The 137,483-nt window shown below is 40.8% G+C and overlaps 15 protein-coding genes, 1 non-coding gene and 1 pseudogene across 29 annotated transcripts in view; 11 read left to right on the top strand and 6 right to left on the bottom strand.

The window, feature by feature from the left end:
• The window catches only part of LOC115688857 (long chain acyl-CoA synthetase 8), a 7,306-nt gene extending 3,574 nt beyond the window's left edge, over positions 1-3,732 (top strand). For 2 of the 4 annotated variants that reach the window (XM_056315155.1, XM_030614796.2), the window contains exons 7-12: positions 1-21; positions 787-904; positions 1,133-1,264; positions 1,351-1,485; positions 1,587-1,793; positions 1,936-2,339. The exon at positions 1-21 is cut by the window's left edge and continues 209 nt beyond it. In XM_056315155.1, the coding sequence (XP_056171130.1) occupies positions 1-21; positions 787-904; positions 1,133-1,264; positions 1,351-1,485; positions 1,587-1,793; positions 1,936-2,100 (778 nt within the window). In that variant the 3' untranslated portion in view covers positions 2,101-2,339. Of the gene's footprint in view, positions 22-786; positions 905-1,132; positions 1,265-1,350; positions 1,486-1,586; positions 1,794-1,935; positions 2,340-3,322 lie in introns of those variants that run through there. The other 2 variants (XR_008817296.1, XR_008817295.1) reach the window with 2 other exon arrangements.
• Positions 3,579-19,714, bottom strand: LOC115688833 (uncharacterized). Of its 3 annotated transcripts, none has more exons than XM_056315156.1 (6): positions 19,299-19,714; positions 5,716-5,861; positions 5,179-5,347; positions 4,730-4,828; positions 4,164-4,246; positions 3,579-4,059 (listed from the first exon to the last, which is right to left on the bottom strand). In XM_056315156.1, the coding sequence occupies exons 1-6, from the start codon at positions 19,680-19,682 to the stop codon at positions 3,933-3,935; spliced, it is 1,008 nt and encodes a 335-aa protein (XP_056171131.1). In that variant the 5' UTR covers positions 19,683-19,714; the 3' UTR covers positions 3,579-3,932. The 3 variants fall into 3 exon arrangements, with proteins under 3 accessions (XP_056171131.1, XP_030470612.1, XP_056171132.1); XM_030614752.2 differs by lacking the exon at positions 19,299-19,714 and adding an exon at positions 6,316-6,765; XM_056315157.1 differs by lacking the exons at positions 4,730-4,828; positions 19,299-19,714 and adding an exon at positions 6,316-6,771.
• Positions 11,709-14,997, top strand: LOC115688865 (uncharacterized). Its single transcript, XM_056315158.1, has 2 exons — positions 11,709-12,502; positions 14,679-14,997. The coding sequence occupies exons 1-2, from the start codon at positions 12,190-12,192 to the stop codon at positions 14,780-14,782; spliced, it is 417 nt and encodes a 138-aa protein (XP_056171133.1). The 5' UTR covers positions 11,709-12,189; the 3' UTR covers positions 14,783-14,997.
• A 3,031-nt stretch (positions 19,715-22,745) lies between the features above and the next one.
• On the top strand, positions 22,746-25,107 carry LOC115688864 (GDSL esterase/lipase At1g23500-like). The gene is made up of 5 exons (XM_030614803.2): positions 22,746-23,565; positions 23,720-23,850; positions 23,940-24,167; positions 24,293-24,542; positions 24,687-25,107. Exons 1-5 carry the CDS (start codon positions 23,304-23,306, stop codon positions 24,860-24,862), a joined length of 1,047 nt encoding a protein of 348 aa, XP_030470663.2. The 5' UTR covers positions 22,746-23,303; the 3' UTR covers positions 24,863-25,107.
• Positions 25,108-28,191: 3,084 nt separating this feature from the next.
• On the top strand, positions 28,192-30,982 carry LOC115688863 (uncharacterized). Its single transcript, XM_056315587.1, has 3 exons — positions 28,192-28,297; positions 28,407-28,841; positions 30,292-30,982. The coding sequence occupies exons 1-3, from the start codon at positions 28,192-28,194 to the stop codon at positions 30,303-30,305; spliced, it is 555 nt and encodes a 184-aa protein (XP_056171562.1). The 3' UTR covers positions 30,306-30,982.
• Positions 30,983-37,032: 6,050 nt separating this feature from the next.
• LOC130139160 (GDSL esterase/lipase At1g23500-like) lies at positions 37,033-38,918 on the top strand. Its single transcript, XM_056315586.1, has 5 exons — positions 37,033-37,410; positions 37,565-37,695; positions 37,792-38,019; positions 38,156-38,405; positions 38,550-38,918. The coding sequence occupies exons 1-5, from the start codon at positions 37,149-37,151 to the stop codon at positions 38,723-38,725; spliced, it is 1,047 nt and encodes a 348-aa protein (XP_056171561.1). The 5' UTR covers positions 37,033-37,148; the 3' UTR covers positions 38,726-38,918.
• A 2,985-nt stretch (positions 38,919-41,903) lies between these two features.
• LOC115688881 (F-box protein At3g07870-like) lies at positions 41,904-45,336 on the top strand. Its single transcript, XM_056315497.1, has 2 exons — positions 41,904-42,703; positions 44,538-45,336. The coding sequence occupies exons 1-2, from the start codon at positions 42,010-42,012 to the stop codon at positions 45,053-45,055; spliced, it is 1,212 nt and encodes a 403-aa protein (XP_056171472.1). The 5' UTR covers positions 41,904-42,009; the 3' UTR covers positions 45,056-45,336.
• Positions 45,337-49,169: 3,833 nt separating this feature from the next.
• LOC115688876 (alcohol dehydrogenase class-3) lies at positions 49,170-56,266 on the top strand. 3 transcript variants are annotated; one of them, XR_008817323.1, is made up of 11 exons: positions 49,244-49,295; positions 49,379-49,515; positions 50,175-50,221; positions 50,312-50,637; positions 51,665-51,747; positions 51,846-51,921; positions 52,742-52,899; positions 52,975-53,136; positions 53,217-53,388; positions 55,966-55,998; positions 56,099-56,266. XR_008817323.1 is itself a non-coding variant. In XM_030614814.2 (9 exons), the coding sequence occupies exons 1-9, from the start codon at positions 49,259-49,261 to the stop codon at positions 53,328-53,330; spliced, it is 1,140 nt and encodes a 379-aa protein (XP_030470674.1). In that variant the 5' UTR covers positions 49,170-49,258; the 3' UTR covers positions 53,331-53,494. The 3 variants fall into 3 exon arrangements, 1 of the variants encoding a protein (XP_030470674.1); XR_008817322.1 differs by lacking the exon at positions 55,966-55,998; XM_030614814.2 differs by lacking the exons at positions 55,966-55,998; positions 56,099-56,266 and having other exon boundaries at positions 49,170-49,295; positions 53,217-53,494.
• On the bottom strand, positions 55,791-57,308 carry LOC115688885 (uncharacterized; annotated as a pseudogene).
• Positions 57,309-60,351: 3,043 nt separating this feature from the next.
• Positions 60,352-61,610, bottom strand: LOC115688884 (umecyanin-like). The gene is made up of 2 exons (XM_030614829.2): positions 61,196-61,610; positions 60,352-60,751 (listed from the first exon to the last, which is right to left on the bottom strand). Exons 1-2 carry the CDS (start codon positions 61,368-61,370, stop codon positions 60,474-60,476), a joined length of 453 nt encoding a protein of 150 aa, XP_030470689.1. The 5' UTR covers positions 61,371-61,610; the 3' UTR covers positions 60,352-60,473.
• A 3,369-nt stretch (positions 61,611-64,979) lies between these two features.
• On the top strand, positions 64,980-66,850 carry LOC115688891 (ammonium transporter 1 member 4-like). Its single transcript, XM_030614836.2, has one exon. It carries the CDS (start codon positions 65,171-65,173, stop codon positions 66,620-66,622), a length of 1,452 nt encoding a protein of 483 aa, XP_030470696.1. The 5' UTR covers positions 64,980-65,170; the 3' UTR covers positions 66,623-66,850.
• A 434-nt stretch (positions 66,851-67,284) lies between these two features.
• Positions 67,285-70,407, bottom strand: LOC115688905 (transcription initiation factor TFIID subunit 11). 2 transcript variants are annotated; one of them, XM_030614859.2, is made up of 4 exons: positions 69,966-70,407; positions 68,500-68,587; positions 67,963-68,062; positions 67,285-67,855 (listed from the first exon to the last, which is right to left on the bottom strand). In XM_030614859.2, the coding sequence occupies exons 1-4, from the start codon at positions 70,313-70,315 to the stop codon at positions 67,725-67,727; spliced, it is 669 nt and encodes a 222-aa protein (XP_030470719.2). In that variant the 5' UTR covers positions 70,316-70,407; the 3' UTR covers positions 67,285-67,724. The 2 variants fall into 2 exon arrangements, with proteins under 2 accessions (XP_030470719.2, XP_030470720.2); XM_030614860.2 differs by having other exon boundaries at positions 67,285-67,852.
• Positions 70,408-71,536: 1,129 nt separating this feature from the next.
• On the bottom strand, positions 71,537-76,502 carry LOC115688875 (RPM1 interacting protein 13). Of its 2 annotated transcripts, XR_008817317.1 has the most exons (4): positions 75,678-76,502; positions 73,754-73,840; positions 71,916-73,659; positions 71,537-71,850 (listed from the first exon to the last, which is right to left on the bottom strand). XR_008817317.1 is itself a non-coding variant. In XM_030614813.2 (3 exons), the coding sequence occupies exons 1-3, from the start codon at positions 76,008-76,010 to the stop codon at positions 72,541-72,543; spliced, it is 1,539 nt and encodes a 512-aa protein (XP_030470673.2). In that variant the 5' UTR covers positions 76,011-76,502; the 3' UTR covers positions 71,537-72,540. The 2 variants fall into 2 exon arrangements, 1 of the variants encoding a protein (XP_030470673.2); XM_030614813.2 differs by having other exon boundaries at positions 71,537-73,659.
• Positions 76,503-83,337: 6,835 nt separating this feature from the next.
• On the top strand, positions 83,338-97,494 carry LOC115688845 (uncharacterized). 5 transcript variants are annotated; one of them, XM_056315460.1, is made up of 19 exons: positions 83,338-83,382; positions 83,749-84,390; positions 85,675-85,875; positions 86,226-86,309; positions 87,425-87,484; positions 88,931-88,975; positions 90,388-90,584; positions 90,684-91,187; positions 91,329-91,449; positions 91,546-91,725; positions 91,830-91,919; positions 92,685-92,747; positions 92,850-92,924; positions 94,619-94,669; positions 94,767-94,844; positions 95,714-95,848; positions 95,989-96,096; positions 96,208-96,273; positions 97,219-97,494. In XM_056315460.1, the coding sequence occupies exons 2-19, from the start codon at positions 84,055-84,057 to the stop codon at positions 97,291-97,293; spliced, it is 2,469 nt and encodes an 822-aa protein (XP_056171435.1). In that variant the 5' UTR covers positions 83,338-83,382; positions 83,749-84,054; the 3' UTR covers positions 97,294-97,494. The 5 variants fall into 5 exon arrangements, 4 of the variants coding, with proteins under 4 accessions (XP_056171435.1, XP_056171437.1, XP_030470633.2 ...); XM_030614773.2 differs by lacking the exon at positions 83,338-83,382 and having other exon boundaries at positions 83,430-84,390; positions 91,353-91,449; XM_056315461.1 differs by lacking the exons at positions 83,338-83,382; positions 83,749-84,390 and adding an exon at positions 84,468-84,605.
• Positions 97,495-99,855: 2,361 nt separating this feature from the next.
• LOC115688846 (uncharacterized) lies at positions 99,856-104,317 on the bottom strand. Its single transcript, XM_030614774.2, has 9 exons — positions 103,628-104,317; positions 103,086-103,298; positions 102,802-103,002; positions 101,902-102,009; positions 101,624-101,761; positions 101,271-101,522; positions 100,792-101,112; positions 100,462-100,696; positions 99,856-100,339 (listed from the first exon to the last, which is right to left on the bottom strand). Exons 1-8 carry the CDS (start codon positions 104,237-104,239, stop codon positions 100,529-100,531), a joined length of 2,013 nt encoding a protein of 670 aa, XP_030470634.2. The 5' UTR covers positions 104,240-104,317; the 3' UTR covers positions 99,856-100,339; positions 100,462-100,528.
• Positions 104,318-105,251: 934 nt separating this feature from the next.
• LOC115688847 (uncharacterized) lies at positions 105,252-108,194 on the top strand. The gene is made up of 3 exons (XR_008817272.1): positions 105,252-105,455; positions 107,944-108,048; positions 108,135-108,194. It is a non-coding gene; the product is annotated as an uncharacterized LOC115688847 (transcript).
• Positions 108,195-110,120: 1,926 nt separating this feature from the next.
• Positions 110,121-119,213, top strand: LOC115688880 (tyrosine decarboxylase 2). The gene is made up of 13 exons (XM_030614825.2): positions 110,121-110,240; positions 110,411-110,531; positions 110,971-111,043; positions 111,336-111,566; positions 112,525-112,688; positions 113,583-113,723; positions 114,443-114,502; positions 115,305-115,469; positions 116,865-116,921; positions 118,123-118,187; positions 118,333-118,456; positions 118,667-118,804; positions 118,910-119,213. Coding segments are annotated over exons 1-13 (1,473 nt in total). The 5' UTR covers positions 110,121-110,238; the 3' UTR covers positions 119,042-119,213.
• Positions 119,214-137,483: the final 18,270 nt, after the last annotated feature.

Here is a 137,483-nt window from a genome sequence, read left to right as displayed (position 1 = left end):
GTTTATCAACATCTGCATGGGGTATGGTTCTCTCGTTTTGAGACATGTTTATATTCATTTTTCATGCAGTTGCCGTTAATCTTGCTAGAAATTTGGATATATGGAGATGGGGGGAGGGGCACGTATCTCATAAATGCTAATTTTTAAGCACAATATAGATGCTAATTGCTTTGCTGTATGTATTTGTTGGTCCTACCATGTTGTAAGGTCTCTATTCTTATGTTACTTTGCTCAGGTTAAGCGGTTACATGACGATTTATCTGTAATCTATTGTTTTGTTGCATGCCATTCTTCTCATGCATGTCTTCATCCAATTATTACATTGCAATATCAAGATTTCTCTTCATTTCAATCATAAATTTGTTGGGAGAAGCGAAATACATGATAAAATAGGTGGAAGAATTCCTGCCCCCAAGTCAATGTAACATGAAAATCTTTCTCAGGATGTATTGGCAGATCATTACAGTACTTACATTCGGTAATGTCACTGCATGAATGTTCAATGATCGTTTTTTCCTAAACTATAGCATAATGAATATTCGGGAATCATTATTATCCAGCAGACAAGAAAAGGACGCTACCTTTTTCCTTCCAACTCCGACGAGTTCAATCCTAGAGAAATTTAACTCACTCATGTGCCATAGCAAGTTTATGGCGCTACATCTTGAGGTCATCTTAGATTATTTTGTTTTGTTTCAACTTTGTCGGATAGTTGGATGATCTTATGCTTTTCATTACTTATTTTGGTATTTATTATAAATCCTTAAGGTTTTCTCTTGATGTCAGGGCTCCTATTGGTCAAGGTTATGGCTTGACAGAAACCTGTGCTGGGGCTGCATTTACTGAGTTTGATGACGACAGTGTGGGCCGTGTTGGCCCACCGCTGCCGTGTGGCTATATCAAGGTACTCATTAATGAACTCCCGTTTTAGGAGCATGGTAGTCTTTGGCAAAAGTCGAAAAGGCTAAAATAACGTTGTTTGCAATTAGAGAAGCTCCAACTGGTGACCCCGTTTTTTGGCCTACTACCCTCCGTGATTTGTGACCATTAAGTTCATGTACTCTATAGTTACTTGGTACCCACATGTGCTTTCTCATTTCATTGGGATCTTACACTTTGATCTGCATCGCAGCTTGTTTCTTGGGAAGAAGGTGCGTATAGAATATCAGACAAACCAATGCCTCGAGGAGAAGTTGTAGTTGGTGGGACCAGCATCACTGCCGGTTACTTTAACAATGAGGAAAAAACTAAGGAGGTGTATCGGGTACTTATTCATCACCGGCATTCTGAACCTACGGTGAGATCTGATAAGGTCAACTGTGGTCTCATATGGCCCATCACATGTTTCAGGTTGACGAGACGGGCATGCGTTGGTTCTATACCGGCGATATCGGACAGTTTCATCCTGATGGCTGCCTTGAAATTATTGACCGGAAGAAAGATATTGTTAAACTTCAGCATGGGGAGTATATATCTCTTGGAAAGGTGTGGAGCATGATTAGTTTTTTCTTGTATAGCATAGCTTTTTTCAGGCTTGACCATGATTTTCTCTGTTGGCATTAAGGTTGTCGATTTACTTGGTGCAGGTCGAAGCTGCATTGATCTCAAGCAAGTATGTAGATAACATCATGGTATATGCAGATCCATTCCACAACTATTGTGTAGCTTTAGTTGTTCCTGCACGGCAGGTGCTGGAGAAATGGGCCAATGAAGCTGGTGTTAATTACAGTGATTATGTCGAGCTGTGCGACAAAACTGAGGCAGTGGCCGAGATTAAGAGATCATTTTCTGAGGTTAGTTTTTTGGCATTTTCTCCTGATGCATTATCACCTTTTAACCCAAAAGCGGTAATAATTATTTTTATTTTTTACTTAATGTTTGAGAGAGAATTTCCTCGTTTTCATGGGGGCTGAACAATCGATTTCACACTTGCAGGTAGCCAAGGCAGCAAAACTGGACAAGTTTGAAAATCCGGCAAAAATCAAATTGCTGCCAGAACCATGGACACCAGAATCGGGATTAGTCACTGCTGCGCTCAAAATAAAGAGAGAACAGCTAAAGGCCAGGTTCAAAGACGAGCTCCAAAAGCTGCACGAGTGAAATGTGCGTAGGCTTTGATGCTTACTTGCTTGCCATATCGTTCCAGCCATAGAGGTCTGTATAATTTAGCTCCTAATTCCATGAAATGCTATTTTCCTGAGCAACGGTTTCTCTACTATCAGGTGCTAGCTAGTAGGGTCACATGTATTAACTGATGTTAGACGGAACATTTCATGCGGCATCTCATGGTAAAAAGATAAGGAACTTCATATGGTTACTCGGTGATCAAATTTCGGTTACTTGGTCAGTAAAGCAAAATAAATGGACGTTCTTTTTCCTTCCCCCCCTTTTTTTTCAAGTCCAAGTTCCGAACTTTGATCCCTTTCTTTTCGAAGAAGGGAGATGCGACGCGATCGACGATCGTGTTGAACTTGCAATGAAGTAGAGATGTCTAATATCTTTCGGCAACTCCAGTTCTTTCATACAATCTACCTTGATAGGTCTACTAGCTTAATGATACCTGGAAGTCTAGGCCATTGTGAAATCTAAAGAGATAGTCAATTGACTCGGATTGACAGAGCTACCATATAAATTTAGACATAATTTGATCTTGAATGAACCCTCTTTTGATGCCTCTCCATGGACTCATTCTTTATCTTTCCTGTTTCATGATCATGCGTATGTTAACACGCAATGAACGATTCGCATGCAAGCAAGCAGTGATAATCACTCGAATCGTGATGATGAAATGTAACAAACTTCGGCTAATCTCGTTTGTCTTTTTTATCTTCGGTTGATAAATAAAGTGCCTGAATCGAAGTTTTCCATAATGATTGGAGGCGTCGATGTATTTTTGTTAAACAAAAAGTAAATAATAATGTAATAAAATTTCAGAGTTCGTAATCAGTTGATTCGGCTAATAATGGCTTATTATCTGGGTACTGGATGTCGGGCGAGTCGCTTGTTTGTCTAGATCTTTTGTTCGAAAGAGGTAATGAAACTGTGCTCGGCCCAACTTGCCACCTCCATGTTAAAAAATGAAAGAGGATCAATTTTGTGGTTCTGAGGATCCAGCCCGAGTTCCTTGAGCGAATTCAGCACTTCTCAGGTTCTTGAACATGACTAAGCAATTTTGTTTCGTCATCGCGGTAGCTCGAGCAAATTCCATTCACGATCTCACGGGTAATGAACAAGTGATTCTTTATAACCATCTAACCAAAGTTGTTCTTTTTTGATAACCTAGGGACAAGTTGTTCTTTTTTTTTTTTTTTTGATAATCTAGGGACATGGGCTTGAAGATCCAACCATGTGGAGAACCACCGAACATCATGCAAGTCCCCCCATAAACCAATTAAGTCCAAACCATTTACTTATATCAGTTTGCTCGCAGATAGTGACATTTGATCGGAAGACCTCCGATTCTTAAAATGGAAATCCCCCGACGTCGCCAGCCATCTGCGCCGATCCTAGATTGTCGAAAGCTGGTTTACTAAGTATCAGAGATGTCTTTTACAACTGCTTTTCTAGAGCCATCTCGGTTTGCATCAAACGTTGCAATGATTATGGATCATGTATCTCATCAATCAGCACCTTATAATGGAAACAAATCCAAAAAGAATAAAAGACCACAGGGAGAGAGACCTGAATTTTTCCACCTTTGGACCTTTGCATTACACAAGCTATTGCTTTCCTGATATCCTTATCTTTTAAGACTCGTCTATTCTCCCATCATCTCTCTATGGAATAATCTGAGCATCCAAATCCACCCTTATCTCCAGATATCTCAAAAGCTTCATTTCGTCGATGAATTTTTCCTCCCAAATCGAAGACAGTTGGCTCCATACACGTCTTTCTCAGGGAAAATACTGCATGATGATGAGGCAGTCGAAAAACTATTTTTGCTCGGATGTACTTGAAAGAAGCGCAACAGTTTTCACTGCAGGCCGTAGTATGAGATACAAAGCAGGGCCAAGAAAAGGCACCGCGGAAAGAGGGAGAAGCCAGGAACCTTTCTCATACCTGCAATCCAACAACTCTCTAATCATTTGAAACCCCCAGCATCAAACTCCCAGAATCTATTTAATACTGAACTACAGCCACGGGTCGTACTTGAAATGCCTTACCATTTCCGAGAGATCATGTCATTGTAAACCCAGAAAGGAGCAAATGCAGACAGTAGAGTGAAATCAAGGGATGTGACATGGATCTGCAAACAAGATTCCATTACCTAATCAGCTTTCCACCATTACTCCAAGCAGAGCAAACCTGAGAGTTTCCTAGAATGCTTTGAACTTAAGCATCTAGTCAGAATAAACAGAATGAAGGACCAAGTATTTTTTGCTGATAATCACATGCACATTAAGTTTAGCTTTCAGTTTAGGTTACTTGAAACGTCATAGTTGATAATGCAAATTTGATGGTGTTAAACTTTTTATGGAAGCATCAATGGCGTGAATTCAAGAAGAAAATAACAGTGTCATACTTAAGATGTGCCTCTAAACTCAGTTTTTCCTACTCATTGACCATCAAATAATATTTGTCTTGAGCATTAGATCACCTCGATATATGCATATAACAGAGAAGTGTGGATCAATTTCACATTCCTCAACCTCATAGGACAGAAGGCAACATTACATTTCTTTCGAGCAGTTAATGTTAATGCATGCTGGGGAGATGAGGATCGACTCACGAATTTGCTCTCTCTGAAGTACTGGAAGAACTCCCTCCAGTCATCTCCACCCGCAAAAGCCGCATAAGTGATCAATCCTAGTCCAGCAAGAAATACTATCTGACATGTATTTCAGTTAGTTGTCTTCTTATGCAAAATTAGATGATAATCAACTGGAAATAATGGCGTTCCCACTTAATAAAAGCTTCTACGCAAAACAGGGATACAAGGACATTCTACACGTCCAGAATCGCAATGACGTTCAAAGAAATGGTAGCAACTTTCTAGGGGACCGAACAATGGATTCACTTTTCTCTTTCACACTACTGAGAAAGCTGGCTCTTTGATTGCCTCATGTTAACCCTCAAACCATGTCCAGAATTTTCAAAGAATGTGATCAATATGGAAATTGCTTTATCGCGTTTTCTTATATGTGCTGATCTTTCAATGAGGGCTATGTCATTTCTTACCCCAGCAGTGAGCTTTGATTCTAGGAAATTCAGAGGCCATCTACTGAGCTCAGCTTCTTCAACGGGAGGTGGAGGTGGTTTCCAGAGTACAAAGTAAGGAATGAGAGCATAGATGCCGCCAAAGAAAGAAAGTACTGTGAAAGGCCAGACAGGGACACTGCCCTTTGAGCTGCGTGCATAATCAAGTTACGAGTCCATAAGCAATCAGATTCATAAAAACAAAAGTTTTGAACTTAGCTTTCTGTTTTTATAAAGCGGACACAAAATTGTACGCATGACATGCCGGTCAATATGGTTATTTGGCAAAGGAAGTAACAATTGTACGAAATGGGAAAACTCCCTTGTATCCCCAAAACCATAAAGGAATCCACCGAAAAAGGATCGGAACATGCTTTTCAAGAGATAAATGTTGAACAGGGTGATTTTCATAGGAAGCAAGATTATTGAATATCATTGCAAATATCTCAGGTACACAATAAAACGAAGAAATCTCAAGCAGGAAGTGTCGAAAATCAAGCTTAATGAATCAAAGGTTACCTTCGGCCTGTTGGAAGCAGCAGCATGCTATAAACCAAAGGCCACAGACCCATAATGTTCCACAAGGACACAAGCACTCCATTCATCCTGAAACCATCATCTCCTTTCAAATTCAACAGCTTTTGCAGAAAATACATGTCCCTCGACTGTAGATTTAGAAGCAAAAAGCATCACGAATCTATCAGAATATCAGGACTGATTACTTCAATGACTCGACAGAACCGATGTATCTATGCCAGACCAAAATCATTATCCATTTCATAAGCACATCTTTTGTGTAACCACACAACGTTCATCATCACCATTTGGGTCCACTAGAACTACTCATCTATTGAACAGCATAAAAAAAAATAAAAAAATACTCCACTCCTTATTTTTTTTCCAGAAAATTCAAACCTGTGGATTGATAATCTTCAAAGACTTGACAGAGCTGTGCCATAAGTATCTTAAATCATCATCCATATCAACAAGCACGTTTAATGTTCAAGCATGCGAGTTCTTGGTCATTCGGGTCCAATAGCATAACCAAAAGCCAAATTCTTGAACTCCATTTGTTGAGACATGAATATACAGAATCATCAGGCTATTACGTATAATTACCGGAGTCTGGTTCGGAGCTAGATTGAAGATGTAATACATAATCGCAACCCAGAGCAGAAGCAACAAGACCGATGTCGTCCAGTCCCTTCCACCCTCCCCATCACTCCGTAACGGGCTCTCCTCCTCCAGACCTGGGTCATCCGGCTTCTCGTTCTTGGTGAAGCTGCGACAAATTTGAAGGCCTCTGGGCTTACTGGGCAGAGAAATGGGGGGGCTACCATTGCAATGCCTGCGGATGACGCTACGAGCGAAAGGAGAGACCTTTGAGGGAAGCGAAGGGAATGGGATTCTGGGTTTTGGGATTTGAGCGCGGAGGAGCGAGTGCTCGAGAGGTGGGACGCGAGCGGAGTTGGTGGAGACGATGAGACTGGTACCGGCTAACATGTTTCAAGCAATGAAGCAGGAGGAGGAGGAGGAGGAGAGTGTTTTGTAGTCTGATGAGGCACCTGTGACTTTCCTTTTCTTTCAATTTTTTTTTCCTTCTTTTTAGTTTTTGTGAATACATTGTTTGTATCTTGATAATCAAATCTAAACGACCATTAGCATGTTTGTTTATGTTTTGGCAATAGAATAAAAGCAATATCTAACCAATGGAATCTCCCAAGTCTAGCAGGTGCTCTGCCTTTGACGTGGATTTCAATCAGTGCTCCCATCTTTTATATCGTGATGACGATGATTTACTTGTCTCGGACGGCAATAGCGACGATTTTTTCAATGTTAAGGAAGTTTACAAATTAATTTAACGGGACATCAATTGCCTACAAATAAACTTTAGAGTTTAGTGTGCAAATGAGATGGGTCGGAAAGGTTCAGAAGCTTCCTGTGATTAGTTTTTAATTAACGTCTATTCTCTAATTACGAATGATTTTTATGTAAAACAATAGGCAATAGCATATTCCTTTTATGCTTCTTGTCCTCAATCCTTCGAGACAATTTATACGTGCTTCGGGGTTGTAAGTATTCAAAAACTGTTGATGGCAAAACCCATGATATGCACAAGTGACTATTGGCAAACCTATCGGCTTCAACAACTATGGTAAATGAGACTGATTAGCCATTAGCTTTTGATGTGACTTTTGGGTATTCTTGGAATTTTAGGAACAAAATATTATTTCAGGTAGAAACTGATTAGCCACGTGCGCAACTTATTTTCTAGTTTTATCTTTTACTTATGATCTTTTTTACAAAATTGAAAGCTTTATAAAATCGTAAAATTAATATATGATTTTACCTATAAATATTTATGGACTTATTGAGTTTAAGAGATGTCAAATATTCATTGTGAAACTCAAAAAATTTGCAATAAAGAAAAAATTCGCAAACAAGTTGAAAATCTTATTTGAAACCTTATAAAATATCTATATATTTTAGTAATGCAGGTTGAGTTAGGTATGAGTCATCGAATTTATATTGCATATAAATAGGTCAAAACGGATTATATGGGTCATATCATTTTCGACTAGACTCAAACCTTTTCTAATCCATCCATTTGACGGCTTACCTTTAGGCCCTTAGATGTCATTTGTTCATGCCTTGGGCCTTTTATGCCTCACTCCTCATTAGAGGCGAGAAAATTGTCCAAAAGTTCTAAACCTACTGTACTTTTGCCAATTCAGTTTTAAACCTTTTAATTTTGCTAATTGAGTCCTAAACCTTTTCATCTTTTGCCAATTGAGTCAATGTGGCCAATTTTGACTAGAAATTGCTGACGTGGATGCCAGCTATGCCACGTAGGACGGTTGGCACTGATGTAGACAATTTTGTATAATATTTTAATATTTTTTGAATTTTTTATTTCTTTTCTTTTCTTTCTTTCCTTTTTTTTTTCCAAATCCTAGCCAGCGACCTTGCCAACCGTCCATCATTGGCCACAGGCGAGGGTGCCGAACCCTCGCCAAGATCCAATCAAGGGCGCGGGCCCTCGCCCAGATTTAGGCGAGGGTGTTGCAGCCCTTGCCCACACCAAGTGAGGGCCTTCGTGCCCTCGTCGGCCAATAGGTTGGGCCCTCGCCTATGGCCAACGAGGGCGCGGAGGCCCTTGCCTGTTGCCGGCGAGGGCTGCAATGCCCTCATCTAGCCTAGGCGAGGGTCGGCCGGCGACCTCGCCAGCCAGGATTTGGAAGAAAATAAAAGAAAATAAAAGAATAAAAAATATTAAAATTTGAAAAAATATTAAAATATTATTAAAAATTATCCACGTCACCGTCGCCCGTGCCGTGTGGACGATTGGTGTCCATATCAACGATTTTCGGCTAAAATCGGTCCTATGGACTCAATTGGTAAAATGTGAAAATGTTTAGAATTTAATTGGCAAAATTGAAAAGTTTAGAAATGAATTGGCATCCAACTCATCAAGATGTAGTATTCAAGTCAACAAACCAACGCTGCAAACTTGCACATATGAATATTTGATTGCCACCCCAATTTTTGTTAATTAATTTTGAGCTCTGTTAGTTAAAAAAAATTTCTGCATCTTTATAGCTTTGCTTCACTTCGAAGGAATCCAAACCCAAAGGTTTCCCTTTTATCCTCCTCCTTTTCTTTATCAGCCCCTGTTCTTTTTCTAAAAGCACAAGAGCGAACCTCCTTACCACTCCTGACCTCTTCATTTAGGCCCAAATTATACAGAAAGGCAAGGTTGCTGCTATTTCCAAAAACATTTTATAAGTTTAAGACGAAACTGGCCCTCCTAACTTCAAAGGTGCCATTGCAGCTTCAGATCACGTAAGTTCAAGGTAAACACAATTGCAAAAAAAAAAAAAAAACAGTACTCTGTAGAAATTTATATACAAATGTACGAAATTTGTATCAAGTTTTTCAACCAATTATTGTATAGCATCTCCAAATTTTATAAACTTTCTTGTTAAATTTATAGCATATCAAAATACAGTTATAGCACACAAGACACTTGTAACACAACCTCGGAAACGCCAAATCAACTTTATGTTCGGGAGAGCTGGGCAACAATTCACCAAGAACTTCACCTGTTCAGGATCAATTTCTTCCCCAAAACTAAACCAATTGAAATTCGACTTAACCCCAGCAACAACCAGCGGTATATTCCAACAATACAATCTCACAATACATAAGTATAATGCTGAAATATTAAAGATATAAGATAACAACGACACCAAGATTTTACGTAAAAAACCCAATATGGGAAAAATCACGGACCGCTCAGCAAACTTCCACTAATCACCAAGAATAACAGGATACACAAAATTTTCTTCTCTGGTCACACACGATAGACTCAACATCAATAATACAATAATATCTCGTCACCACGAAGGTGAATCAACATAAATGGAGCAAGAAGATCTAACCCGGTTGGAGAAAACAAGAGACAATATGGAGAAGGTTTTCAACGAACAGAACCGATCAACTCATAACCCTCGGTCTCACGAACTAGGAGTGAGCATGATTCCAAGGTAAAACCTGAAACCTGAGAACCCGATCGATAGGAACCTATAGGTTTTAGGTTTTAAGGTATGCAGGGTAGGTTTCAGGTTCCAAAAATTGGGAAACTTGTTTCTATGGATAGGTTCCAAGTTTTAGGTCGTGGAACCTGGAACCTGAAATCTAAACAAGTTTTTTTGCATTTTTTCTTAGTCTATGTCTTCGTGTGATCCTGTGGTGTTTCATGGCATTAGATAGGGATTGTATAATATGAAATCACTAGTCTAAGCTTTATTTTATGACTTGTTAATGTTTCATATTTTTCGTGTGTCTAAATATAAGTTATAATCAGTAGATTATAGTAGCAAGTGGTGGTCATTAAAGGTAATCATTCACTGCGATTGTTTAATTAATAATACAGGTGGAACCTTAGTAGACCCTAGACCCGACCCTGAAATCTATGATAGGGTAAGTTCCTGGTTCCAAAAAATAATGAACCTATTTTCATGAGTAGGTTCTAGGTGGTAGACATGGCCACGGTTCAGGAACTGTCGGTTCCGGTTCATGGTCATGTATGAACCGGAACCGGTTCTGGGCCGGTTCCGATTTCGAGCCGGTTCCGGTTCCGATTCCTGCCGGTTCCGGACCTGGAGTGTCCACTGCTCAAGAACCGATTGTACTGGTGCATCGAATCTGGCGGCGGGATGGCGCGTCGGATCTTCTTCTTCTTCTTCTTCTGCTGCTGCTCCTCCCTCGCGCGCTCTCTTTCCCGCTCGCCGGATCGTCACATCGCCGGTAGAGCTGCCGTGGATTCTCTGATGATGGCCCGATTTCGATTCTCTCGCGCTCGCGCGCTCCTGAGTTTCGATGCTTCGTTGTGGTTTGGAGAGAGAGAGAGGGGGAGGGAGGGAGGGACTTCCGGTTATCTTTTTATTTATTTATTTATTTTTATTTATTTTTATTTTTGCCCGTTTCCAAGGCTGCCTGCAAAGGCTGCCCTGGCAATGGGCCGCAGCAGGGCCTGCAGACGTGCAGGCCGTGCTGCAGTTTTTTTTTTTAATTTTTAATTTTTTTTTTGGAATTGGGCCCGGAACCGGTTCCAAAATTGCTGGAACCGGAACCGGCCCGTAGGCCACGGGCCGGTTCCGATTCCGAACCGCGGGCCCGGTCAACGAGCCGGGCCCGGGTTTGACCGGGCCGGTTCTGGGCCGAAACCGGCCCGTGGCCATGACTACCAGGTGGAACTTGGAACCTGTACGGAACATGAAATCGCTCACCCCTAGTATCGATTAACACAATAACTTCTCATTTTAATTATATTTATTTGAACAGTAATGCCAGGAAAACTAATCTTTTGTATTTTCTTTGGTGAATGACAAGCTTGTTTAGTATTGTTGCGTTCATTTTCGTTTTGTTTAATTAAAAATGAAATAAATAAAAAAATAAGCTGTTAGATTCTGGACCTATTAGGTTTCAGGTTCTAACGGAAAGGTTTCAGGTTCCAAAAAATGAAGAACTTGTATCCGAGGGTAGGTTCCAGATTCCAGATAAGAACCTGTAAGAAATTTGGAATCGCTCACCTCTATCACGAACAACATATTGAAATTTGAGTCAAATCCGACAATGTTTGGCCTCTAAAATTAAGCTGAGAAATCAGCTCTCTTCTCCCTCGCTCTGTGTTCTTCTCTGTAAGAACGCTCTCTGTCACTATTCACTCTCTGTTCTCTCACACTCGATTTCTTCTCTCTCTCTTAGCTAAATGCACTCTCTTTCTCTTCTTTCCACGGTCTGCCACTTCTTTTCTTCTTTGCTTTTGTGTCTATGACTCTCTCTCTCTCTTATTTGTTTATTGTGCCGGCCGGGCCTCGAGGCGGACCCAGCCAATACTTTTTTTTTTTTTTCTTCATGCTCTAACTCTCAACTTATTATTTTTATCTTGTCTCCTTACATAGCGTGAGAGTCGAAATTCACGTTTGAAACTAAACGTCTTTACTTTGCATACATACATATGAAGTGGTTATCTAACTTGGGCTCCATTTTTTTCAGGACAATCTACAAATCTATAAGATCTCGATCCATTTGCTTCTTATCATCGCACCACACTTAACATGGCTTCTTCTTCTTCTTCACTCGGCCGCCTCCCACAAGACATCATCACAAACATCCTCTTGAGACTCGCTGCTTGATCTCTGCTGTGTCTGTAAGTCGTGGAGCTCTCTCATCCTCGACTGGTCGTTCGCCACCAAGCACCTCTGTCTCCGCCTCCTCCGCTCCGAACCTCACCAGAACCTCCACCTCCTCCACTTGCCTAGCATCCTGCACGACTGGCCCCTTCACGCCCATGACGCCGACTTCTGCTCCGTCCTATGCTCCGACCCTCTCTCCGGCTCCTTCACCCTCCGTGCAAAGTTCACCATCCCCTTCGACCGGCACGCGTTCTCCTTCGAAATCGTTGTCTCGGTCGATGGGCTGGTCTGCATGTCGCAGCTCCACAAGAGGTCCGAGCTCCGGACCATCCAGAGCATGTATTTGTGGAACCCGGCCATGAGGAAGTTGAGGGACCTGGGGAACAGGGACGTGGTGGAGCGCATTGCCAGTATGAGCAGGTATCGGATTCACGGGTTCGGGCGCGATCGCGAGGGCGGCAATTATCGGGTTGTGAGGATCACTTACGGCCGCACGATAAAGGGGGAGAAGGGGAGTTCGAAGGAGGCCGTCCAAGTCGAGGTTTGCACAGTGGAGGGGGATTCGTGGAGAATGTTGGAACCGCACGGCGTGTCTTGCTTCGCAGGTAGCATATGAATTCGGTTTCTTTCGATTTTAGTTCGGTTCGAATTATTAGTTTTCTGTCGGAATAAGTAGAATTCCGTTGTTTCACGCTCAGAAATGCTTTTTTTTTTTCTGTATTAATATGTTTCGATAAGTGTTAATAAATGTCAAATAAATTGTTGATATATAAAAAATGGCCGGTGCTTCTTTCTAGGTAACTTGTTTATGAAACGACCGATATATTTTTTTTAATAATTTACAAATTAGTAATTTTTGTACTTACTCAGCGACTTTTATTTACATTACTTACCGACGCTTTGGATTTACTAAATCTTAAATGCAATTACCAATCTAAATTAGAGCGCCTTTCCAACTTTTCTCAAATTAAATGACCAACTAGTTATGTTTTACTAATTTTCATTTAACTTACTTACCAATCTTTATTTTTTTTTAATTTACCAACATTTTTTGTTGAGTTTCCAACATTTATTTGTCTTGATTAGTAACCCCTTACATTTGTTAACTTTTCTCAGAGAATACCAATCTAATTTAGCGTAACTAACCGACATTCTTCCAATTAAATTTTCACCTAGTATTGGGTTATCAACTTTTATTTAGTTACTCGCCGACAATTGCTTGTCCATTTTTTTTAAAAAATTGTCAATTTTCTTATTGTTTACAAAATTATATGTGCATATCTTAGCAACCCTTGAATTTAAAATTTTTTTTTTTGTTCTTAAAATTACCTAACTCTTAAATGAAATTGCTAATTTAAATTTAAGAAATTCATCAATTTTCTCTAATTATGTTATCAACTAGTTTTGAGTTACTGAGTTGGTTGCCAATGTCTATTTCATTTTTTTTAAATGTACTAATTTTTCCATAAAATTACTTAATTAGGAATAAAGTTGACGAGTCACCGAATAAAGGTCATTAATATCATATAAGAGTTGATAAATTTGAGGTATTAGTAAGAGAGAGAAATAAACATTGGTACGCAATAACGAGAGTTGATAAATTAAAAAAAACAAATTAACATTAATAATTAACTCAGATGAGAATTGGTAACCCAAAACTATTCGATAATCTAATTGGAAAAAAGTTGGTAACTTAATGGAAAATTTGGTAAATTAAGAAAAAACAAATAAACATGGGTATGCAACTAAAGTGAGATTTAGTAAACCAAAACTAGTTGGTAAAAAACTAGTAGATCACTCAAATAAAGGTTGGCCAATCTATATAAGAGTTTTATATATTTAAGGTGTTTGTAAGAAAGGCAAATTAATGTTGGTACGCGGTACTGAAAGCTGGTAAATTAAATAATAATAATAAAAATTGGTAAGTAACTAAATTGAGAATAGGTAACATTGTATTTGGTGGTCTTGAGCCTCTCACACCCCAAAAGCTAACTCAAAGGGTGAGACAGTTTTCCCTCACACTTATAAATCCCTTCCACAATCAATGTGGGACAACCTCAATAATCTCCCCTTCACACATCGGCAGTCTGGATCGGAGCCACAACAACCTGTAACTCACCCGTGTGACTATTGGATTCATACTTGTTGGTAAGTTGAGCTATGATAGCAGCATTGGGTGATCTTGGGTCTTTCTCACCCCAAAAGCTAACTCAAAGAATGAAGTTTTCCCTCACATTTATAAACTGATTATCAAACCATTCCACTACCGATGTGGGATAACCTCAACATGGTATTTAATCGGAAAAAGTTGATAAGCCACTTAAATAAAGATTGGTTTATTCTTACAGAAGTTGATGAATTTAAGGTGTCGGTAAGAAAGAAAAATAAAAATTAGTATAAGACAAGAAAAATTACTAATTTGTAAACTGTCAAAAGAAGTTAATGATTTCATAGAAGAATTGATAATTTATTAACAAGTTACTTGGAAGTTAGGTGATCAGTAACTTTTTCTATCAATATATTTTTTACCGTTACTAACTCTTCAGAAATTCGTCCAACTAGTAATGCTAGGGATGTCTTTTTCCAAGATTTGTAAACTAAATGATGTGCCATAAGACATGACAAGTTTTAATTAGTTACTTAAAGAGTGAGGCAATGTGAATGAATTTATTTCATTCACTATAAGTGGCTTGCCAAATTTACAAAGTTCAAAGGCTTATTTTAGTACATATCGTATATCTCCTTCAATTAATTAAGGTCTAACCTCCATAGGTTTTGTAGGCGATGACTCTCGAGCTTGCATCAACAGAGCTGTTCATTGGCCCGCATCAGTGACAAAAGACGCTCCATATAGTTCCATATTGTTGTTCGAAGTTGCCTCCTAGAAGTTTGACGAGCTCCTGATGCCGGAAAACTACCTTGACAAGTTCAAACTTCATGAAGAGACGCAGGTTTCCATTGCAGCTTTGAAAGAATCCCTCGCCACCTTGGCCTATTGCCCGGGAGCAGGAAATGTTGGGAGTGAAATACACATTTGAGTGATGAAATAGTACGGTGTCACAGATTCTTGGACAAAACATTACACAGTAGAGATGCAGCAATGGATAGACATGGCCACGGTTCGGAACTGGCCGGTTCCGGTTCGTGGCCATGCATGAAAAAAAGCAGCAGGTTTTGCACGTCTGTAGGCAGTAGGCCCAACTACAGTTTTTTTTTTTGGGTCTGCGTGCCCTGCTGCAGTTTTTTTTTTTTGGAACCGGGCTCGGAACCGGCAGTTCCGGGCCGGTTCCGATTCCGAACCACGGGCCCGGTCAACGGGCCAGTCCCGGGTTTGACCCGAGCCGGTTCCGGGCCGAAACCGGCCCGTGGTCATGTCTAGTAATGGATTGAAAGGCTTTTAGGATTAACCGAAAATGGAGAGATCTTCATTCACAGGAGTGACCATAAGGTGATGGGCTGTGATCTGGAGAATGATATGCGGTTCAAAGACGTTTGTGTGACTGGATTTCCTGACCTGTTTGATGTGGTTGATTATACAGAGAGCTTGGTTTGGCCTGACAAAGGAAATGCATATAGCTAACATGAAGATACTTATTCTCTAACTCATAGTCATACGTAAGAACTGGGCATTTTGGTTCTTGTGGGTCTCTTATGTAAGTACTAACATGGATTGTTTTGATCCCGGGGTTGGTTTTTAGCAATTGTCTATGTCAGGTGACAAGAGATATCATGCGTAAATTTCCGCTGAATTGAAGTAGAATCTGAATTGAATTGCCTTTGACAAGTTATTCTTAGCCGAGAAAAAGTGAGATATATGAAAAGTTGAAAGCAGAACCTAAATTGAAGCAGAAACAATGAGGATGATGAGTTATTCTTAGCCAACCAAGTCTCACTAAAGCGTGGGCAATTATAAAGGCTCCGCTTGTTTTGCTAAAGATGAATGATTTGGAAAATATTTTTCTAAAATTGATCACTTTTATCGCTTGAAATAACTAGTTAATAGAAAATATTTTAATTATCGATAACATTTCATGTCCAGACATTTTCGTAGACAATGAAAATATTATCCGTTCATCTAATTTTGTAAGTTAATACAAGTGATCAATTTTAGAAAAATATTTTTCAAATCATTCATTTTCTGCAAAATAAACAGAATCTAAGTATACACAAAAGTACGACAGAAGAGAACCTAACCTAGACGATTGGAAGTCAATAAAAGTCCATCACTTCAAAACATAGAAAGTTAACCGAGTGAATGCCAAAGCAAAAGCAGAGAGCAAAAGCAAAAGGAGGGAATGAAGAAATCTTGAACTCAAATGTCCAGTTACCAAAATCCTTACCAAGAAGTTGGCTTAATTACGAAGAAAGAAGAGTCAGAATATGGACGACAATCTATCTGTACTTCTAAAGGCGGGGGCAATGGCAGCTGCAAAAGTACATCATGAACGTGGGCAAGAAGCAGAGGCCCAGTTGAAGAAGGTAAGCCTTAGTCAAAAGTTGAGGTCAACTACCTTGTAAAAGAAGAAAAAGGGATTGATGTTGAGATGGCAGTAATGGCCTCCAGATCTGGTGGAATTGCTCTGTAAACAGAGCTTTAGAATCATTCGTGTAAGTTGTGAGGTTTAGACCTCCACCAAAGTGCGTGGGGAGCATTAAAATAAACTCCATATCCCTAAGCTCCTCCACCATTACTCCTCCAACTACATTTGCAATAGGGACAATGACACAAATAGTCTATGAACTTTGGCCCAGTGTACAATGTGGTCCATAAACTTTTAATCTATTCAATATAATCCTAAACTTTAGCCTATTGTTCAATTTGGTCCCTAAAATTTTAATTTGTTTAATGTCGTTCATGAACTTTTAATACATGTTCAATTTAATCATGAACTATATGAAAATGTTCAATGTAGTCTTCCGTTAACTCAAGTTCAGGGACTACATTGAATATTTTTATATAGTTCAAGAATTACATTGAACACGTACCAAAAGTCTAGGAACCATATTGAACATACTAAAGTTTAAGGATTGTATTAAACAATTTAAAAATTTAAAGACCACATTGCACATTGAGCCAAAATTTATGGACCGTTTGTGTCATTAGCCATTTGCAATACCATTTCCATAAATCAATTAAAATATCTTTCATTGCCTAGATCCCTTGAAGTTATCCTACCTTGTTCCCTTGTCCATCTTCTATAAATCATATCCTACAAATATACACTTGCGCATCACTAACAAAAAAAAAAAAACTGTAAGTGGTATCAAAGCCAAGCTTCCGCGCAATCAAATTTTCAATAGAAAACAAAAGGAAGAAAAGAAGAATGTGCTCCTGTGGGGCAAATCACCCGGTGTTCTCTCTGTTTTCTTCTTCTCCTCCTCCTCCCAAAAGAAAGAAGTCCATTGTTGCACACCGCATCAGTGTAGTAGAATACACAGATTCATCCAACTAAGGTTTGAAACTTAGGAGCAATCTCAATTATCAATGTCGATTTTTGTGGGGGCTCGATACTTTTTGTATGGAGATTCTTAGTTGTGAATTGCTTTTGAAGTACCAAAATATTATCTCCCTGTGAGGAATCCAATAATTACTCAAGAAGATAATCTTTTGGGTGATACATAAATGATTTGACATTTGATAAAAAAAATGATTTGACGACATCAGTTACCCATTTGTAGGATCTTTCCACACTTGGGATAGGTCTAGATTGACTTTTACTTTTTGCTTTTTTTTTTATTTAAATCTTGCGACTCGTGCATTTTAACGAAATACTTGACACTTTTTGTATACATAATTTTTGGAAATTTCAATATTTATTTTAAGTGTTTCAAATAACTTTCACTTTTATTTAAGCTAAAACAAACAAGCTTTTGATCAATGGGCGAGTGGTCCAACGGGCCAGATTTGGCTTGAAAGGCAAGACGGTTGGACCTAGGCAAGCGGTTTCCCTTTTAGGCCCGAACCTCTCGAAAACAATGGAATTTATGTAAAAATTTTAGAGAAAAAGTCACAAAAAACCCCAAATTATGCCCCTCATAACACATTTATCCTGAATTTTTTTTGTGATATCAAAAACCCCAAACTATACTCACTGTGACACATTTACTTTAAACTTTTTTTGTGATATAAAAAATCCAAACTTGTACCTATGTAATACATTTACCTTTCGTCAATGTTTCATTAAATAATTTTTCAGCCAAAATAAATTATTTTTATTTTACTTAAGTCACATGAGCGCCATGTTAGCAATGTTATTTCGATGAGTGCTATGTCATTCCTTACCCCAGCTGCGAGCTTTGATTCTAGGAAATTCAGAGGCCATCTACTGAGTTCGGCTTCTTCAACAGGAGGTGGAGGTGGTTTCCAGCGTGCAAAGTAAGGAATGAGAGCATAGACGCCGCCAAAGAAAGACAGTACTGTGAAAGGCCAGACAGGAACACTGCCCTTCGAGCTGCATGCATAATCATGTTACAAGTCCATAAGCAATCAGATAAGTTAAAACAACAGTAACGAAGTTAGCTTTCTGTACCGGACATAACATTGTACGAACGGCATGCAGGTAAATATGGTTATTTGGCGAAGGAAGGAACAATTGCACGAAATGGGAAAACTCCCTTGTATCCCCAAAACCACGAAGGAATCCACCGAAAAAGGATCGGAACATGCTTTGCAAGAGTTAAATGTTGAACAGGGTTATTTTCATAGGAAGTAGGATTATTGAATATCATTGCAAATATCTCAGTTATACATTAAAACGAACAAATCTTTAGCAGGAAGTGTCGAAAATCAAGCTAAATGAACGAAAGGTTAACTTCGGCCTGTTGGAAGCAGCAGCATGCTATAAACCAAAGGCTACAGACCCATAATGTTCCACAAGGACACAAGCACTCCATTCGTCCTGAAACCATCATCTCCTTTCAAATTCAACAGCTTTTGCAGAAAATACATGTCCCTCGACTGTAGATGTAGAAGCAAAAAGCATCACAAATCTATCAGAATATCAGGACTGACTACTTCAAAGACTTGACAGAACCGATGTAATCTATGCCAGAGCAAAATCATTATCCATTTCATAAGCATATCTTTTGTTTAACCACACAACATTCATCATCACCATTTGGGTCCACTAGAACTACTCTATTGAGCAGCACAACAAAAAAATCCTCCACTCATTTTTTTCTCCAGAAAATTCAGACCTGTGGATTAATAATCTTCAAAGACTTGACAGAGCTGTGCCACAAGTATCTAAAATCATCATTCATGTCAACAAGCACATCTAATGTCCAAGCATGTGAATTCTTGGTCATTTGGGTCCAACAGCGTAACCAAAAGCCAAATTCTTGAACTTCATTTGTCAAGGAATGAATATACAGAATCATCAGGCTGGTACGTGTAATTACTGGAGTCTGGTTGGAAGCTAGATTGAAGACATAATACATAATCCCTCCCCAGAGCAGAAACAGCAAGACCGACGTCGTCCAGTCCCTTCCTCCCTCCCCATCACTCCGCAACGGGCTCTCCTCCTTCAGAACTGCATCATCCGGCTTCTCGTTCTTGGTGAAGCTGCGACAAACTTGAAGGCTTCTGGGCTTACTGGACATCGAAATGGAGGTGTTGCCATCGTAATGCCTGCGGACGATGCCGCAAGCAAAAGGAGAGACCTTTGAGGGAAGCGAAGGGAACGGGATTCTGGGTTTTGGGATTTGAGCGCGGAGGAGCGAGTGCTCGAGAGGTGGGACGCGAGCGGAGTTGGTGCGGACGATGAGATTGGCACTGGGTAACATGTTTCAAGCGATGAAGAAGAAGAAGAAGGAGAGTGTTTCGTAGCCTGATGAGGCACCTCTGACTTTAATTCCTTTTCTTTCAATTTTTTGACTTTCCTTCTCTTTAGTTTGTATTTTAATAATCAAATCTAAACGATTATTAGCATGTTTGTTTATGTTTTAGCAGTAGAAATAAGCAATATTTAACCAATGGAATCTCACAAGTCTAGCATGTGTTCTGCCTCATTCGATTTTGATGCGGATTTTAGTCCATCCTCCCACTTTTCATGTTGTGTGGACGATGATTTGCTGGCAGCGATAGTGGTTTTCTCAATGGTAAAGAAGCTTACGAATGAATTTGACGGAAAATTAATTGCCTACCGATAAACTTTGGAGTTCAGTGTGCAAATGGGATCATAAGCTTCCAATGTCTAGTTTTTCATCAATGCCTCGAATGATTTTTTACGTAAAATTACAGCACATCCTTTTGTACTTCTTATCCATAATCCTCCAAGACAATTTCATATGTGCTTAGGGATTGTAAGTATGCGAAAAGCTTGTTTGGCAAAACCCATGACACGCACAAGTGGCTGTTGGTAAACCAATTGGCTTCAAAAAGTCCTGACTAGCCACAAGCTTTTGATGTGGCTTGTTGGCATATTTGGAATTGGAGGAACAAAATATTATTTCAAGTAGATTTTTTTTTCCTAGAAGCACTTGTGAGTCTGATTTTGGGAAATTCTTAGGGTATTCGTTTAGCTCGCACAATAGACGAAAAGAGATAAGTTTGTAGGTCATTTCGTCCCTCCTTTTAGTTGGATCAAGCTCAATTTCGATGGGGCCTTTAAAGACAACTCGGGTCCAATTTCAATAGGTGGGTTTCTTCATAATGAATCAGACAATTGGCTTGTTGGGTTTGCGTAAACCGTGGAAATATGCTCCTCGCTCAAAGTAGAATTTTATGTTTTTTTGGGTCTCAAAAATGGCCATCTCTTTGGGCATTTCCAAAATTATTGTGAAGGTGGACCTGCAAGCGACATTTCCCTTCTCAGAAATTAACTCATTCTCTCAATTTTGGCGATATTCTCATTTCTCATATTAGGAAATTGTTAGAGAATTTTCAACATGTCAAAACTGTGCATACTTCCAAGAATAATACTTATATGTAGATTGGTTAGCAAATTGAATTCTTGGGCTTTAGATAGGCCACCGAGAGGTTTACTTTCTTTATTGATAAGGGACGTGACTTGATCAGGTTTTGTTAGAAAAATAATCGTGTAACACTAGGCATTGCCCATTTTATGACCAGAAAAGCAATGTCTTATATTTCCATCAATAATAAAAATACTATTCAATTTTTTTTATGAAAAAGACTGTGTGTGAAAATTTGTATATTACGAAAATTTCATGCATCTCATTGTAAGAAAAAGTCAATGCATTCATCACAAGATTTGGCATTGATGAAAACAAAAAAAGTAAACCTACACAGGCTACCAGAATCACTCTCATTCTAAGCGCTAGTCACCCTTCCCGTCCTTTTTCACTTATTAAAAAAGAAGTCTAATCGAACTCTAATATCTTGATGTTATTATCATCGTAAAGTTGATGATCAGAGGTTGTGCTCCTTCCTGGATGGATCGAACACCGGTGCTATCTCCGGTGTGTGTGATGATCGGAGCATGTGCTCAATCGGTGAATGTCCGGCCAACGTTTCAGGCGGAAATCCTAGGAGTCCTCGAAGGCCTTCGTTTTGCTTCTTCACGTTATGAACTAAAAGTGGAGTCTTTGAGTCTGAGAATTTGTCCTTGGTTCAGACTCTACTTGCTGCAGATCAAACTGCATGGGATGAACCAGCTGCTTATCAAGGAATGCTTAAATTTGCTTATCAAAATGCTCGATCTTCAATTGGCCCCCATTGCTCTTTAGACCAAAATAGAGTAGCGGATTGGGTCGTCAAAGCCCACTTCCGCAAAACTCTCCCTCGAGCTGGGTTTCAACCGCCCCTCTACGTCTGTCTTACGGACTTATTACGTTCTGAAGCTCAAATGATGTTCTCATCTAGATTATCTCTTTGAAATGAGATGAGTTTAGCCAAACCAAAAAAAAAGAGGGTTAATACCACGAAAAACCCCAGACCGGTACACCTATGATAATTTTACGTCGAACTAATTTTTTGACTACAAAAAATCTCAAACTGATACACCTGTGATAAATTTACCCCGAACAAATTTTTTTACTACGAAAAATCCCAAACTGGTACACTGTGACAATTTTACCATGAACTAATTTTTTGATCACCAAAAACCCCAAACTTGTACATCTGTGATAAATTTTCCTCAAACTAATTTTTTGACAATAAAAAATCCCAAACTGGTACACTTGTGACAAATTTACCGTCTGTTAAATTGGATTAATATCATGAAAAACTACAAATTCGTAAACTTGTGACAAACAGAGGGGTAAAATCCCAACTGGTATACCCGTCAACTACCACGTGTCATCAAACTTAGCAATTTAACAGTAAAATTTAACAGAAACTAACATAGGGTAAATTTATCACATGTGTACCTGTTCAGAGATTTTGGTGGTCAAAAAATTTGTTCGGGGTAAAATTGTCACAGGTGTACCAGTTTATGGTTTTTCATGGTCAAAAAATTAGTTTTGGGTAAAATTGTCACAGGTGTACCAATTTAAGGTTTTTTGTGGTAAAAAAAATTAATTTAAGGTAAAACTTTCACAGATGTACCGGTTTGGGGTTTTTCATGATATTAACCCAAAAAAAGAAGAAGAAGTTCCAGTGGCATGACAGGCGTGCACATAAATTAGGATGAGGAAACATATGCAAATCATGTCGCACCATGTGTAGTGAGTTTAGCCATAGAGGATAGTGTCCTGATTTAACATAAACTCGAGAGATACGTAAATTAAGTAGAGAGATACATGAATCCAAGAGATACATGAACTGAAGAGACGTCTCGTTTTTGCTCATTCGTTGATCCATTAACCCGCCATAATTACAACGGAGGTGACATCTTCGAATCATGTCACCACATGTGTAGTGAGTTAGCCATAGAGGACATTGTCGTGGAAGACATGTACTAATTAATCTCTTGAATGATCTTAGCATAAATTAATTTGGCAAATCAATAGTGGTTTTTAATAATTCTTGCGAATTTGACAAGTTACTATTAGTTAATTAGTCCTTTAAGACATGGTAACGTTTTGACCGAAGCCTCAGCTTCCCGCTATATCAAAAAATGCTCATAAATGTTTCCATGTTAGTGTATAAACATTCCATATATGTCACCAGCCGTTTATTTTAAGAAAGAATCAAGGATCATAATCAACTACATCCCCGGCGGTAAATCAGATTGACTAGAAATTTGACTGTGATTAGCGATCAGTTAACTTTCGGTAGTGGAATCCTTAAATCAGCTGTCTTAATTTTTCATCACTCCCATGCATGCAAATTGCAATCTGTAAGGTAAGGAGGGATGGATTGCTATCATTGAGGGAGAGATCGCCCTTTATTCTCCAACTTATTACCAATTCAGAACGTCCCTCGTTTTGTATATAAATACATGCAAAATCCCTTCTCCATGTCATTACAATCCTCTCGGTTCATAGTCTTGTCAAACACCAATGTCTAGCAAGAACTTTTTGTCATGGCACTACCTGATCTCTCTGGTACTGCTGCTTTGGACCTCCGAGGTTGTTGCTATCGCTCCCGGCAACACGACGTATCCGGCGCTGTTCGCGTTCGGGGACTCAATCCTCGACACGGGCAATAATAATAACCTCAGGACGCTGAGCAAGTGCAATTACCCCCCTTACGGCAGGGATTTTCCCGGAGCGATACCCACTGGCCGATTCGGCGATGGGAAAGTCCTCTCGGACGTGATAAGTAAAGTTCCTTTTTTCTTTTTCGCTACAATGGAATTAGATGCAACCCAATTCGACATTGTACTTCCTTTTAATAATGAACACATTGAACTATAGTTCAATGCATGAGACATAATGCTGATTGAAACTCGAACCTGCACAAAATTCTTAAACAGCGGAAGGGCTAGGAATCAAAGAGCTATTACCAGCATATTTGGATCCTAATCTACAGGACAAGGATCTTCCGACAGGCGTTTGCTTTGCTTCGGGCGGCTCAGGCTTAGATCCGCTAACCGCTGGGTCACAGGTCATTCCTCGTCCTTCAATTCTTTGAAATATACGCGCACTCCAAACACTCACTCGAAAATAGTTGATCATGTGTCTTTCAATGCACAGGGCGTATTGACCATGGGAGATCAACTGAAGCGCTTCAACGAGTACGTGGGGAAGCTGAATGCGGTTGCCGGAGCTGAAAATGCCACCGCCATACTCAACAGCAGCCTTTATCTGATGTCTGCAGGCAACAACGACATTGCCTACACCTATTTATCCGCCCGCCTTAGTCCTATGCCCTTCCCTGCGTACGCCGATTTCTTGGTTAACTCCACTTCAACTTTCATCAGGGTAAATTCTTTTAGCCATGGATGTGCTTTATTTGAGTTGGCATGCGTCCTTGTATGTTTATCAACAGATCCATAGCATCCTCCCATCTTTTGTTCTTCTTCTTTCTTTCTGTACATTGTTTGCAGGACTTATATGCACTTGGTGGGCGTAAATTTGCGCTCCTGGGCGCTTTACCATTGGGATGCTTGCCATCAGGTAGAGCTTCGGCAGGGAGCATTCTGTGCTCGGTGTTGGCCAACGAATATGCACAATTGTTCAACACTAAACTCTCCTCCATGTCGAGTTCGCTCAGCAGTGAACTTGCGGATTCCCGGATAGTCTACATCGACGTCTATGAGCCTCTCCTCAATCTGATACAAAACCCTAATCAATTTGGTAATCAATTAAGCTCAAGTTCCATCCCCATTCAGCACCATGCACTCCCTCAATGCATGATGAGCATGCATTTCCTTTTCGTTGCAGTCTTAAAAGTTCGCATTGCAAACTTACACTGCATAAGTGGGCATGTCAATTTTTCAGGTTTTCGAGTTGCTAACATAGGATGCTGTCGCGTGCAAACGTTGCTATGCGATCCGCTGAATCCAATCACTTGTCTGGACATACCGGATTATGTTTTCTGGGACGCCGCTCATCCTTCTGAGAAAGCCTACCGCACTCTCGCTCCCGCTATTGTCCAGGCGTGTTCAAACATGTAGTGCGGCAACTCCACGAGCTGATTATTGTGATATTGTGTGAAGTCGCACCCTTCATGTCTACCATACAAAGAATCATTTGTCTCTTGGTTTAGTGCTGGTGATAGTACTTGATGGATGTTTTGCGAGTCATAGCCATCTGAATCATATACGTGCGTTAGGAGTATAACATTGCGCGTGAAGTTATTTTCAAAAATGCTGTCTTAGTTTGTTATGCATTATACAATAAAGCTGGCCATTATCTCTCATTTCCGACCCGACCTGTTTACGGTCACGGCGGGACATGTTTAATTAAATAGGTTTGCATGTTGCTTGCGTCCACACAATTCGAGGCAACGTATTTTTATTCATCTGTTCACGGATTTGGACCACTCATCGGCGATGACATTGGCAGCCGGCGCCGATGAGCGGCGAGTGAGAGGCTAAAGCGGCTGAAGGAGAAAGAAAGAGTCCAAGCTGTTTGTTTTCATATTGGGCGAAAGATGAATAGATAAGGCAAATCAAACGGCTTGAAAAACAGGGACTAGTATATATACTTTGAAAGTCTGCACTTGTGTGCTTTCTTTAAGAACCAAAGCCGTGTTTGGTCGTTTGGATTTCTAGCTAGAAAATTTAATTAGAATATGACTAGATAGAATAGGATACCGGGAATTTTACTGCAGTTGATCCAATGTTTGGTGAATCACGGTGATGAAGTCGGACATTTTTATATCCTAACAACTACAAATCAGTATAGAATAAATCCGAAAATGCACAAAAGGAAATGGTAAGAATCTCTCATGTTTCACAGCTAAAGGAACTGCACATTCACAAACATAAACAACATCCGGCAATCAATCCAATTTGATTGATTTAAACCTTAAAACTTCTAGAGCCACTCGTTTGACCATGACAAGAAATGTAAAACGTCGATGGATCAGCCAGCAAATATCAAATTTAGTAAGAGAGAGAAATTATAATCATTCACCTTTACAGTTCATAAAAGTATAGTCCTTTAACTCTTTTGGAGTTACAAAGAAGAATGAACTTCTATTCTCTTGCCGTTTTGTGCAGCTTTGATGTGAACAGAAGAGTTACAGAGGAGTCGTGAAGCTTTAACGTGAACCAGAGCCAAGAGGAAGAAGGAAGGGACGGGGTTTGTTTTAGAAATCTCCTCACTTTTATTAAATCTAGGTTCTTCTACTTCATTTTTATTTACTTATTTGTTTATTACTTTCCCTCTCTTTTTTTTTTATTTCTTTTTTCACTCCCTTCCATCGTTTCTTAATTAACATTTTATAAAATAATAAGTTGTACTAACACACCTAAAATATTTAAGAAACATAAATACTAAATATATATAGAATAGCAAGAAAATCAAATATATAAATAAAAATATTAATAAATAAGAAATCTTATCTACCTTTATCTCATCTCTCACCTGGGATTTTTTATCCGATTTATATTATTTTGTATTCAGCCTTATCTTACATTGTATACCGGTTACCAAATATAGTCTAAGAGGTTCACGGTGTGCTTTCCAAAGTTCGGCACCGGCATTTGGTGTAGTGGCTAGGGAGCTCTTAGTCGGCATCTTTTTCATTAGAAAGCGAACCAATTGGAACTCCGTTTGGCAAATCCGTGTTATTCGCTTATATTGAAACAACGCAAATTGTCGTCCCCATCATAGATTTGATAGATCTAATGTCCGCGAAAACTGCCTGATTCGAGGTCCACGACCTCGGATTTAGAATGGAGAGAGAGAGAGAGATGTAAATTATTATTTATTCATATGGGCGCTGTCAATAACAAACTCTATAAACGGGTCAAATTTTGGATTTGGTGACTGATGGGGTTTTGATGTTCTTACTCGGGCCCTTTTGCCCTTTAGATGTCATTTGTTCAACCCTTGGGCATGACGTGGCGTCCAACTCATCAGGATGTGGTATCCAAGTCAGCAAGTCAAGGCTGCAAACTTGCTTAGCAAGTTATAGTATCCCCAATTTTTGTAATGTCATTATGAGCTTTGCTAGTAAAATTTTTTCAGTATCTCTATGGCTTTGCTTCACTTTGAAGAAATGTCACCCCAAACGTTGCCTTTTTCTTCTCCTTTTCTTTGGGTTAGGATCACCTGTGGAAGAGTGACAGAGTCACCGCTACCAAGGATTTCCACTATCGCTCTTAAAAATACACCAATCTCTACCTTACATAAAGTAGCCATAGTACGATTATCTATTCATTAGAGTATTCCGCAGTCTTTGTAAGAGGAGGAAGGGCTAAGGATTTGCCAAATGTGAGCTATCACATTGTTCGAAAAACCCTAGATACGGAGAAAATTTTAGATAGCAAGTACCAAGTTCCGGTGCGACTTCATAAAAAGCAATCAAAGATAAGATCGAAGAAAATGAAACGCACATAGTCGTCATTATAGCGCTTCCTTATGATCAAAGAAAACGTTCGGAAAACCTACTATGAAACTACCGGGGATGGGCAAAAAGCTACACCTGTGCCCCATTTATCCAAATTAATTTCCGTATCACAAAAAACCTCCCTTAATTGGTACACTCATGCCACATTTTTCTCAAATCAATTTTCATGCCAAAGAAAATCTTAAATCTGCACTCCATACCACATTTACCCTAAACTGGTTTTCGTGTTACAAAGAATCTCAAAGTTTGGGGTAAATATGATACGGATATACCGGTTTGAGATTTTTTTGTAATAAGAAAATTATTTTGAAATAAATGTGATACGAGTGTACCAATTTATGATTAGCCCTTTTCTTTTTCTAAAAGCACAAGAGCGAACCTAGTTACCACTCTTCACGTAGTCCCAAATTATACAGAAAGGCAAGGTTGGTGCTATTTCCACAACCCGTGTATCCCAAGGTGCAACATTTTTGGTCATCCTAACTCCAGAGGTGGTACTGCAGCTTCAAATCACGTAAGTTCAAGGTAAAACACAATTGCAAAAAGAGAAAGAAAAAAACAGTAACCTGTAGAAATTCATGTACAAATGTATGAAATTTGTATCGAGTTTTTCAACCAATTATTATATAGCATCTCCAAATTTCATAAAACTTCTTATTAAGTTAACGCAGGGCTCATTAGACAGTTATGTACTTTTTGGAGCACATCAAAATACAGTTATACCGTACAAAACAGTTGTAGCACAACATCGGAAACGCCAAATTAACTTTACTTACATACGTAGTTATGTAGTGGTCACCTGACATGGACTCCATTTTTCAGGACATAGTCGAGAGATGATCTCAAGGTATAAGTACTTCGATCCATTCGCTTCTCATGACCGCTCAACACCGGCGGCTCAGGTGAGGGCGATCCTCCCCAGACATGGCTTCTTCTTCTTCTTCATCACTCGACCGCCTCCCACAAGACATCGTCACAGACGTACTCTTGAGGCTACCCGCCGAAACACTCCTTGACCTCCGCCGCGTCTGTAAGTCGTGGAGCTCTCTCGTCCTCGCCCCATCCGTCGCCGCCAAGCACCTCCGTCTCCACCGCCTCCTCCGCTCCAAACGACTGGCCCGTCCCTGCCCACGACACAGACTTCTGCTCTGTCCTATGCTCGGACCCTGTCTCGGGCTCCTACACCCTCCGCGCAAAGCTCGCCATCCCCTTCGATGAGCACGCACTCTCCTTCGAGGTCATAGGGTCAGTCGATGGGCTCGTCTGCGTGTCGATGCTCCACAAGAGGTCCGAGCTCTGGACCATCCAGAGCATGTATTTGTGGAACCCGGCCATGAGGAAGCTGAGGGACCTGGGGAACAGGGCCGAGCGCGTTGCCGGCATGAGCAGGTACCAGATTCACGGGTTCGGGCGGGACCGCGGGGGCCACATTTATCGGGTCGTGAGGATCACTTACGGCTGCACGAGAAAGGGGGAGAAGGAGAGTTCGATGGAGGCCGTCCAAGTCGAGGTTTGCACAGTGGGGAGGGATTCGTGGAGAATGTTGGAACCGCACGGCGTGTCTTGCTTCGCAGGTAGCATATGAATTCGGTTTCTTTCAATTTAGTTCGGTTCGAATTATTAGTTTTCTTTCGGAATATAAGTAGAATTCAGTTGTTTCATGCTCAAAAATACATATTTGTTTTTTTTTCTATATCAGTATATTTCAATAAGTGTTGATAAATGTCAAATACCCGTGCTTCTTACTAGGTAACTTGTATATGAAATGATCAATTTGTCTCGCAAATTACTATTTTTTGTTTTTATTTTACTAGTTTGGGATTTTTGATGGCTAAAAAATTCGTTTGAAGTAAATTTGTCATATGTATATCGGTTTGGAGTGTTTGGTAGTATTAACCCATATTTTTTTTATATTTACCGACTTTTATTGAGTTTCTAACGTACATTTATCTTGATTAACAACCCCTTACATTATTAACTTTTCTTAGAGAATACCAACCGAATTTATCATAACTAACCAACATTCTTCCTATTAAATTTTCACCATATTATTAGGTTATCAGCTTTTATTTGAGTTACTCAACGATATTTTTTTGTCTATTTTTTTTTAAATTGTCAACCTTTCTTATTGTTTACAAACTTTTATTTTCATTTCTTAGCAAGCCTTGAATTTAACAATATAGTTTTTCTTTTGTTGGAAAAATGAGAGTTACTAATCCAAAACTATTCGGTAGTTTAACTGGAAAAAAGTTGGTAACTTAATGGAAAATTTGGTAAATTAAGAAAAACAAATAAACATGGCTAAGCAACTTAAATAAGACTTAGTAAACCAAAGCTAGTTGGCAAAAAACTTATAGATCACTCACACAGAGGGTGACCGATTTATATAATAATTTAAGGTGTTTCTAAAAGAGATAAATAAACGTTGGCACATGATAACGAAAACTGGTAAATAAGAAAAAACAATAAATATTAGTAGGTAACTGACATAAGAGTTGATAATCTAAAACTAGTCGGTAATTTAATCGGGAAAAAGTTGATAAGTCACTAAATAAAGATTCGTTTATTCTTATGGCAGAGGGCAAATTTAAGGCGTCCGAAAAAGATACAAATAAAAGTTAGTAAAAGATAAGAAAGTTGCTAATCTGTAAACGGTTCAAAGGAGTTAATGATTTCATTGAAGTGTCGGTAATTTATTAACAAGTTATCAGGAAGTCAAGTGATTGGCACCTTTTTTATCAATATTTTTTTGAGCTAGAAAATGTTTGTTCTTTCTTTAACGAAATGGTCAAATCATCCTCCTATTAATGCCAGGGAAATTTATTTTTTTTCCAAGTTTTGTAAACTAAATGACGTGCCATCACGCATGACATGTTTTGATTAGTTACTTAAAGAGTGAGGCAATGTGAATTCATTTCAATCACTATTCATTGCTTGCCACATTTACAAAATTGAAAGGCTTATTCTTGTACATATTGTATTTATCTTACAATTAATTAGGGCCTAACCTCCATAAATTTGCAGGCGATGACTCTTGAGCTTGCATCAACGGTGTTGTTCATTGGCCCGCATCCGTGACAGAAGACGCTTCGTACAGTTCCATATTGTCGTTCGAAGTCGCCTCCCAGATGTTTGACAAGCTCCCGATGCCGGAAAACTACCTCGACAACTTCAAACTTCACGAAGAGACGCAAGTTTCCATCGCAGCTTTGAAAGAATCCCTCGCCACCTTGGTCTACTGCCCGGGAGCAGGAAACATCGGGAGCGAAATACACGTTTGGGTGATGAAACGGTATGGTTTCGCGGATTCTTGGACAAAACAGTACACTGCAGTGATGCAGCAGAGGATTGAGAGGGTCTTAGGATCGACCAGGAACGGAGAGATCTTGATTCATAGGAGTGACCATAAGGTGATGTGCTATGATCCGGAGAATGATATGCGGTTCAAAGACATCGGCGTGACTAGATTCCCTGACCAGTTCGATGTGGTTGATTATTCAGAGAGCTTGGTTTGGCCTGACGAAGGAAATGCAGATAGCTAACATGAAGATACTTATTTCTCTTCATACATAAGAAGAGGGCATTTCAGGTTCTTGTGGGTCTCTTATGTAAGGACTAACATGGATTGTTTTGATTCCAGGATTGGTTTTCATCGGTTGTCCAGGTGAGGTGACAAGAGATTTCATGCATAAATTTCTCATGAATTGAAGTAGAATCTGACTCGCCTTGCCTTGCATTTGATGGTCAAATGGAGTGACTGCTGCATCTTCTTAGCCGAGAAACAGTGAGATGTATAAGAATTGAAAGCTTGTCGCGACCTAAAATTTCTCAGACTAATGGATTATTAAGACTAAGCCTAACTCGGGCCCTCCCAAGCTCTATCAATTCGCAACTTAGGATTTAAGCTTTTAACATGCAAAAGTTTTCATGCTTGGAGTCGCTACTAATCTATTTGTGGTAGGTCGATTAGAAACCTAAATAAAATATAGGGAGATATGTTTTATTCCTACGAACCAGAGATTCTAAGCTCGGGGACTTGGTTACGCTAGATCTAGTTTAACGCCCTTTCGGTACCTTTTCTTTTCAAAAATGTTTATGTAGGCAGTCTGGATCCATTTTATTACCTAATCACTAACATGTGAGGTGTTCATGCGAGTGCGCAAATCACCAATTTAACACCCAAGAAAGCAATAAATAAATTGCAAGATTAGGAGAATAACGTACCTTAATGCAACGCAAGCATCTGCATTATTAGTAGAAAATCACACAGACAATCCTAATATGATTTCTAATTAACAAAGCAAGGCACTCAAGATATTCTTTAGGGTTTACGCTTTATTAAAATGCAAACTAACCTATATGCAATGACGTGCAAAAAAATGACATGCGATTAATGCAACTTAGTATGCGAACTATATGTCATGCGTCGACGTGACCTAATTCTAATGACGGACAAATTATTTATTTTTGTATTTTTCCAATAAAATTCGGAATTAAAAAATAACCTAAATAATCTATTAGGATTAGAATAACACCTAATTTAAACTAGGAAATAAATTATCTCAAGTTCTAATTTAAATTAAATAATCATCCTATCTTCTAGATACATTTAGGGTTCCCTAAACATGCAAAACTTCTAATTTAAATCATAACTAACATATTTTTGGATTTTCTTTATTAAAAAAAATCAAACAAAGATAACAACAGCATTCAAACAATCCACGCAATCCGCAAGATTCTTCTTATCAAATTTGAATTAGGAAAAGAAATCAAATTAACAGTCATATCTATAGAGTTATAGATATTGACGGAAAACTGATTATTCGAATTTAGAAAGCGAATAAAATCTATTATCGTATCCAAGTGATTATGGATAAGATAACGATTTTCCATATCGCCGCGTATCGTACCTTATGGATAAGGTCGGATAGTCGTCCAGATATGTTGCCAAATTAGGAATAATTCCTAATTTTTGGTATCTTAGAATATTGCGGATATCACAAATATTATCCTAAGGTATCTAGCAATCCACACAATATTCACGGAATATTCAAAATATTCAAACTAGGAATCTAAATATTTTGAAAATAGGTCGGATAGAGATCTTAACCTGATTTGCAGATTATTTTCCAAATTTGAATCACCGGCCGATTGGGATCGCGGAATGGGACGGTGGGTGACGGACGTGGCGGCGGCGGCAATGCGGTGCTTCACGGTGTCTCGCGGCCGATGGTGGTGCTTCTTTATGAGCTCAGCCAAGGAGGGACCGAGGGTGGTTTCTTGGCGTAGACTTGCGGTGTGGAGCTCTCAACCCGACTGATGGGAGCTGCTTCACGGTGGGGCCGAATTGATGAAGAACAAGCGAACGGTAGTTCTGTCGTAGGGAAATCTAGAGAGCGACTCAATTTGCCATTTGAGTAAGACCACTTGGCATGCCGAGACGATCACTAAAGAACCAGCCAAGTGGAGCAAAGCGACGATAGGAATAGCACGGGATTGATGTGGTGCAAAGCAGAGGGCAGCCAGGTCAACAAGGAGCTTCAGAACACTCGTGGGATGTTGGGCACGTTGCAGGGAGCAGAGAGAATTTGACTTTGAGGACTTCGTTGCGATGGGATGTTCAAACTCCAAGTGTAAGTCTCCTCCTTCACGTATTTTCTTCCTTTCACGTGCAGAACTCCCTTCGAGAACCTTTTCTATTAACCCAAAAAAAGAAGAAGAAGTTCCAGTGGCATGACAGGCGTGCACATAAATTAGGGAAAATTTCATTTTGGTATCTAAAGTGGGGGTCTTTTCTCAATTTGGTACCCAAAGTGCCCATTCAGTCTCAATTTGGTACCTGGGTTCGCCGGCCGGTCAAATGCTCACCGGCTGGCAAGAAATTTACTGTTCCGGCTACCAGAACAGTATTTTTTTTTCTTTTTTCCTTTTTCTATTTTTTTTCTTTTCCTTTTCCTTTTTTTCCTCTCTTCCCTCCGCCGGCCACCGTGGCCGGCGGAGGTCGCCGGTGTCGGGCGAGGGCCGCCCTCACCTGGGCGAGCGAGGGCCGACCCTTGCCGGATCTAGCGAGGGTCGCCCTCGCCTGCGTCGGGGGAGGGCCGACCCTTGCCGGATCTTCTTCCTCCGTTCCAAACCCTCGGAAGGAAACCGTTGTGCAGAAGGAGAAGTCATCGTTCCGATGCGGACATGGACTCGTACTTCGAACTTGAGGGGACCTCCTTACTACTCGGCGAAGATCGATGCGATGAAGGCCAGCGAGTCCAACACCATCTTCATCGACTTCTCCCTCGCCCTCGCCCGACGCAGCGGGCGGGCGACCCTCGCCCGGCCCGGGCGAGGGCCGCCCTCACCGGCGTCCGGCGAGGCGACCTCGCCCTCGCGGATCCGGCGAGGGCAACCCTCGCCCTCGCCGGATCTCGCGGCGAGGGTCGGCCTCGCTCGCCCAAAGCGGGCGGCCCTCGCCCGACGCAGCGAGTGGCGACCCTTGCCAGCCCAGGCGAGGACCGCCCTCGCCCGACACAAGCGAGGGCGACCCTCGCAAGATCCGGCAAGGGCAACCCTCGCCCTCGCCGGATCTGGCAAGGGTTGGCCCTCGCCTGGGCGGGCGAGAGCTGCCCTCGCCCGACGCCGGCCACGGCTATGGCCGGCGGAGGGAAGAGAGGAAAAAAAAAAAGAAAAGGAAAAGGAAAAGGAAAAGAAAAAAAACAGAAAAAGGAAAAAAGAAAAAAAACTTAAAAAGTAAAAAAAAATACTGTTCCGGTAGCCGGAACAGTAAATTTCTTGCCGGCCAGTAAGCATTTGACTGGCCGGCGAACTCAGGTACCAAATTGAGACTGAATGAGCACTTTGGGTACCAAATTGAGACTGAATGGGCACTTTGGATACTAATTTGAGACTATGTCCACTTTGGGTACCAAAATGAAATTTTCCCAATAAATTAGGACGAGGCAACATATGCAAATCATGTTGCACCATGTGTAGTGAGTTTACCCATAGAGGATAGTGTCCTGATTTAACATAAACTCGAGAGATACGTAAATTAAGTAGAGAGATACATGAATCCAAGAGATACATGAACTGAAGAGACGTCTCGTTTTTGCTCATTCGTTGATCCATTAACCTGCCATAATTGCAATAGAGGCGACATCTGCGAATCATGTCACACCATGTGTAGTGAGTTAGCCATAGAGGACATTGTCGTGGCAGACATGTACTAATTAATCTCTTGAATGATCTTAGCATAAATTAATTTGGCAAATCAATAGTAGATTTTAATAATTCTTGCTAATTTGACAAGTTACTATTAGTTAATTAGTCCTTTAAGACATGGTAACGTTTTGACCGAAGCCTCAGCTTCCCGCTATATCAAAAAATGCTCATAAAGGTGTCCATGTTAGTGTATAAGGTAGCGCGTGATAACCATTCTGGTTCTGTCCAGAACTGGTTTTTTGTTCCCAGAAATAGCTTTGGACCACAAACCCGTTTGGTAACGCAATTCCATTTTTCTATTTCTAGAACAACTTTTTGTTCCAGAACCGATTCTGAACCAGAAATCAGAACAAAAAAAAAGTAAGTTTTCTATTTCTAGACCAAAAATGAGAATCATTTCTGAGAGAACTCTTTCTTCAAAACACATGTTCATCTGAAAGTCACGATCTTTGAGGTGGGAAAAAAAAGCAAAAAATAAAAAATTTCAAAACTTCACCGAATGGTTTAGAATACCTATGGCCACCCACTTTGAGCGAAATTTAATTTTTTTTAGATGCCAAAAAAATAAAAAATAATCAAAAAATCAAAAATTTCAAAACTTCACATAATGGCTTAGAATACTTGTGGCCATCCACTTTGAGCGAAATTTAAATATTTTTAGGTGTCGATAAAAATATAAAAATAAAAAATTTCAAAACTTCGCAGTATGGCTTAGAATACCTGTGGCCACCCACTTTGAGCGAAATTTAATTTTTTTTAGATGCCAAAAAATATAAAAATAAGCAAAAAAGCAAAAATTTCAAAACTTCACAGAATGGCTTAAAATACCTGTGGCCACCCACTTTGAGCGAAATTTTATTTTTTTAGGTGCCTAAAAAAATAAAAAAAAGCAAAAAATCAAAAATTTTAAAACTTCACAGAATGGCTTAGAATACCTGTGGCCATCCACTTTGAGCGAAATTTAAATTTTTTTAGGTGCCGAAAAAAATAAAAAAATAAAAAATTTCAAAACTTCACAGAATTGCTTAGAATACCTGTGGCCACCCACTTTGAGCGAAATTTAATTTTTTTTAGGTGCCGGAAAAAAATAAAAATAAGCAAAAAAGAAAAAATTTCAAAACTTCACAGAATGGCTTAGAATACCTGTGGCCACCAACTTTGAATGTAATTTTATTTTTTTTAGGTGCCGAAAAAAAGAAAAAAAAATCAAAAAATCAAAAATTTCAAAACTTCATAGAATGGCTTAGAATACATGTGGCCATCCACTTTGAGTGAAATTTAATTTTCTTTAGGTGCCGAAAAAAAATTAAAAAATCAAAAATACCATTTGGGCACCTAAAAAAAATTAAATTTCTCTCAAAGTGGGTGGCTAGAGGCATTCTAAGTCATTCTGTGAAGTTTTAAAATTTTTTATTTTTTATGTTTTTATTTTTTTGGCACCTAAAAAAATTTAAATTTCACTCAAGTGGGTGGCCACAGATATTCTAAATCATTCTGTGAAGTTTTGAAATTTTTGATTTTTTGCTTTTTTTTTCACCTCAAAAAATTAAAATTTCACTCAAAGTGGGTGGCCACAAGTATTCTAAGCTATTTTGTGAAGTTTTGAATTTGATTGGGCACCTTAAAAAATTTAAATTTCACTCAAAGTGGGTGGCCACATATATTCTAAACTATTCTGTGAAGTTTTGAAATTTTTGATTTTTTGATTTTTTTTTTGGCACCTAAAAAAATTTAAATTTCACTAAAAGTGGGTGGCCACAGGTATTTTAAGCCATCCTATGAAGTTTTGAAATTTTTGATTTTTTGATTTTTTTTTAAAAATTCAACAAATTTCCTATTTTCCCGAAATCTGAATTTTTTTATTTTTTTTGGAAATTGCGATGAATTTTTCTAGAATTTTTCAATTTTTTTGGATTTTTTGAATATTTTTGAGATTTTTAGGAATTTTTTGGATTTTCTAATTATTTTTATTCCATTTTTAAAAAAATGGATTTTTGTTCCTGGAAATAGAATTTTGTGTTGTTTATCAAACGGGTTTTTGTTTCAGGAAATAGAAATTTTGTTCTGTTATCAAACGGGTTTCTGTTCCAGAAATAGAAATTTTTTGTTGTTATCAAACGGGTTTCTTTTCTCAGAAACTCATCCTGGAACCAGAAATAGAAAAATCTATTTCTGTTTCAGGAACTCATTTTGGAACAGAATGGTTATCATTCGCTACCTAAATATTTCATATATGTCATTACAAATTCAGAACGCCCTTTGTTCTCCAGCTTATTACCAATTCAGAACGCCCTTTGTTCTCCAGCTTATTACCAATTCAGAACGCCCTTTGTTCTCCAGCATATTACCAATTCAGAACGCCCTTTGTTCTCCAGCTTATTACCAATTCAAAACGCCCTTTGTTCTCCAGCATATTACCAATTCAGAATGCCCTTTGTTCTCCAGCATATTACCAATTTAGAACGCCCTTTGTTCTCCAGCTTATTACATTCTCCAGCATATTACCAATTCAGAACGCCCTTTCTTCTCTAGCTTATTACCAATTCAGAACGCCCTTTGTTCTCCAGCTTATTACCAATTCATAAAGTCCCTCGTTTTGTATATAAATACATGCAAAATCCCTTCTCCATGTCATTACAATCCTCTCGGTTCATAGTCTTGTCAAAACACCAATGTCTAGCAAGAAATTGTTGTCATGGCTCTACCTGATCTCTCTGGTACTGCTGCTTTGGACCTCCGAGGTTGTTGCTATCGCTCCCGGCAACACGAAGTATCCGGCGCTGTTCGCGTTCGGGGACTCAATCCTCGACACGGGCAATAACAATAACCTCAGGACGCTGAGCAAGTGCAATTACCCCCCTTACGGCAGGGATTTTCCCGGAGCGATACCCACCGGCCGATTTGGCGATGGGAAAGTCCTCTCGGACGTGATAAGTAAAGTTCCTTTTTTCTTTTTCGCTATAATGGAATTAGATGCAAACCAATTCGACATTGTACTTCCTTTTAATAATGAGCACATTGAACTATAGTTCAATGCATGAGACATAATGCTGATTGAAACTCGAACCTGCACAAAATTCTTAAACAGCGGAAGGGCTAGGAATCAAAGAGCAATTACAAGCATATTTGGATCCTAATCTACAGGACAAGGATCTTCCGACAGGCGTTTGCTTTGCTTCGGGCGGCTCAGGCTTAGATCCGCTAACCGCTGGGTCACAGGTTCATTCCTCGTCCTTCAATTCTTTGAAATATACGCTCATCTGCACTCCAAACACTCACTCGAAAATAGTTTATCATGTGTCTTTCAATGCACAGGGCGTATTGACCATGGGAGATCAATTGAAGCGCTTCAACGAGTACGTGGGGAAGCTGAATGCGGTCGCCGGAGCTGAAAATGCCACCGCCATACTCAACAGCAGCCTTTATCTGATGTCTGCAGGCAACAACGACATTGCCTACACCTACTTATCCGCCCGCCTCAGTCCTATGCCCTTCCCTGCGTACGCCGATTTCTTGGTTAACTCCACTTCGACTTTCATCAGGGTAAATCCTTTTTGCCATGGATGTGCTTTATTTGAGTTGGCATGCGTCCTTGTATGTTTATCATGCCATTCATGGCAACAGATCCATAGCATCCTCCCATCTTTTGTTCTTCTTTCTTTCTGTACATTGTTTGCAGGACTTATATGCACTTGGTGGGCGTAAATTTGCGCTCCTGGCCGCTTTACCATTGGGATGCTTGCCATCAGGTAGAGCTTCGGCAGGGGGCATTCTGTGCTCGGTGTTGGCCAACGAATATGCACAATTGTTCAACACTAAACTCTCCTCCATGTCGAGTTCGCTCAGCAGTGAACTTGCGGATTCCCGGATAGTCTACATCGATGTCTATGAGCCTCTCCTCAATCTGATACAAAACCCTAATCAATTTGGTAATCAATTAAGCTCAAGTTCCATCCCCATTCAGCACCATGCACTCCCTCAATGCATGATGAGCATGCATTTTCTTTTCGTTGCAGTCTTAAAAGTTCGCATTGCAAACTTACACTGCATAAGTGGGCATGTAAAATTTTCAGGTTTTCGAGTTGCTAACATAGGATGCTGTCGCGTGCAAACGTTGCTATGCAATCCGCTGAATCCAATCACTTGTCTGGACATACCGGATTATGTTTTCTGGGACGCCGCTCATCCTTCCGAGAAAGCCTACCGCACTCTCGCTCCCGCTATCGTCCAGGCGTGTTCAAACATGTAGCGCGGCAACTCCACGAGCTGATTAGTGCGATATTGTGTGAAGTCGCACCCTTCATGTCTACCATACAAAGAATCATTTGTCTCTTGGTTTAGTGCTGGTGATAGTACTTGATGGATGTTTTGCGAGTCATAGCCATCTGAATCATATACGTGCGTTAGGAGTATAACATTGCGCGTGAAGTTATTTTCAAAAATGCTGTCTCAGTTTGTTATGCATTATACAATAAAACTGGCCATTATCTCTCATTTCCGACCCGACCTGTTTACGGTCACGACAGGACATGTTTAATTAAATAGGTTTGCATGTTGCTTGCGTCCACACAATTCTAGGCAACGTATTTCTATTCATCTGTTCACGGATTTGGACCACTCATCGGCGATGACATTGGCAGCTGGCGCCGATGAGCGGCGAGTGAGAGGCTAGGGTGGCTGAAGGAGAAAGAAAGAGTCCAAGCTGTTTGTTTTCATATTGGGCGAAAGATGAATAGATAAGGCAAATCAAACGGCTTGAAAAACAGGGACTAGTATATATACTTTGAAAGTCTGCACTTGTGTGCTTTCTTTAAGAACCAAAGCCGTGTTTAGTCGTTTGGATTTCTAGCTAGAAAATTTAATTAGAATATGACTAGATAGGATATGATATCGGGAATTTTCCTGCGGTTGATCCAATGTTTGGTGAATCACGGTGATGAAGTCAGACATTTTTATATCCTAACAACTACAAATCAGTATAGAATAAATCCGAAAATGCACAAAAGGAAATGGTAAGAATCTCTCACCTTTCACTGCTAAAGGAACTGCACATTCACATACATAGACAACATCCAGCAATCAATCCAATTTGATTGATTTAAACCTTAAAACTTCTAGAGCCACTCGTTTGACCATGACAAGAAATGTAAAACGTCGATGGATCGGCTAGCAAATATCAAATTTAGTAAGAGAGAGAAATTATAATCATTCACCTTTATAGTTCAGAAAAGTATAGTCCTTTAACTCTTTTGGAGTTACAAAGGAGAATGAGCTTCTATTCTCTCGCTGTTTTGTGCAGCTTTGATGTGAACAAAAGAGTTACAGAGGAAGAAAGAAGGGACAGGGTTTGTTTTAGAAATCTCCTCACTTTTATTAAATCTAGGTTCTTCTACTTCATTTTTATTTACTTATTTGTTTATTACTTTCCCTCTCTTTTTTTTTATTTCTTTTTTCACTCCCTTCCATCGTTTCTTAATTAACATTTTATAAAATAATAAGTTGTACTAACACACCTAAAATATTTAAGAAACATAAATACTAAATCTATATAGAATAGCAAGAAAATCAAATATATAAATAAAAATAGTAATAAATAAGAAATCATATTTACCTTTATCTCATCTCTCACCTGAGATTTTTTATCCGATTTATATTATTTTGTATTCAGCCTTATCCGACATTTTATACTGGTTACCAAATATAGTCTAAGAGGTTCATGGTGTGCTTTCCAAAGTTCGGCACCGACATTTGGTATAGTGGCCAGGGAGCTCTTTGTCGGCATCTTTTTCATTAGAAAGCGAACCAATTGGAACTCCGTTTGGCAAATCCGTGTTATTCGCTTATATCGAAACAACGCAAATTGTCGCCCCCATCGTAGATTTGATAGATCTAATGTTCGTGAAAACTGCCTGATTCGATGTCCACGACCTCGGATTTAGAATGGAGAGAGAGAGATGCAAATTATTTTATTCATATGGGAGCTGTCAATAACAAATTCTATGAACGGGTCAAATTTTGGATTTGGTGACTGATGGGGTTTTGATGTTTTTACTCGGGCCCTTTTGCCCTTTGGATGTCATTTGTTCAACCCTTGGGCATGACGTGGCGTCCAACTCATCAGGATGTGGTATCCAAGTCAGCAAGTCAAGGCTGCAAACTTGCTTAGCAAGTTATAGTATCCCCAATTTTTGTAATGTCATTATGAGCTTTGCTAGTAAAATTTTTTCAGTATCTCTATGGCTTTGCTTCACTTTGAAGAAATGTCACCCCAAACGTTGCCTTTTTCTTCTCCTTTTCTTTGGGTTAGGATCACCTGTGGAAGAGTGACAGAGTCACCATTACCGAGGATTTCCACTATCGCTCTTAAAAAAACCAATCTCTATCTTACATAAAGTAGCCATAGTACGATTATCTATTCATAAGAGTATTCCGCAGCCTTTGTAAGAGGAGGAAGGGCTAAGGATTTGCCAAATGTGAGCTATCACATTGTTCGAAAAACCCTAGATACGGAGAAAATTTTAGATAGCAAGTACTAAGTTCCGGTGCGACATCATAAAAAGCAATCAAAGATAAGGTCGAAGAAAATGAAACACACATAGTTGTCATTATAGCGCTTCCTTATGATCAAAGAAAACGTTCGGAAAACCTACTATGAAACTACCGGGGATGGGCAAAAAGCTACACCTGTGCCCCATTTATCCAAATTAATTTCCGTATCACAAAAAACCTCCCTTAATTGGTGCATTCATGCCGCATTTTTCTCAAATCAATTTTCGTGTCATAGAAAATCTTAAATCGGCACTCCATGCCACATTTACCCTAAACTGATTTTCGTGTTACAAAAAATCTCAAAGTTTGGGGTAAATATGATACGGATGTACCGGTTTGAGATTTTTTTGTAATAGGAAAATTATTTTGGAATAAATGTGACACGAGTGTGCCTATTTATGATTAGCCTTTTTCTTTTTCTAAAAGCACAAGAGCGAACCTAGTTACCACTCTTCACGTAGTCCCAAATTATATAGAAAGGCAAGGTTGCTGCTATTTCCACAACCCGTTTATCCCAAGGCGCAACATTTTTGGTCATCCTAACTCCAGAGGTGCTACTGCAGCTTCAAATCATGTAAGTTCAAGGTAAAGCACAATTGCAAAAAGAGAAAGAAAGAAACGGTAACCTGTAGAAATTCATATACAAATGTATGAAATTTGAATCGAGTTTTTCAACCAATTATTATATAGCATGTCAAAATTTCATAAACCTTCTTATTAAGTTAATGCAGGGTTCATTAGACAGTTATGTACTTTTTGGAGCACATCAAAATACAGTTATACCGTACAAGACAGTTGTAGCACAACATCGGAAACGCCAAATTAACTTTACTTACATACGTAGTTATGTAGTGGTCATCTGACATGGACTCCATTTTTCAGGACTTAGTCGAGAGATGATCTCAAAGTATAAGTACTTCGATCCATTCGCTTCTCATCACCGCTCAACACCGGCGGCTCAGGTTAGGGCGATCCTCGCCGGACATGGCTTCTTCTTCTTCTTCATCACTCGACCGCCTCCCACAAGACATCGTCACAGACATACTCTTGAGGCTCCCCGCCGAAACACTCCTTGACCTCCGCCGCGTCTGTAAGTCGTGGAGCTCTCTCGTCCTCGCCCCATCCTTCGCCGCCAAGCACCTCCGTCTCCACCGCCTCCTCCGCTCCAAACCTCACCAGAACCTCCAGCTCCTCCACTTGCCTTGTGCCCAGAACGACCGGCCCGTCCGTGCCCACGACACAGACTTCTGCTCTGTCCTATGCTCCGACCCTGTCTCGGGCTCCTACACCCTCCGCGCAAAGCTCGCCATCCCCTTCGATGAGCACGCACTCTCCTTCGAGGTCATAGGGTCGGTCGATGGGCTCGTCTGCGTGTCGATGCTCCACAAGAGGTCCAAGCTCTGGACCATCCAGAGCATGTATTTGTGGAACCCGGCCATGAGGAAGCTGAGGGACCTGGGGAACAGGGCCGAGCGCGTTGCTGGCATGAGCAGGTACCAGATTCACGGGTTCGGGCGCGACCGCGGGGGCCACATTTATCGGGTCGTAAGGATTACTTACGGCTGCACGAGAAAGGGGGAGAAGGAGAGTTCGATGGAGGCCGTCCAAGTCGAGATTTGCACGGTGGGGAGGGATTCGTGGAGAATGTTGGAACCACACGGCGTGTCTTGCTTCGCAGGTGGCATATGAATTCGGTTTCTTTCAATTTAGTTCGGTTCGAATTATTAGTTTTCTTTCGGAATATAAGTAGAATTCCGTTGTTTCATGCTCAAAAATACATATTTGTTTTTTTTCTATATTAGTATATTTCAATAAGTGTTGATAAATGTCAAATACCCGTGCTTCTTACTAGGTAACTTGTATATGAAATGATCAATTTGTCTTGCAATTTACTATTTTTTGTTTTTATTTTACTAGTTTGAGGTTTTTGATGGTTAAAAAATTCGTTTGAAGTAAATTTGTCACAAGTATATTGATTTGGAGTTTTTGGTGGTATTAACCCATATATTTTTTTTTAAATATTTACCGACTTTTATTGAGTTTCTAACATATATTTATCTTGATTAACAACCCCTTGCATTATTAACTTTTCTTAGAGAATATCAACCGAATTTATCGTAACTAACCAACATTCTTCCTATTAAATTTTCACCATATTATTAGGTTATCTGCTTTTATTTGAGGTACTCAACGATATTTATTTGTCTATTTTTTTTTAAATTGTCAGCCTTTCTTATTGTTTACAAACTTTTATTTTCATTTCTTAGCAAGCCTTGAATTTAACAATATAAATTACCAATCTTAATTAGACCGACTAACCCAATTTTCTACGATTAAGTTGCTAACTAATTTCTTAAAATTACCAACTCTTGAATGAGATTGCTAATTTAAATTTAAGAAACTCATCGATTCTCTTTGATTATGTTATCAACTAGTTATGAGTTACCGAGTTAGTTGCTAATGTCTATTTCATCTTTTAAATGTACTAATTTTCTATTAAGTTACTAATTAGGAATAAAGTTGATGAGTCACCAAATAAAGTTCATTAATTTCATGTGAGTTGATAAATTTGAGGTGTTAGTAAGAGAACCAATAAACATTGGTAAGCAATAACAAGAGTTGATAAATTTAAAAGAAAACCAAATAAACTTTTATAATTAACTCAAATGAGAGTTTTTTTTTTGGTTGGAAAAATGAGAGTTAGTAATCCAAAACTATTCGGTAGTTTAACTGGAAAAAAGTTGGTAACTTAATGGAAAATTTGGTAAATTAATAAAAACAAATAAACATGGCTAAGCAACTTAAATAAGACTTAGTAAACCAAAGCTAGTTGGCAAAAAACTTATAAATCACTCACACATAGGGTGACCGATTTATATAATAATTTAAGGTGTTTGTAAAAGAGATAAATAAACGTTGGCGCACGATAACGAAAACCGGTAAATAAGAAAAAGCAATAAATATTAGTAGGTAACTGACATAAGAGTTGATAATCTAAAACTAGTCGGTAATGTAATCGGGAAAAAGTTGATAAGTCACTAAATAAAGATGCGTTTATTCTTATGGCAGAGGGCAAATTTAAGGCCTCCGAAAAAGATAAAAATAAAAGTTAGTAAAAGGTAAGAAAATTGCTAATCTGTTAACGGTTAAAAGGAGTTAATGATTTCATAGAAGCGTCGGTAATTTATTAACAAGTTACCAGGAAGTCAAGTGATTGGTACCTTTTTTATCAATATTTTTTTGAGCTAGAAAATGTTTGTTCTTTCTTTAAATGGTCAAATCATCCTCCTATTAATGCCAGGGAAATTTATTTTTTTTTCCAAGTTTTGTAAACTAAATGACGTGCCATCACGCATGACATGTTTTGATTAGTTACTTAAAGAGTGAGGCAATGTGAATTCATTTCAATCACTATTCATTGCTTGCCACATTTACAAAATTCAAAGGCTTATTCTTGTACATATTGTATTTATCTTACAATTAATTAAGGCCTAACCTCCATAAATTTGTAGGCGATGACTCTCAAGCTTGCATCAACGGAGTTGTTCATTGGCCCGCATCCGTGACAGAAGATGCTCCGTACAGTTCCATATTGTCATTCGAAGTCACCTCCCAGATGTTTGACAAGCTCCCGATGCCGGAAAACTACCTTGACAACTTCAAACTTCACAAAGAGACACAGGTTTCCATCGCAGCTTTGAAAAAATCCCTTGCCACCTTGGTCTACTGCCCGGGAGCAGGAAACTTCGGGAGCGAAATACATGTTTGGGTTATGAAACGGTACGGTGTCACAGATTCTTGGACAAAACAGTACACAGCAATGATGCAGCAGAGGATTGAGAGGGTCTTAGGATCGACCGAGAACGGAGAGATCTTGATTCACGGGAGTGACCATAAGGTGATGTGCTATGATCCGGAGAATGATATGCGGTTCAAAGACATCGGCGTGACTGGATTTCCTGACCAGTTCGATGTGGTTGATTATTCAGAGAGCTTGGTTTGGCCTGACGAAGGAAATGCAGATAGCTAACATGAAGATACTTATTTCTCTTCATACATAAGAACTGGGCATTTTAGGTTCTTGTGGGTCTCTTATGTAAGGACTAACATGGATTGTTTTGATCCCAGGATTGGTTTTCATCGGTTGTCTAGGTGAGGTGACAAGAGATACCATGCATAAATTCCTCATGAATTGAAGTAGAATCTAACTCGCCTTGCCTTGCATTTGATGGTCAAATGGAGTGACTGTTGCATCTTCTTAGCCGAGAAACAATGAGATGTATAAGAATTGAAAGTTATGAAATTGTAGTACTTAGGCTAATCAAATCTCACCGAAGTGCGGTACAAAAAGACGACAGAAGTAGAATCTAACCTAGTCAATTGGAAGTCAATACAAGTCCACTTTTCAAAAGATAGAAAGTTGACCTGGGAATGCCAAGCAAAAACAGAGAAAAAAGCAAAAGGAAGAAACCCACTTTCCTCTCTTTCGAGAAGATATTCTTTTGGGTTACACATAAATCGCTTGACGACGTACCCTTATGTCATAACTCATTCGTTGGATCTCCATAAATTTTATTTTTTTTTCTTAATTCAAATCTTGCGACTCGTGCACTTCACGTGGTTTTTAAAATCCAAAATACCCGATACTTTTTTGCATACGTAATTTTTCATAATTTTTTGGACATTTCAATATATTTTTTAATTGTTTCAAACAATATTTGCTTTTATTTAAGCCGAAACAAACAAGCCATTGATCACTGGGTGAATGGTCCAATGGGCTCGAAGGGCGAGATGGTCGAACCCTAGGCAAGCGGTGTCTTTTCTAGGCCCGAACCTCTCCAAAACAGTCGAATTTATATAAAAATTTTGTTACTTATTATGAGGGGTTTTGGATAGAGACTCTTAGGTCTGGTAACAAATATGCCCAATAATAGAGGCCAATGCAGAATTCAGCTACCAAAAGAGAAGTGAATAGTTTAGTACATAAAATTTCTACATAAAATTTCTTACTTCCAAATATCGTTGTAAAAGTGATGTGCGAGATAATGGAGTCGGCAAACAACTTTGGTAATCTAAAACTAGCTTGTAATTTAGGCGGGGAAATGTTAACAAATCACTTTTATCAAGGTTGATAATTTCCAAAAAGAGTTGACAAATTTCAGGTATTGCTAAGAAATGGAAATAAAACTTTGTAAACACATGCAAAATTTTAAAAAAAAATAGATAAATAGTTTGTAAGTAACTTAGATGAGAATTAGAAATGGTAATTCAATGGGGGAAAAGTTTCTGACCAAAAAAAATGGGAGAAAAGTTGGCAAGTCATACTAGTTTTGGTTGGTAATCTCCAAGATTTTTTTTTTTTGGTCGGTCCTACTCTATCTCTCACTCACGATACACACTCAGACTTGCGCCCCACCTCTTACAGGGCGTGGGCGTCAAAACCCACATCTTAAACTACGCGGCCCCACCCCTTCCCCCCTGCGAAGGTGGGGATTCGAACTCGCCACCTCCCCCTTCTCAAGTGAGAAAGGTGGCCACTGGGGTAAACCCCCAGTGGTTGGTAATCTCCAAGATGTGTTAGTAAATATAAGAGGTTGTTAACCGAGACAAATGAATGTTGAAAACTCAATAAAGAAGTTGGAAATGTTAAAAAAAAAAAAGCAATTAAAAGTTGGTAAGTAAACTTAAACGAGAGTTTATAAAATTAGTGGCAATTTAATCCGATAGAAGTTGGTGAGTTAGTCTAATTTAAGTTGGTAATTACATATAAGAATCAGTAAATTTAAAGCATTAGGAAGTCATGCAAACAAAGTCGGTAAGTCAGGACAAAAATTGCCGATGTGTAAATTATAAGGTAAGTTCATAAAATTGTTGATAAGTTACAGACAAATTTACACCGACTAATTTTTTTACAAACACTTTCAGCGCTTACCGGCACAGGAAAAAAAATCCGTGTTTTTGGATACGAAATGATAGGATTCTATTGATCTGAGATTTTCCTTGTCAATTTTGTTTAAACAAAGTGACTGAGATTCCCCTAAATATTTTTTTTCCCTAATTATTATAGTGTCCCGAAATTTGCCATATTTTTAAATAAGTGGAAACCAGCGAAAAACCGTCGTCGCATGCTTTGCTTAAGAACGTTCCTATTCATAAGCATCTGTCGGTTCGCACGTGTCGCCGCCAACCGGGCCGGGCTTGACTGATCGGGAACATATTACCCGACCCGACCCGACCCGACCCGACCCGACCCGATGGGCTTTATGCGATTCGCCTAAGCTGTCTGATCGATCCGGGTGGCCCCACGTGACGTGGAATATTCTTTTCAATTGAAATATTAAAATGGAGAGAAATCAACACCCGAATCGACGTGACCCGAGAAGGAAACATTAGAAAACTCGATCCTCCTTGATCCGAGGTCAAGAAATTTAAAGAAACCGTCCGATCGATCCAAAAGCGACCGATGCGGCGCAGGTCCGTTCGTATCGCGGTGACGATCACTTGGACCGATTTGATCCGGGGCATTTAATAAGTGCCTCAAGAGCATGGCGTCGCCCCAATCGAGAGCGAGTAGATTGATTGCCCGGTCTATGCTTGCAATGATAACGGAAGCGGCTAACACTCCTTGAAAGGTGATAGATATGATACTTTATCCGTAATTAGATTTGTTGCTTTTCCGATGATTTATTTCTAAATGAGGCCGTCCGTCATAAAATTCATTACTTATTTTTTTATATTAAGCTCCGTTTGTTTTGCGAGAAATGAACAATTTGAAAAATATTTTCTTAAAATTATAATAAAAATATTTGCCATTGACTAATTATTTCAAGGGGTTCAAGGGATTATTTTTAAAAAAAAATATTTGGTAAATTATTCGTTTTCTGCCGTACAAATAAAGTTTTAAACAATCATTTATTTCTAAATGAGGCAGTTCACAAAAAGTATGTAATTAAATACAATTTCAAGGGGGGGAGAAGAGAATTGCTTTTTACAAATTGTTTTACGTAGGATTTGCGTCCTTTTCTCTGTGTCGGCAAGCCCCATCATCTCCGGAACACTCTTCCTTCTTTTGAAACTTTTTGGTAGGGTTCTCAAGCTGAGAGCCACTTATTAGTCTTTCGTTTTCCTTTTTCTTTGCTTTGATTGTCCTTTCCATTCTCTCCTTTATCTATTTTGGAAGTTCGTGTGTATGAATAAGTTTCTGCGACCGATCTTAAGTGAACCTGGAGACAAGTTTGGCCATTCGGCAACCGAGGATGTTTGTGACGTGACTCCATAACTTCTCCGAGGATAGACTTGCTCTCCTCTCCCAATTTAGATTTAGGTCTAGATCCGAGGGTTTTACGTCCCCGAACCAGATTTAGATATCGATGTAGGAGTTCATTAGAGATATATGATGTGTTCTATTAACATATTAATGTTGATATTCCTTGCATGGCGACGGTGACAAAGACGTCGGACCTAGACGTGCGCTGCAAGCCGTTACAAATGCAGCATGAGGTCTCGGGGTTTGGTGATCGGCTGCCGGACGTTTACGGTGGCAGATCCGTTCTCGACGGACGAGGCCGTGCCTCTCGTCGTCATTTGCATTCCGGCATCTTGCTTCGTTTCGCAGTTATTTTGCATTCGCAAGGCTTGAAACCCTTCTACGCACCTCTCGAGCATCGACTAAGAAAAGAAAAAATCGTACCATCCCGAGAAACGAATCGAAATTTTCCTTTGGAAGAAGTAAAAAAAAAAGAGAGCGGGGAGGTATCCGACCAAAAAAAAAAGGAAAAAGGAGGAGGAGATAAAAAGCACAGGGGAAAATGACACAAACGGTCCGTGAAGTTTGGCCCAATTTACAATTTGGTCCATGAAATCTTAATTTGTTCAATGTAGTCTCTAAATTTTAACCTAATGTTTAATGCGGTCCCTGAACTTTTAATTTATTCAATGTGGTCCCTGAACTTTTGGTAAATATTCAATTTAGTCTTTGAACTATATGAACAAATTAAAAGTTTAGGGACCGCATTGAACATTAAGCTAAAGTCTAAATATTATATTGATTAAATTAAAATTATATGTTGGGCCAAAGTTTAGGGACTATTTGTATCATCTTCCCAAATCACAGTATATAAAAAAATGCTTACGTGTGACCCTGCCCTCGCTTTATGTCCGCCACTCTCATCCCTTCCCCCTCGCTCGATTTTTCTGTGGTCTTTACCTTACCGAGCTCTCCCCGCTCTCATCAATGGCGGCTACTCAGGGCCAGGTCATCACTTGCAAAGGTACACAGTCCTCTCTCTCTCTCTCTCTCTCGCTCTCTCTCGGATATGAAGCCCTTAACTTGTTGGAGCCCCTCTCGCGGCAGCCGCCGTCGCGTGGGAGGCGAACCAGCCGCTGTCGGTGGAGGACGTACAGGTGGCTCCTCCGCAGGCCGGGGAGGTCAGGGTCCAGATCCTCTTCGCCGCCCTCTGCCACACCGATGCTTACACTTGGAGCGGCAAGGTTACTCCCTGGTTTCCTTTTTTTTTTCTTTTTTTTCTTTTTTTTGTGTGCGCGCGCGTGTGCCCTGCGGTTCTGGTTTTTTTTGTCGATCAGTGTACGTGTGGGCGAAGTCGAGAATCGCTCGGTCGTGTTGATCTCCGGTGCTCTGCTCGCCGAAATGCATCGAATTCATGTGCTCGAACGGAGGATGACGCTTGTGGGATTTTATGTTGTTGATCTGAACTTGAGAGCGCGCGTTGAAATCTGTAATGGGATTGGGTGGTTCTCCTCGCGCTTAGAGTACGTGAAGGGCTTGTTCAATTCGTAAATTATGATCCTGCGAAGATGTGTTCGGACACAAACACAATTCGGATGCTTACAAGTTGTGATGTTCATCACTCGCCGGGGCCGTTTCGAAACCTCGGCGTACCAGAAAATTGGAGCGATCCAGCGCGATGTGCTTGTTTTGGGAGTCGCCTTGTTGCCAGTCTACTCGGGACTTATCGATGACTGGTGCCAACTTCGAAAGTCAGAGATAGTAATCGGATCCTTTTTGTTCGCAACGGTCCTTCCGATGCTTCGGTGGTTTGATGATTTGGCATAGCTTGCAACCCGGCTAGCTGTTGTTAATGAGGTGTTTGTTGTTATGTTGATACTCGATACCCAATCGCTACTTGCAGGATCCAGAAGGTCTGTTCCCTTGCATTCTTGGCCATGAAGCTGCAGGGTACGTAACATCCCATGTTTTCCTTTCATCATATATTTCTGGGTCGCAAATCTTGGATTGAATTAATATCGTTCCAAAATTTACCTGTAGGATTGTGGAGAGTGTCGGTGAAGGGGTTACTGAAGTCCAACCAGGAGATCATGTTATCCCCTGCTATCAGGCAGAATGCCGAGAATGTAAGTTCTGCAAGTCAGGGAAAACTAACCTCTGTGGCAAAGTTCGGGCGGCAACTGGCGTTGGAGTGATGATGAATGACCGCAAGAGCCGATTCTCTGTGAACGGAAAGCCTATCTACCATTTCATGGGAACTTCTACATTCAGCCAGTACACGGTCGTTCACGATGTCAGTGTTGCCAAGATCGATCCCAAAGCTCCCTTGGAGAAAGTTTGCCTTCTTGGCTGTGGTGTTCCCACAGGTAAGGAGCTCTTTATGATGTGCTTATGATTCAATTAGGACATGCTGGATTGTAGTTGATTTCCCTGGAGAAGATGAAGCATGTTGTGAAACTCTTGTGGCAACTCCTGGTTTCTACTATTGCAACAGATCTTGCTAGACTTTGAGTATCATGGAAGCTGTCGTATTTTCTAGGTCTTTTTTATGTACTTTGAAGAATTTTTTAGTCATTGACCTATATATGCTGATCCTTCAGCTATCTTGTGTTGCAACTTTCGATAATCCTCTGCTAACAAATAAAAAGAAAAGGTTGATCCGGACAATTTTGATTGTGCAGCACTCCCTTGTTTACTACTTTTGTGGTGGGATATGGCTTGGTTTAAAATTGTGGGTAGAAGATAAAAAATCAACATATACCAGAAGAACAAAAAGCAGAGCAGAAAGTTTTAAAGCATCCTTGCATTGCAATTCTTAAATACTACAATTGCTCCTGGACAAGATTTTGGAACATTTAAAGAGTTCATCTTTCTCTAAGTTGCTGGTTCATTGATGCACGGTTAAGGGAACATAGTATTGTCGATGTTTTCATTGTAGTACTAGAATCATCCCACATCTAGATGTTCCTTTAAGGTCCACAGGTTCTTAAAGGTTTGAGGCACTCATAAATTCCGAATACTTGAATTCAATTAGTTACTCTGCTTTTCCATCTTTCGGTAGTTCTCTTCTCATGTCTGGTGTTGAGTCTGTAGTAGATTTTATCTTGCTATGCATTCTATTCTACACAACCATCTGTCAACGGAATTTTGATTTGATCTGTTGGTCCTTCTCTTTGATTTTAGACTTTGTTGTTGTGTGGTTTCCATGGACATGAAAATTGGCCTAGCTCCTGCGCTTGTGCTAGAAAATCATAGAAGTTCTATCATATTGTCATCACGAAGAAATTCTCTCATGATAATTGAACAACCTATCAAATTCGTTTATGATGGTTGATTATTTCTTCATATTCTAATTTCGTGATTGACCTTTTAATAAATTTCCTCGCCATTTAGGACTTGGAGCAGTATGGAACACAGCAAAAGTGGAATCAGGGTCTATTGTTGCTGTCTTTGGCCTGGGAACAGTTGGCCTTGCTGTAAGTCGAACATAGTTTTTTATTTTATTTTATTTCCTTTTTGCTTGCCAGGTGACACCATATTACTTTATCGACGAATACTGCTGACAATATATTAGGTTGCTGAGGGTGCAAAAGCAGCTGGTGCTTCCCGAATAATTGGTGTAGACATTGACAGCAAAAAGTTTGATAGAGGTAAGTCTTATTCTTCTGACATCTACCATCGTTGTCCTACATGTATGCTTTTAGGCAGTTCTTTTGTATTTTAGTGCCCATGTCAAAGCATACCATCCAGGGCAACCACCTCCCATGAGGGAGCATCCTATAACCTTTTATATTGTGGCCAAAAGTAAGACTTTCTTGTCATGTCTCGATTATTGCCTGGCTACTCAACTTGCAGGCAAGTAGATATGAGCCTACGAGTATTGCTCTAGGAAGTTACGCAATTTTTTTTCTCAAATATGGGATGGTTATGTTTTGATGCTCTCGTTGCTAAACCATAGATTGTCAAAGTGCATTTTATGGATTACAAAACATTCTTATTCTATTTCACTGGTTTCTGACTCCAAAAAATTGATTGGCCGGATCGTCAGAAAGCTCACGGTTTATATGCACTTTGACAAATCTGAAAGTTAGGAATAATCTGAACTTAGCCTTTGCAAGAAATAGGAACAGGAGGAAAGTTAATTTCCAAATTATTGATACAGCATCGGCGACACGTACTATCCTATAAAAAGCTAAATACTTCCAAAGGTGAACCTCACTGAGTTAGCCTAAAATTTGGCAACCGTCAATTTGAACTATCTAGACTGACATACAGGTAAATGAGATAGTTCATTGTGTGCTTTGGTTATTCAGTTCCGAGTCGGTACTTTCATCAATGTAGAAAGCTGCAGGCATGATGCTCATGCATTTGAAAATGTCTGCTTGCTTTGGGGCTTTGTACTTAGGTCAGTAAGCGTGTTTAGTTCAGTTTGTGGAAATTGATATTCATGTATATGACGACGTTCTGCAGCAAAGGATTTTGGGGTGACTGAGTTTGTGAATCCGAAGGAACATGACAAGCCAATCCAACAGGTTATTGTTGATCTCACTGATGGTGGTGTTGACTACAGTTTTGAATGCATTGGGAATGTCTCGGTAATGAGAGCTGCTTTGGAATGCTGTCATAAGGTGAGTTTTTGCTTTTCATTGTTGACTCTATTTGAGAGACGGAATATGCACCTAATTTGCTCGAATTACTTCCAGGGCTGGGGAACATCAGTAATTGTTGGTGTGGCAGCTTCAGGGCAGGAGATCTCCACACGTCCTTTCCAATTGGTAACTGGTCGTGTTTGGAAAGGAACAGCTTTTGGTGGTTTCAAGAGCCGTTCGCAAGTGCCGTGGCTGGTTGACAAATATATGAAAAAGGTGTGCCGTCTGTCGCTTCTACGAAATTTGAATTGCGTCAGAGCTGATGATTTTATGTCCTGACATTTATTTGCCCGCAGGAAATCAAGGTTGATGAATATATTACTCACAATTTGACTCTTGGGGATATCAACGAGGCTTTCCATCTACTGCATGGAGGTGATTGCCTCCGTTGTGTGCTTACAATGGATTAAAGAGGCTCTGGTTCACAGGCCAGTTTGTTGTGCAATGCCCGAAGTGTTTGCTGCATATGTAAGAATCCCATCCGTATTGTTCACCGCTTAGAGTGCCACCCGAATAAGATGCATAATAGTCTGTTGCCTCTTTGCTGTTGTTATTGGTGGAGATTTTCTCTAAATATGAGAGATTTCATCTCTAATTTTGGCACGTCTTGTGGCTTTTTTGGTTTTTTCGCTCTTGGGACGTTGCATTTTGGCTGAAAATGTGGGGAATTATCAAAGTAAGTTTTAAACTTATTGCACATGTGTCAATTCATTGCTAAACTTTTTAATTGTGCCGATTCAGTCTTAAACCTCGTGACGATTTGCCAATTTAGTCAAATTTTTTGACAGTTTGCCAATTTAGTCCATACGATCAATTTTGGCCAAAAAACACTGACGTGGCAATCTGGTCAGCAAAGACTGTCCTAGGCGGCGGCATGGCTGGCGCTAAAGTGAATATATTTTTTTTTCTCATTTTTTAATTTTTTTCCAACTCTTGGTCGACGAGGTTGACGGGCGCAGGCGAGGGCGTCAGGCCTTGGCCTGGAACTAGGCGGGCCAATGCCCTTGCTGGCGAGAGCGCGGAGACCCTCGCTTGTGGCCGTCAACCTCCGCGCCCTTGCCGGCCAAGAGTGTAGTTTACTATTTAATAAATTTTTATCAAAGAATGATGGAAGGGAAAATAATAAATAAAAAATAAAAGAAATAAAAAAAAGGAGAGGGATAATTAATAAAAAATAAGCAAATAAAAATGAAGTAGCCAAGAGTATTGTGAGAGATTCTTACCATCTATGTTTGTGCAATTTTTAGGTTAATTTAGATTATATGCCATTCTTATCAAATAATGGGCATGATAGGATGTGAAAATATCCGGCTTTATTACTGCGATTCACCAAACAGTGGATTGGATATAGTAAAATCTCTTGATTTCATATCTTATTCTATTCAGTTTTATTATGTCTAGAAATCCAAACGACCAAACGCAGTTTAAGGGTGTGTTTGCTACGGCATTTGGGATAAGCCTTTAGCCAAATGCAAAGGCTTTTAGCCTAAAGGGATTTGGGAAAATGTAAGACTGTATAGTAAACTGTAAATGGAATTGAAAAGTGCTTTGGAGAAATGCAAGATTGTTCGGTAAAATTTGGAAAGCCCTTTGATATGACCAAATTAAGTTTTTTAATTCTAATTTGTTTAAAATGAAAAATAAAACAATACCCGTAACTTTTATATTTTCGCGTTGAAAGTAATGTAAAAGAAACATATTAACAAAATTATAAAAAAAAATCACATCAATGAATAATCCATGACTACTTAAAGTAACAAAATATATAGGAGTAAGAGAAACATTGAATAATGTTGATCATCCATCAAGGGAAACAATATATCAACCATCGTATACATGCAAAACTCAAATTGGAGTAGCGTGTGCTTAGTCCAGTATTCTGCTTTTCTTGCTGTGCTGATCATGTATGGGCCTGTTCTCATGGCTCATGTGCGGCCTCGTTGTTGTATTTCTGGTTTTCTGCAGTTGTTCCTCTGCCGCTTTCCATGCCGATTATTGAGCTGGGAAGTTGGTACTTTGAATAAACCCTTTGTTTGCATTGTGAAATTGTTACACATAAAGATCCACAATTTGGTTTCCAAGATCTGTCTAAAGGCACATAGTTTCTCTATTTCGTGGCCTTTGGACAACAGCTACACACTGCTTACTGGTTCGTTTGTGCCTAACTAGTGATCAATTATCGATTGGAATATAAAGATTAAATTTAGTTATTTGTGTGATAAGAAATGCATGTGTTCATTCGAATTGGTTCATGGTTAGTTTCGTTTGTTTGTGCCTCTCAAATTTGTTCTTGTCACTTTACTAGTAAATGGTAAGTTCATCAAAGGAAAATGCACTTTGGAGCTCGGAAGATGTAGAAACCTTTTGTAAGTTGTGCGTTGAACAAATTGAAAAGGGCAATCGTCTTGCAAACAACAAAATAAATGGATAGAGAGTCATAATTAGCAAGTTTGAGTTTGCATATATATGATAGTTGATATATTATTTTCTTGATAAATGATCAAGATTATTCATTGTTTCTCTTACTCCTCTATATTCTGTTACATTAAGCAATCATGGATTATTCATTGATGTGATTTTTTTTATAAATTTGTTACTGTTTGTTTTACATTACTCTCGATGTGAAAATATAAAAATTATAATCATTGTTTTATTTTTCATATTAAACAAATTAAATCACACCAAAGGGCTTTCCAATATTTGCCGAACACTCTTGCATTTCGCTAAAGTAATTGCAATTACAGTTTATCAAATAGTCTTTGATTTTTCCAAAACCCTTTAGGCTAAAGGCCTTTGCATATGCCCCCAAATGCCGAGCCAAAGGCACCCTTTCACTTGTTATGAACTGTGGGAACCTTTGGACACCACGGAACATACAAGCAAAGTCTGTATTACATCGTAAGATGCGTATCCACATCCAACATTAACAAATACTCTGCGCGAACCACGACTAACAGAGACCCTTTAGAAGCCTCTTTGTAGTTGCAGCTTTAGAAGGAAGATTAATACTTTCATCGACTATGACACAACTATTTGATCACGCAGGATGCTCTGGCTTGTGAGCTACTTGTTTGTTCGGTGCTGCGCTTTTCCCTCCTCCGCTGGAGTTTCTTTCTTTGTCTCTATGTTTGAACCTGCAATGGATGCGTCAAATGAATACTTTTGTATGACCGTGCAGGAAATCTCATGGTTTGAAACAGAGAGAAGGCTATGATGTAACAGATAAATTCTAATGACGAAGGGGACGGGGAAAAACAATGATTGTTGGTGCAACTATGGTTATGATGTCATGTAATAACGGGTACAAGAATTACCCAGTTGACTCTCATGAGTATGATCTTTCTCAGATTGCTTAGTCGAATGGATCACGCTGAATCCTTCGTCCTCACATCTCGTTGCGTATTCGTGTCTGAATGAGTGGTACATCACATCCCTTCAGTCATACGAAACACCCACTGTTTGAATCACGAAAAGATGGTCGAAATGGTCGGCACAGCACAACAATTACATTTACCCACAACCCCGGTAATCTCATCTATTTAGGCACTCGATGCGCTTTACTTAGTAATCAAGTTCTAACGAAATGTTGCACTACACGTATCATTGTTCATGCTACTTACCCGGTCTCCAGGTTCTCTGCCTTGTCCATGATGTGTGCACTCCTGCTGGCTGGACAGAGAAGCGAACCCCTTGAATCTGAAGCTGCGAGCTCTCTTGCTGATGACAGGAGCAGCGATGGGGGATGATGAGAATGTGTGCGGAATTGGATGGTTTCTCACCGATCTGATCGCGTGGATCATCTTCATGGGACTTCATGGTGAAGCCCCGGAGCTGTATTTATACATGACAACATGATGTGATTGAAGATCCATCAGATAAAAACTGGTACATCCTGACGATAAGAGATGAGGTTAGCAATCTGACTTTTACCTGTTGGAAAGTTGCGTTTAAAAGAATCGAGAACACACGCGCACGTCAGAGACTGGAGAGTGAAAGAATGCGTTGGGAGCTTCTGGTGCTTTGCCTGGTGCGAAGTCAAAATAACTGAGACCCACGAAGCGAAAGCTCCAGAAAAGCATCCTGGAGTTCATCAAATGAAGAAATTCTTGATGCCGATCATAACGAATGGTTTCTTCTGTGTAATACTAATCGATAGGGCCTTGTTTCGTACGCTTCGCTCAATGAGAAAATGGGCAATGAGAAAACGGGTCGGACTATAACTTGGTGAGATCTTGTTATGAGAGTGCTTTAATACTATGGAAATCACCTGCTCATAGATAGAAAAGTTTAACATGTAGAGCACTTGAGGAGCTTTAACAAATGTCTTGAGAGCACTGTCATTACGAACGTGATCTATTATGCCACGGAATTGCTGTCGGCCAGTGTCCTTAGAGTACTATTATTTCTCTTTAATTTTTTCTTTTCTTTTTATAGATTAAATGGAGGAAAGCCTTTCTCTTTTTGTGAAAAATTCAGCCTAATTCAAAATACAATATAGATTTATACATAAAAATTATTTGAAACATTTATTACCAATATATGTCTGATCATGACATATAACTGTTTTCATCTAATTATATATAGATATTGCAAAGCGAAAGAGAATCTATATATCCATAAATGATATGAGCAGAAGAATTATGCTTTTAATGGTCACTTGCCAAATCTGTGATTCTTTTGCATATATTATTTATTGATATATGGGTATGTACTTTTTTGATAAATTAAATATTATTTCACTAGCATATAAATAAGGGAAAAAACCACAAAAAATCCCGAACTTTGTTATCTGTGACACATTTACCCCGAACTTTTTTTTGTGATATCAAAAATCCCGAACTTTGCTTTTTGTGACACATTTACCCCAATGTATTTAGTCCATGGGCATTTTCGTCTTTTTTGCTTTTTCTTTTTTTTTTTCTTTTTTTTTCCTTTCCGGCGAGGGGGGCCCTCGCCGGCGTCGAGCGAGGGCGGCCCTCGCCAGATCCGGCGAGGGCGGCCCTCGCCGGCGTCGGGCGGCCCTCGCCCGACTCAAGCGAGGTCGACCCTCGCCGGCGTCGGGCGAGGGTCGACCTCGCCTGAGTCGGGCGAGGGCCGCCCTCGCTCGCCCAGGCGAGGGCGACCCCTCGCCGGCGTCGGGCGAGGTCCGCCCTCGCCTGGGCGAGCGAGGGCGGCCCTCGCCCGATCTGGCGAGGGCGACCCTCGCCGGCGTCGGGCGAGGGTCGCCCTCGCCTGGGCGAGCGAGGGCGGCCCTCGCCCGACGCCGGCGAGGGCGGCCCTCGCCAGATCGGGCGAGGGCGACCCTCGCCGGCGTCGGGCGAGGGTCGCCCTCGCCCGATCTGGCGAGGGCCGCCCTCGCCGGCGTCGGGCGAGGGCCGCCCTCGCTCGCCCAGGGAGGGCGACCCTCGCCCGACGTCGGCGAGGGCCGCCCTCGCTCGCCCAGGCGAGGGCGGACCTCGCCCGACGCCGGCGAGGGCGGCCCTCGCCTGGGCGAGCGAGGGCGGCCCTCGCCCGACTCAGGCGAGGTCGACCCTCGCCCGACTCAGGCGAGGTCGACCCTCGCCCGACGCCGGCGAGGGTCGACCTCGCCTGAGTCGGGCGAGGGCCGCCCTCGCTCGCCCAGGCGAGGGCGAACCTCGCCCGACGCCGGCGAGGGCCGCCCTCGCCGGATCTGGCGAGGGCCGCCCTCGCTCGACGCCGGCGAGGGCCCCCCTCGCCGGATCCGGCGATGGGCAGCCCTCGCCGGAAAGGAAAAAAAAAGAAAAAGCAAAAAAGACGAAAATGCCCATGGACTAAATACATTGGGGTAAATGTGTCACAAAAAGCAAAGTTCGGGGTTTTTGGTGTCACAAAAAAAAATTCGGGGTAAATGTGTCACAGATGGCAAAGTTTGGGGTTTTTGGTGGTTTTTTCCCTATAAATAATCAATAACCTTACCAAATTTACTAAGGTAAATTATTTCTATTATAGAACACTGAATCTATGTTATCCCAATTGCGTTTTTATTGCTGGAAATAAAAAAGGGAAAGATTAATATATATTGCAAATACTCTTGTGTATCAGTTTATGATAATATATAGAAAATCACGCGTGAAATGATACTAGGAACTTGTTCGTATTTTAAGATGCTTACACTTCATACTGAATAGGAATAACATTTTAATTAGATGACATCGCGACATTATCACAAAACAGTTGTAAGTATTAAGAATGAAAATTTGTCTAGGGTAAATTTCTCTTCAATAACTGAAAATAAATAATAAGTAGGGATACATAAGATCACATTTTCGTTGTGGAAGACAAAAACTACACTAAGGCTTCGTTTGTTTCGCAGACAGCGAGTGATTTGAAAAATACTTTCCTAAAAATGATCGTTTGTATCGTTTTAAGGAAAATATAAGCAATCATTTTTTTCGTTCATTCATTTTTATAAGTGATATAAGTGATCGTTTTTAGGAAAATATTTTTTAAATCATTTATTTTTCGCTAAACAAGCGGGCCCAAGCGAAACATGTTTTGACTTCGACAACTTAAGTAAGAGGAGGTACCCCTTGACTGTTCTTCTTTTTTTGTCCCTTGTTTGTTGGATTTGACTTATCATCATCTTCATATATTTGTTTCTTGGGACATTTAAGTTGCTGTTTTGCTTAGGCTACTATTCATGTGTGAACTAAGTTAAGGCCCCCTCAGAGAAAAACTTTCATTACATCTGTAAAGAAAAATACAAAGAGATCTTTGTTGATCTTTAATGTGAAAAGTCCAACCTATAGCCGAAAATCATAATAGACTTGATCATGATCATCACTTAACAGCAACGTTGGCAGTCATCACTTAGCAGTCATCACTTAGGGTGAGCATGATCCGGATGTGCGGTTCCCACCCTAGAACCGGGAACCGCCCACTAAGGACCGGTTCCGAAAAATTGGAATCGGGAACCGCTCATTGGTTCCATGGATCCACCTGAGAATCGGACTGCCGGTCCGGTCCGGTTCCTGAGTGGATCCATAGAACTGGTCCCACTAGCCAATGACAGAGACAAAAAGACAAAGACGGAGACGTAGATGGAGAGTCGGAGACGGTGAGGTGAGCATCGATCGAGAAGAGTGAGCCTAAGACGAAAGCGAAAGAAGGTATTTCTCAGCTCAATGTGAGGCTGTGAGCGTCGAGCGAGTTTGATTTAGTTTAGTGATTTAGGATTTTTCTTTTCTTATAAAAATTAAATAAATATATTATATTTATTATTATATTACCGGTCCGGTCCAGATGGACCGGCGGTCGGTTCCATTTCTGGAAGCAGGAACTGGACCGGTACCGGTACCCACCGGTTCCCAAAAATTGGAACCGGGAGCCGGACCAGTTCCGAGCAGTCCCGGGCAGTCCGGCCAGTTTCCGATTCTTTTGCACACCCCTTGCTCGTCAGCTAATGAAAAATCCATGAAGACTTGCCACGCAGGTCGGTATTATTGATCACAAGCCTCAAGAACGATCACAACACAATCATAAGAAAGCAACATCACTTGCGGAATGTGAAGACCGAAGTCCCCTATCTCTGCCTAAGAGTGATTCAAGAATGCGAAAGCCAAGGCGGAGAGGGCGAAGGACAGGGCGTGGACGGCGAGCGACGAGGCGGACCCGATGCTGAGGGTGACCTTCTGGCCGCGGCCGCAGTGGTCACCGATGGTGCAGATGAAGTAGCGAGAGCTGTTCGTGTTCAGCACGACGTTGTATGGGCTCACCGTCTGGACCGTCCCGATGAGGCTCGTGCTCGTGCAGTTGTCGTAGTCCGTCTTCGACACTTCGGCGACGTCATGATTCCCCGTCCAGTTGAACACTGCAACAGTAAAAAGGGAAGAAACAAGAATGAACGAATGCACACAAAGCCTGAATTAACCGAGGTTGTGTAGCAAGGGGACATTTCAATGGACAACGACAGATACAGAGTAATTTACGTGAGGGTCCCCCTCTTTGACTTGACTACTTGTTGTTGTTAGAGGGAAATATAGTCATTTCATAAAAAGCTGTATATGCAGCAAGATTAGTATTTAACGCAGCAATTAACCCAATCGTTTAGAATACTTTTGCAGTATTTGCATACAAAGCCAAAACATGAAACCTGATAAAATCTTTTCCTGATCATATCAATGCGATCTATCTATCGAATCGAATGTTTATCGAAAACTTGCTAACATTTCAGATTCTCCAATCAAATCCGGTCGTAACCCTTTTACTAGCGATGCACTATTTTGGGTAGGAGCATCATGTTTTTCGAGCTCACCGACGGTGTCGCCGAAGTTGAAGCTCTTCTCGGCGGCCCAGGTCTTGTAGGCAATGTCACCGAGCGGAGGGACTTTCCACATCAGTTCATCTCCGACGTTGTACGTGCTCGCATTCGCACCCACCGCCGCGACGATCAGCACGAGCCCGACCAAACCCACGACTCGACTCGCCATGATCGTGTACAAACTCTCTCCGTGTTCCTCAGGTCGTCCCCTTAAACGATCTCTCTCTCTCTCTCTCTCTCTCTCTCTCTGTGGCGGTGCTGCTGTGTTCACCCTTGGTTCAGTGATGGCTCATTTCCAAGCTCGGGGGGCTTGAGAAACTTATATGGAGACTTCTGATGGTGGAGGAGGGTGTGAATTTGACTGAGATGCAGGTCAGTTCCTTGCACATGAAGCCCGGTCTTTCTGGCCTTTTCTCCGCCAACGCATAGCTTTTTCGATCGATTCTCAGTTTGGCATTAAGTGCTAAGTTTCCAAACAGTACGCCAACTTTGAATATCTAGAAACGCTGACCTCGACTTGGCCTTCTGGTACGGCAGCTTCCGAGATGCATCTCCTCTGCTGAGATCCGGTGGAATTCCATTCCACGCGGAGCCTGCTGAAACTCAACAAGTGAACGTCGAGGAGAAAAAACGCTTTTTGTTCATGACTTTTGAGGGAAACTTTTGCGTGGTTTTTACTCACGCCCCCACAGCGACATCATCGCGAGGACTTCCTGACTTTTGAGGGAAGCTTCGAAGCTTCCACGGACGCCTCATTTCGTGGAACAAGTCGAGGAGGTGAGGAATGAAAAGATGATGGAATAATGAACTTGGGAATTTCTTTGTTATAGAGTCGAGAAATGTTTGCACTTGTAATACTTTCGGCAAGACAGCAGCCCCCCAACCTCCCCCCCAAAAAAAAGGCATATGTATATATGCACACACAACAAAAGTATCCTTACATTTCAAATTTTGTTTTCGAGTCGAACAAAAGAAAGCGTGTTTAATATATACTGTCGGCGAGGTCGACCTTGTTGGCCTCGCCTCTGGCCAGTCGCCAAGGTGGAAGGAGGGAAGAGAAAACAAGAAAGAGAAAGAAAAGAAAAAAAAGGAAAAAAGGAAAAAATAATTCGAAATATCATTAAAAAAATTTAAAAAAAAAATTCGCGTCAGCGTTGGCCGCCCCACGCAGCACAGTTGGGGTCTATGTCAGCGATTTCCTGTCAAAATTAGTCAGATGGATTGAACTAGCACAAATACAAAAGGTTTAGAGCTCTATTGGCAAAAAAAAAAGGGTTTAGGATTGAATAGGTACAATTGCAATAGACTTAGGTTTTTTTTTTCTGTAATAATATCCTTACTCTTCAAACGAACTTTTAGTTAAGGGTTAAGTTTCCATCCTTGCAAACGGATAAAGTTGCTTGAAATCGATGATTTGAAACACACTAATTTTTGGTTCGGGGCAAAAAGAACTCGATTCACTGAACTTAGCCTTTCAATTTAGGGCTGCTCATTTTTTTTCTATCGTTCTCGCTGAAACAGTCAACTTCTTAATTGAAAAGAAAATCAACTTCGTTTTTTTATACGTGATAAATGACATCGTCTTGCCTTGGGCGGATGCGTCTATCGTATCCATCAGTCACGTTTTGGTATCAGCTTGCATGAATGAAAATCTTAACGGCGAGTGTTTCTGTTTCTTAAGTAAATTTTCGTGCATTTTTTGAGATCCTCCGCCCGAAAAATCAGGGAATTTACATTAAAATCCCAAAAGATACATACAATATTATCATATCCACATTTTTATTACTTACTTTATCTTCTTCTTTTTTTTTGTCTTGCTATTCTGTACTTTAATTATTTTGGCCAAAATGTTTGTTTTTTTTTTTTAAATTTAAACTTTGCCACTTTGAAAGTCCCATCGAATGAAAACTTTTTAGCGACAATATTAATTAGAGCGTTACATTTAAAATATGTTTTACCTATGCGAAATTGGACACACGGATTAGCTGATTTCGGGGGGAAGAAAACCAAAGGTGGAGAGTGGTCCGTCGGATTGGCGAGATTGACGGAGCCAGTGTCTTGTCTTCTCATTTTTCATATATTTTTAGTAAATATAACTATATGTACTTAAGATCTATAGATTTGCTTGAATGACCATTAAAAACAGATTATTGGGTAAAGCTCGCATATGAACATGCCCCGTGAACCTGGTCATGCGCATTGGGCATTACATGGGATCTATTCGAGACAAAGTCCTAGATTATGCTAAATTGGCGGGAAAAGTTGTTCAAGAAATCCTAAATCTAATACACTTTTTGCTAATTCAGTTCTAAACCTTTTAATTTTGCCAATTGAATCATAAACATTTTCACGTTTTGCTAATTGAGTGCATCCGGTCAATTTTAACCTGAAATCTCTGATGTGGATTCTGGTTGTTCCACAGTGATAGGGCCGATACTAACGCGGACAATTTTTAATAGTATTTTAAATTTTTTTTTTTAATTATTATTATTTTCTTTTCTTCGAGACCCTAGCGAGGGCCACTGGCTAACCCTCACCAGTACAGGCGAGGGCCGGTCGACCCTCGCCGATCACAGGCAAGGGCCTAACGGCCCTCGCTCATGACCGGTCGCAGCCCTCGCAAGGCTGGGGCGAGGGTCTCAACCCTCGCTTGTGATCGACAAGGGCTTCCGGCCCTCGTCGAACTTGATAAAAGAAAGAAAGAAAGAAGAAAGAATAAAAAAATTGCAAAAAAAATTCAAATATTTTTAATAAAATATCCACATCAGCGTCGGCCGTCTTATGTGACGCTACTAGTGTCCACGTTAGCGATTTCAAGTTAAAATTGACCAGATGGATTTAATTAGTAAAAAGTGAAAATGTTTAGGACCTAATTGACAAAGTTAAAAAGTTTAAAACTGAATTGGCAAAAGTGCTATTTACGTATGACTTTTTTGTACGATCTTTCCCTAAATTGGCCAATCAAGAGAGAGGAAAATACGGTAGTTGACAAGTCAAAATCGAGAAATCAACTCTGATCCTATTTTCCTGAATCAGTTATCTTTTCAAACACATGGTCTTTACTATTAGCCTGCAGTCAGGTTTTGTTAGGGACATTCGAAAAATCTAAAAAGCAGATATTCGCGTGAAATTAATTAAATCACAATTAATTAGAAACTTCAGGCCAATATTAATTCAATCTGAAAATTGAACAGGTAAAATCATGGGATCCGATTTTTACCATTTTCGGTTAGGATTTCAACTCTTCCAAAGAATCAAACAAAAAAAATAAAGATTCTACTCAAAATTCGGATCGCTCTTTAAATTTTTGAATTGTAGAGATGGGAGATTAACTTGAACACACGTAGGGCTTAATTTTCCACTCCTTTTTTTTTTTTTCATATAACTAGTCTCCCAATTGGACTCGAGGCATCATCCGATAGGTCGTTTCGGACCTCGGAGACACCTAGGATGTACAAAAACTCAAAGGGTACTGCCGGGAACAGGGTAGGAAAAGTATACTTTACCAATTGATGGGTGCGAGGCGTGCGGGCACCAGTATGTTGAAATAAGGAACGAATCCAGATAGCCCGCTCCCAAATAAAATCTTCGGAAAGAATAAATAAATTCTTCTAAATTTTTTTTGACATGGTTGTGTTCTGTTTCCTCCTTTTTTCCATTGACCACTTCCAAGATTTGATGCAAGAAGCACGTGTTTCTTGCCATGCATGCATGCGCGACGATGACGATACAGCTCACGAGCTCAAACTCTTTTCGTAATTTTTAAGGATGATTTCCGTTGCAACAACTTCCTCGAATAAAGATTCCAATCTGGAATCTCCACGAAACATTCGATCTCCCCTTTGATAGCGATTCTGTTCTTTGCTGGATTCCTTACATATACCGGTCTTCCCCGGCTGCCGCAGATTCATCGCAGTCTCAGACGTCCGTAGCTCCCATCTCTACACTTCCTCCCGATTGTCTCCGGCGATGGCGGCCCTGGCCTGCTCCCCCGCGGACCTCCACCCCCTCCTCGGCGGCAACGCCACCTCCGCCGCAGCCGAGTACATCTGCGGGCGCTTCGATGCGGTCTCGAGCAAGTTCGTGGACACGGGGTACGCCGTCGACAACACCTACCTCCTCTTCTCGACCTACCTCGTCTTCTCCATGCAGATCGGGTTCGCCATGCTGTGCGCGGGCTCGGTCCGCGCCAAGAACACCATGAACATCATGCTCACCAACGTCCTCGACGCGGCGACGGGGAGCTTCTTCTACTACCTCTTCGGGTTCGCCCTGGCCTTTGGGACCCCATCGAACGGCTTCATCGGTCAGCACTTCTTCGGCCTCGCCAAGTTCCCGTCTCAGTCTTTCGACTACGGGTTCTTCCTGTTCCAGTGGGCCTTTGCCATCGCTGCCGCCGGCATCACGAGCGGATCCATCGCGGAGCGCACCCAGTTCGGCGCATATTTGATCTATTCCTCGTTCTTGACTGGCTTGGTGTATCCCATTGCCTCTCATTGGTTTTGGTCTGCCGATGGCTGGGCAAGCCCGGCGCGAGCGGATAATCTTTTGTTCGGATCTGGAGTCATCGACTTCGCCGGGTCAGGGGTGGTCCACATGGTCGGCGGTATCGCCGGCCTTTGGGGAGCCCTCATCGAAGGCCCGCGTGTCGGCCGCTTCGATCATTCCGGTAAGGCGGTGACGCTCCGTGGCCACAGTGCCACATTGGTGGTCCTCGGCACGTTCCTCCTGTGGTTCGGGTGGTACGGGTTCAACCCTGGTTCCTTCCTTAACATCCTGAAGGCGTACGGAGAGAGCGCCTCCTACTACGGCCAGTGGAGCGCCGTCGGGAGGACCGCAGTCACCACCACCCTCGCGGGAAGCACCGCCGCCCTCACCACCCTTTTCGGCAAGAGGCTGCTCGTCGGCCATTGGAACGTCACCGACGTGTGCAACGGCCTCCTTGGCGGATTTGCTGCCATCACCGCCGGGTGCTCCGTGGTCGACCCCTGGGCTGCCATACTCTGCGGGTTCGTCGCCGCGTGGGTCCTCATCGGGTTCAACAAGCTGGCCGAGAAACTGAAGTACGACGACCCGCTGGAGGCGGCACAGCTTCACGGCGGCTGTGGCGCGTGGGGGCTGCTGTTCACTGGGTTGTTCGCGAAGAAGGCCTACGTGAACGAAGTGTACCCGGGGGTGGAGAACAGGCCGTACGGGCTCCTGATGGGCGGTGGGGGAGGCCTGTTGGCGGCACAGGTGGTGCAGATCTTGGTGGTGGCGGCGTGGACGAGCGTGACCATGGGGACCCTCTTCTTCATCCTGCACAAGATGAAGCTCCTGAGGATCTCGCACGAGGAGGAGGTCGCCGGCATGGATCTCACCAGCCACGGAGGGCTTGCTTATGAGTACGATGCCGAAGAGAAGGAGGAGATTTCATTCTGAGCGAAGGTGAAGATTTCGAGTGTGGGACTGTTTCGATGCCAAGAGAATCTGTTCTTCGCTGCTGCAGATGATTGACGGACGTTATTCTAGTGGTAAAAAACTGCGATGTACATTCATATGTATAGAGCCTAGGGTGTTCCACTGCTATTCATTGTATGTATTGTCTTGTTCGGGGTTTTAGTGGAAAATCTGTCGTGCTTTATGGATATTTTCTCAGTTCTTCACCAAGCCAAGGGCAGAGACCTTTGCATTACATGCTCACCGACCTCAGCTCAGGTGAACACCTGACCGATTGACATAAGTGAATCGAAAATTCCCAGTAACAACAAGGAAGAAGAGTTAAATATACACTCCATTTCTCTGCTAGAACCGAACAAAGGTGGGATTATCAGCAAATAAAATTCATTCATTAATTTGTACTCACAAGCAATTAGCTGTCCATATCTAACAAACATTAGACTATACAAGATTATGCACACAATTACCTCTGGCTCTCAGATATTTCTTCAAGGAAACCGATGCCACGGATGAATTCCTCATTCATCGTGAAGCATAAAATTCAAGTCAATTTGGCAATACTTTAGATTCACCTCCAGGTGTATGTATGTATAATTCATTCATTATACATAAACCTGAATCTCCAACAAAGATCATCACAATCGGAAATCAAATCACCCCACTATCTGATAGACAACCAATTCTGCCATAGTTGATAGATCTATAGACTACAGTTTACCACTCTCAAGAGCTAGGCAATTAAAAAAGGCAATAAAGAGTAATATTCCACAGTTGATACCCATCTCACATGGTAAAATTACTTTACCAGCCTTCCGATCTTGATCGAGACAGAATGTTGCAAGCAAAAAGCCAGCACTCCAGTCAATATTTACGAGTCACAGGAGGAGCTGAACTGCTCATGGACCTTCTGGTCCTGTCCCGGTAATAGCATAGACAAATCACTGATTTCCAATTGGGAACACCAATGATAAGGTGACTCTCGATTTTGTGTGCCAATTGAGCAGGAAGAGATACGAGAAAAGAACAAATCAATCACAAGCACCTCGCCTACAAGCTATAAAATCAGAGGAGTGTGTGGGGGAATCTAGCGAAAGAGCCTGGGTACTGTTCTCTTGGGAACTTTGCCTTCGAGCTTCAGTCTTCTATATGCTTCTCTGATGTGGCACGGCCTGATTGGGCCAGATTCCTTCCTCTCACTCATGACAATCCTGGCTGCTACCACATTGTATATCAATCAAGAATCATACGAGGCTACGGTAATTCATATGTACCAAAACATGCTTCCAAAGACAGGAATGATACAAAGCAAACAATTGTAATACCTGTTTCCACAATTTCTCCAACAAACATCTTTGCAATGCCCGACATCACAATTGTCATAGGCATTGAAATTTTCTGACTTCCCGTAATGCTGCACAGCAGCTGCATGCCAAAAAAAGAGCAAAATGCCGATGATTCATCTCTTTGGGTTCTATTTCTAATTTACAAGCAAAAGAGTGCACATTAAACAAGCTGCATGAATTACTATAACACTCCCCCCAAGAAAAATTCTTTTAAGCAAAACTCCCTTCAACAAGATCGAGTGGTGTCAAGAGACCAAATATTGTACAGCACTGCCAGATTTGGATTTATTTTTCCAGCAAGATTATGCTTTTGAGTATCATGATATCAAAAATGGTATAAGACAAATGTCCTGAAGAGTAGTAGAAGCTCTTCATTTAACTTACAATTTTACACTATCTAAGCCAATCTGCAGTGATAAAGAGAGGGCAAAAATAAATTGTTTGCAAAAACAGTTGAAGTGAAAGAAGCTAAAAAACACAGGCAAAAATCACATAAAGCGCGCGTAGAAACTATACTCTTTTCATTGTAGCCTTCTGGAATCCTGATCTCCGAAAAGACTCGTATCTGTTCATCTGTTCCTCCGTGAATCGTGACAAAATAGCCCTGAGAAAGAGAGAAGCGATAGTCAATGAGCTACAGAGGTAACAGTAACTTAATAAGCTACTGGAGTATCAAGTCAGGAGACAACAAACATTCAAGTTACATTCTGCCAAAACTGCATGGAGAATAATTCCTATTAATCCTATTTAGGAGCTCTCAAAGAATGAATTTTATCTTCTTAGTCTGGTGATAGAATTAAGATTAATACAACAAGTATATACACTAATGTTTGAGATTGGTATGAGGAAAACAGATTTTCTATACTTCATCAATAGTGAGGCAAAACACTACATGCAAGAGTCACTCACATAGGATTCCATCGCAAACTTACATTTGAATTATGGTCAATTCATAAGGACAAAAATACAGTTAACGCACAAAAATTATCCTCATCAATGGTGATGATCCTTGAGCCAGCAAGTGTTACATGAATATTAGCATCACAGTGCAAACCAGTTGGACCAACTTCTGATGACTTGGAATTCTATGTTCCGCATATCTGTATCAGTAACTTCAGTAACAGATATCTAACTTGGCTCGTTCCTATCTCTTCAAAGCAATTATAATCTAAAGCCAAAAACGCGAACCCTTTTGGCTTGTTGTCAAATAAAATGTTCAACAATATGCTTGTCACAAAGAGTGCCCATCTCTCTCTCTCTGATGGACATCAAACAGCTTCAGCCGAAACAAAAACTTCTGGCTTCGGTTGCTGCTCCTAATAAATTGGCTTCTGTTCAGGCCACCCAATGGTCAGACCTAAACATGTTTGCTCTGTGGAAAGCAAATGCTCTTGCCGAATGATTTAGAAGAAAGATAATCTGCAGGCTACAGTCTACCACTTGAGGCTTGGGGGTAACAAATGCCTTCAACATATGGCAGGACGAAAGAAACTCATGCTCCAGCCATAGTGCCCACAATTCCAGAAGCTGATACGATAATTGTTCCACGCCATATGCACAATTATTCAAGCATGTTCAAGATATGAATTCCAAATAACACCGTTCCCTGTCAGTTTAACCAGTTTGCACCCGATGTAAAAAAACATCCATAAGCTAGAAATTCGTCCGACAAGATTCAAAACAATCTCTCCCACGAAGATTTTCTTTATGTCCTTCGAGACTAATACCCAATATCACCTCACCCACAATAATCCAACATGACCCTCGTAAGGTCAGAGATGAATTCAGGAAAGTGGGCACGTTTTCCTACTCAAGCAGGCAGAGAATGACTTTGCAACCCAAAAAACGAGCTCACATTTTCTTCCCCCGAGGAGAAATTTATAGCATCCGGAGAAACAATATAACTCTACGACCATAGGCAGCAGGCACCAGGAAAACCCAAAAGCAGGACCCGGAAGAACGAAGCTGGGAGAGAAACTCACTGCATCTTGCCCATCTTGGCGGGATCGCCGCCGGGAGCGAGCTTCCCGAGCTCGACCTCCATGTTCTCATCCTCCTCCTCCTCCTCCTCCTCCCGGTTGTTCTTGGCGGCGCCACTCGCCGGGGCCGGCCCCCCGCGCCGCCGCCGCCGGAGGAGCTCGGGGGCCGCGGACGTGGAGGGCACGTCGAGGAGGAGGTCGTCGTCGTCGTCGCCTTCGCCGTCGCCGTGGCCGGCCGCGGCGGCGGCGGCGGCGGAGGGGTCGGGATCGTCGGGCGGGGCGGCGGGGGACTGGGGCGGCGACTCTTCCTGCTCCTCGAAGGCTGCTTCGAACGGGTCCTTGAACTGCTTCATCGCCTCGTGCTCGCTCGCGCGTGCGGTCGGGGAAGGAAGCGATTCGCCTCGCGATCCCGTGGAGATGTTAATGGCGATAGTTTCCGTCTTTTTTTTTTTTCCAAATAAGGATAATTACGCAAATACTTTACCTTTATTCCAATTATATCCAAACTTTTTTATCTTATAAAAAGCGCCAAACTTTTACTTTTGTCAAAATCTACCCAATTCACTTTTCGTCCAATCTTTTAATATTATTTTTTATTTTTTCGAATTTTTTTTATTTTTTCTTTTCTTTTCTTTTTCCTTTCCTTTTCTTTTTTTTTCACCTTCTTGGCCGCGTCCGGCGTGACGCCGCAGAGGCGGGCGAGGCTCGGCCTCGCCGGCGTTAAGGCGAGCGAGGCCTCGCCCAAAGGTAAAACAAAAAAAAAAAGAAAAGGAAAGGAAAAAAAAAAGAAAAAAAAATTTCGAAAAAATAATATTAAAAAATTAAACGAAAAGTGAATTGGGTAGATTTGGGATAAAAGTAAAAGTTTGAGGTTTTTTATAAGACAAAAAAAAGTTTGGGATATAATTGGGACAAAGAGAAAAGTTGAGGGTTTTTTAGGGAATTGGGCCAGATGTTAATAACGATAGTTTCCGTCTTTTTTTTTTTTTCCAAATAAGGATAATTACGCAAATAATCTTTTAAGTTTTTATCTTCTCGTATAATATCGACTCTGAATTTTTAATTTATTTAGTACATGTTATTTTCTGAATTTGAATTAACGGAATGACAACATTGATCATTTTTATATAGTTCAGGGACTAGATTAAACACGTATTGAAAATTTATGCATCATATTGAATAAATTAGATGCTTAAAAATGATATTATACGTTAGAAAGAGCGAAAGGCGATTTAATTCTGACTTAATTTAGATAGTACGAGGCTGGGGGCGAATATGAAATTTCGAAAAGGAAAGAAAAAACATTAAAAGGATGATTTAAGTGAGTGATGCATGTCCCCGTCAAAACCCTTCTTTGGTAAATCTTTATGGATAGTTAATTATCGATTGATTGGACACGATCGTTCCATCCAATCGAAAGCTACACCAATTAAACACGAGCCAAGTATGTAAAATTGGATATTATATCTCTGTTAACTATGTCCAACGAACCAATACGATTTTATATAGAAATGACCAAAGACGAGCTTCCGACAAAATAATTCAAACCAATGTCACGGTTTGATTTGCATCTGGTAAATCCGAGTAATTTCGATTTGAACATAAATTAGAATAAATTCGGAACATAACAAATTCGACATCGGGTCAGAGCCATGTTTTTACACATCATAGTACGCTATACAGGGTATTTATACGTGATCTCGGATATATATGTTAATCGAAGGTAGGCTTTGGCCAGGACCGATGTACATCGCCTTAATCAGGCTTGGCTTCTCATTTTAATTGGATTGATAGCACCTCATCTTGCCAAAACCAGAACAGCTTGGATGGGTGAAGATTTGAGGGACAAATTTGCTTCAGTGATACGGCAAACGGTTTGAGTTTGGACCTGTAGAAATGGAAACTTGCAATCACACGAAACAGAGGGACAACTTGACGTGCTCCAGGAGTTACCATTTGCAAACAGAGCCCCCGTGGATGTTCCGCCGTGTATCTGTAACAAATGCCCCTTAGGATCATAACCTTGTGCGACCCCGACGACAAAAATCACGGTCGCCATCCTAACAGATGAGGTGGGATCCAATTAAAACATCACATTTCAACCCAAAATGTCAAATGCAGCCATGGCATGCCTCAAACTAACCCGAGCTCTCATGATTCCACCCCAAACAACGAGGCCACCAGGTCTAATGCCTTCAAAGGCGTCTGCACTATCTTCTTCGGAAAGAGACTCACAACAGCAAACGCGGGTGGGCACAACATTCAAGCACTAAAAGCAGAACTATATTGCATGTAAGTTGCGTGCGAAAGCAGCAAGCGGCAGAGCATCCTCCATGGATTTTGTTATCAGGAACCCCTATGTACAGGGGAGAACTGCAGGCTTATTTACAAAATACACAGACCTCAGAGCATTCTATACAATTGCAACTCCTTGAAAAACCAACCTTCCTAAAATCACTAGAAGCGCATGTCAACCGGAAGAGGGAAGGAAAAAAAAACAGAGCTGATGTTCCTACTGTAAATAGAAACTACTGTAGCCAGCTTTGCTTCCCTTCCCAAAAAATTGAGGGGTGACCAGTTATGATTGGGTGACACTATTCCAGGAGGTCTCGAAATCAAATAAGAGCATACCAGCATCTACGGCTGCAGGCACGGGGGGAAAATTATTCTCCGGGGGCGGGTTCTCCAACCACCAATTCTCAAAGTCGACACCTGTTGCGCTCATGTCAAAACTTCCAGCGACCGCGGTATTAAAATCTCTTCCAGGCTGTTCCTCATGTGTGGGCTCTGTAGATGGAACGTGAATGCTCTCAACTGCAGGTGGAGCAGAAGGCTTGTCATCTGCTTGAAGGAACTCGTTAATCCAACTGAGGCTATCTGAGAAACTTGGAAATGCGCTAGGTAGGCTGTGATGCTGATGGATGTTTTGCCCACTGAGTGATTGATTACTACCCTGACCATCACTGCTGACTTGAGAAGGTGTCATACTTGAAGAAACACCAATTAAGTTGGGCGAACAGCTGCCCAAATTAGTAGGAGATACTACATTCAAACTGGAAGGAATATTCTGCCTTCTGATATGATTTCGATTAACTATGGTGTTGTGTATTGAATTTGTTGAAGTCGGTAAATAAGGCGTGCAATTGATGTTGTTTGGACCACATGCAGCTCTGCTTACTGCCAGAGGACTACCAACAGGCCCTGTCCTTTTATGTTGCGTAATGGGTGGAACATGACGAGGCCCCAAGTAATTATCTCTTTGACCTCTATCCTTCTGAATGACATGATGTACCTGATGCAACTGTTCTGACGATGAGAGTGGCTGGAATCTGCTTCTCGAGATATGCCCCGGATAGTGCCTCCTGCCACTTTGTATATTACTTGAAAAACTTGATCTGGTTGGGGAAGAACATGGCTTAAAACTCATTGGCCTTGATAGTAAATTTTGTGGTATAGAGTTGGTTGGCGGTTGGCTGTTTATAGGAGGCAGGGCTTGAGTAGGTTGTGGAAGCACCGTAGAGACAGGGTGAGGTAGAAAACTCGAAACAGGCATAGGAGTACTTTTACCCAGCATAAAGTTCTTTCTACAGACTTTCCATTTCTCCTGTTTGTCATTGGCATGACAATGGTCAACATCCGTCAAACCTTTTCCCCAGTAAGCGCATGGTGCAGGTGAATCGCATACGTAACAATGGCACTGCATTATGCAATGCAATACTGTCAGTCACAACGAAATGAATTAGCAAATGATATATGATAACTTGAGAGGGGCTATGAAAATGGTATCTGACCAAGTTACAGTGCTTCTCATGCAAGGTTGAGCCGAAAGGAAATATAACGCAGTCATGCCTTGGATGAGGATAGTCTCTACATGCAACCTGCAACGAAAATACATTTACAGAGTTAATTCAGTAAAAAGGCATGCAAATCTGTCCACTTGAAGCAGTATGAGCTGGCATAGTCGCCCGAGTAAAAGGAACGATATCTAATGCATTACAATGTAAAAGGATTAAATATATAATGTGAATCAAACTCAACTACTAACCCGTAAACCTATAAATGGTACCCTAGACTACTCAATAGAGCTTTTCCTCAGTATCAGTCACGATAGAAGCCCATCGATACCCCAGTCATATTCCATCCGTAAGTAAAGCACTTCATAACTTGCTCGGTGAAGCTCGACAACAACACAATAAAGGCCAGTCATGGAATACATGCTTGGTGAGGAAACTCCAACCACCGACCTGCTCTCAGCTGTTTCTAATATGATTCTCCACCCAATCAGTGGAAGAGGAGAAACATAAATAAATAGCCAAATAATCATCAAAACCGCTTATTCTACTTCTCATTATGAGCCGGCAGTCATGGTCTCTGCTCCCTCATAGGGGAATAACTACATGCACAAGAATATATTGAACTGCACAGTCACAAACTTAATGCCATCTCTACTTCTGCATTGAGCAAACAATCCTTCCCTTGAGATACTTGATTTTTAGGAAGATCATCATTGTTGCTTCGGCTCTCATCTATTAATACAATCATATAGATATTTTGTAGTAATACGTTCAGCATTTTGCAATCCCCATTCCGCCACCATCAGGCATCGGAGAAAAAACTCCCGACTCATGATCCACATCCAGTACCAGAAGAACAGTTAAATGCTTGCCAATCTACCCAAACTGACGCTACAGTAATTCACAAACTAATGTTGCGTGTCCCCAACAATCATACTTGATTATGTAGCAGTGAATGAAGAGGTATATGCAGCAATAAATAGAGGCAGCGCAAGACAATATTAACATATGTGCACAGCCAAGCCACCTATAATACTTCTTTAAGTAGCTCCACTAAAACAGAGAAAAGCTAGGAAGCAGAATCTTCGAAGGCCTCCTTCGATAGTACTCACACAAAAACTCAATCTCCACGTATTTGACACAATCACGTCATCCAAATTCAGAAGTAGCATTGTGCTCTCTAGCCAACCCCTGATCATGCCCAACTTAATTCATGCATGTTAGCAAGAAACCCATGAGATCAAGTAGAATTTCTGTAAAGAGAACTTCTAAACCTCAATCCTGGTAAATAAGCCAGTCCACTCCGATGACTCATGGTAAAACTACACAAGAAGACAAAGGGTCCATTTGGTCCACAGGAATTTTCGGAAATGTTGATCTCCATTATCAATTCGTATTTTGAGGCTATAGCCTTCCGTTAATCATTGCTCCAAATCTGATCGAAACTATACCCTTGAACAAAGCCAAAATTTGAATTTTTTGCAGTCCTTTTGCACTTCTACGTCATAAAAATTCTCAAAAGTGTTCTGAAATTCACCAATCCTACTAATCAAACCAAATCTCTTCTTTTTTCCTTTACTGTAAGTCACTTCTATACTTAATCTTACCCAAGCTGATGTCTTTCGCATCATCTGTCAAAAAGATGATGAATTCCAGAAACTTGGGTTGTGGCTTGCACAATCATGTTTTAGTAGCATGCACTAACAAGGTTGTTTTCTCAATTCTAGCTTATTTTAATCGCGCTAAACATTGTCCCGCAAAACATAAGCAAAATAAACACATCATGCCGCTTCTCAGTCATGCCCTTGTCATATTACCCTAATCTGTGCATCTAACCATTGCTTAGCCATAAACCATAATCACATTCATCATTTCGATAATCATTTGAATAAACAAACGTACACACTAAATGACTGCATACCTGCCCCTTTTCTCCAACAATGAGCAGATCATCCGAACCTCCGTCCACCGCATCATCAGGAGCAGAAACCGCCTTCTCGGGATCTCCATCCAGCACCACGCAATCATCGTCATCGTCGTCGTCATCCGCCACCAGCTTGTTCGGCTTTGACTTTGCATTGACCTCCTTCACCACGACCACTTCATCCAAATCGCCGGTTATCAGATCATCTACTCCAAGGAGCTCGGAGACCCAATCGTAGCTCTCACTGCCACCGCCCTTCGGCGCGTCCGGGACCAGCCCCTCCTCGTCGGAGCTGATATCAAGCACGACGTGACCCCCGCTCGGGTCCATTCCGAAGGGGGCAGAACACAAATCAGCAGGCTCTCGACAAATTCACCCCGAAAACGTACCCACTTACCTGCATGGGTTTCGAATTCCCCCCCACCCACGAGTAAAGGGCACGCGAAAAACCCGCTACCGAGGGAGGGGAAAAACCTAGGGTTTGGAGGAATCAGAGACGTGGGTCTTCATCCAAACAAGCGAAGGAGCGAACCCAGAACCGCGAGCTCATCACGGGTCCGCGAAGGACAGAGCGCCAGAGATTTCCAAGAAGAGGGGTGCTCGCGAGCGGCGAATTGCCCGGGTGGCCCTTTTCGAGGAGGGAGCGACCCACCGGGGCAGAGGCCGTCGAGGGACGACGCGGTCGCGATTCCGAAGGGACGAAGGGGAGGAGGAGGAGGAGAGAGATCTCGGGCCGCGTCGCCCGGCGGCGAATTTGCAGCGGCGGAGGAGACAAAAAGGAGCGAACTTGGAAGAGAGGCAAAGGGACATGCGCAGACACAGAGAGAGATAAAGAGAGAGGGACTGAGGTTTTGGGCGAGTGTGGAGAGGAGGGGGGTGAGGACAAACGAAAGAGACGGGAAAAGTTTGCGAAATGTAAACCTCGTCGGGCCAGTACCGTCGCGGCCGACACATTCCTGGTACCCGAACAGGTTCGTCCGGTACGAGAAAAGTATTTTCATGAGATGGGCTCGTCGCGTGCGGTGTGCCGACGGACAAAATGATACGGTGTGATCGATCGATGACTATCGCCCGGGTGCTGTAGATCGCATTCTATTTTTGAGCATTTCCGATATCTTTCGATCACTCGGTTGCAGCACGTGTCGCTTTTTATTGGCGCCTTACCCTTTATGCGTATGTCTCGCTTTTAATTGACCGGGTACATCACGTTTGTACGGTACAAGAGCATAAAGTACATCACGGTACTGCATTGGGAAAGTTGAACCAATTCGTCGGCCTTCCCCTCTTTGGATCACAGGGAAAATGACACAAATGATTCCTGAAGTTTGATCTAACGTGTACGGGGAAGGCCCATGTGACGTAGATCGCATTCTATTTTCGAGCTTGTACGTTATCATCGATTGCTCGGTTGCAGCACGTGTCGCTTTTATTGGCACCTTACCTTTATGCATATGTCTTGCTTTTAATTGATCGGGCACATCACTTGTACAGTGCAAGAGCATGAAATAACTTGTGGTATTGCGTTGGGAAAGTTGAACCAATTCGTCGGCCTTTTCCTATTTGGAAGACACAAATGGTCCTTGAATTTTGACCCAACATGCAATGTGGTTCATCAATTTTTAATTTATTCAATGTGGTTTCGGAACTTTAACCAAATGCGCAATATCGTCTATGATGTTTTAATTTGTTCAATGTGATCCCTGAACTTTTGGTAAATGTTCAAACTAGTCGATAGACTATATGACAATGTTTAATAATGTCCTTGAACTTAAGTTAATGGAAGGATAATAGAAAAAAAAAATTTAGACCAATGACTAATTTGAACATTAACTAAAAATTTAGGGATGATATTGCACACTGAGCTAAAGTTTCGAGATCATATTAAATAAATTAAAAGTTTGGAGATCACAATGCATATTGAGCTAAAGTTCATTATCCCCTTGAACATACTCAAGAGCTTCATGGGGAATCGCTCTATTCTCGTCCATCATACCATGTTGTGTTTTAGCTCGGGTATCTGGTCGTTCGAGTGATGTATGCATTTTTTCGCAACACCACGACTGATTTCGGCCTATTATGGCCACTGTCGAGAAAAGCACATTAAGTTAATGATTGAATTGATGCCTAGGTGGCCAATCCCGTCTTTAAGATCTCCAAAAGAAGGTGAATACGAAATTTTGAACTTTTAGCGCAGAAAGCTCGCAAGTTACTCCCACGACCTAACCCGAAAGGGCCCCCCCACTCTTTACCTCACATGGCCCCGGGTATTCAAATCGCTTCCTTTGCGTACGACCACTCTCCAACGGCATTATGTAAAATGGCAAATGCTTTTGCTCAAACAAAACTAGATATCCACACTCGATTGGTTGGTTACCCCCGTCCCAACAAATTCCATCAACCTCCAACCACATCTAACCTCTCGACCAAGTGTGACATCTAAAACCATTGCACCCCCTCGAGTAATATAGAGATGGAATTCCCAATTCAAATCTCAAGAAACTCATCCTTCCGACTCTGCAACTCATATTGGTTATATGGTATCGGAGCTTCCAAAATAGTCAAGCCACCACTCAAGTTGCTGTCTTGTCTGCCAAAAGCCTGAGCCTAATCGCCATCCACGCATTCGCACAACTCCTCGTCAAGCTCTTGCTATCCAACTACACTCCATGGCGTGCCTACTTCATGTCCTTGCTCTTGGGGATGATGTTTCGGGTTACATCGACGGCTCCTTCCCACAACCAAGCAAAATCGCCACGATACTGATGGGAAAGTTATCGATCCCGACCCGACATATGTTCTTTGGAACCGCCAAGACTTGCTTCTCTGACACCAAAATCCTGCTTATCTCCGATGCGGCAACCTCATAGGAAGCCCGACACATTCTCAGGAATCCGTGTGCCAATTGTTTCCATGCTCGGGCAATGACTCTCAGAGAACAACTATAACTATTCACTTGTGGCTTGAAATCTGCTTCCGAATTTCTTCACGGCCTCATATCGATTGCTAATGAGGTCACCCTTATTGACAGGCCGGTGTCTATTGAGGATCTCACATTGCAAGTCCTCAATGGTTTCGAATACATCCATTTGGACCTGCAATACGTCTCTGACCAGTTCCATTATAAATCAGTTGCTTACAAAGAATATTTCAAGCATGGGAACGCCACCACCGATCTCCACGTTGCGACCCCCAATTTTAAGCGAAGGTCCTCCCATTCTATTAAGTGGTCAAACTCCACCAAGCAGTCACCTCGCAACTAGCGACCGCAACAACAAGTTCCTCACTCAAATCAACGATCTATCATCATGACAATGTCTCGAATAAAAACCGCACCCACAATCGCTTCCCACATACTTTTCTTGTCTGTCAACTCTATGACCAGCAAGGTCACATGAATAAAACGTGGAAACGCTTTTTGCCAACCCCACGGAGATCCTAAAGTTCACTATGCAACCTCCATTGCTCCCATCAACAAGAATTGGTCCCTAATTTCGGGGCCTCTGATCCTGTTGTTACTGACCTAAGCAACCTCTTGTTGCATTTTGAATGCGATGGTCTGGAAGAAGTCGTCATTGGCGATGGTAAAGATTTGCGAATCACAAAAATGGGATCCACGCACCTCCACACCCCCCTCATCGTTTTTTACACTAGGCAATGTTCTTTGTGTTCCTACTTTCACAAAAAATCTCATCTCTTGTTTCTAAATTTTGTAATCTTAACAATGCGCTAATTGAATTTCCTCCTTTTCACTTTGTTATTAAGTATCGACGCATGAGGACGAATTCCATTGCAGGGGCCAAGCCACAATGATGTTTATCAACTTCGCTCGACCAAACTACAATCGCCTCCTACCCCTGACGCCTTCATGGTTGGACGAGCTCCTATGGTGAATTGGTATTCTCGATTAGGCCACTCGTCTCGTCAAATTTTATAACATATTTTACCTTTTTTCATCGAGTCGAGTTTTTTTACATGTGTGTCGTGTCAATGTAACAGAAGTCATTGTCTTCCCTTCAATGTTTCAAGTCTAGTCAGTTGTCGACCCTTGGACATGCTGTACATTGATGTTGAAGGCCCTACTCTTGTCCCATCCATTGAGGGTTATCAATTTGTTTGCACCAAAAAATGACCGAATTGTTAATATGGACAGACACGTGATAAAAACGTAAATATTATCAAGTACATGACCCATTATTGACAATCACGGGGTCGATATCAATATTGGCACAAATTGGTGATTACTACCGATCTGTTGTCGATGTAGGACAACGTACGGTTGACGATGATCAACAAAGGAATCGATTAATGAGATTCGTGAGCTATCAAGACGTCAAGAGTAAGTTGAACACGCAAAGGACATCAAGCTGCAATTACAAGTTTGAAATCGCCGGAGAATCGAGTAACGGAGGTCAAAAGCAATTGGTATTCGATTTTAAAGGAATAACCGTCTGAAGACAAGAAGATAGCATCATGAGAATATGAGCGCTAAACCGTTGGAAATGGAGAAACATGAAGGCACTACCACTATAAATACCACCAATGGTTTACTGGAGACCCTCTACTCAAATCAAACAAAAATGCAATCTTTTAATTATTTTTACTTTTCTACACTGTACTTTTAGTTTTCAGATTTGCATCGTTAATTAAATTCCAGTGTGTTTCTTAGCTGTGGTTTTTAGATTTGCGTCGTCGATTAAATTCCGATGTGTATATTTATCCTAAGCATTGCGTCGTCGACTAAATTACGGCGTACCATCTTCACGTTCTTAAGCTTTGTCGTCGATTAAATTCCGGCAGAATTTGTTTACGGACGGTTTCGTTGTAATAGCTATACTTCCCTAGCAGAATTTATGCTTGTATAGTTCTATTTAAAGTAAAGCTGTTGATTTCTTCATTTACTCGTTATATTTCTTGTCTAGAGTCACCGCATAATTCGTCTCCTTTAATTAAAAATCGAAAAACAACTTCCGGCAAAAAGATATTTTGTCGCGGGAGAGATTTCGGCGAAACACAATTTTATGTTATTTCGATTGATAATTTCATAAAAAATATACTTGGTTGTATCCACTTCAACAAAAATCGATGTCCATATCGTGTTTGTCAAATTCAAATTGGTCGTTGAAAAACTATTTAGTCAAAAAATTATCGCGGTTTATTCCAATGGTGGAGGCGAATTCACCAAAATTGATCCTTTTTTTCTCCTATCACGGCCCATCTCATTACACCTCCTTATACTCCTCGACATAGTGCATTCACTAAACACCGTCATCTACACATCGTTGAAACCAACCTCATCCTTCTCTCTCACGCTTCCGTCCTATTAAGGTTTTGGTCGCATGCCTTTCTCATTGCCACATATTTCATAAGTCGACTCTTCACACCAATTTTAGATTTTCGTTCTCCTTTCGAGATACTCTTTCATCGAACTCCTGGTAAACATAAACTTAGGGTCTTCGGGTCTTTATGTTTTCCAAGGTTGAAACCTTATGCTCGACATAAGCTTGCCCTAAAGTCTCGTTCTTGCATGTGTTTTTTGGGTATTCAACTCGATATAATGCTTATAAGTGTTTTGACCCGACTTTAAAAATAATATTTTTTTTCAAGGGATGTCGTTTTCGATTCCATAAAGAGTCACAAAAGAGAAGGACGTCAAGTTGATGGTCTTCACCTAATTTTAATGTTTTTTCTGCCATGGATATGTTTTCCAAAATGCCCAATTCACTCAAGCTGCAAGATCTTATTCCGTACAAAACATGGTATAAAAACATAGAACTTGTACATCTCTACATAATAAGTCTAATCAAATTAGTCCCCATGTAATTTAATCCTAAGTATTTGGTAATAAATAATATTTTTTTCCTCGTGAATTGATGCCTTTAGCCGCATTTTCAGGCGTTGAAAAGAGACTCCCAAATCTTTCAACGAAAGCTGCTGAGGTCGAGCCTCGCTTCACACCATCTCCACGTGCGGCCCGCAAAAGATTTGCCGTAAGCCATGCTGATTTTAGGGCTTAATTAATCTTTAATTTCTTGGATTCTATTTGCATGGAGAAAACAAAATTTAATCTTAAATGCGACGGTCCGATCCAGTCCGATCCATATCTATAATCATGGGATAAGTGCACTAGAAATACTAAAACTTATCGCGAAAGTATAATTGAGTCCTAAAATTTTCAAAATGAATCAAGTCCTAAAGCTTGTCCCGAAAGTGCAGTCGAGTCCTGAAACTTTCAAAAAGTATAACCAAATCTTAAAACTTATCACGAAAGTGTAATCAAGTATTGAAACTCTCAAGAAGTCGATCAACGAAATGGCTTAATTTGACAGACAAATTTTAAGATTCGATTACACTTTTTGAACGTTTTAGGACTCAACTGCACTTTCGTGACAAGTTATGACTTAATTGCACATTTAAAAGTTTTATGACTTAATTACACTTTTATTATAAATTCTAGGATTTTTAATGCACTTATCTCCATATTTATTAGAGGGGCGTGCAAAACGAGTCGCCCGAATCGGGAACTACCTGGACTAGAATGAACCGACCGATTAAGTCCGGTTCCCGGGAGTATCGGTCCTGTTCCCGGTTCCTATAAGTGAAACCGGTGTCCAAGCGATCCAATTCCCGGTTTCAAGGGGTAACCGCATCGATTAGTCCGGACTGACTACATATACGATTTTTATTTATTCCAAAAAATAGTAAAATTTGAACTAAACCCATGTATAATCATTTCCCCTTATTGTTGCACCATAATAAGTTATCACTTATCGTTAATATATTGAGATTTGTCAATTTTTTCTTGATGCGGCAGGAAAAAACTGTCCCATTGGACCGGACCGGATTCGGTCACCCTGGTATAACTGGAACTGATGGGACACGTGGCGCGCGATTAAGCCCACAGAAAGTTCCGCGCTGTTTTACACGAAAAGTGATCGGATCATGTTGACTACCGATCGTGATCGGATGGTGCCCTTCCCGTTTTCAAAGTCAAACTTGCACTTTCTCGTTATCTGCAAGGCACCCAAAAAAAAAAGAAAGAGAGGAAACTATCACCACAATTAATTCCTTTTCAACAATTAAAAATACCTACCAAAAAAATAATTAAAAATAATTAGTGAAAAGGGGCAAAAAAAAAGCTAATAAAAACTGCCGCGGGGGTTAAAAATCAAATTAAATTGTATACAATAAATAAACAATATTTTAATTTCCAATTGATAATATTAATGTCGTTTTCCAGCGATGACGAAGCAAATTCAAACTTGCACTTTCTCATGCAAGGCACGGAAAAAGAAGGAGGAGGAGGAAAACTATCGCTCTAATTAATCCCTATTCAATAACTAAAAATAATCAGTGAAAAGGGGCAAAAAGAAGCTGCTTAAAACTGCAACGGCCGGGGTTAAAATCAAATCAATTGTATATATTAAATCATGAAAATTTCGTAATTAGTTTCGACTCATACGCAATCGAAAATTCACAGTTTACATTTCGTCGGAATTTAAAGTATTATTTAAATTAGCGAGAATTATTGAAAAGGAGAATTTATGAATCATTATCACCTTCCCAAGCTCCAAACCTTCGTCATAATGCTTGTAATTTGTCATGGAGTGCACAAACTGCAAAAGACAACCTTCTTCTTTTAGCAGAACGAGAAACTCTCTTTTCTATCGACATTACTGAAGCGAAGCGGGGTTGACGTTCGCAGGTATCGAATCGTTCGTTTCGCGCGATTTCGATCGTTGTTCCTCTGGCATTTCCGTCGCTGGTAATCGCAGCGAGATCGCGTCGTATCGTTATCGTATCGTCCAAACTTCATTTTGCATTTACTCTCTCTCGCTCGCTCGCTTGCCGATTTCCTCCCCGTACCCGGCGTCGGTTTTCCCGTCCGTTGACGTTCCCGTCGGACTTCCGGGATCCCCGGGAAATCCTTCGCGTTCCGGTGCGGTTGTTCGGAATTGAATGTCGTGATTTTCTCGCCCGCCCGTTTGCGATCTCCCAACCGCATTGATTCCCGTCATCATTGCTCGAATTTCGCGCTTTCTGAATCGGGGAAAATGGTGGTCGTGAGCAGGAGGCGGCTGTGCACGATTCGGACGCAACGCGGCGGCGGCGGCGGCTGAACGCGACCGATGGTTCGAGCTTGCTGTGCGATTCCTGTCGTTTCTGGTGTCGTGGTTGCGGCGCGAGAGGGAAAAAGGAATGTCCTTTTTTTTTTTTTGAAGGAGTGACGGTGTTCGCTCGGAGGGTTTCGGTTTGAGAGCGGTGGGTTCGGCGGAAGCGAACGAGCGAGGGGCGGTTTGATGCGCTTTTAAGGGGATTGGTCGGCGAGATGATAGTTTCCGGGGAGTGATCTCGTTGCTCTCGTTAAATTTGAAAAATGGAAGCGAAGGAAGATGGCGAAGCGCAGGAGGAGCGGTCTTCGTCGCCGTATTACGTTCTGCAGCACTTCTCCGAGGAGGCGATTCGAGTGGCCAACGAGGCGATTCACAGCGTTTACACGGGCGGCGGTTCGGGTGTCCAGCCGGGGCACAGGCGCAGCCGGAGCGATGTGATGCACAGGAGGAGCAATAATCTGCAGAAATGGAAGGCTCAGATGCAGAAGGCTTGGCGATGGGGGAGTAGCTCGGACGAGCAACGCCTTCGGTCCAGCTTTAACCCTGAGGTGCTGGCGAACCAGAAGCGGCAGTGGTATCAGCTCCACGCGAGACCTCTGGTACCTTATCTTTTCCTTCTGCCTTTCTCCTTCCTTCTTTTGAACCTGTTCGCTTTGACTGCCTTGCTCAGACTTCCGTGAGTTATGAATGTGATAGAAACAGATTGACATTCGGCAGTTCTCGTTTTCTAATCAGTTAGATAATGCTGCGGAATTCGCCTTGTTGCCAACGAATGAGATGTTCTTGCTAATTTATTGACCTACTTGCTCAAATGGTACACAAGCAATTTTCATCAATTAAACAGAAACCTATCTGGATAGTATTTGGTCAATGTTGTACAAGAGTTAGCGTCTTCACCAGTTCGCTGTTCATGAAGGCTGGACTTTTAGGCTATGTTTGGGAAAAGAAAGAAAAGAGAGGTAATGAAAATTTGGGTGCAAAATGGGAAGAAGTCTGTTGTGAGAGACTTGTGGAGGGAAAATTTAAATTTTCTGATGCTTTCTCTCCAAATTCCATCTTCTTGGTGCTCCCCAACATAATGTTAGTTAGCTAATTAATGGATGACTGATGACGTTTGGTCATATGTTACCCTTGTATTGCTGAATAACCAAATCAAAACAAAAGGAAATTCACAAAGTGTTGATTTTGATTCTTTTTCCCCCCGTCATTAGAATTTATGCATCGGGAGAAGATTGTACGGGGCGAATTTTAATACATTCAACATTTCTGATTCTGGAATGGATATACAGATTCACTTCGTACTTCTAAAAGGACTTCTCTTCCTTTGAATATTAACAATCTTGTCTCGACTTTTAAGGATCACATTGTCAAGAGTTCTGCAGTAAACCCTTCTATGACAAGAAACTTGATTGAGATCAAGTACGGTCAGGAAACATTATTGTTCATAGAGAAAAAAACACAATCTTAAATTGGTAATCAATCTCTTTTTTTACGCTGTTACTAAGAATCCATCATTCCTGTATATTACATGAGTCATGTCTGCTTGAAGCTCGCCTTTTTTTTGTGGTCCTTGAAAGAGTCTCTTTGTGAAGAGAAAGAATCTTTGTTTTTAATAGAGGTAATAACCATACATTTCTAAGACGAATGAAGTTCTTTTACCTCTTGTGGTTTTAGACAATATCATTATGTAGTGTCTCTCTCATCATCTACATCATTTCATTAGTGTTTAGTTGGCTCTGTTCCGTCCTTATTTCACATAATGTGCATTCCCGCCTCATTTGAGTTGGCTCTCTTCCGTCAGTGCCCCAGAATTCGTGAAGGTCAATGGCTATGCACTGTCTAAGCTTTCTTTTCATTTCAGTAATTCGAAGTTGTTCTTGTAGGACAACGATACTTATGTGCCGCCAACCTCCCTCTTTGAACATTTCATCATTGCTGGTCTTCATTCAGATGCTAACTTGGAAGTTGTGGAGGATGCATTTGTCAGGAGGAAAAAATGGGAGTCAGAGATGGCAAAATCTGAATTAATAGACTCAAAATTGTTGCAGAATCGAGGGCCTTCTTTCCCAACGTTGGAGCCTCAGGTGAAGTGTAATGCTTAATAGCAAAATCACTGATCTCTCTCTCCCTCCCCCAAAAAGAATTTGGTGGTCGTGGCAGATATCTCTTAAATCTGCCATTGTGCATGCTCTAACCTTTTAGTATGCTATATGACTGATGATATGGTTTTTAGTTTGCCATCGTGGGTCTGGATATGTGGCTCTTCTTTGAAGCCTGCGGGGCATATATGTTTTTTTTTTTGGTCGGGTGGGCATATTTGTTTTAGCTGGCCCACTAATAGATCGTTTTGCCTGTTACTTGAGCATTTTCTTTTTCAGGAGTCATTTCCTTTGCAGGCAACCTAACGGCAGTCTCTTGTTTTTCCTAAACACAGATACTATTTAAATATCCTCCTGGCAAGAGGTTAGCAATGCGACAGAGGGATTTAGCAGCATTTTGTTTTCCTGGAGGTGTTAAGGTGTGAGACTAAACATCCAAGGGCATTTAATACCTGGATAAATTTTGAAGCTACTCTGCTAGTCATTGCTAAATTCATACATATTGGAGTTTTTTGATATTGTTTAATATTACATACGGAAACTCCCTTTGCATCTTTTGCCATCATTTGTTGAGCTATCTTCTCTTTTGGCAGTCACGACTTTACTACGAACAATTTTGTTGCTTCAATTTTTCCAGGTATCCTGAGATTGCTCCGTGTAGCTACCTCTTGATATGTTTCAAGCAATGCGTTTGACCTACAGAATGAGGTTATTTTATGACAATATTAAGCTTTTTGCCAAATGGGTGTCCAACACGGTATTAAAACTCAGTCAAGGGTTCTAATCCTAGCACTAACTCATCTAATGTTTCTGATTTTCACTGCTATTATTCTGCTCCTTCTCTGCCCTTATCCACATTCTATCTGCACATGAAAGTCATGCTTACACGCGAAAATAAGTTTCAAGTATATTTAAACATACATTATGGGCTCAGATTAAGATTTCGGTTGAATGGTTCACGAACTATACGGATATGATACTTACTGCATTAAATCAGTTGGCACACTATAGCAAGACAGACTAATAGTAAGCTGAAGTGACTAGAACTTGGAAATTGCCAAGGTAAACATCATTCACATGTTGGTTTTGATGAATTAATTCATTCTACCATCAATATTAAGTGTTTGAATGACATGGAGAGAAGTGTTTGATCAAAAGAATTAGCCAAAGGAAGAAGTTTCTTATGGGAGCAGAGTTGTTGCCGAATTGGTCCTGAAAAGAGATCATAGGTTCGTCCGATCACAGATCTTCTAACCATACGGAGGCAAAAGTGATAATACATTGTGTGCTCATACGGAGATACATGGGAGTGAGAAATGGTTAGCTGGTTGGCTAACTCTTTATGGCTACTGACACTGAAAGCTCCACTAGCCCTTCAGATAATTATGAAATATTTAATCTCTCAGAAGTAACGGTTCGTCCTGCGTACGTAACTTCAGACATCCCTCGCGTGCTTTGAAGCTGGTTGATATTGAACTTACATTTGTGAATCAACCCTGACATATCTAATCTTTGCCTTACGTAATGGGTGCAGGCACAAATGCTGGAGAGAACCCCATCTCTAAGTGACCTGAATGAACTTGTTTATGGGCAGGTATATAAGTTTGTTGTATATCCTATTCTCGTAGAAACATAAGTTCGCCCTTCTTGTGAGCCCTAGCCCTATTTAATGAGTCCATAAAGTACGTTTCTTCTCAGTGGCGTAGTGAATATTCTCATTGATGTTCTCTAAGACCATTGAATGTAGAGTATGCTTGAAAAATGTATTGTTAGGACTTTGAAATGAAAAACCTGCTCAAAATGGTGGCCAATATCTGCTCATAATCGATATTTCTTTCTCATCTGCTTTATTCTTCTTGCTTTCATTCATGTATCCTTTTACAGAATAAAGTTGGTGGCAGCTCTTTTTCGGTGACTCTTTCAAATAAAAAAGTTAGAATGGTGTCAGGCAGGGATGAAGTTGGTGGAAACAACATTGACATAATATGCAAACCCACTAAAGAAGTAGTTTTCTTAAATCTCTCCGTCATATTAATTTTATCAATGAGGTACGGGGAGCTCTTTTATTGTAGCCTCTGTAGATGCTTATGTGAAATCCATTTAAGGTTGAGGTGGTAAATGATACGATCGTGACTAAAAGGTAGCGATATGGATTATCGTTAAGGCTAGATCTGAGGAATGGATCAATTTGGGCCTAAGCCAAAATATAGGCCGAACTGTCAAACCTGGAATTGGGCCTAAGAGTTCGCCCAAGCCACTCGAAAAAAAAAAAGTGACACTATTAGAAAATTAGTCGGGCTCATTTGGCTGATAAAGGGAACCATTTTCATTGGCCTAAGGCTTACTTATCCTTTCCATGAAAGGTAGGTTATAGTGGATATATATGTTCTATACAAATTATATTGGTACATGCAACTAACTAGATATGGATACTTACTGTGTAAAAAGGTTGACACTCTGAGATCTGTCATGCAAAATTAAGTTAGCATCTTCTTTAGGTTGCTGCCAGGAAAGCTTGATGTCTCCTAGTATTGGTTATATACATGCTTAATGACATAAATACTCCTTCTGGGCCTTCTTTCCTATACACTTTCATTTTCTATCTTCTTCTTATGATTTGCATTTGCACAATCAGTATAATTTTTCTCCGAAGAGCTCTTTTATTCTTTATATCTCATCTATGGGATGGTCAAGTCTCTTTTTGTTTCATCATTAACTAGTGAATTTGATTTCCGAAGTTCGTCTCTGATAGAGGTATAAAAAGGGTAAAGTGGTCTGTTAGAGGTATAAAAGGTTTAAGTGGTCTTTAGGGCTTATTTTGTTGGGCTTATTTTGTTGCTGATTACTTAATGTATATATGGACTTTTATTGATTAATACAATACAATTTTCTCTTTACATCTTTAGGGCTTTTTTTGTTGGGCTTTTTTTGTTGCTGATTTCTTAATGTATATATAGACTTTTATTGAATAATACAATACAATTTTCCCTTTACAGCCTCCATGTATAATGTGATATTTTATAATTTCTTGAGCTAACAGGAGCATTTGGGCCGGGATGACTTATCATTTCTTTTCTCATTTAAGGTGAGTCTCTTGCTGTTTTCTTTACCCTGTATACTGATTGGGATGCTCAATTTGCTTAAAACTTTGACTAGACTTTGTATGAAGTACAGGGGACTAATGATCTCTTGATGTTAGTGACATTTATTACAGTGGTCTGTTCGTATCATGTTGGTCGTGTGTTTGGTCATTTCATTGTCATGATATGGGAAGAGATCCTAGTAGATTTTTGTATCCTGGCAGATGGTGTCGGTCCATGTTTTCTATTATCAATTTTTTTTTTATTTACCTGTGTTGTGTTATCTGAATTCCTTGAACTACACATGAGCTTAGATCTAGATGTCAATTATGATGGCAATATTTAGCAAAGACTTTTTTCGGAAATTGGAGTAAATTCATTCTCTATATGCCAATGTAGCCAAATTGAAAACCTCTCCTATATAATCTATATAACCAACATCCTTAGATCGTTGTTAGAAACATCTGAGTAGAACTGCTAGCTGTCAACTACTTGCTGCATCCTCTACTCTTTTGTTTGGAGATGAGAATGGCTTAGGCAGAGTTGTGATCAGTTCCTACTTTTTTGGGTGTACATTCCATCGACAAGATGGCGTAAAACAGCTATTGGCTGTTGTTTTATGTCACTGAACATTTGTGCTGTAATTTTGAGCATCATGTAAAGAAAGTGAGATCTCATGGTGGACAGACTCGTGATCACGTTTCATCTATCCTGAGATGCACTTGTTTTCTCCTATTTTCTCGAAACAAAGAGTCTTCTGCCATGTTCTATGTTCTTGTTGTCGATAGTAACATATTCGTACAATTAATCAGTTTCGTTGACAAATCTGTCGGAAGCGCAAGGTTAGTCTGAACTTGCAGGGAGTTTATCTTTTCTTCGTTACTTGTGTTCTCCCATATTCTTGAAGACGAAGAGTTCTGCCATGTTCTATGTTCTTGTTGTCAATTATAACATATTTATACAATTAATTGGTTTTGTTGACGAATCTATCGGAAGCGCCAGGTTAGTCTGAACTTGCAGGAAGTTTATCTTTTCTTCGTTATTGGGTTGGCCATATCCAAGTGACAAAATAACTTTGACAAGGAAAAGAAAGAAAGAGATGTCGTAAACCAATGTAGATATCAATCACCTCAGGTGATCGGATGAAGCATTTTACCATTTTCTGTTTCTAGTGATTGTGGAGAGAAGAAAGGCAATTTTTCCTAATCTCTTGGTCACCTGGTTACATACATTCTAGTTGCAAAAGAAAAAAGAGGGTGATGTGAATTCCTTGGAGAAAGTACTAGTATAGTTGCAACATAATATGACTTCCTTGGATGTGTGAACTGTCATTTCTCTCCTTTCTTTTGTTTCTGGGATTTCATTTGTTTCACAGGATTGCTCCACCCTTCTAACAGAATGTCATGTACTTAAGCAGATGGCAGACAATGCAACTCTTTATGGAGTTTGTTTGCACGTACCAGAAATTGTTCAGAGACCACCTGGCATCGTTGGAAATTCGTCACCTCCTCCTCAGTCATCCGGAGGATGTCGTTTTCTTGTCTCCGCTCCTCGATGTTACTGTTTGTTAACTAGAATTCCTTTCTTTGAGTTACACTATGAGATGTTGAACAGGTTTGTGTTGCTACAGTTGCCTAAACTTCCACACTGATTGACAGAACAGGGATTAATGGTTAACTTTTGGCTTCTGTGTTACCACATAATTCAATGCAGTATCATAGCACAGGAGCGTCTTGACCGGATCACTCGATTTGTTAATGAAATGACTCTCACCAGTTACATTCCTTCAGAAACCAATGCACACGATGTAATGAGTAAGAATGATGAGCATCCTGACAATGACTGTCGTACAGATTGGATGGCATCTGCAATACCTCTTCACAGTGCTTTTGCCCTTACTGCTGCTGCCGCTGGTCTGGCACAAGATAGTGGTTTCTCATCTTCTTCAATTAAGATCCAGGAAACGCAATCGCCTGAAAGTGCTACTGCGAGTGATGTTTCTGAGTTGAATCAAGCGAGGCAAATAGATAACGATGTTGGGAGGTCTACGCTACATGTTGATGACAATACTTCTGAGATCTCAGAAACTCGTTCTGAGTGTCTGGAACAGATGTCTGAATGCTATGAAAATGGACTTAACTCTCCAGAAGTTGGGGCATTCTTATGCCATAGGAACCCTATAATGGAGCGACTGGGGAGTTCTGAATCCCTTTACAGGTAGTTAATGTATAACACTAGCTGCATCCTAACTTCTAATACTGATGGATTCATCTTGATTTCTCTATACTATCTAACAGATACCTTTTTGCATCTCCAATTTTTGGGACATCATCAGCATTTTTACCAGTGTAATGACAGTAATGCCCTGTTGTTCTTTGGCAGTCCAGTGAGAAGTGTGGTATTAGAGGATGAGGATGATGATCTCTTTCCAAATTCGCAAAGGGAACTAAATGATGATGTAATAATGGAGTGGGCAAGAGTGAGTTTGCTATTCTCCCATGTGTTTAGGTAAATTGGGATTTATTGATGTATTGTTATTAGTCTGCTCATCTCTTCGCTATGGTCTTTGGTATAGGAAACTACGAATGATTTGCTCCAGATAGTCTGCAGTTATCATGCCTTGCCTCTTCCACCGAGGGGAGGTGAAATGGTTTTTAAGCCTCTTGAACATCTTCAGGCTGTCTCATACAGGCGACCTCCCGTATCTGCTTTTGGGCTTAGTAAACAGTTGTTAGATTTATTGGAAAATGCCGAGGTAACTTCTTTGTTTGCTGATATTTGTACTTTTATGTTTGATGACTTACCATTTAAGGTGTTATTACTGATTAGTCCAACTAACATGGCTTAACTTGATGAAAGGTCCATGCAAAGATAGGTTTTGCAGAGACAGCTCTTGCGCTCTCTGTATGGACAACTGCAACTATTTGTCGAGTTCTCTCACTTGAAAGTGTAAAGCCCTCAATTCACAAATTCTTGAGTTATGTTCATCAGATATTTAACCTTTTGCTAGATGCTTATGATGGTTCCACAAGAAAGTATATATTATCTCCAGAAAAAGAGTTCTGTCATCTTTATTGCTCCCGACCATGCATGCAAGTTAAGCTTGCTAATTAGCAGCAAAACCTATAGGGAGAGAAGAAGCTACTTTTACACTTATTCCATGATAATCCAAAATTTAGAAATCATTATTTTTTTCATTCAAGATTCGCTAAGATTATTCAGTGTTTTTAATTAAGAAGTTGGATTCAATTCAAATCATGTATTCTCTTGCTTGGTAGAGAACATAACTCCACCTCTTATTCTCTACTCAAACAATCTTTATTTCCCAGTCTTAGACAAATGTGGTTTGGCGTTTTAATGATGTTGGAGGAGTCCATCTAATCCTATAAATAAGAATTAAATCTTTTCCTCGACGAAACCTTGAGTTTCCTTTGTTGGGCTCAAAAGTACTTTTGATTATTCAGGACACAAGAGACGATAGTCACCAGAAAGTAGTGAACATAAGGTGACTTTAAACTGGTTTTGGAGTAGTTTCCAAGAATCTTCTGGACTGTAAAAAGTCTTCCATACAGTTTATGAACAACTTATGCTTGAGATTGAGATTCCTTTCACTTTGGCATTGCCTCTGCTTTTTAACTTTTTGTTATTTTCAGGCTTACATATACTGATCTTGGAAGTGGTTTGAATTTGATATGTTCACACTTTTGTTAACAGGTTTTATGGTTGGTTGCTGGTGTTCTATTAGAAAAACAGATTGTAGTAGTGTGCCCCAATCTTGTAAGTCCAATGTTGTCGTTGGACCTTGATAAATATGTGCTTGTATACTTATGCGTTTCTATCAGCCATGATGGATTGTGATGAGAAGTCCAATTGATGCAGGGTATTCTATCAGCTTCTGTGTTGTCTCTTATTCCCTTGATTCGACCATTTGAATGGCAGAGTTTATTGCTACCCGTAAGTTTAAACTCCAGCTTGTCTTATATCTCCGAAGCTCTATAGTTGCATGCTGTACTTCTAGATTTTGGCCTCTAAATATTGTTTTTGATACGTTGTGATTGGATTTTTAAGATTTACTCTCAGTTGTTTGGTTTTTTCCCTGACATGAACTCATTGAGAGTTCTGCTTGCAGTTTATTGCCTTAAATTTATTCCCCATCACTTAAGCTTTGTAGAGGGAGAGTCTTGGCATATCAGTAAGTTACCCACTTGTGACTAGAAGTTCATGGATTCAAGTCATTGATACACCCTATTTGCTGAAACAAGAAAAAAAAAAAAAAAAAGTAAGGGAAAGGAACAAGTGGGAAAAAAGGCAAAGGGAAAGGGATGGAGATCACAAATGTAACCTTTTTTTCGTAGAAGGCATCAGAATGTTCTTTCTTTTTCTTTCATATTTGCAAATACTTGTATTTTCTTTTAAGATATTTGATTAGTTTAAATTGTTATATATAAACGAAAATGTTTTTGGTATTATTTTCCTCGTTTTGTGCTCAATAGGCAGAAAACTTTCTTTCCTTTCTTATTGCCTATTGTGACAGCAGAGAATGGAGTGAATGGTCATTGGATAGGAAAACAACATAGCCGAATTATTGACAGATTATAGCTGTGGATAGACATTGGCAATGAGGTTGACAGTGGATTCAGATCTGGCTCTCTCTCTCTCTCTCTCTCAGCAGATGTAAAAAGAGGATTCTTATATTTGTTCCAGGACAAGTGTTACTCTATATCTATTTGTTCAATACTCCCCCATATGGGCAAATCCAATGCTTCATTCGGGTCTATCTGCTTAGACTCCACTGGATGTAACATCTTCAAATACTGGATGCAGTTACCAGTATCTCTGGCCTCCTATTCTGACCATAAAACCCAGCCAAAAGAGATTGAGGGATGCCTCTCGTAGAACGCTGCATGGCTAGACAGTCACCTAAGTTCCAAATAATTAACAAGCATATGTCTGTACAAGACAAATGGGCTATCAGTTAGGTACATAACCTTGCTATTTTGGAGAGTTTATTGACTTAAGAGTGTGACATATTCCAGTTATGTCTGATAGAGTCTCACATTAGGCATGGAGTAAATATGGATCTCATATACATATGTGCTCTTCTCAACTAACAGCTTAAATGTTTGGGTTGGAAATCCTCTGACATGATAATGAAACGCCCGTTGAGCCCTGTTTAATTGCCTAAATCCTCGTGGATTTTCAAGCCTAGAGTACCAGTCCACAACACATGCAAGACATTATTGTATGGCTATTATTTGGTGGTGTACCTTGAGAGGGGTTGTTAAAGTCCAAAATTACTTTGGTTGGGGTTAAGATTAGCCTAATTCACTTGAGTACTTTTGCCTCCTAATAGCTTAAGCTTTTGAATAAGAGAGGACGTTAAGTTAAGACTAAACTGGGGTTCCCTCTTCTTGGGATTTATTTGAGATTGATATTATTTATGACTTGTGATCTGTTGCATAAATGCACAACATGCCTGCATCAGTTTGACAAAGTCTTTGGTTTATCAGTTTTTACCATTTTTGAGATACATTGATTGTCTTCATTACTTGTTTCTATGCGGAAACCTTTTCCATAATGTACTTGCATTAGCTGTCAATTTTTTGTCGGTGGTAATTTTCTTGTGAATATCTATTGTTTGCTTTCAGGTTCTGCCTGAGAGAATGTTTGATTTTCTTGATGCTCCAGTTCCCTTTATAGTAAGTTTCTTTTTTTCCAACTCATCCTATTTTAAGTCAGACTTGTAAGTTGGAAGCATAATGGGCTTAATGTTGTTATGATCTGATGGCTTTGCAGGTGGGCATACAGCACAAATTTGCTGATTTGAAGATGAAAACATCTAACCTTGTTCAGGTTAATGTGCTTAAGGACCAGGTTCGTCATCTTTTCCCCCCTTTATCAAGACAAGTGTACAAATGCTTTTCCTCAGGGAACAATGTTCTGATAAAATCCATGTAGCCCTGAATAACCAAAAAATGGCACATGGTGATAAAGGCTTGATTAATTGTTCTCAAATTTGTTGTTGTCATAGAAGTTAAATAATAGTTTTTTGCTGCCAATTCTTTTCATTTGGTAGGATGGAGGATGTTTAAAAGAGATTAACTTAAGAGTGTGGCTGATGAAGCAGACATAAAATTTCATTTTTTCATACTTATAGCTTGTAGTGTTCACCACATTGTTACCCAAATTACTATTGATCATATGCCATGACAAGAATGTTCACTAGAAGATAACAGACTAATCAACTTGAGCATTATCTTACGTGGACCAGCATGATCGAATTAGGCTTCATGTTAAAGTTCTTCACTGACCTGCTGCTGATCGCCCCTTCTATGTACTAATCTATTATTTGTAGAACAGATGGAGTTTGAGAGATTGGAGGGTCTGGGTAATACAAGCGTTTGATGGTTAATTAGAAAAGACTTGTATTACTTTCTCTTTTGGTGATTTACACTGGTTTACCTTGAAGAATGTATATTAGTACTAACGGAATTAGAAAAGAACTGTAGTGTATATGGACCAGCAGGGTAGATTCAGATGGGTGAATAGGAAAATTTTTGCAGTGATTTCTCTCAATTTTCTCCTCTGTTTGATCAGATAATTACTTGGAGATGATTGTAATGATCCATTAGAAGGAAATGGCTTGCATGTTCAAGCTCGTGTACAAGAATTTTTTAGACAATAAGCTGGGTTAATGGCTGGCTGGAACGGTATAATCTGACAAATTGAACTCACTTTTGTAGGTGAAAATGTGTCATTTGCCAGCACTACCTAGGTACAAAGAGCTTGTTTCTGAACTAAAGCCAATCCATGCTAGACTATCTCGTGAAAGCTCAATTGCTAAAAGGCATCCTGTTTATAAGTGCAGTGAAGTGCAGGTACACATGATCCTCACAAAGTTTCTAATCAGTATTTTAGCACGTATATTTCTTACATTAGTAGATATGTTGTTATTTTTGCATCATGTGCCTCTGATTCTTTTTACTTCGGTAGTTACTAATCTGGTGTTGGTGTGCAGGCAGAAGCTGCTAGCAGATTCTTGACTGTAATGAGGAACTACCTTGATTCTCTTTGCTCCGATTTGAAGTCTTATACAATTACTAGTGTACAGTCAAATAATGACAGGGTTAGACTGAGTTTATAATGTTCTTTTCCTTGCTGATTAAATGATAACTAACTACTCTGGTTCCTGGAACCTATATTCTTATTGAGATGTGATTGCTCTGTACCTTTTCAGGTTTCTTTACTGCTTAAAGATAGTTTTATTGATTCCTTTCCTAGTAGAGACCGACCATTTATTAAGGTAAGATCTGCTCTCCTTGAAATCACTATACATGATGCCATACTTATTTGTTGCATTATATCCTCTAGCTTCAGCGTCTCATCGTTTATGCATTAGATTTTTATCTAGGAGTTCATCAAGCAATTAGAAAATTTTAACTGATGAAGCATCTAACCAGGGCATTCTTGAGTATTAAAATAAGACTACATGATTTTGACTGTTGCATTATTCACTTTGCTTTAATTGCTTGTGTTTTTCTTAATTTAACTGAAACTCTAGTATATGGGTATTGATATCTAAAATGTAATCTTCTTCATTCTTTAGCAACTTGAGTTTTTAGAACAAAAGGGTGTGCAATGAACATGGTAATAAAGTTATTGGATTCTTATACTCCCCTTTTTACACATTTCCTTCTTTATTCTTGGTCAGTTTCAACAATTCAGTTATCCAAATGTATTGGATTCATACACTTAAGTCAATGTCAAGGTTTCTATCATCCTACGGCCTTCTCTCAAACTTTTTGGTAGGTTTTAAGATATAAAATATAATTCCTGCCATTATTCAACAGTTTAAGCCTTCGCTCATTCTAATATGATGAGTACCAAGGATTCAAGTCATGAGGGCAGGGGCAAGGTGATCTACAGTCCTCCGAGATTTTATCGTGGGTGTTGAATGACGGTAGATAACCTTTGCAAAAAGTCGAGAGGGATTATCACTGGACTGTCAGTATATATACACACCTCATCTAGCTAACTGTGACACATTATTTATCTAGGCGCAATTTAATTACATGGGTTTTCTGTTTTCGACTTTGTCATTCAACCATTACTTTAAAGATATTTAATTTGTCAATGTCAGGGCATCTGGATTCTTTCATGATTCTAAATGAGGCTTACAGTTATAGAGTTTGACTTGGTATTGCTTTAGAATACTTGCTCATGATTCTCTTTCTCTTGGTCTATGCAGATGTTTGTCGACACACAGATGTTTAGCGTTCTATCAGATGCTGCTATATCAACCTGTGAGAGTAGGCGTTTCTAACATAAATCTCGACAACATTGTGATGCATCAAGTGAAACTTTCAAGGTTCGTTAGAGAATCCTGCTGTAGATGGGAGAGAGACTACTATAGCCGAAGGCTTTAACAAAATTTTAATTTGTAGACTACTGTGCTCCTTTGGACGTCAAGGGCATGCAGATATGTGCTGTGCCAATTGCTCATCAGTAAATCGTCTTGCCTAAATTTAGCAATCATCATCCCTGTCTTTTATTTGGGATGTGATGTTGGGCTTTTTAGGCGTCTCTAACTTGAAATTCTTGTAGCCACTTTCACAGAAGCAGCATGGTTGTGTACACCTTTTTCCTCCTATTTCAAGGCGATCAATCTCAATGGCATAAGAGCTGTTTATTCCTTCAACAGGAGTACATTACTCAAAATAGCTCAAAAATAAAGGAATTCAGATGTTTGAATTTTCTGTGCTATGCATAGTTCTGTTTATACATAGTGTAGTGCTATTACCAATAGCAATATTCGATGAGCCTTTTTTTTCCTCCTGTTATCTTATTCTATTTAGGGCGCGCATGATATCCATTCTGTTTTTCTGTTTTTTTTTATTTTTTTGTTCCTAGGAACAGATTTGGAACATAAATTTGTTTGGTAATACAATTTTATTTTTTTATTTCTGGAACAAATTTTTACTTCAGAAATAGGTTTGGAACAGAAATCAGAAGTAAATTTTTTTTATTTTTCTATTTCTGAAACAGAAATGAGAAATAAAAATTCTTCTCATCACTTGCCTTCACTACTAGCTGGCCACCCACCCGCCACCCCACCGTCGCCGCCGATCTCCTCCCTAACTCCCGTTGTCTGCCTTCCTTCGCCCGCCTAACATCGGCTGCCTCCCAACTTCGGCCACTGCCTCTCGTTGCCGCCCAACACCGGCCACCTCCCATCGCCGCTCGCCTCTCATTGCCATCCAACATCACACACCTCCTGCCGCCGCCCAATATCGCGCACCTCCCACTGTCACCCACCCTCCGGCTGCCTCCCATCGTCATCCTCCACCGCCGGCCGCCTCCCGTCGCCGTCCTTCACCGTCGGCCGCCGTCTTCCTCCGCCGCTCAATGCCGGCCACCTCTCACCGCCACCCGCCTCCCGTCGTCGTCCTCCGCTGTCGCCATCCACCATCGTCCTTGGCCGCCCAATGCCGGCCACCTCCCGCCGCCGCCTGCCTCCCGTTGCCAGTCGCCTCTCGCCACCGCCCGCCGTCAGTCGCCTCTCGCTCGCTGGCCGCTCGGGAAGAAGAAATTTTGTGTCGTTATTAAATAAATTTCTATTTCAGAAATAGAAATTTTATGTCGTTATTAAACGTATATTTTGGTTCAGAAACTCGTCCATAGAATAAAAATAGAAAAATCTATTTCTGATCAGAAATTGATTTCTAAAACAAAATGGTTACCATTCGCGCCCTTAGCGTTGAATCCTCTTACTTCCTTCTCGAAGAGTTACCAGTTTCAGTGAGGATCTATGGAATGATCGTTTCCTACATTGTCATGGTTTTTTTTATGGTTTGACAAGCCCATGGATCCATCTTTAAACCATATTAATTTGCATAAATTTTGTGGTTGATCTTCAGAGCAGCCTGTGGCATTTATCCATTTTATTTTGTAAATAGGCTGTTCTGTCTATCTTTGTGGAAACAAATTGCTGACTTTGATTTCAACATTGCTCCCAATCCTAAGACAGCTGATGTTGAAAAACAATGGAACATGTATAAATGCACAAAGAAAGATTTCACAGCATTCATCACCAATCCATATTGAATGATGCTTAAATCCCATATCAATGATTCCCGCAAAGGAGTCTGAAAGCCAGGCTGTTTTCATTGAGTTCGTCGAGGCTTTATGGATAATTAATTCTCGAGTATGGGTGTGGAAATTCGACTGAATGAGCGTAGAATGTTGAGATGAGCTATAGAGGGATGATTGGGTGAATCAGTTTTTAATTGACGTTGTCAAGTGTTCTCAAAATACTTGCTAAAAAAGAAAATATTTGATTTTCAAAGCACAACGATTGTGCAGTGTCCTTCTCAACAAACCCTTTTTTTTTATAACATAGAGTACTTTCTATAGTTCCAAATATTTCCTTCTTTTTTTCTTTTTATTTTTCCCTTTATTTGTCCCCCCTCAGGCGACATAGATTTCAGAAACCGACCCAATTTTAAAGAAGCTCATCTCCACCTTCCACCATCTTAAAAGGTTTTCCCACCTCAAATCTTCAGTTCTGAATAACTAAGAACACACCCCGCCATTTTCTTTACTGTCCATAGTCAAAACAAGATAACTGATGGAACACTGCTTGCCCAGCATCCTGAATCAACCCAAAGTAACTATACCTAGTTCCGGTTTTCCATAATCAGAGCCACCGCATGAACCAAATTGCCAAAGGCAAAGTCGAAAACAAAAGGAATGACAAAATAACGAAGCTCAGGACCATCTAAATGTCAACCGGCTTCTTTCACTGTTTATATTTTTACCAAAGAGCAACTAGGATAAAAAAAAATAACGCAAAATGCTCTCGCGCACAACAGAAAGACTGCCGCAGTTGTCAAATGCCCCATTGGCAGATCGTTGCATATCATGTGTAGCAGAAATTACCTCCATTACAGTGAAAAACTTAGTTTACATTAACTTAATTGATCTGATGAAGAAGCAAAACAATTGATCCCGTCTCTTAAACCACAAAAACACGATGGACCGCTATGTATCACGTCGCTAAAGGTACATCTCTCAGCAAAGTAAGCCTCCACGAGCGAAGAAGAGAGCAGCTAAATGATACTCTTTACTTACTCTCTAACTGTAATAATATAAACTGCACATCATATGATGGAAAAGGCCAGCTAAATGCAAGAGATTCTTTCCTAGAGAATTCCTGCTTTTAAACTCTGAGTTGATGTCTTGATTAGTTCGAACCCAGCAGACCAGTCAAATTAATTGAGTAAAGAAAACCCATTCTTCGTCGACACTCCAGCTTGATCAACAGATTATTGCAATATTTGCTGGCTCTTCATGTATAAGTAGTTTTATCCCTGGTTATCCAAAGAAATATGTAATCAAGCAAATGCTGCCGAGTCGCCATGAAATAACACAGACAAAACTGATGAACTAGTACAGTAAGCTGCACATTGACACTTCATAATCCAAACATTACCAGTTTTCTTCCTCATGTGTCCGACGACCACAGCAATGATCCAAAAGAAGCACCACAGGATAGGGCATCATTTGTCTTCATCTTCAGAATCAGATTTTGCAAATACAGGTTCAGGTTGGGTTTGGGCATACGCAGGGGCAATGAACTTTGGATCTTTTTCTGCGACGTCAGCATACTTCAGTATAGCTTCTCTAGGATCTTCTTCCATCCACGTCTCCTTAATCATACCTCCTTGCTGCAAGAGGAAGTGGCAATTATCCTCAGTAACCCTTAGAACCTAACTAAAATAGACAAGAATTGAAATGGAGGAGGAAATTCTTCTTTAGTTACCTTAAGAAGATACTGGGTCAATAAACTTCCTTTGCTCGCACCAACTCTTCCGCCATGTCCAGGTCCATTCATGGGAAGCTCTGGTTTATGGGATTTTAATGGATCCTTGAGGATCTTTTCACGTTGACGCTTACGGCTTGGCTGATCCCTAAACAAAGGCAATGCATGGGGGTTGTGAATAACAGGCTTTATCTCAAAGTCGTCCACAGATTTTTTCCTTGGCGCACGAGCAACACAAACAAGAGCTCCTCTCTCGCTGAGAGTTGGATCATAAAGAACGTGAGTTCCTCCTTGGCTTTTATCCCCAGAAGTTGCAAAGATCTATAACAAAGCAAAAGACAATGATGAAGATGGAATGGTCATTGGTCACATTGTAGTAGAAAACAAAGCAAAAGATCCTGAGTGTACACATACACCTGTGCAGTAATTCTATTGAGTATTTTCTCCAGGGTAAACTAGCATACAGTTACATCTAGTACCTGGTTCAGCCTGGGGTGCCAGGCACACTGCACCACACTACAAGTAGGAGAAATCCCAATTCTTGATACCAGCTCAAGTTTAGATCGGTCAAAGAAACACAACAAGCCTCCAGTTGTGGACTCCCTTTCAACAGAAGTTCCAGTCAAGAAAAGCTGCTCGTCGGGACTAAATGCGATATTTGTCTGGGCATAGTGATTTGGAAGATCTTCAAAAACTTTGAGGGCATTTTTTATAAGGCGCAAATCCCACACCTAATGTGTATTAAACATAAGAAGATGAGATAAACTTGAATAATTTAAATTATTTAACAATCAAAACAGGATGTGAGCTTCAGTCGTATCCATGTAATTACCTTAAGTGAACCATCGAAACTTCTTGTCAGTAAAATTTTCCCATCACTGGAAAACTTAAGCCCAGTTATATCATCTGAATGAGCTTTCTCGATATGAATGTCCGGCCTGCTTCCCCATCCCGGCTTAAGGTTCCATAGCTGTCAAATCCAGCAGTCGACAACAAGAAGTGAGTAGCAGATCATAACTGGATGGGAACACAATCGCCATCACACCAGAAGGATATAATCATACACCTTAGCATCATTTCTCCCAATACGACAGAAGTGGGACATAATACCTGTATTGAACCATCTCCGATACCACCTGCAATGCATTTCCCCTCACGATCCCAAGTGCATGTTGTCACGGGTACTCTTCCAGGCCTTGCAAGCTTTGGTTTAATAACCTATATATTCAATAAGTTAGCAAAAGGTACAATTCTAGTCCTTCATTGAAAATAACACAACAAGCAACGAGCTACCTAAAGTGGCCAATTTTTTCTACAATTTGGTGATAAACAGAAGTGGCCATAAATAAGCTCAATATGGGGCAAGAGTATCAGAAAAGCAACTGAAGAAACTCATACATTGGCATAAGAAAAGTCTAAAGAGATTTCATCGTGAGAGAGGGATTGAGGTAAAAGCAGTCGCTCAAGATCGAGAAGGGAGGGGGATAACCAAAATCAGTAGAACTTTCTGATTTAGAGTTATATTTTCTAGATTTTGTCCATCATAATTGATTTCATGCGTAAAAGGAAACGATATCTTAAAATCTGAATGCTATGATTCCTAGAGGAGCGAATAAAGACTATTGCTTATTTCTGCCCGCCAGAACATTTTTTTTTCATATATATTGATGACCCACAAGTCAGACGGATCAAGTGGAAAACTAAGGAAGATTGCCCAGCAGATCTATATATGTGAAGGCAAGAAAAATAAAAATAACAAGCAAACTAGACCAATAGTTCATCATCACAACCTCTTGAAAAATTGAAGTAAACCAGCTGTTAACAATGTACATCAAAAGTGCATGCTTCAACTCCTGAGATGTCTTCCTAGATAATCTCAGTATAAACAGCTCAATCAAGAGCAAAAAAGAATAAGACTCTCAAAGGGAAGAAAACAAATATGCAGCAGTGCAACAACTCAATAACTATATCTTCACACAAACTCGAAGTCAGGATATGAGGAAAAAAAACCTGCTTTTGACTTTTGAAGTCATTCACATCCCATATGCGAAGAGATCCGTCCTCCGATGATGTTAAAATTGTCTCCTTTGTTTTAGGGTGCCACTCACCCCAAGTCAATCCAGATATATGGCCCTTAGTATTTTTCAAATCACGAATATACATGTCCCCCTTCACAAATTCACCTAACGTAAGCCCGTCACGATCATAGATCTGCGTCGTCAAGGAGAATAATCGTCAGAGAAGCCAAGATGCACCACAGCTTTCAGGAAAATGATAAGTACCATTAAAGTTACCTTAGCTTGAGCTGAGCCAGTTACGCACAAAAATCGGTCGGCAGTCGGACTCCAGCTTAAGTTACGGACTTGATGACCTTCAGATGGCTCCAAATCTCTAAATGATGATAGGCGAGAATTCATTCCTTGAAAGTCGTACATCCGTACAGAGTAATCGTAACTGCCGGATAGAACCCGAGAACCGGTGTGGTCAACAGCAAGGGCCGATACAATCTGTTAATTGCATTTTTGTGTAGAAATTTCACCAAGTCAGAACCACAACGTCAGAAAGCTAACTACTACCGAGCTACAGGTCTCAAGGAAATCACTTGATACCATCTACAGGATTGTTTCAAAATCTACAGCCTTTTCAATGTATTCCTAACTCCACTACTCTAGTCGCTGAGAAATCTATAGCAGATTCAAACTATCACAAACAATGACAATATGATTGCTTAACATGCTGAAATCGAAGAGTGAGTTGCCAGATGAATATCTTCATGCCAATTTGATAGAACTTAGAAAGTTACAAACGAAGGAACAGGGAAGAGAGATGGAGATACCTTAGTATGGCCTTTGAGCACGATCTCATTGCTGAGAGGTAACCGATACCGATTCTCCTCTTCTTCCTCCTCCTCGTCCGAATCCACAATCGGTGGCCGCGGCGGCCCAATCATCACCTCTTCCTCCTCCTCATCATCATCACCACCATCTCCAAGGTTCCCAGGAGGCGTCGGCGGCGGCGGGCCAACCATAACCCCGTCGTCATCGTCATCGTCCTCCTCCTCGCCCCCGCCATCATCACTGGAAATCAGTCCCGGCGGCGGGCGAGGCGGGCCTATCATCGCGCGACCACCGCCCTCGCCGTCGCCGCCGCCGCGGGAGCCGGTTCCAGCGTCGGGGCCAGGCCTAGGGTTTCCGGCGCGGAGCTCCTCGAGCCAGGCTCTGGAGGAGGAGAGGGAAGGCAGGCCGCCGCTCTTGCCGCCGCCAGCGGCCGCTGCGGCTGCGGTAGCAGAGGGAAGAGAAGGGGAAGGAGAGGCGGAGGCGCGGCCGGGGCCGTGGCGGCGAGTGGCGGAGTGGACGGATTCGAGGGGAGCCTGGGGCTTGGACTGCTTGCCGAAGGAGAGAGGGAACTGAGCTCTCACGCCGTCGTATATCTCCGCCTCGTCCTCCATAGCTGGTAGCTCCGCCTCCCTGAAGAGAGAGAGTTGTCTTCTTGCAGCTTCTTCTTCTTCTTCTTCTTCTTCTCAAGGTACCGCCATGGAAGCGAAAGAGGAAAACAGAAAAAGAAAATGGCCCTTTTTATTTATATGTTTTGTCAATCTAATTTTTTAATTTAGGCTTTTAATCCCATGAATTTATCCGCTTAATTATTAGGATAATGACACAAATGGTCCCTGAATTTTGATCCAGTATTAAACTTGATCTCTGAACTCTAGCCCAATGCGTAATACGGTCCCTAAGCTTTTAATTTGTTCAACGTGATTCTTCTACTTTTGGTGCATGTTCGTTCTAATCCTAAATCATATGAATATGTTTTATATTGTCCTTCCATTAATTCAAGATCAGAGATAACATTATACATTTTCGTATAATTCTGGAACTACACTGAACTTATACCTAAGGTCCAATGACCACATTGAACAAATTAAAAGTTTAGGAGATATATTGAACATATTGAAAGTTCAGGGATCACATTGAACATTGAGCCAAAAGTTTAGAGACCATTTGTGTTATTTTCCATTAACTAATTCCAACGTTAATTTTATTTTTCGATCAAACTAGTCGAAAAGTTATTGGGGCGGCCTACGTGTCACGACGCCGCGATCGGGTGGCGGGAGTCGCCGAGCACCCAAGTAAAACATTATGTAATACAGTGTCGCCTAAACAATTCGAGTATCTTAAATTTGAATGAAAAACATTAAAAGCATATCAATTATCTCCTTTTTATTTATACGAAGTCGATACAATAGTATCAAATTTTCGGGATATATAATTCTACAATTAAACAAGAGATAAGAAATGGTTGAAATATTTGAAATCCTCTCACTTGATTGACGGTAACAATGTTTATTGGTTATACATAAATATGGACAGTCATTTATGTTTTTTTTTTTTACTAATTTTTAATATTAAAAATATAGCTTTTCCTTTTCGTAATTATTGAAGAGAAAATGAAAATGATTTATAAACCACAGCGAATAAATTCTCTCGAATATTATTCCTACGCATCGCCGCTCACCTCCGCCGTGCCGTGCCGTGCCGCCGTCTGAGCCTCCGGCGCGAGGACCGCCCGAAGCTCTCGCCGGAGCAACCGCGCATCTCCGGTCCGGCGCCGCCGCAGCCGCCGCATCAACCGCCTGAACCAGAGAGGTATCACCACCACCAACGGTACTCGCTCTCTCTCTCTCTCTCTCTCTCTCTCTCTCTCTCTCACTCTCTCTCTGCCTCCCTCCGTGATTATCCTGAAATTGTCATCACGTCCGGCGAGTTTCGCTTTCCGATCTCTTTCCCTGATTGTTCCGACGAGCCTTGGAGTCTGTTCAGCGGTTCTCCGGCGACCTAGCAGACCGTCGATGCGCAGTCTAATTGAATGAATTTTCGCGTAGTGAGAGGAACTTGTCGCTCGGAGTAACTTTTATCCTGTTCAAATCCGAACAATCGCCACTGTCGATGCTTGCCAATTGAGGCGTGCCGGATCTCGATCTATTAATGGCGAGAATGAACCTGCTTCGGCCAATTAGTGGATTCTATGGTTTATGTTCTTCTTTCGAGTTGAGTTGATTAGGGCTTTTGCTTGTTTCCTTTCCTTCAATCTCGGATTAAAAATGCGATGCCGTCATATGAATTATCGGCTGGTCGTAAGGATTTTCTTTTTCTTTAGACATGTAAAAGAAGAAATGCGTATTCGTGTGTGGCGTCCGAAAGGTTACGCCCCGCATCCGGTTCCTAATCGTGCTGAAATTCCACTCTTAGATGCCTCGTTCGTCCCGGAACCGAGAGGGAGAGGGAGAGATTCGATGTTCGATAATTTGCTGCGAAGAAATTTGCCTTCATTGCCCGTGTGTTGGAAACATTTCTCAGAACGAAAGATCTTGAAACTATGCGGTTTAACTTTACTGGAATAAGTTCCAATTGCCTTTAGTTTAAAAAAGTTGTCTTTCCAGTTATCTTCTCCTGCCCACAAAGACATGTATAGTATGAAGATGTTGTATGACCAGCTGAACAGAATTCTATGCATGTTAAAGTTGTGGCTTTGTGGGAATTGAACTGAGGCGACAGCCTATTAGGTCACAATGGAACTTCCTCTTGTTGTATTCACTTCTTTTTCTCAAGTTTTGTGGTTTATGTTCAAGCTAGTTTCGTTCGGCCTTAATACTCATATCATAGATGGCCTATTTGTCCATATTTGCCTCTGAGTGGAAAGATAATTGATCTGTGATTCTTTTTATTTGTGCTTGTTGGCGATCTGCGATTAAATGTTAAACCCCCATATTATCTTCCGTGCTTTTACATGTTGCTGTAGGGCTGATTGAGTCGCGGACAATATGCATCCCCCTCTAACGTTACACCGTCATCCAATGTGTGCTGAAGTAAGTCTATTACGCTTTTCAGATTACTTCACAGCTTAAAAATGCTCCTGCTGTCTGCTACTTCTGCTTGAGATATTTGACGGGTTCAAGTGATCAAGGGTCAATGTGCTTAGACATGAGAAGATTTCTCTGTCCTTGGGATCTCGTGTCACCTCTTTAGATATCTCTTTTCCATTTTTTTCCTCATCTGAGTTTAAGCAAGGAATGTAGGTAGGCTAAAAGATATTGCTTTTTGTGAAAAAATTTAATCTGTCATTACTTTAATTAGCCTGAAATAAGTTCGTTGTGCATGAAAGGGCTCCTGTAGAGCTCAGTTGGTAAAAATGGGAGTGTTCTTTCTTGTTTTCTTTATCTTCTTAAGATAAGTGAGAATGTTCTTTCAAAATTCACCTGAAATCTTCTTTTTGATGTAAGGTTAGTAAGCCTATACTTTTTCACTTTTTCATTCCTATTAAGTAAGTCGTGAATAGTATCAAGAATAGAAAGCACACTTTTCCAAGAGGTACTATTAAAACTTGATGTTTTAGATGTTATCATCATATTTTTGCACGTGTCATCAAAATGCTGGAAATAAGACCATAGTGATTCCGTTTGCCCTCGTTTTAAAAGGTTAAAATCAATAAACATCTGCATCTTCTGCGTTATGTGTCCTATTAAAGAACCAGTGGACTGGATTGACCTGACGCCAATATATTCTTTCCAAGGAAATTTAGAGTCTACTCGATCTTTTGTAAATTTTTGGATGACTAGTTTGATCTTTTCATTTCCTGTTCGTACTGTCCTGTATGCATGTTAGTGGATTCTGTACTATGATCTCATCAAGGATGATGAATCTGTGCACAGAGTCATGTATAAGATTGATGGAGCTATATTACCACCCCCCCTCCTAGAAAGGTTGTGAAAGAACCCGTACTGTTTTGTTAAAATAATAACGGAAATGTTATAAGAAAAGTTGCTGTTCCAAGTTTGAAAGAGGTCTCTCTGTGAATTAACCAATAAAAAAAAATTATCTGTGTTTACCTTAAGTAAAAGAAAATTATATTGGCAATAACCATTTTCGCAAGAGAACTAAAGATGCACTAATCATTTTGCTGGGATTCCAACTATTACATTGAAAAATATATGCCTGCACTACATAAAGCATAGTATTTTCAACACATACTCGATAGTTTGATGGTGTCTCGTTAGGCAAAATGCATTACCTAATTGTATAAATCCAGCAGCAATCGTTCTCTCCTTAGTTAGAAAAGTGGACATGTGCTGACTGAAGTTTTCAATTCCGGCAGATAATTGAACAGTTTCAACAGTGTCACTTAGACCATCCCATTGGAAAATTTTTTGGCGAATGTACTGACCTAAAAGTAAAGCTTGATCGCTGTTTTCGGGCAGAGGTGAGACTTTATTATACTCATAAGGTTATATATTGAATATTGTGAACTCTCATTTGATTTGTTGCATGATTTCAAATTTTCTATAGAAATCCGTGAAACGAAAGGCTAACTTTGAAGAGAGCAAGAAATTGAGAGAGAGGCTACAAGCTTATAGAAAGGAAACCGCCGAGACAAGTCAATGAACAGAGATACTGCAAGATTAGTCCTTGGTGATGGAGTGAGGTCTAATATGAATCAGAATGCTGTACAAATGAGGGAGTTTGATCTTTGAAAATTTTGTGCCGGAGAATTTGTTGCAGCATATTCTTTTCTGTAGAGTCCTGGAAAAAAAAAAAAACTTTGACACCATGAACATGAAGATTGTAAGGAAGGTTTTGCATGGAAAAGGAGATCTCTGAAATCTACAGTGAGCTGATCTTCAGGTTGTTTCAATATGTACTACTAGGCATGCTGAATTCAATTGAAGAACATTTACGAAATAATACCGATTTGATTACGGCTTACACATTGTTGATCGTTGCGGTCGGCACACTTCTGTCTTACGGGCATGCTCTATTCTTGGCCAAATGAATTGTGTACATCGATTTATACAACGGTTGTGGCTCGGTCTCTGTATTCAACATGTCTTGTTTATTCTTGCGTCTTACATTTTATATGTTTCCTTGGTTGGCAAGATATTAGCACATATTTATCCGATACACAAGCTCTTAGCAAGGAAAGACTCATCCGGCGACGCCAATTCGAAGCTAAGGAGATGAATGACAAGTTTGACGTTTCGACTCTTTGACAATTATAGACATCGTGAAAGCATCTCGCTTTGGTCACATGTATTATTGTCCTCGTTGATTACCCCATCTCGATACCGATATTCGGCCTTACCCGGGTTTAGGACAGAGACTCTCAAAGACACCAAGCTGGAGATAAAATTGGTGTCCCAATCGATCCTCTCTTTGCCATGGTGCTCTTCCTTGTAGGGTGCGAGATGCTGGAGATGTCCGATCCTCGGACGAGACGGTATCCTCTAACGTTCGATATATAAAAAAATTAATATCGACCATTGGATGGGCCATGACAAAATTGTCATTTCAAGTTTCATGGCAGCATATAAAAGGGATAGTAGCATCACCCGCCAAAGGTTATTTTCAAATATGCAATGCCCTTCTTAAACTTCTAATTGGTGCAATTAGGTTCCTTAATTTTGGTTTAACTTTATCTTCGAACTTTCAAATGGTTGAATTAAGTCTTGGAGATACTTTTGAGTGCTCAATGTCATTATTGATTTGGAAAAGGTTTCAAAATGAGGAAAACCGCTCATCTAAGTCTAATAATGTCATCTTTTTTATTAAATTTTCGGGGGAAAATTATTCACAAAGTTCTAAACCTATTATACGGTGGCCAATTCAGTCTTATATTTTTTAGTTGTGCTAATTTAGTTCCAAACAATTTGGCGATTTGCCAATTTAGTCTAAACCTTTCAATTGCGCCAATTTAGTCAATTCGACTAGAAACCGTTGACGTGGCGGTCTAGGCAATGTCAATTGTCCTATGTGGCGCGGCCATAAGACGGTCGACGTTGGCTTGGACAAATTTTGCAATTTTAAAGATTTTCTGAATTTTTTGTTTTATGTTTTTTTTGCCACCTTGCTAGCCCGAAGTTAGAAAAAGAAAAGAAAAAGAATTTAAAAAAAAATTATAAAAATTGTCCACGTCAGCGCCGGTGTAACCATGCCACGTGGTACGGCTGATGTTGATTAGATCGCTACATCAGCGATTTCTGACCAAAGTCACTTACCAATATAAAAGTTTAGGGTTTCAAATGTACAGATTAAAAGTTTAGGAACAATATTACACATTCGACGAAAATGTCGGGACCACTAATGTTAGATTGTACGGGTAGAGTAAAGCCAAATGAAATTTGGTCTTTTGACTGCACGTGGTCAAGTGGAGTGTAACTAAAGCATCGAGCCAACACAATTTCCCCGCCCAACACCACGTCCCCCACGTACGTCGTCGCCGTCCCCAGAACATTCACGTCTTTCCCTCCCTCCCTCCCTCCCTCCCTCCCTCCTCCCGGCACAATACAAACTCCCCGTCGTAAAGTCAACGCCGCCCGGTTCTTTTTCTCGCCTCATCGCGCTCTCTTCTCTCTCCCCCTCCTCCTTCCTCTCGACGTTCGGCTGCATCCGAGTCATGTAAGTCAGCGGTCGCAATGCTTCGTGCGCACCCAGGAGTTTGCGCGGTTCGAGATCGTTTGTGTGATGAAGTGTGTGTGTGTGTGCGTATGTGTGTGGTGTGTGTGAGTGTCAGTGATGCTGATCCAATCCCTTTTGGCTCTTTGCTTTTGGTTGTTGGCGGAATGCAGGGAGGGAGAGTTGAGGCCGATGGATGCGGAGCAGCTGAGAGAGAACGCGCACAGGATGGTGGATTTCATCGCGGACTACTACAAGTCCATCGAGAGCTTCCCCGTCCTCAGCCAAGTCGAGGTATTTGTTCGTTCCCTTCTCCTTCGTTTTGCATTTCCATGTTATAGTTGATTAGACATTGCGCGTGCCTGAGAGAGGGAGAGAGACTTGTATATAAGTGATAGCGGTCCCAGAACTTTGACTCAAAAGCGAGGCGAATGTGATATTCTTGCCTAGGAATATGAAAGGATGACTATACATGTTTCTTTACCTTAGCATCAACAAAAGTTACCCTCCCTGGACGCCAGGTCCACATTGGATGTTAATCCGGTGCGGTGAAGGAGTGACGTTGTCCTGAAATTGAAATGCCTATGACTCATTGCCCACGCTCCGTGTTGGGATGAAATTTTTGCATTGGTGGTATGACAGGAAAACGAAAAAAAACCTTTTCTTTTGTTGCTTTCTCTTAAGCACGTGAGAGTTGTACTAAGAAAGTCAATCTGGTTCCTCCTCCATGCAGCCTGGCTATTTACATAAACTTCTTCCGGATTCTGCGCCTGATCGTCCTGAATCATTGCAACAAGTTCTCGAAGGTGAGGTTCTCCTGCTGCTCTTGTTTATAAGATCGTGATGGGTCAAACTCGGGCAGTTTTTATATGGATTCTTAACTTATACTTGCAGCAATATTTCTCACTTGGAATCCCAGATTACATGATTTTCAAAACTTCGAGAGTATCGATCTTTTGCAGTCAAATGGGTATTTGCAGATTATATTGTATATAGAGGCAAATGGAGAGACAGTGTAACACTTGCCAATGGATAAGTTAGCTAAAATAGCTGTTAATCTAAGCAAAGTATCTCTCTCTCTCTATTATATCACTGCAGATGTACAGGCAAAAATATTACCTGGGATGACCCATTGGCAGAGTCCAAATTATTTCGCATATTATCCTTCTAACAGCAGTATCGCGGGTTTTGTGGGAGAGATGCTCAGTGCTGGCCTCAACATAGTCGGGTTCAGTTGGATTACTTCCCCTGCTGCAACAGAACTTGAAATGATAGTTCTGGATTGGCTCGCTAAGCTTCTCAATCTGCCTGATGACTTCCTTTCGACAGGTCAGTTTGTATGCTATAACAGTCTTGATCGCATCAAATGGCCTGCTTTTATTAAATTACTCTACGACATGAAAATGAAAAATTACTTCTCCCCATTAAAACAGTCAGTAGAAGAATCACTTCTATCTTGCTTATGATGATTACTGACGAAGAAACCAAAAAAACTATAGCATCTTTTTGGCTTCGATATTATGGCATGAATAGTTTTCATTTCACATGTGAAGTGTACACTAAGTTTTATGGGCATGGTCTCCATCCACTAAAATGGGAGACATCCCCTGCCGTCCTTGTTCCACGCAATCAAAGAGTAGCTAGAATCACGCATGCCTTTTCTTTTCTGCGTCATGAGCTAACTTAGCATAAGCATTCTAGTAAAAAAATATGGAAATGTCGTTATTCTACAAGCTTACTTTTTTCTAAATCTCTTTTTGGTAACCTGCTCTTGGGACCAGCACTGATCTAATATCAAGGAAATGACGATTTACTGCATCTTCCCCTAATAATTATTTGGACTTTGTCAGATGAATACATTGAAGAGTCATAGAGATCAGTTACCTTTGTGATTTAGTATATGGAAAGCGCAGAGTTCACCCACCCTTAAGTTTCAGAGAGAATGGCTTTGTAGTTTGCATATTTGATGATTTCTGCTTTCTTATGAAGTTAGGTGTAATATTTTTTAAAAGTTTTTTCAAATTGTTTGATAATGAGTTAAGAATGAGGGTCATTAACTTGATTATGCAGTGACTATAATGCATAAAACTTTGAGAAATTCATCTTCTGCATTTAAAGCTGATAGAAAACTGTATCAACAAAACCGAGGAGATAAAGTAGTGGAGGCTTCAGTATATTTGATATGCTAAGACATACGCCAAATATTTCAAAGCCTTCAAAAACCTCCTTCTAAAGTCCAAAACTATGTGCCATATTGGATAGCTTACTGTCAAGTATGACGATGCAGGAGCAGGTGGTGGAGTAATACAGGGTACTGCAAGTGAAGCTGTTCTAGTAGTTATATTGGCTGCTCGAGATAAGTTCTTAAGTAGGATAGGGAAAAGTTCGCTTGATAAGCTTGTTGTGTATTCTTCTGACCAGACCCACTCGTCGTTGCAAAAAGCATGCCAGGTATTCTTGCGTGCACTCTCTTGTATATTCCTGGAGATAATCCGAGACAATTTCCTCATGAAAGAAGCCAGTGGCTAGTTCACCTAGAATGACCTTATCTCTATGTTTCATTTACTAATTAAAATATTTAAATTACTAATGCATTAGGGACCTACTTTTGGTCTTCAGCTAAAATTCGATATATGACACAGGATAGGATGCTTTAGTGCTAAAACATGAAATGGTCAAACCAGGAAAGTAAATTCATGAGTGATATTTTACTTGATTTGGTTATAACTTTACGAGGATATCTTGTCATTGGATTTAACAGGGAGCCCGAGAAATGTAGGGTTCAATATGTATAAAGGAAAGGATAATGGGTTTTTCCAAGATTTCTGAGAGGAGTTTTGCAGAAAACCTTTAGTTTTTCAATTTTGTAGTCTTGAATTTGTGGGTTAAACATTTACTGGCTTGAACTTACAGAAAGTTAAACAAGAATATCATCTATAAAAGCAAGCACTCTTAAGATTCTACCAGATAGGATAATTTTCTGCCGTCCTGTAACGAGAGCTTTATAGCTTTGAGATATGCCATTCGATTAAACAAATTTACCCTTTAAAGTGCTGGATTTCAATCCTCGAACCCTTGATGCCCTCAAATATGTTCACCTAATTATTTCTCCTTCCCTCCTTGTGCTATTTAGATCTTTTACAAGTATTTATTGATAAATGAAACACCATTGTGGTTGTGAGTGGTGATGCAGAACAAGTAGAATGCATCTTCTTCTGCAGTATACACCAAAAAAATGGTAGAAGATGCAAAATGATTTTATAGATCATTCCTTCAATAGAATATTTATTGAGCAGACTATGAACTTGTATTAGTCGACCATTTTGTTTCCATATTTCATGGCAGATAGGAGGTATATATCCAGAGAACTGCAGGGTTCTAACAACAGATGCTTCTACCAATTATGCGCTCTCTCCCGATTTACTTAATGAAGTGATTTCTCAGGACATATCCTCCGGTTTAGTTCCCTTCTTTTTGTGTGCTACAGTAAGTAAGAAGCTTGACATTAGTTCTCATGTTGCTTTTTGTCCATTGACTTCTTGATTCAGCTACATATTAAGCTATTAAGTATACTGTAGGCTGAGTTCCTATTGAACTGGTCAAGATAGTAGGAGAACATAACTGAAAACAATTGCTTTGTGTAAGCTAATTAGGTTGATATTTCTGAAAAGCATGCTTTCATATACACAAATTGAATTTTGACAGCCATATACGTCATGTAAAGTATTACCATGAATTTACAATGATATTACTTGTTTGTTAATTAAACTGTTAGTAGATGCAAGGATGAGACAATTTCAGGGTGGAAGAATCAATGGACTCTTATTGTCCCTTGAGTTGACTTGGAATGCTGAGTCTTTTGTGATAAATCTTATATGTTAGTTTTTATAGTAGTGACATGACTGAGGCTTGTGACAAGTTCTCCACGGACTTCCTTGCCCTAAGAAAATAGTGCTGTAATCGCTAGATTTACAATTCGAGGATGCATTTGATATATAAAAATTGTCTAAAATAATCATAATGAGCAATTATCAAAAGGTTAAAAAATTTCAAATGGGCCATACTAGGTTATGGTAGACTATCGAATGGAGGGTTTAGAATTGGTCTCAAACAGGAAGATAACTCATGCTATCTAGTCTGAATTCATTTGCTGTTTACATACACTAAAATATTAATTCAGTTGAGAACCTTCAATTTATGTTCAGGTTGGTACAACTTCTTCAACGGCAGTTGATCCCTTGCCTGCACTAGCAACAGTTGCTAAGGTGAGGCATCTGATATTGTATGATCGTGTGCTTCTTATGAAGGTCTTAATTTTGGCCTGAGTTGTCAAACCTGGTCCGCAATGTATAAAGGTTGATCCAGCATTATACCTTCTTTAAGCTCTACATAATGCTTTGTCTCGGTGCCACATTCCATTAGGTACTTGTTGGTCAAAGTGGACCCCATCATGCAACCTCTATTCTAGCCTATGAAGCATTTAAGAGCTAGCTTTTCCAAAACTCCTGGTCCGTGAATTTCTGCTGTATTAAAAGGCTTTAATAGATAATTGTATCCTGTGTAGTTAGACTAATACTATTGGCTCATGGTGGGCCACAGTTGGGTGAAGAAATGCTTTTGGACTAAAGCCATTTCTTTGAGATTCTCTGCATCTCTTTTCTCGCTTTGAATTTTGGCCTTATAAAAGGTGAGAAGTTCCCTGTTGAATGCAATTGCTTCTTTACTAAAGAATGGACCCAGGGCAGGATAAGGTGGTGTACCGTTAACCCCTTCCTTCACTATTATAATCTTTAGACACTCCTAATTTGACCATTGTTAGTTGAGGTACCCAGTATTGAATATATCCTCCAACATTTCATGATATCTTTGCTCTTTCCTTGTTCTTATCTGCTTATAAAGAACTGTTCATTTTCCAAACATAAGCCAACTAGTGTTTTTGTAGAGTATGAGAGCTGATTAGATCAGGGTTTACCAGAGCAATCTTTTAGTTAACATAAAAGTTTCTTTTGCATTCTGGTTGTATGAGAAAAGCATCTCTGAATGGGGAATATTATTAAAATTTTTCAGAGAAATGGAATGTGGTTCCATATTGATGCTGCATACGCTGGAAGTGCTTGTATTTGTCCTGAATATCGGCCTTACATTGACGGCATTGAAGATGCTGATTCGTTCAACATGAATGCACATAAGTGGTTTCTGACAAATTTTGATTGCTCCGCACTCTGGATAAAAGTAAGCCATATTCTTTCTATATGTCGTCTGTTGATGAGATTGATGCTCCTTATCCTTGTGTTTACGATGACTCTCCTACATGTCTATATCCTTGTTTACTCTGCCCTTTTCTGTTTATTATTTTTAGCAGAGCGGGCAGGTCTAATTCCTGTAGTCAAAGTGAACTTGTCATGCTTAAATTGTCTTCCGTTCAGGTTCTATTGAAGACATCCTTTAATGCAATCCAGGGCACCGTTTTAATACAATTAGATGGTGCTGAATGAGTCTTTTGCATCATGAGCAGTGGCTAACATGTGAGAAAATAGAGCAAGCAACACTTTGAACTCCTCATAGGGCAAGCAACAACGTTATAACTTGTATTTTTATTTTATAATAATGCATGTTCTAGGGAATAATGTTATTATGTTTTCCACTCAAATGGTCAGTCAGATACAAATAGCGGCAGGATTGGAATGTGGTTTTCATTATTCGGTTATCCAGTTCAGAAGATATTTAGTTGTATCTCTTTCAGCAAGAGCTTTCAACGTTCCCTGAGACATAAGATTCACTGCCTCGTCTGTGTTCTGCAAGAATGATTCCTTTGTACAGTTTATCTCATACCAATGCAATTTCACGATTGAGATTGATCTTTCTTATGAGTGAACATATTGACAAAGTTCAATGGCAATTTTTGGCATCCATGGAGCCATCCATTCCTTTGTTAGGTAGTTGTATGTGCATCTTCTAAATAGATAGATCCTGCCCCATTGGCTAAGGGAAAGAAATTAGTAGCATCTTACCTTCGTTCCTGCTACAGATATAATCAAGCACTTAAACCTGATTGAAGTTGACATATACTCAGTACGAAACTCTGTCAGTGATTTACATGAGATAATGATGGGGATCAAGGTGGTAAACATTGTTCCTAAAGAAGCAGCTTGTTTGTCTTGGCATGGTTCACCTCAGGAAGAAGACTGGCTATGCATTTTTATGAGGATTGAGGAACCAGGAAAAAGCAAAATTTCCTATGTTTAGGCCAGTACTTTTGTTGCTAATACTGCTAATCTCATACACAATTTGCTACACAGTGCTCTACAGTGAAGTCCAAAATTTTTTTCCACAATCATTTTCCATGATCTGTAAACTTTTGTCAAAGTTCCTTATTGTGCAGTCATTAAGTCTTACTATTGAAAATCCTTCTTGCCAATTCTGCAGAAAAACTCCGCTGGTACAAAGTCTTGGAAATATATATGAATTCACTGATTCTTGACCTCCTTTATATCACTATGATTTATTCAATATCTAGTTGAGTTTGGTTAGTGACATCCTCAAGGAGCATTCTTTTATCCAGATAGTGCAATTGCATGTCATTTGCCTTTATTTTTCCTTTCAAATGCTATTTGTTTTCTTTATCAGGACAGAAATGCATTGATTCAGGCCCTTTCTACCAATCCAGAGTACCTAAAGAACAAGGTAATGTTTCACGATGATTGATGTGTTACTATGTCCTTGAAGTTTCATGGAAAAGGGCAAAAGGACACTATAAGTGCCATAACTTGTGTACGGAGATCACTTTGGTGCCATAACTTTTTTTCGGATCACTTTGGTGTCAAGTCGGAGGAAAAACGATCACTTAAGTGTCATAAGTTTTTTTTGGATCACTTCAGTGCTAAAATTTTTGAAAAACGATCACTTAAGTGCTAAAATTTTTTAAAAACGATCATTTAAGTGCTAAAATTTTTTAAAAACGATCACTTAAGTGCCAATCTCCGGCGAGCCATGTCAGCTTCAAAAATTAATAAAAAAAATACCACGTCGGATTTCCGGCGAAAAATTGTGTACGGCACCGGAGTTGGCACTTAAGTGATCATTTTTAAAAAATTTTAGCACTGTTTTTCAAAAATTTTAGCACTAAAGTGATCCAAAAAAAACTTATGGCACCAAAGTGAGCGCCGTACACAAGTTATGGCACTTGTAGTGTTCTTTTGCCCATGGAAAAGTAGATACGGAATCAGTCTACCTTTAGCTCATCACTACCCTCTCTTTTTTCATTATTGCATTGTCCTTTATGCTGCAAATTATTTTCAATACCTTTTCCCTAAAACCTTTAATGTTAAGACAGAAATGCAAAGATTCACAAGTATGTAGTCTACGCGTTACATCTTGGCTTGTGTTTCTTTTTATCATCTTTTGTGCAAGAGAAAGGGAAATTGCCTTTTACTCCGGAAATAAATGCATTTTTACCATTTATACTTGGGAAAGTTTTTACAAGTAAGGTACGGATCAAGAGGATCTGCATGTCTGCTAGAACTAATACGATTGAATAGGTCTTAGATACGTTTCTTCACCACAATTTCCTCATGAATTTTTTAAGCAACTTCCATACTTCTTGGGAGACACTAAGTCTTGTCTTATATCAACACTAGGACTGTTGTGCATTTCAGAGTTTTGCAAACATGAATGCTTTTACTCTCGCTTTTCCTGATTTCAGTAGAATCCACATTCTTCTGGAACTGTTGTACTCACTGCAAGATGGATAAGACAATACTATATATGTCTTATCGCTAATGTGGCCTCCATCTTAATGCTAGTAGTGCTGCGTAGAATTAATCCAAATGGGAAAATTTGGAAGTGCATTCTTTGTCCAGTTTTACAGTGATAAGACTATCTGCAGGCGTCACAAGCAGACATGGTTGTGGACTACAGAGACTGGCAAATTCCTCTTGGGCGTCGTTTTAGGTGGATTTTCTCGACATTTTCTCAACAAGTGCTTGGTTATGTGATGTGCCTGTTGGACTGCAAGGATCGTTCATGAAATAATTTCTTAGTTATTGGCCTATTGGCTAATGGATTATGTCGTACTGATTTCTGCTGTTCTTCATAGATCACTGAAACTTTGGATGGTTTTACGGTTGTATGGTGTACAAAATCTTCAGCAGTACATCAGAAACCACATTGAGCTGGCCAGACAATTTGAAGGTCTTGTCAGTCAAGATCCTAGATTTGAGGTAATTGTGTCTCGTTGTCATAATATGTGATTTTTGTTTCTTGACTAATCTGACACCAGCTATGCACGCCCAAAGCCAGACCTCAATATGTAAACATATCAGCGCACTGAGAGAGAGAGAGAGAGAGAGAGAGAGAGAGAGAGAGAGTATTATCTTTAAAGCTTAATGTTTTAACAATTATGTTATTTCTTTGTTAAATTGTACAAGCAGGTTGTCACCCCTCGAATATTTTCACTGGTCTGTTTCCGTCTCCTCTCTCCTGACAACGATGGAGAAGAAGGAAATAAATTGAACCGCGATCTATTAGATGCAGTAAACTCAACTGGGAAAATCTTCATTTCTCACACTGTATGTTCACTGCTTTCGTTGTACCATCCAAAGATAACAATGCCCTTCGGCATCGGTGCTTCCTTGTAAAGATAAGATACCATCTTACGCATCATACTGATGCAGGTTCTCTCGGGTAAGTACATCTTACGCTTCGCAGTCGGGGCTCCATTGACAGAAGAGAGACATGTTAATGAAGCATGGAAGGTTCTGCAAGACGAGGCATCTAAGCTGATGGCTACTGTTCCAAATAACTAAGATGTTCTTCTGCCATAGAAATCTCAGGACTGACTCTATTCTTGCAGAGACCTCGAGGCTTCTCTTTTACTGGGAGAAAATTCATTAGGCAATTTTCTTAGACATGATATATCCCGGTTGTGGTCCTCTGGGTAGCCAAAAGTGCAATAAAAAGAGTACTGATTTAATCAAATGTGAATCTGTTAACGGTTTCAAAGCACCTACAATCTTTAAACGACGAACTGGACTCGATACAAGAGGATATAGAAACAGCACGAACCGCATCGCTCCTAATAGAACTATCATCATACCCATTAAGGATGTGAAATTATTTAAGTGAAGAACGGTTGAGATTAGTGAAAGAAGTGCAAGCTTGATTGTCCAGTAAGGTTCAACCTCTGATTTAGGTTTTGAAAACCATTTTTCCAAAACATGTTTTGGTTTAGAAAATTCTAAAAATTAGAGGGGCAAAAATCATAGAAAAGGGGGACATGCAGGAGAGACAATAAGCAAATAAATGAGACTCTCAAAAATGAACATGAGATTTCTGCTCCTGGTGGGCTGGATTTGCCCCCACTTCTGCATTTCGCTCTGTTAGTCATTTCCATTGTTAAGATCTCAAGGCTCAATCAAACACAACACAGGCCTAGCTTTTCTTAGTCTTTATTAGACAAACAATGAACCAGTTGGTCCATCATACCTGATGAAAAACACAATCGTAATTTTTCTTAATCAAATTACATCATCTATATATATATAGTGAGCATTATGGCTCACTAATTATGGAGAAGACTAAACTACCCTTTCAACACTCCCCCTCAAGTTGGGGCATAAACATCAAAGAGCCCCAACTTGTTACACAAAGTAATCACTCTACTACCTTGCAATGACTTAGTGAAAAGATCAGCAAGTTGGTCTTCAGTCCGTGTGTATTGAAGTGTTATTTCCTTGTTTTGAATCTTTTCTCGCACAAAATGGCAATCTACTTCAATGTGCTTCGTGCGCTCGTGAAAAACTGGATTTGAAGCGATATGCATAGCAGACTGGTTATCACAACACAGAACGGAGGGAGCTGAAGAAGACATACTAAGTTCGGATAATAACATCTTCAACCAAATCAACTCACTAGTCACATGAGCCATGGCCCGATATTCCGCCTCAGCACTCGATCGAGACACCACCTGTTGTTTCTTACTTTTCCAACTCACAAGATTGCCTCCCAAGAATACACAATAACCAGAAGTTGATCGCCTATCAAAAGGACAACCAGCCCAATCAGCATCAGAGTAGCCAATAACATCAAGATGTCCATGATTCTTGAACAATATCCCTTTACCTGGTGCTCCCTTCAAGTATTTAACTATACGTAGCACTGCATCCCAATGTGTAGTACGAGGAGTACTCATAAATTGACTAACAGCACTAACCGCAAAAGAGATATCTGGTCGGGTAACAGTTAAATAATTGAGCTTACCCACCAGTCTCCGATACTTACTTGGATCATGAAGTAATTCACCTTGTTCTGCATCAAGCTTCACATTAGGATCCATCGGAGTATTAACAGGCTTCGCTCCAAGAAAACCAACCTCACTAAGAATATCCAATACATATTTCCGCTGTGATAATGAGATACCATCACGTGAGTAGGCCACCTCAATGCCCAAGAAATACCGCAAACAACCCATATCTTTTGTGCTAAATTCTGCCTGTAAAAACTGTTTCAATTTTTTTATGCCCACAGAATCACTACCAGTAATGATAATATCATCCACATACACAATCAGGAGAACACACCCAGCAGGGGAAGTAGAGCTAAATACAGAATGATCTACGGTACAACGTCGCAAACCAAACCGAATAACTGCATCACTGAAACGACCAAACCAGGCACGAGGAGACTGTTTCAATCCATATAATGCCTTGCGTAGACGACAAACACTGGTAGACTCCCCCTGAGCAACGAACCCCGGGGGTTGCTCCATATATACCTCCTCTACCAAGTCCCCATGAAGAAAGGCATTCTTGACATCAAGTTGGTGAAGAGTCCAACCATAATGGACAGCAAGAGAGATGAAAACACGAACGGAAGGTATCTTTGCTACAGGAGAGAATGTATCATCATAATCAACTCCATATGTCTGGGTGTAACCTTTGGCAACTAGACGTGCCTTCAGACGCTCAACAGTGCCATCTGGTTGAAACTTCACTGTGAAAACCCAACGGCAACCCACAGCCTGTTTCCCAGCAGGTAACGATGTAAGTTGCCATGTCCCATTATCCTGTAGTGCCTGCATTTCATCCTCCATAGCTTGTCGCCAACCTGGATGAGCAAGAGCCTCTGCAACAGTACTTGGCACAGACACAGCAGATAAAGAAGCAACAAACGAGGAATATGTAGGAGAAAGACAATCGTATGATAAAAATCGAGAAAGAGGGTAACGAGTATGTGTATGACAAGACAAACCACTATAAGGAGTAAACCGAGGATTGGGTTGACCAACACAAGAACGTGTACCTTTGCGCAATGCAATGGGAATGTCAGTAGTAGAATCAGGCTCAGAAGCAACTGGTGGATCAGAAGATGGGACATTGACTGGTGGAGAAGCATGCATATCCAATGCAGGCGGTGATTGTACTACCTCACGTTGAACAGACCGGCGCCGTTGATAGGTCTTGTCGGCGAACTGAAAACTAGGCGATGACGTTGATGACTCAGGCATACTCGCTAAGGGAATAGGCGGTAGTGGAGCCATAGTCGAAGATGGAACATCTTCAGAAGGACCCGCTGTAGAGGAGTAATATGACTGATCCTCGAAAAAGGTTACATCTGCTGAGACATACAACCGCCGACTAACTGGACTATAACACTTATACCCTTTCTGAGTTCGAGAATACCCAAGAAACACACATTTGTGGGCCCGTGGATCGAGTTTATCATGACCAGGAGCAAGACGATGCATAAAACAGACACACCCAAACACACGAAGTGGTAAAGTAAAAAGTGGACTTGTGGGATGGATAGTGGAGAAAGGTATGCCCCCATGAAGCACTGAGGATGGAAGGCGATTTATGAGATAGTATGCTGTAAGAACAGCATGCCCCCAGTACATTTTGGGGAGGTTCATATGAAAAAGGAGGCAACGAGCCACATCCAGGAGATGCCGATTTTTTCGTTCAGCCACCCCATTCTGTCCGCCGCCAGCGTAGATTCCAAGGCCGGCGGCAGTGACTTCTCCGGTGACAACAGTGGCCTCCGGTGGCTAGGGTAACAGTTGAAGGACTAGGGTTTTGTTTATTGGCTCTGATACCATGATGAAAAACACAATCGTAATTTTTCTTAATCAAATTACATCATCTATATATATATAGTGAGCATTATGGCTCACTAATTATGGAGAAGACTAAACTACCCTTTCAACAATACCATAGTTGAATCGGAAGGCGATAGCTGGTGAAGAGGAGTCGCATAATGATGCTACGGATGCTGAGACCGCCTTGCAAATCGCGCTACCAGATAATGCTGCGAATCGTGGTTAGGTAGTTGAACGAGTGAATCATGTTTGAGTATTCGGGGATTCGATAGCTTACATACTTTGTAAATCGGTTCTATACATTAACTTTAGACTGTCGGGTTACAAGGTAACCGTTCCTCCGAATGATCGACTACGAGTGCTTTCATCAAATGAGTTACGTGACCTTTTTTATTGTTAGAAAAGAAAATTTTCTCTACGAAGGAGGTTCATTGTTAGGGCATCTGTATAATAGGTTGATTAAGACAATTCAATCTCAGACACATATCATGCAGGGAATTGTCCGGCCAGTCTTGACTCTACTGTACGGAAGTCAATTCATTCCTAAACTTTTCGATTTTGGTGATTTAGTCTTAAGCCTTCGCTCGAAATTGCAATGTAGCATTTCCAGCCGATTTTCACTTGAAATTGCTGACATGGCGGTGTGCCACACAAAATAGCCGACGACGACCAAAGCGCCACGTCAGCGATTTCCGACAAAAAATTAATCAAAAGGAGCACATTGGAATTTCGCAAAAAAGTTAGGACTGATTGACATTTATACAATAGGTTTAAGAGTGATTGGGTAATTTTTCCTCCTGTCACGCAATAAGGATACTTAACGGTGCACCTCCATACGTTGTTTGTTCTTATGCGTGGTTAGGTTTTATAAAGTTTCCTAGGTAGACAAAATTAGTGCATATTTATATGATAGACAAGCTCTTCAACGTTAAAAATGTCGATTGTGGGATGGAAAATTATCCTCTAACGTTCGATTAATTTTTTTTTTAATATCAACCATTAGACGGACCAATACAAGATTATCATTTCAAATCTCACCGTATGGCAAGGAACGTATAGTGACGTCATTAGTCCATGAACTTTTGTCCAACATGGAGCGCCGCTTCTAAACTTCTAATTTGTGCAATTAAGTCTCTTAACTTCGGTTTAGCATTCAACTTTCAATTGGTCGAATTAAGTTATCGAAATGCTTTTGAATGTTGAACGTAATTCCTGATTTAGGAAAACCCACGATTAGCAAGAAAATCCACTCACCCACATACGAATAATGTCATCTTCCTTTTTTAAATTTTCAATCCTCATCATGTTGAATTGAGAACGAAGAAATGAAATCAAGTACTTCACATTTGTTACTAGCAGATATATCAGCATAAATTTTCCCTGCTGTTCTTTCTTGCCTTAATACAAGCGAGAATGTCAAAGTGATCGAGTAAAACGTAATCTTTTTATCTTATCTAAATAGTACGCATTGAAAAGGAATGTGTCACGCAAATGGAATCAAGACGCGGAACAGAGTAAAAGAAGAAAATCACACAAGAAGTTTATGTGGTTCAATGCCAGTGTCGAAACCTACGTTAACAGGGGGAGAGCCAGCAGGTAATCCACTATCAAACCAGAAAATTACAAATTTATAATCGCTCGTGCTCAAGTGCTTTCCAAACCTCTAATTTACGCCAGATAACCCACGATATTTTCTCTGCACACAAGTCTCTATGAGTTCTAATCTCTCTCTCTCTCTCGTTGATGAGCTCTCAGTCTTCCCCTCTCGGTGCTAAGGACTTGGCACACTCTTGTCCTTTGCTCCTTCTCTGCCTTTTATCAAAAGGTTTAATACCACGAAAAATCCAAATTGATACACCTGTGACAGATTTATTCCAAACTAATTTTTTGACCACCAAAAATCCTAAATTGGTACAACTGTGACAGTTTTCCCCTCCGTTATTTTCTGTTAAATTTTACCGACAAATTTCTGAGTTTGATGACACGTGACAATTGATGAGTGTACCAGTTTAGGGTTTTATCCTCCGTTTGTCAGAGGTGTACTAGTTTGTGATTTTTCGATGTATTAATTCAATTTAACGGAGGGTAAATTTGTTACAAATGTACCAGTTTGGGGTTTTTCGTGGTTAAAAAATTAGTTTGGAGCAAATTTGTCACGGGTATACCAGTTTGGGGATTTTCGTTGTCAAAAAATTAATTTGTGGGTAAATTTATCACAGCTGTACCAATTTGAGATTTTTCATGATATTAACCCAAAATGGAAGAGCTGCCAGAAGACAAATCAAGCCACAACTTTGGTGCCTCCTCCGCTAGTTCTCCTGGTTGAGCATTGAACACGAGGAGCAAAAGTCATGAAAACGAGGCCAACATCATCTTCGGGACGTCCATGTTCCGTACCATTTTGGGAAATGATTATCTTCGACTTCCCTTCTTCTTCTTTCTTCATTTGCACGTTCACATCCCCTTTACAAAGAAGACAGAAAGGCAAGAAGGGAACACATTTTATGCAAAGCGGGCTGCCGTCCGCTTTCCTCCGTTCATTCGGGGTGCATTCATTTCGCGAAAAATGAGTGATTTGAAATTTTTTCAAATCAGGGTATGAAATGCCTTTATTTTCTCAAATAAGAGTCTGAAGTGGCCAAATCGTCTCAAATAAGGACATTTGGCCGGTTGGTGACTATTCAGTTGTCACGCCCCGGGCCCTACAGAGCTCGCGACACCCCTCCACGGTCGTATTTCGAATGCGACGTCTCGTGACTCGTCGCCGACCTACACGAACATCAAAATATAAAGCGCAAGCGGAAACGATTAAAAGCACCCAGAGAAGATTAAAGACCAAGGGTAGTAGAGAAAACACTTGAATATTCAACAACGTACTTCATACAATAACACATTTACAACATTCAGTTTTACACACGTTAGGCCACTAGGGTTAAACTCCACCTTCATAAAAAAGGGACTGGTGGTCGGGTAGACTAGCCTAGCTATACAAAAAGGGTCCACTAAAAAGGGTTTCTAGACTTAGCACTAAAACACCGCTACGGCTCCCAATCCGAGTTGGAACTCACAGACTCAGGCTCCGACTCCATGGGTTCCTCTTCGGGCTCCGACTCTATTAGCTCTTCTTCGGGATCGGACTTCATTGGCTCTGGGATGGCCTCCTCGGGTTCCTCCTCTGGCTCTGACTCCGTGGACTCCTCGTCGAAGTCGGACTCCACTATCACCGGCCAGGGGTTGGAATCTTCGGGGGCGGCATCTGGGCTCGTGACCACACCGTCGGGAGCGAGAGCCGCTGAGGGGTCCCACTCACATACTCCATTAAACGGAACATCGCAGTTCCGAAGTGGACCATATGTGCAGTACAAATCCCGATAATAATAAGCCCGATACGTATTAGGCTGCAGCGTCTGTCTACCCACGTCTACCCACACCACAGTAGTATGCTTAATATAGGCCTCCCCGTCTCCTACGGGGTATTCCATCACCGAGTGCTCAGTATGCCTCGGGATCCCAAAACGCTCTAGTGGATTGCTCATGGTTGGGGTCGAGGATCTGAAATGGTTGTATAATAACCATGAAAACGAGTCTCAATAAGCAATACCCTAAACCTTAACTAGGCTAACACGTACCTCCAGACAAATAGAATAACACCCAACACATTCAATCAACATGCAATAACATTCAAAGGCACTCTCTAGCCTTACCTCGATGCATATATAACCCTGCACGTTAGTTGGATCGCAATAACATAACCAACTTCTCAATGTACATGCACTCCAAGATACAACCAATTTCCTACACATGCATCCATAATAACATTCCAACCTATTCCAATCTCAATCTCTACACATGCTCACATCTTTCAACTTCCGACACACACATGTGTCCAACCCGATCAATACCGACCCGCGTAACACGCCTCAGGCCCACCTCATCGTATGACTCGCGTAACACGCATCAAGTCTACGGCACGACTCGCGTAAAGACGCATCAAGTCGACGGTCCTCCGATTTATCCGGGCATTGTCTCGCATAACATGCCTCAAGACAAGTCCAATTCCTCGCATAAACACGCCTCAAGGATTATAGAATCAAACGTACATCCTCATTCAATTTCATGCATTTTCCCGCGTCAACACGCCTCAGTGCCTATTGATCATACGCGATACATATCTCATTCCCTTCACACAACATCCACATGCCCTAATCACACACAAACATGCTCAATTCCAAATCAACAACTCAGCCCAACCAATCCATTCATAAGGGCAGCAATGTAGCTCAACCATATCACCCAATCATTCCAACACCTTTCAATCCACAATTCAAGCTATACACTCAATGGCATAAATCCACACATCCCAACATTCAACTCAGCCACCAAGCACCACAACATTCAACTCAGCCACCAAGCACCACAACTCAGCCACAAGAGGTAGAGAAAACCGAATACACATAATCGGGGCAAATCTGGGCCAGTGCACAGTTCTGGAGTTCCTTTTAAAATAAATAGTAATTCAACTCCAAAAATTATGAATTTCGGATATGTCCTAGACAACATCCTGATGAACATTTTTCATGAGAACACAAAACCCAGTTCTGTCTAGAACCACCTCTTTTTGTCACCCAAAATCGGACATAAAATATTTCGTTCGGACTGGCCATCTGGCTTAAAAAATGCATTTCAAGCAGTAACCAAATCTCCTTAGAAAGCTTTAAAATTTTTATGTGTTATAGCCACAAATGTCCCCAACAAGTTTTGTGAAGGAAGTATTTTGAAAATGGGTCTGGAAAGTTTATAAAAATTCGAACAGACCCGAAAGTCGAAGCAACAGTGTTTCCGACAGACTAATTTCGGTCCAAAGATGGACTTCCGAATGGCCTCAAATGACTTTCAAAAATTCCCAAATTAAATTATGTTATACGTCAAGATGTTTTTAACAACTTTCATGAAGAACACTACTCCAGATTCAGCCCACACAAGTCTCGGAAAAAATAGCAAAACTCGGCAGCACAGTAGTTACAAAATCCGGGAACACAACCAACAAGCAAATCTACTCGTCTAGCCCTTAAACCAACTAACCACAGCCACTAATCAACCCCTAATATGCCCATTGGTAACCCCTTAGCTTAGATAAGGTTTAGAATGCCACTTACCTAGAGAACCTAAGAAAAACCGAACAAAGCGAGGGGCGGCAGCAGCTGGACGGCAGCTGGTAAGGGTATCAATAAAGCCCGGCCCGACCCAGATCGAACTAGCCCGACCCGGCCTGGCCCGAAAATATAGGGCTTCTTCGGGGCGAGCCTCCTTTGGGTTGGGTAAGAGCTCTGAATTTCATATATTATTCCTGTTTCGGGCCGGGCCGGTCCGGGTCGGGCTTTTTTTATGGCCGGCCCATAACTTAAAAAAACCTAGATGGTATCATCTCCTTCGTCTCTTTAGTCTTCAAGCTCCCGCTCATCCCCTCTTCGGAAAAGCGGAGCGAAGCCCTGGTGTGAGGTAGAGCAGACTGCCTGTCTTTGCTTTTTGCTTTCGCCGGTCTCGTTTTGGGCTTATCTTGCTCAGATTCGTCGATCCGTCATCGGAGTAGATAGCGATTCGGAAGCTGTTTCTCGCGCGATTCGTCATTGAGAGCGCTCGCTCACACGTGAATTTCTTTTGTTGTTTCGTAGTTGAAGAGAAAGGTTAGGGAGCTTAAGGAGGAGAACGTCACGCTCGGGCCGGCGGTGCGCGAGGGTGAGTTCGTCTTCGGAGTCGCCCACATCTTCGCCTCCTTCAACGACACCTTCATCGTAAGCATCTGGCTCGACCGATTTTCAATCCGCTCTTCTTCGCTTTAATTTTTGGCCTCTTTAGCCTGACGACCCGTGGTTCGCTTTCGCTTGCAGCATGTGACCGACCTCTCCTGGAGGGAAACCCTTGTTCGCATCACTGGTATGTCTCGTGCTTCCTTCATTTTACTTTGAGATGCGTATGCGAGTTGGAAGGTTCTGCGAGTTATTGCTGTTGTGTGATGTACAACTTTGTCATTGTGAATCTCTGACCACTAGTCAGTTGGTGAGGAAGCTAAGATGGGCTTCTATTAAATTTTCATTTCTTAGCTGTAGCAGTTTAAATTTTTAATCTTTTAAAGTGTTGATATTGTCAGAGTCTAATAGAGGTTGTGACAATCAGATGGAAAACTGCAATTTGGCTGAGTCCATAATGGTGTTTCTAATTAGACCAACAGTATAGAGATGCATTTAATATAGATATTAGAAATGCATATATCTTTTGTTATAAGAGTAGTTTAGAAGACAGAAGGGGATAAATGAGAGTATTTGTGACCTACGCCAACTTTACAAGCCATGGAATTAGGATTATCCTTATATACTGAAGTCACTAACTAGGTTTTGGCTCACTTCACTAAAAAGCCTATCACGTTTTGCAGTTGATATTGCATAATTGGCATCTCTAAATGTAAAGCTGGAGAGGTAAAGGAGATTTTTTGTAATGGATGCGTATCTTCATTTTTGATATATGTTAAAATTAATAGGCCCAGTAATTGACTTTCAAAATAAATTTTGAAGCAACTCTCTTTTTGCCAGTAATAAAGTGTATGGATTTGGAACTGTTAAACTAAGAATCTAGGTTTTCATCAGGGTGGGAGATTTTATGATTCAAGTTCTGTTGATATTTGCAATTAAAACGAGAGAGAGAGAGAGAGAGAGAGAGAGAGAGAGAGAGAGAGAGAGAGAGAGAGAGAGAGAGAGAGAGAGAGAGAGAGAGAGAGAGAGAGAGAGAGTTGAGGGGGCCGTTCAACGTGTTCATGTGCGTTGTAGGATTGGTAATTAAACTGATTGTATCTCTCTCAAATGTATCTCTTACGATATACATTTTATGAAAATCCCAGGGAGTTATGATTGTCAAATTCTGTGGTTTCTGATTTCTAGATTACAGGATGCTAGGATCCCAATAATCAGGCTTTGAAGAACATGCTTGTAATTTGCTGAATCTCTTGTATCAGATGGCATGTATACCTGTGTTAAATGAATTGTTATGATTGTCAAATTCTGTGGTTTCTGTTTTTTCTTTTTTATCTTGAACTGTTGTTGTTTGAATGAATAGATAGTTGTTTGATTGGGGATTTTTTGTTTCTAGTTGCTAACTTTATTACAACTTAAGGAGCTGGTTAGGCCTTCTCTACCTTGCATGCTAACTATAGCAATAATTTGCAAGTTCTAAGTGTCATAAATAGAAGGATTTCAAGATGTCTGAAACAAGTTCTACTAGTGTCATAGAAAGAAGGACAAGATCTGTAGTGTGAGAACACTTTAAACGGATTCCTGATCAAGATAAGGCTGAATGTTTATACTGTGGGGCCCAAATTCGTTGTGCTAGTAATCACGGGACTAGTTCGATGCATCATCATTTAGGTAGATGCAAGGAATACCCATATGCAAACGTTGAGAAAAGGCAAAAAAGTGCCTCAGATAAACTTCTTGGGGTCGGTAGTTCATCGGGTCCATGGAAATTTGATCAAGATGCTAGTCGAAAAGACCTAGCAAAAATGTTTATTATTGGTGAATTGCCTTTTAAGTTCGTAGAAAATGAGGGATTTCGGCTATTCGTGAATAGAATCTAGCCAAATTTTCTAATCCTGTGTCGGAACACATTGAGGCATGATTGTTACAAGTTATACATGGAAGAAAGCAGTAAATTGAAGAAATATTTCTCGGAGACATCTCCAAGAGTGTGTCTTACGACTGACACATGGACTTCTTGTCAAAATTTGAGCTATATGTGTCTTACTGCTCATTTAGTTAACGCCGATTGGAAGTTGCACAAGAAAATATTGAATTTTTGTCAAATCCCGGGTCATTCTGCTGAGATAATAGGAAAAGCGGTTGAGAAATGCTTGACTGATTGGGGGATTCAAAGCGTTTTTTCTATCATCGTGGATAATGCAAGCTCAAATGACTTAGGAATTCAATATTTGAAGAAAAGATTTAACTCTCGGAATTCTCTAGTATTGAGAGGTGAGTTACTCCACGTGAGGTGTTGTGCTCACATATTGAGTTTGATTGTGAGAGAGGGGTTGAAAGACATAAATGATTCAATTGTTGGAATACGTTCGGCTGTGCGTTATGTGAGGTCTTCTCCTGCGAGGTTGAGACGGTTTAAGAGTTATATTGATATCGAGTCCAAGAGTCTTGTATGTTTAGATGTGGAGACTCGTTGGAACTTGACATACATGATGTTGGAAGCAGCTTTGAAGTTTCAAACAGCATTTAGCTTATTGGAATTTCAAGATAGCAAATATGTTGAAGAGCTTTCCAAGGCGAAAGGGTTGCCCACTAGTGATGATTGGGAGTACGCCCATCACTTTTTTCCTTTCCTGAAGTTGTTCTTTGATACGACTTTAAAATTTTTGGGTTCTTCTTATGTCACTAGTAATGATATGGCGAAGGATGTGTATGGGATTCATGGAATCATTGATGCATATTGTGAGAATGAGGATCAAAGTGTGCAGGAAATGGCTAAGAGAATGAAAACCAAATTCAATAAATATTTTGGTAATGTGAACAACATCAATCTTACTTTGTTCATTGATTGCATACTTGACCTTCGACATAAGTGGGAATATGTGAAGTGGATGATTAATGATGTTTATGAAAGGAAGGAGGCAGAAACTTTACGAGATAAAGTAAAAACATTTCTGACGTCGTTGTTCGAGCAATATCGCACTGGTGTATGGCCCTAAAGCAACTTGAGGCTAAAGAGCACGAGGACGATAAGCATAAAGTCTCCTGTGGTTGGTGCTGATTTTATGACTGCAAAGTATCTTAGCCAAACTGGACAACAATATTTGGAAGAAAAATTAGAATTGGACAAATATTTGGAGGAAGGATGTGAATGTTATAACCCAAACTTTGATATCTTAAGTTGGTGGAAAGTAAATTCTTCAAGATATCCTATCCTTTCTTCCATTGCTCGAGACGTCTTGGCCGTGCCTGTGACATTCCGAATTTTCCGCCAATTGGAAATTATGAAATAACTGAGTTTTATGAAATGTGCTCGTAGTAAGTTTTCGCCCGGAACTGATCATTCCTGGGAATGCTAACCATTAGGGAAAGGCTAATAGGGGAATTAAATTCGCGCGACTAAAGAAAATTCGATTGTGAATGGATTTTGACCATTAAATCGCGTAAGTGATATTTTGAGCCACTGTTGGCCGATCCAAGGATAATTAGGGGTCAGTTCGTCACTGTCCTAGTAGTGGATCGCGGGTGATTCCGTTGGACCACGAAACGACTTGACGAATGATTCTGAAATTATACCGAACGATCGTACCCCTCGGATCAAGTGATTGATCTTCGCGATTTTAATGACAACCGAAGTCGTCATGCACCGAACGGACTCGCACGTGACTCGATTTAGTATCAGTCATAAGTCGATTTCGCGAATTTCCCCAGCAAGCTGCCCGTTAGCTCGAGAAACGCTCGAGATGCGTTTAATAGAATTTAATTATTGAATTTTTGCCCAAATTGGACACCGGAAAATTAGGAAGTCACGCCGGAACATTAGGACGACGTTGCACGTGACACGTATCAATTTTTGGTGCGCTCAAATTCTTCGGAAAAATTCGATTTCGACGAGAAATGGAGAAAGTGACGATTTTGCCCTTAAGGATTTATAAAAGGTTAGTTTTGGGCAAGGGGCATTTTGGTCATTTTTGCTTTAGATATTTTTGGGTCAAAGTTCCTATTTAAGTCTAGATAAGACTCTCTCTCCTCATTCCTCTCTCTTCCCCTTGCCGTGAGTTTCCCCCCCCCCCCCACCGTAGACTCTCTCTCTCTCCTCTCTCTCATTCCCCCATTTGGTTCTCTCTCTCCCCCGTGAAATTTTCCCCCACCGTGAACTTCTTCCTCTTCCACCGTGAAGCCACGCCGGCACTGCCGCTCGCCACCACCACCCGGACCGCCCTCTAGCCGCCGCTTGCCGCCATACCAGCCCCAAACCGCCACCACCAGCCACCGTTTCTCTCTCTTTTCCTCTCTCTTTCAAGTGGCCGTGAGCCACAACTAGAGAGCCGAACCACCGCCGCAAGCCGATCGCCGTTGCCGAGCTTCGCCGCCGTCCCCGCCGTGTCCGATTTAGTGCCGCCGCTTTCCGTTCTAGCCGCGATAGTCTAGAACGCGGGTAAGTCGCGCTCTAAACCCGATTTGGGACTTCGGGTATCGACGGGCGATTTTGGGCGAAATCTGTATAAAGTTAGGTGCGGAATTGTATGAATTGGTAGTGGAAATTTTATGGCGGGCCTTGGGATTTAATTCGGGCATTAATTATTGGAAATTAGAAAATAACAGTGGCTGTGATCTACTGTTCATGGGGCCGTGATGGGCCGATCGGGACGCAAGTTGGATTTTTAGAACCGAGAAATTATGGTGAGAAAGTCCCGTGAAGGACCGGAATCAATTTGACGTCGTTTGGTTAGAGAAAAATAGCAATTTCTGTGTTTATTGTGCGTTTGGAATATAATTGAGTTGGGATAGTGGAATTGAATGTGTGATTGTGCAATTGGTTGATTTAATTATGACTGTTGGGTGCACGTGTGGCCAGATTATTTTAATTATTATCATTGGCCATGTTGAATGATAAGTGAGCATGGGTTGTGTGTAATTAATGCGTGCACGGGCCACATGTGATTGGCCAGTTATGTATGGTACATACATGTTGAGTATGTGCATGAGTAAGGAGAAGTTGTGGTGTGGCAAGTGATGGTGGGAAAGTGTGTGAAAGTGCGAAAGTGCGAAAGTGCGAGTTTGGGATCGGGCCGAGTATCATAAACTCGGGCCGCGATCACGTAGGTTTGTTGCATTTGGCACAGGCTGAGGCTTGAAAAAGCAAGAATGAGAATCGGTCCGAGGCACGATCAGCTCGGGTGAAACCGGGATTGGATCGAGGCATTATAAGCTCGGGTTCCAATCATGTAGGCCTATCGCATTTGGCGCGGGCTGAGTTGGGATCGGGCCTAGGGCGTGTGATGCTCGGGTCGCGATTGGGGCCTGAGGCGTGAACGGGTACGCGGGCCGGATGTGGTGAATGGTCACAGTGTACCTAAGGCGTGTACGTCTACGCGGGTCACTGGCGAGGAATGTGGAAAGTGATGATGAGAATGAAAGGAACGCACTACGTGGGAAAATTGCATATGCGTGTGATTGTGTGTAATATGCCTGTTGTTTGAAGATTTGGCGCGTGTGAATGTGCTTTGTAATTGTCTGGAGGTACGTGATAGCCTAGGTTGGGTTTAGGGGTGTACTTGCTGAGATATAATCTCATGGTTGTGTAAACCAACAATTTTCAGAACCCCGACCTGAGCGATGAACCCACCACCACTGCCACCAGTACGTTTTGGAGTACCAGTGCATACGGAGTATGAGATAGCTGAGTTTCCGATGGGTGACGGGATGACCTGGATAAGACACACGACGACCGTGTTTGTAGAAGTGGGAAAGCTTGTCTTGGATGAGAACCATTTTTGAGGTTGAACGTTAGGTCATCGACTCCTTTTTGATTTTGGTAGTTTCAGTAAAGTGTGCACTGGTAAACAGAGGTTTGTGTTATTGTATATATGGTGGAACAAGTTGAACAAGAAATGGAAATATATATTCTCCCAATTCTCCCCAATTTAAGTTTGTCCGGGTGTTTTATGGTTTTCGTTTGCCCGATTAAATCTCTGATGTTTAGTTGAGGTCGGCGATAACCTGGGACGTCGCAACTGTTCGACCGGAGGCGGGATGTCGCGGGCTCGACGGGGGTTCGGGGCGTGACATCACCGTTTGAATTGGTATCAGAGCAAGGTCAGCTCGATCTAGAATTGGTCGAAACTTGGAGTGATAAGGAGCGGAAACCTTGGGGTAGTAATTGGGGAGATCTTAGTGGGGTGTAGGGTAGAGTGAGCTACACGTGCCTCCAGATTGGTTGTTGTGATTATTTGTGTAAGTCAATTATGTGTGGTAATTGAATTGCAGGCGCGTCTGGACTTGAGGTAAGTGTTTAGACTTTGATGATGGTGATTTCGTGATTTGTAGTGGGGAATTGCTTGTTGAGTAAACGGATGTGTTAATTCGCTGCTTAGAATTGGATTGAGCTAGTTGGTTTAGACTGCTAATTCCTGAATGGAATTACAGCAGGTAATAGAGTGGTAGAATCGTGACGATGAGCAGCGAAGGAAGAGGAGTAGGAAGAGTCCCAAGAAGGGGCGCTGGTAGAGGATCCAGGGGTAGAGGACGCGCTCGAGCTAGAGCCGTAGAGGATCTTGGAATGGGTGCTGGAGCGATGGAAAATTTAGGAGTTGATGCTGGAGTAGCAGCAAACCCCGGAATAGAAGTTAGACCTGTTGTGGACCCGAGAATGGAAGCTGTAATGAGAACGTTGGAACGGATTGGTGATATAATAGAACGGCAGACTCAGGAGCGAGCTGCTCCGGTTGCCCAAGCCGTCGAGGCTGTTGCTGTTGCTAATGAGAACCAAGGTCAGGGGCAAGTGGTTGCGAATAGACCTATGCACCAGCTGGTAGAACAATTCATAAAGTTGAAACCACCCAAGTTTTCTGGGAAAGGTGACCCGGAGGCTGCACCTCGATGGATAGAGGAGCTTGAGAAAGCTTTTGAGGTTTTGGAATGTAACGATCATGAGAAGGTGACCTTAGCAGTATATCAACTGCAGGATAATGCTAACGATTGGTGGAAAGCCACCAGGGATAGGATTTTTCCTGAAGGTACAGCCAAGACTTGGGCTGTTTTTACCGAGAGTTTTTATGAGAAATACATTTCAACTAGTGCCAGATAAAGAAAACTCACGGAATTTATGAGACTCCGCCAAGGTCAGATGACAGTAGATCAGTATGAGGCGGAATTCGCGAGATTGTCTAAGTTCGCGCCGAGAATGGTGGAACACCCTGAGGATAAGGCGCGAAGATTTCTAGATGGATTGAGAGCGGACATCCGTAGCCAGTTGCTACTAGTAAATCTGGGAACGTATGAGCAGATATTTGATAGGGCCCAAATTCTTGAGCGGGATCAGATGGATAGAGCCGCCGCATCTGGATCGAAGTTTGTCCAGGGTTGGAATAACCGTAAACCGGGAAAGAGACTGATGGTGGATAATAGGCGTTTTACTCCACCAGTTAAAAGGAATATTGGAAAGCCAATCCGAATTGGGAATGGTCCGTGTAGGATTTGTGGAGGTCGACATGGAAACGGGCCTTGTCCAACCAGGGGTGGAGCTTGCTTTGGATGTGGAGGATTTGGGCATCATATAAAGAATTGCCCCAATTCCAGGCAGAATAGACCGCTTGCTTTGCCGCCACCTCGGAATGAGAATCAGACTGGAGTGGCCCAGACAGCGAATCTGAATAAGAATAGGCCTCCAGCGCAAGGACGAGTGTATGCGATGGCTAGACGAGAGGCTGAGAACGCACCAGGGGTTGTCACAGGTACGATTTCTCTGTGCAACCATGCTGCGTATGCTTTATTTGATCCTGGAGCGTCGCATTCCTTTATATCGAAACAGTTTGTGGAGTTAGTTGGAATAGAACCGCAATTGCTTGATGTTGTGCTATGTGTGACGACTCCTTTAAACGATAAGATGTTGATATCTCTGGGTTGTCCAAACTGTAAGATTGTGATTGGGAATAGGGAGGAATTGATTGATTTGGTAGTTCTAGATATGTATGATTTTGACATGATAGTAGGGATGGATTGATTGTCTAAGCAGAGGGCTGTAATGGATTGCAATAGCATGGTGATCCAATTTAATCCTGTTGGACATCCGGAATTTAAATTTGTAGGAAGTCGAGGAGGACCCTCGATTCCGTTAATATCCTCGGTGGAAATGGCAAAATTGTTGAATGAAGGATGTCAAGGATTTCTAGCTGTGGTAGTGGATTCGACGGCTGAAGAGCCGAGACTTGAGGATATAGCGGTAGTGTGTGAATATCCCGATGTGTTTCCTCAAGAATTACCGGGATTACCGCCGGAAAGGGAAGTAGAGTTTGTAATCGAGTTGGCACCTGGAACTGAGCCAATCTCGAAGGCACCTTATAGAATGTCGCTATCGGAGTTAAAGGAATTAAAGGTGCAGATGCAAGAGTTGTTAGATAAGGGGTTTATTCGTCCCAGTGCGTCTCCGTGGGGAGCGCCAGTTTTATTTGTAAGGAAGAAAGATGGGTCATTGAGGTTGTATATAGACTACAGGCAGCTGAATCAAGTGACAGTTAAAAATAAGTATCCTTTGCCAAGGATTGACGATTTGTTTGATCAGTTACAATGGGCTTCGGTATTCTCAAAAATTGATTTGAGAACGGGGTATCATCAGTTGAGAATTAGGAAGGAGGATGTACCGAAGACGGCATTTAGGACGAGATATGGACATTATGAATTTACGGTGATACCGTTCGGATTAACGAACGCCCCTGCTGCCTTTATGGATTTAATGAATCGGGTATTTAAGGAATTCTTAGATCAGTTTGTGATTGTCTTTATCGACGATATACTGGTGTACTCGAAAAGCCGGGAGGAGCACGAATTTCATCTGCATAGAGTGTTGCAGACTTTGAGGAAGAACGCACTGTACGCTAAGTTTAACAAGTGCGAATTTTGGCTTAGTCGAGTAGCGTTTCTCGATCATGTAATTTCCGGAGAAGGAATTTCTGTGGATCCGTCGAAGATTGAGGCTGTGACAAAGTGGCCTAGACCGACAACGGTAACAGAAGTTCGGAGTTTTCTGGGTCTGGCTGGATATTACCGTCGCTTTGTGGAAGGATTTTCGGCAATAGCAATGCCGTTGACTCAATTATTGAAGAAGGAGAATAGATTTGAATGGACACATCAGTGTGAAGGAAGTTTTCAGGAGTTGAAGCGGAGGTTGACAACGGCACCAGTGTTGACGATTCCATCAGGACCGGGAGGATATGAAATATATAGTGACGCGTCGTTGAAAGGATTAGGGTGTGTGTTGATGCAACATGGGCGAGTGGTAGCATATGCATCCAGGCAGTTGAGGCCACATGAATTGAATTATCCGACGCATGACTTGGAGTTAGCCGCAATAGTGTTCGTCCTGAAGATTTGGCGATATTATTTATGCGGAGAAAGATTTCAGATCTA

This window comes from Syzygium oleosum, unplaced genomic scaffold (assembly GCF_021117445.2).
Source record: "Syzygium oleosum isolate NSW1041296 unplaced genomic scaffold, Sole_v2.1 Sole_v2.10, whole genome shotgun sequence".
Classification (NCBI taxonomy): Eukaryota; Viridiplantae; Streptophyta; class Magnoliopsida; order Myrtales; family Myrtaceae; genus Syzygium; species Syzygium oleosum.
Note: the sequence above shows the minus strand (reverse complement) of the source record. Positions and strands in the feature narration are given on the sequence as shown.

Excerpts from the sequence above, each read along its gene's own strand:
- LOC115688865 (XM_056315158.1), top strand. The coding sequence starts at position 12,190 with ATGTCGCAGCTCCACAAGAGGTCCGAGCTCCGGACCATCCAGAGCATG. Across the intron at positions 12,503-14,678 it reads CGGCGTGTCTTGCTTCGCAG|GCGATGACTCTCGAGCTTGC; the intron begins GTAGCATATGAA and ends TAGGTTTTGTAG.
- LOC115688833 (XM_056315156.1), bottom strand. The coding sequence starts at position 19,682 with ATGTTACCCAGTGCCAATCTCATCGTCCGCACCAACTCCGCTCGCGTC. Across the intron at positions 5,862-19,298 it reads TAGCTTCCAACCAGACTCCA|TCGAGGGACATGTATTTTCT; the intron begins GTAATTACACGT and ends CTAAATCTACAG. Across the intron at positions 5,348-5,715 it reads CTGCTTCCAACAGGCCGAAG|CTCAAAGGGCAGTGTCCCTG; the intron begins GTAACCTTTGAT and ends TTATGCACGCAG.
- LOC115688864 (XM_030614803.2), top strand. The coding sequence starts at position 23,304 with ATGTCTAGCAAGAACTTTTTGTCATGGCACTACCTGATCTCTCTGGTA. Across the intron at positions 23,851-23,939 it reads CGCTAACCGCTGGGTCACAG|GGCGTATTGACCATGGGAGA; the intron begins GTCATTCCTCGT and ends TTCAATGCACAG. Across the intron at positions 24,168-24,292 it reads CCACTTCAACTTTCATCAGG|GACTTATATGCACTTGGTGG; the intron begins GTAAATTCTTTT and ends CATTGTTTGCAG.
- LOC115688863 (XM_056315587.1), top strand. The coding sequence starts at position 28,192 with ATGGCTTCTTCTTCTTCTTCATCACTCGACCGCCTCCCACAAGACATC. Across the intron at positions 28,298-28,406 it reads CCTTGACCTCCGCCGCGTCT|ACTTCTGCTCTGTCCTATGC; the intron begins GTAAGTCGTGGA and ends CCCACGACACAG.
- LOC130139160 (XM_056315586.1), top strand. The coding sequence starts at position 37,149 with ATGTCTAGCAAGAAATTGTTGTCATGGCTCTACCTGATCTCTCTGGTA. Across the intron at positions 37,696-37,791 it reads CGCTAACCGCTGGGTCACAG|GGCGTATTGACCATGGGAGA; the intron begins GTTCATTCCTCG and ends TTCAATGCACAG. Across the intron at positions 38,020-38,155 it reads CCACTTCGACTTTCATCAGG|GACTTATATGCACTTGGTGG; the intron begins GTAAATCCTTTT and ends CATTGTTTGCAG.
- LOC115688881 (XM_056315497.1), top strand. The coding sequence starts at position 42,010 with ATGGCTTCTTCTTCTTCTTCATCACTCGACCGCCTCCCACAAGACATC. Across the intron at positions 42,704-44,537 it reads CGGCGTGTCTTGCTTCGCAG|GCGATGACTCTCAAGCTTGC; the intron begins GTGGCATATGAA and ends ATAAATTTGTAG.
- LOC115688876 (XM_030614814.2), top strand. The coding sequence starts at position 49,259 with ATGGCGGCTACTCAGGGCCAGGTCATCACTTGCAAAG. Across the intron at positions 49,516-50,174 it reads CTTACACTTGGAGCGGCAAG|GATCCAGAAGGTCTGTTCCC; the intron begins GTTACTCCCTGG and ends CGCTACTTGCAG. Across the intron at positions 50,222-50,311 it reads CTTGGCCATGAAGCTGCAGG|GATTGTGGAGAGTGTCGGTG; the intron begins GTACGTAACATC and ends ATTTACCTGTAG.
- LOC115688884 (XM_030614829.2), bottom strand. The coding sequence starts at position 61,370 with ATGGCGAGTCGAGTCGTGGGTTTGGTCGGGCTCGTGCTGATCGTCGCG. Across the intron at positions 60,752-61,195 it reads CAACTTCGGCGACACCGTCG|TGTTCAACTGGACGGGGAAT; the intron begins GTGAGCTCGAAA and ends TTACTGTTGCAG.
- LOC115688891 (XM_030614836.2), top strand. The coding sequence starts at position 65,171 with ATGGCGGCCCTGGCCTGCTCCCCCGCGGACCTCCACCCCCTCCTCGGC.
- LOC115688905 (XM_030614859.2), bottom strand. The coding sequence starts at position 70,315 with ATGAAGCAGTTCAAGGACCCGTTCGAAGCAGCCTTCGAGGAGCAGGAA. Across the intron at positions 68,588-69,965 it reads GCCAAGATGGGCAAGATGCA|GGCTATTTTGTCACGATTCA; the intron begins GTGAGTTTCTCT and ends TCTCTTTCTCAG. Across the intron at positions 67,856-67,962 it reads TGGAGAAATTGTGGAAACAG|CAGCCAGGATTGTCATGAGT; the intron begins GTATTACAATTG and ends ACAATGTGGTAG.
- LOC115688875 (XM_030614813.2), bottom strand. The coding sequence starts at position 76,010 with ATGGACCCGAGCGGGGGTCACGTCGTGCTTGATATCAGCTCCGACGAG. Across the intron at positions 73,841-75,677 it reads TTGTTGGAGAAAAGGGGCAG|GTTGCATGTAGAGACTATCC; the intron begins GTATGCAGTCAT and ends TTTTCGTTGCAG. Across the intron at positions 73,660-73,753 it reads ATGAGAAGCACTGTAACTTG|TGCCATTGTTACGTATGCGA; the intron begins GTCAGATACCAT and ends TGCATAATGCAG.
- LOC115688845 (XM_056315460.1), top strand. The coding sequence starts at position 84,055 with ATGGAAGCGAAGGAAGATGGCGAAGCGCAGGAGGAGCGGTCTTCGTCG. Across the intron at positions 84,391-85,674 it reads AGCTCCACGCGAGACCTCTG|GACAACGATACTTATGTGCC; the intron begins GTACCTTATCTT and ends TTGTTCTTGTAG. Across the intron at positions 90,585-90,683 it reads CACTATGAGATGTTGAACAG|TATCATAGCACAGGAGCGTC; the intron begins GTTTGTGTTGCT and ends AATTCAATGCAG.
- LOC115688846 (XM_030614774.2), bottom strand. The coding sequence starts at position 104,239 with ATGGAGGACGAGGCGGAGATATACGACGGCGTGAGAGCTCAGTTCCCT. Across the intron at positions 101,762-101,901 it reads TCGGAGATGGTTCAATACAG|CTATGGAACCTTAAGCCGGG; the intron begins GTATTATGTCCC and ends TGGATTTGACAG. Across the intron at positions 101,523-101,623 it reads GTTTCGATGGTTCACTTAAG|GTGTGGGATTTGCGCCTTAT; the intron begins GTAATTACATGG and ends AATACACATTAG.
- LOC115688880 (XM_030614825.2), top strand. Across the intron at positions 112,689-113,582 it reads CGTTGCAAAAAGCATGCCAG|ATAGGAGGTATATATCCAGA; the intron begins GTATTCTTGCGT and ends ATTTCATGGCAG. Across the intron at positions 118,805-118,909 it reads AAATCTTCATTTCTCACACT|GTTCTCTCGGGTAAGTACAT; the intron begins GTATGTTCACTG and ends ATACTGATGCAG.